We start from the raw sequence: 124,709 nt of genomic DNA, 5'->3' as shown, positions 1-124,709 counted from the left end.
CTGGGACCGGGCTGACTCACCAACTCGGCCCCGAGTCCCCTGACTCGGCCAAGCCACCCGCTGGCTCGTCGGCCGAGTCGACCTAGAGAGGGCCGAAGGGGGTTTCCGGATGCTGCCCGTCCCCCCATCAGCCAGCGGCGACCGACGGTGCGCAACCTTCGCTGGCTTTTGCCAACCGTCGGTGTCCGCCGGGGACACCGACGTGGTTGGGCGAGCCATCGGAGATGGCGGCCGAGTCGAGGACGACCTAGGCCCCGATTGAGGCCCGGTCGTCTCCCTCGACCGCTGCAGTTGGTTCTCCCACGGGAGTCTCCACCGTGTCGCCACCATCCAAGGGTCATAGATCGGTCCTTGGGCCTCCTCCCTAACACCCGGAGGCGGCTGAGCAGGCCCGCCCCCGGGTCCACCTCCATCGAAGGCAAACCCTCCTCGGCATGCGTAGTCGCCGGAAAACGGCATGCCGCCACCTAATGACCCATCCGCCCACAATGGGGGCAGAGGGCCGACACATTTTCGAAGACGAAGGGCTACCATCGCACCTTCGCCTTTCCCTGGATCAACATGCCCGGTAGCAAGGGTTTGGTGGTGCCACCTTCACCCGGGCGAACCCCATTGCCTGCCGTTGCTCGGTGACGCCGTCCACTGCAATCGGCCGGCCCGCCCGCCCGAGCCACGATGTGGAGGATGGTCGACGTTAGCCAGTACTCCGGTGGCAGACGAGGCAAGCGGATCCGCACCATCTCCATCTGCATAGCTTCCTTCTCGGGCTCGAAGTCCGGGACCCATGGGCTCATGGCGAGAAGCTGCCCCACCACCACCCACGGGCCCTCTCTCTGGGCCCGATCCCAGTCCTCCGTCAACCGGAACCTCAAGGCGAGATAGTCGTTCTCGAGCGGGACGGCCACCACCTCCTTCAACTTTGTCCAAGCAGCGACATCCTTGGCCACCCATTCTGCTGGGACACGGCAGCCGAAGCTTCGGACTACCGCCGCCCGCCCTTCCCACTCCAGCCAAGCTACCTCAATCGGCTCCTCCGGAAGAACTAAAGCTTCTGGGAAACAACGGCTCAGCCGCTCCACCTCCGCGGCCATGGGCCATTGAGTCACCCATGGCCTCGGCCTCGACCAAGCGCCGGAGCTTTCCCCATGCCCGTCACCCTTACCGTTGCCTCTCGCCGCTCCCTCCGTAGTTGTCCCTGCCGGCTGCTTCCCCTTCCGATCCATTGGTGGAGTTGCCGCCTTGCAAGGAAGAAGACAAAGATTAAGAGATGGAGGCTTCCCTGGAAACGCCGAGCAGTCCGCAGAGACCATGTCGCTCGCCCCCAGCTAGGTACCCACTTGCCCCTCGGGATTTTAAGCTGGCCGGCCCCCGCGATGCCAGAGCACCCCTTCGCCTTGACCGGCGACGACCTCGCCGAGTTTCTCACTGGCGAAAGCTAGCCATTAACACCTCGGAGGAAAGTTTTCCCCAGAGCTTCTCTCACTAGAAACTAGCCGTTACACCCCTGTTTTTTTGGGTCTTTTTTTCCTTTGCTTAATTTTGGTATGCTAGAAAGGCTACCTATATATGGAAACATTAGAATGGAATGTACTAATAATTGAGTACGATGGGAACCCTTCCTCCCATTCTATTACTCGGACATCCTCCATCCTTTCGAGGAGATAACTTTGATGGTTCAATGAGTAACTCAAGTACGGAAGCAAGATTCATTACAAGGGAAAGCCAACCCATGCTGTCTCAAGGTCTATGCCTTATTGCTCTTCTATTTATGGTGAACCTGTAAGGGCTTGGGAAGGACTTATATACGTTTATAAGGCACTACGGATATGGATAAAATTCTCAGCCTGTTGTCATCCAACGGATCAGCGGTTCCAAATCTTCTAACCCAAATTATATTACTGGCCTTTTTTTTTTTTAGTATATCGGCTGCTCACACTAATTTTACTTGAGCACAGATAGAAGTATCAAGAAAGTGAAGATGACTCAGTGGAAAAAAAAAAAAGTAAAACTCTAAGTCCAAAAAAATTCCCAAAATGCTATGCGGCATAGGAGGCGCAAAATGCTATGCGGCATAGGAGGCGACCCAGTCAACATCTATGTTCATCTCTCGGTATACGTGTACGATCTGAAAGGCATCATACTTCCTCACCAGCCACCGTATATTGTCTAAGAGTGGGTGTTCCTGTCCTTAAACGGCAGCAGAAGAGAGATTTACAGGTTGCCATGGTGGCCCATATGTTTGAAGCCAACCAACCAACTGATTGGTTGGCTAATGTTGCGCTAGAAGGAGATGTTGTTCACTTCTTCAACTCTTTTCTTCCATTCTAAATTGCTAAGGCTTTTGATTTTTTTTTTTTAGAGGTTGATTTGGAGGCTTGGCTCCTCGTATGTGTACACACATACAGCCTCAGATCAAGCCCAAGCCTAGCCCGGTCCAGAGCTCAGGTTAACTCAGTTTGTGTTCAATCCAATAGACAACTTGGCTTTTATCACCTTTACCTTTCCAAGAATTTGCGAAAACCCGAGGCCAAGTCGTAACATAAGCAGATGTGAAGATGGACCGAAGTCAATCAGAGTTCTGGCCCGGTCCGGCCCATTTCGCCCGGCCCGATAACCCCCAAGGTGCCGTCCATGGAGTGAGGTCGAACCACCCACAATAAAAACAAAACATTTTTCTAGGAAATCGTTGACACGAGTAGCCGCACAAAAACAAAGATGGGAAAGTGGTGAGGTGTACTGCGTACAGAAAGCAAAAGGATCCAAAGTGATCAGGTGTAGAGAAAGCAAAAGATGCAACGCGATCACGCACCATCGCCGTAGAGTCAAATAAATCATATCCTCGGTTATCAAATCCATCCGACCCAAACGTCGTCGTCATCATCAAGTCCAAAAGCAAACACAAGAAAGAAAAAGGCAGAGAAGGAGATCGGATCGAGATCGGATTGCGGAGATGGGGAAGAAGGCTTTGCTGGTGGGGTGCAACTACCCGGGGACGAAGGCGGAGTTGAAGGGTTGCATCAACGACGTGCGGCGGATGCATCGCTGCCTGGTGGATCGCTACGGCTTCGCGGAGGAGGACATCGCCGTCCTCATCGACACCGACGAGTCCTACCCCCAGCCCACGGGAGCCAACATCCGCCGCGCCGTCGCCCAGCTCGTCGCCTCCGCCCGCCCGGGCGACTTCCTCTTCTTCCACTACAGCGGCCACGGCACCCGCCTCCCTGCCGAGACCGGCGACGACGACGACACCGGCTACGACGAGTGCATCGTCCCCTGCGACATGAACCTCATCACCGGTCCGTCCCATCCATCTAATTTTCTTCCACTATATCTTTTTACCTTGTTCTCCACTTCGTGGTCGAAGTGTTTTATTGCTTACGAGATCGTAGACGCATCGGATTCCGATCTTGGATTAGGGTTGCTGTAACATAATAATTAGCTAACTTGCTAAATCATGAGAAAGTGCTACTTGTGATATGGATCAATTCATTGGATCACAATTTTGGTACAATGTGAAAGAAAAAAAAAAGGATTAGGAATTCTACCTAAAAATTTATTTGGTTAAATTCTCAACATGATAAATCTCTCCATCTTTCCCTTCTTACCTTCTATCAAAATATTTATGTATGATTTGACTCGCATGTCTTGATGAATCTATGGTATTTTGTCAACGAACTTTGCAGAAATTGGGAAAAGAAACATCAATAATAAATTAGACAAATCGATGAAAATAAATTATCTTATGCTTCCAACACTAGATCTAATTCATTTCAAAGGATTTGGGAATTATGCACCCGAATCTGAACGAGCCAGTTAGATTGGAGAAGGACTTGGTTGTTATTCTTGTAGCAATAGAATGTATATGTTTCTTTGTTTGTGCAGATGATGATTTCAGAGAGTTTGTTGACAAAGTCCCGGAGGGCTGCCGGATCACCATTGTGTCGGATTCCTGCCACAGCGGTGGCCTGATTGATGAATCAAAGGAGCAAATAGGAGAGAGCACCAGAAAAGAGGAAGAAAGTTCTGATTCTGGCTTTAGCTTCAAGGGCTTCTTGAAACAACAAGTCCATGAGGCCTTCGAGTCCCGTGGTATCCACATCCCTCATGAAGGCCATCACCACCACCGCCACCATGAAGCCGAGGATGATGAGGACAGACAGTATAGTGAGCATGGTCGCATAAAGAACCGCTCCCTCCCTCTCTCCACATTGATTGAGATCCTGAAGCAGAAGACAGGCAAGCAAGACATTGATGTGGGGAACCTTAGGCCAACCCTGTTTGATGTCTTTGGCGAGGATGCAAGCCCTAAGGTGAAGAAGTTCATGAAGGTCATCATGAACAAGCTCCAAAAGGGGCAAGCCGGCGAAGGCGGTGGATTCATGAGCATGGTTGGCAACCTGGCACAGGACTTTCTGAAGCATAAGCTGGAGGAGAATAATGAAGACTATGTGAAGCCAGCAATGACGACCGAGGTCTACAGCACTCAAGAAGTTTATGCAGGAGCGAATAAGCGGGGACTTCCCGATAATGGGATTCTGATCAGTGGTTGCCAGACAGACCAGACATCAGCGGATGCGAATAGCCCGAGTGGAGCTTATGGAGCTCTCAGCCATGCTATTCAGACAATTCTTGCAGAGGCTGATGGTGAAATCTCGAATCAGGAACTCGTTATGAGGGCTCGCAAGATGCTGGCCAAGCAAGGATTCACGCAGCAGCCCGGTCTGTACTGCAGTGATGATAATGTTGATGTTTCCTTTGTCTGCTGATAGGGGAATGTGATACCTTGTTTCTGCAAGTAGAATGTGGAGTGCTTATATGGTATGGTTTGTTGAGAAATAAACTTCAATAGAAGAGGCTCTCTAAACTGGTCTTTACATTGGGGTGTATGTCTTTCTAAGTTTTGGTATGAAGAGTGGGTACTGTTTATTCTCCTTTGCTTTGTTGACTAATAATTATAACAGGACAGGCTCTGTAACTTGGTTTTTGAATATGGGTGTGGAGGCATTGTGGTTTCAGTTATGTTCTCTTTCTTTTTAAGATGTGTTTCAGGCAGAAAGTCTTATGAGATTACAGACCTAAAAGGGGGTAAAGGGATGAATGAGGAATGTGCATTTGCACATCAAACTGTGTATTATTTTTCTGCCTTCTCCGTGCAAGTCTTTGCTAGTTTGCATGATTAAAAAGGAAAAGGGTTTCAGAAGGATGAAATTGCTGCCATGAATTCTAAACCTAGATTATCTCCTTCCAAATTTGTAATTGCTATTATTAAGCTGTGATAAATTTAGAAGGCAACGTGGGTGGTATATTGAACCTAAAGAAGATAAATGATAGAATGCTTATGCATAACAGAGGAACATAGAATGACACAGATCGACTTTGTTCTACTGCTAGACATGGGGCTTCTTATCAGAAACATGGATTCTGGAGTATTACAGAGTCTCCCAAACGACTAGATCTTATCACAAAATATGGCAAACATTCTCCTCCTACTCTCTCTCTCTCTCTCTCTCTCTCTCTCTCTCTCTCTATCTATCTATCTATCTCTAATTCTCTATCTCTCCCTCTGGCACACACACAACCTTCTATGATCTTGTGCAAAGTAATATCATCAGAATACTCATGAAAATTTGAAGCTAATTGAGCCACTGCACTTGGAGCAATAGGCCCAAAAATTTGATGATCATCAGTCCTGGTTTGCATATACATGCAAACCCTGCTTCTCTTATAAGTGGTTTACAGATCCCTAAATGGAAAATCTTCATAAAAAAATAGTTTATCCTGTTTTCACAAGGTGTATGGATCTCAAGGTCTCTCGATCTGAACTCTAAATTTATTTTTTTTTCCTCTGCCATTTTTATGCAACTGATGCAAGCTTGTTTTCTTTGATATTAAGCTAGCGAGCAACAACCACCATTAAGGTTGGTACGATAAAAAAAATTTAAAATCCCTTCTTTAGTTCTTTTTGATGTAATCCATTTAGAAATTGTTGTCGCTAGGACCGGTCTGACCCAGGTGCCAAGTTGGTGGGGGTCGCTGGAGATCCTAAGTTATCTGCTATCCAGATCAGAGAAATCAAATGGTGCATATCTCCACTATGATACTCCAGTGAATTGTTGCGCTCGATCGGCGGTGATCCCAATGTTGAGCACCCACGGGTCAAGGTTAGACGGCGGAGAAATGGATTCAGGCAACGCTCCGATGCTAGCTCCGACCTAAAACAATAAAAAAAATAAGTTCTTCTAGTGGAGGGAGTGCAGTAGGGACCCTCCAATACCTAAGTCAGACATAACTCTCAAAAAATAAGAGGAGGTCTGAGAAGGGTAAAGAAACAATACAAGAGAGTCAAAAAAGAAATTACCTAAAGGACCCCAGGAACGCAATATATAGATAAGGGTTAGAGCCCATCGTCAACTAGTTTGGGGCTATATGCTGATTGATAAGGCAACCAACCGCATATCTTGCCCGTGAATCTCGCCTATGTCTCTTCAGCATTTGCTCGGATACCTCGTTCATTAGAAAACAGTTAGCAAAATAGCGGAGCTGTTGCCAACTGTGGGAAGAGTTTGAAATATAGAGAACTCTCCACACATCCTTTGGTTGACCATGTGGCAAACTTTGAATGGTCAGTCCATGGCTAAGTGGCGAGCTTTTCTTGATAGGTTCATCTTATCGACATAAGTCGGCTCCAAGGTGTATCACTTGCCCCCTACTTTTGAGATCGAGATGACCTAACCGACTTAGGTGAAGGAAGTACCTTTCCTTGGGCAAAACTAATCAATTAAGACGAGTTAGGGAGTTCATCATTCAGGGCTATCTTGTTAGCTTCAAAAGCCTTTGGGAGACTGCATTTATGGTATGCTGCCATTCCTAAAGTGACATCATAAGTGGCAGGGGCGACAATTGGATGCTTTATCAATAACAATCTTGGCGACGATTCGAAGTCAAACGTCCGATCGACACGTGGTGAAGATCGGACCAATGGTTGTAATGGTCGCATCATCTGGGCCACCAAAGGCTCTATACAATGCATGTGGTCTATGTTTCATCCTCACTTCAAAGCTTCTACAATCAGTCATCTTGAGAACCAGCATTGTACCTCTGAAATCCTCCCTCTACTTTATCTTTTACGAGGGTTCTCTATCATAATCCCTTCTCCTAGTTCTGCTTGTTTTTCCTCTCTTTTATTTTTTGTTCGAGAGAAGTGTCAGGTTGATGGTGGATAGGTCATCGGACGATAAGCTTATCGCTTAACGCTTGTTTAATTGAGCCTTCGGAGGCTCAGAAAGACCTTATTTGGCGGTCGATTTTGCCCCATACTGAAAAGAGCATATTAGGGGACGTCAACTTAGAGAGGATTCACTCCAAGTGCCACATCCCTTAGGACTTCATCTTGGAGTTATCTGGCCCTTCTGATTGAGAGATGTCATCGAAAAAGAATTAGTTCTTTCTTTATGAGGAAACTCTAAAAATGGGTCTAAGACATTCTATCCCAAACTTTTGTGCAGAGATTTTGTATAGATTTCAGCTTATCCTGACCCAACCCGTTCCCAATGCTTGGTGAATGATCGTTAGATTCTTTTCTTTTGTCATTCTTTATGACTTTCGTCCACCTCCTCATCAATGGCTTGTTGGCCCTCAGGAGCGAAACTCCTTTTCTTCTGTCGAACTAGTCTGAATGCTGAGCCCATGATCAACCTATGACAATCACATCAGAGCTTATATCTAGTATATCATAGGCTAACTAGGTGAAGACATCAACATTGGTCTGGAGAAAATCCACCAATTGGGCTTTGGTAGTTGCATCGATATTGGCTCCGATCTGCACTATCTTGCTTGGGTCTGCTTCGCTAAGAGGAACTTGAAGTCTGATTGAAATAGTATTTATCCTTTTTAATTGATTAGTAGGCAGATTCATCTTACAAAAAGCCTCATAAAATAATACATCTGTGGAGCTTCCATTATCCATTAAAATATATTTTATATTATAAATAGTGACAGTCAAGAAAACTATAATGGCATCATCATGCAAAGTTTGCACGCCCTCTATATCAGCATCTGAGAAGAAAATTAACTCGTCCATCCTCTACCTCTTTGGATTAGAGCTTCTTGCTTGGGAAGAGCGTGTTTAGTTCCTTCGCATAGATAATCTCATACCACCTGCTGCTAGACCACCTAAGATAGTGTTGATGATGTTCACATCAAATCAATTGTTGATTTGCTGCTCAAAAGTAGCCAGCTCTCACCTAGTATTGTTCCATCTTGCGGGTGGTCCATGAAGCGCCCGAGGTACCCTCACAGGATGAGGGCTTTGATCTCATTCTTAAGCTACCATCAGTTTTTGATATCAAGGCTGAAGTCTCGATGGAAATTATAGAATTTGCTTTTATCCTACTTGGTAGCTTTCCTCATCTTCCGAGGCCATTTAATATAGTTTCGATTCTCAATCTCCATCAGGATATGCATTCAAGGTGTATTAAGAGGGGTGTATCTCTCGAACTATCAAGATGGACTCCTCAATTGATGGGGACCTCAATTACCCATCCTTTACTTCTAACCTGGCTCATTATTGTCCTTCCAAGCCTGCTTAATCTTCTTCTTTATGGACTCATTGTCGTCTGACTCTCGTCGAGTTGTCATAGCTTCTTCTGCATTTATCTACTTTTCGGCTCAAGCAAACCTCTCCTCGAGGGAGAAGAGGAATCGAGAGGTCTTCAGCCTCCACTTCAATGCGAGCATCACAACCAAATAATTTAAGTTGCACATTTTCGAAGTTGATGTATTACAATGATTGAAGTAGTCATAAAGGAACTCTCCATCTTGTTGCTTGATGGAGAATAAATACTCTGAGCCTTTCTTCTGTCAATGGCTGCTGATGAAGTGCACCACGAATTGTGAAAACCCACAAAAAAAAAAAAAAAGAGGCGGACGGGCCGGCCCGAAAAGACCGGGCCCATCCACTTATTACGATCGTGCCTAGGGCACGATCGTGGACGAGGGGGGATTGTAGAGGGGTGAGGACGGCGGCACTAGGGTTGATCGCCGGAGGAGAACGGACGCTGGAGGGGAGACCGAACACCGAGATCCGGCCGGCCGCGAAGGAAGGCCACTCTCCTTCGAAAGAGATTCCCACGGGTGAAGAGATCTCGGGCCGTGCGCGTTGATCCGAGTTGCTCACGGATTCTTCCACCATCTCTCGCCGGAAAGGTTGCCGGAGCTCCGTCGGGCTGAGGTAAGCATAGCTCGCCCTTTTGTACTTCCTTTGCTAGGGTTAGGGATGTGTTGGATTGGAGATTTGGCCGGTGAAGCCGTCGAAGAGGGATCCGAAACAGGGTACCCCTGTTTCGGCCCCTTTCTTTTGGATTTCGCCACCGCCGGCCGCCGGGATTGGCCGAGGTCCATGGCGGTGGGGTGGTCGAGATAGAGGAGATTTGGAGTAGGGTTCTAGGGCTTTGATTGGACATGGGGGATGGCGGATCCGAGGCCTTCCTCCTCGTGATCCCGTCCCTTCCTCCTCTCCCTCCGCGTGGGTTGGCCACCGGCGGCGACGACAGCGGTCGGGGGGAAGGCAGCTTGGGTTGTCGTCGGGTGTGGGGGGAGAGAGGCTGAGCCACCACCTCGGTGGTTCATCTGTTGATGATGGAGGGGAGGGAAGAAAGAAAGAAAGAAAGAAAGAAAGAAGAAGAAGAAGAAGAAGAAGAAGAAGAAAAAAGAAGAAGAAGAGGAGACCTCTTCTTCTCTCTTTCTCTTGGCTAGCCACCATCGCCGGCGACTGCAGCAGGGGCGGCCGGCGATGGTCCGGCCAGTAGTGGCCGAGGTGTGTTGGGTTGGGGAAGGAAAAGGGCACAGCCACCATGGCTATTACCCTTGGACCCAAGTAAATAGAAGGAGGGAGATGTACTCCCAACCATGAAGGATTTTCTTCCTTTCTTTTGGTCTTTTCACCGAGACCGGCCATCGTCGCCGGCATGGCAGCGGCCCCGGCTGGCGACGACACAGGCCGGTGGTACGGAGTGGGAGTCGGGCCACCCCGACTGCCCTAGATCTGGGAGGATTGAGAGGTTTGGGGACCTGATGATGGACCCCATAACAGATGAGAATTATAGTTCAGAATATTTTAATATTAAATGATTTAGTTTGTGATTTGTAATTGATGCTGTAGGGGAGGAGACAGCGGTGCCAGGAGGTTTTGATCAGGGGACTCAGCACCCCAGCGCGTAGGTTGTGATTCGGACCGTGTTTGAGTCAGTCGACAATTTCTGTAAGAATCCCTACATCTGAGCACTTCTATGCATATATTGATTTATCGTTGGATTTATTTTACGGTTGTGTTGTTATTGCTTGTGAGCTGATATGACACATATGAGATGAATGTTTATCAACATATTTTCATTATTATGTTGTTATTGTTTATGTGTTGATGCGGCACCTATGAGGCGTGCATGTTGTTTTAATGAATATATTGAGATAAATTCATTTGGGAAGAAATAACATATTTTTGAAAATTTATGAAAATATGTGATGTGATGGGAATGTGATTGAACATGTAAAACTAGACATGTAATATGGGTTGGACTAACCTTGTCATGAGATAGCGGCCACGAGCTGATGCGTGGGATAGCCTCTACGGGCTTACGGATAGCGGCCACGAGCTGATGCGTGGGATAGCCTCCACGGGCTTACGCGTGGGATAGCCTCCACGGGCTTACGGATAGCGGCCACGAGCTGATGTGTGGGATAGCCTCCATGGGCTTACGCGTGGGATAGCCTCCACGGGCTTACGGATAGCGGCCACGAGCTGATGCGTGGGATAGCCTCCACGGGCTTACGGATAGCGGCCACGAGCTGATGCGTGGGATAGCCTCCACGGGCTTACGCGTGGGATAGCCTCCACGGGCTTACGGATAGCGGCCACGAGCTGATGCGTGGGATAGCCTCCACGGGCTTACGGATAGCGGCCACGAGCTGATGCGTGGGATAGCCTCCACGGGCTTACGCGTGGGATAGCCTCTACGAGCTTATGCGTAGGATAGCGGCCACGAGCTGATGCGTGGGATAGCCTCCACGGGCTTACGCGTGGGATAGCTGCCACGAGCTTATGCGTGGGATTTGTGCAGTCTTGGACTGGGACATGATCTTGGTTAGTCCAACGCCAGAAATGAAAAGTTTGAAAACTTTGGAATTTGAGTAATATGGGAATGGATCACATAATGTGAAAACATCAAAGGATTTGTGTATATGTACTGATTACATATATTTGTTGTTTGTTGAGCTTTTGAAATGATGAAATGCTATATATATTTTGATACTTGATTATTTTATGATTTTGTTGTGTGTGGCTGTTGGGATTCTTACTGGGCTGGAAAAGCTCATACTACACTTCTATTTTTTTTCAGAGGCACTGGATTCGTAGAATCTGTCGGATGGGACAAGAAGTGAGCACGATCTGGAGTCAGACTGCTAGATAGTTAGAAGTCAATTTATCTTTTATTTATGGACATTTGAAATTATGTAATAAATCAGTACATTGTAGCTGGATTTGATTGAATTACATCAATCTTTGGTTTTGGCATATATGTGAATGTTGTACCTTTTAGGCCTTGCATGATCTTTAGGGCACCGCTCTAGGGCTCATGCGGCCGGTCGCGTGCCGGACCTGGATGATGGGTTCGGGGCGTGACAGAGTGGTATCAGAGCTTAAGGTTAAGGTATCCTAAGGTTTAGGAATCCTAGGGATTAGGCTCGAGTAAGCCTGAGTGGGGAAAATCACTAAATACGTAAGATATTAAATGGTGTGATTAGCATATGAAGGATGCGAAATTTTCTTAATCTGATGATCTTGATGCTGGAAAAAATTATGTAGGTTGATATGGCGCGAGGGCGTGGTCGGGGGCGTGCCAGGAGGCCGACCCGATTTGCGGATGGCTCCACGGCTTGGGCACCCTCTGGACAGCAGGAAGATACCTCATCCACGCCGACTCGGGGTGTGCCACAGCAGGAGCACACTATGGACCCTACTGGTAGTACTCCAGAGATGGGAGCTCCGGAGATTGAGACATCCGAAGGACCAAGTATTCAGCTTGAGGAGACGATAAGTGCTTCGCAGTTGATGCAAATGATGGTGCAACAGCAAGCTGCTGCCAGGGAAGACATGATGAGGATGGTAGAAGTACAGCAACAGTTCTTGCAGCAACAGTTGCAGCAGCAGCAAGCAATGTATCAACAACAACAGCAACAACAGCAGTAGTTTCAAGGCACTACAGCTCAGCCGGAGCACCGAGTCAGTCTATTGGATTTTCAGAGATATGCACCCCCAGCATTTAAAGGTACGGCTGACCCGATGGAGGCTGAGAGCTGGCTGAAACAGATAGAGAAAGTCTTTCAAGCCTTGAAGTGCCCTGATGAGGAGAAAGTTCTTTTTGCCACCTTCATGTTACAGGGTGAGGCAGCTGATTGGTGGGAGATGGAGAAAGGAAAGCTTGGTCCGGATGATGCTCCCTTCTTTTGGGAAGAATTTAAAAAGGTTTTTCATGAGAAGTATTTTCCCCAGGGTATCCGATTCCAAAAATATAGGGAGTTTGACCGACTGGAGCAGGGTGATATGACAGTTGCTCAGTATGCAGCAAAGTTTGAAGAGATGTCCCGATATGCTCCGACTTTGATATCAGAGGATAGTGATCGAGCAAGGAAATTTGAAAATGGGCTCAGGGGAAGGATTCAACAACAAGTCGCTGCTTTTGAACTATCTAGTTACAAAGATGTGGTTAACAAAGCCCTAGTGATAGAAAAAGGGCTTGACAACGCCCAGGCTGCTAGAGAAAAGAATATGAAGAAAAGGTTTCGATCTACTGATTCTCCGAGCCAAAATAGTAGACCTTTCAAGTCGAAGGATCAGAGACCGAACCAAGTTGTTACAAGGGACAGAGGACAAGCCCGAGGTGCTATTAGGTGCTACCGCTGTGGAGGACCTCATCTTAAGCGAGATTGCACTGGATTGGAGGGCCATGTTTTTCTTGTGGTCAGGAAGGGCATAAGGCTGTTGTTTGTCCTAGTGGGAAGGAACAGCAGAGGCGACAGGCACCTCAGTCTTCTCAGAGAGCCCCTGGAAATCGAGCACCTCAGGAGGGACAACAACAAGAGGGAGGGCAACAGAGGCCTAGGACCCAGGGTCGGGTCTATGCACTCACAGAGCAGGATGCCAAGGCTTCTAATTCAGTGGTGACAGGCATGATTAGGTTAATGTCATATGATGCAAATGTTTTATTTGACTCTGGTGCTACCCACTCATTCATATCGGCCAATTTTGTTAGAAAGAATACTGAAATATCACCAGTGCCATTAGAATTTGATCTTTGTGTCTCAACGCCAAGTGGAGATGTTATATTAGTTAATTCAGTTTGCAAGAACTGTATATTGGGCGTTGAGGACAGGAAAATGAATGCAGACTTGTTGGTCTTAGAGATGAATGACTTTGATTTGATTCTTGGAATGGACTGGTTGGCAGCATACCATGCTACTGTTGATTGTTTTGAGAAAACGATCAAGTTTCAGATCCCTGGTCAGCCAGTGTTTGTGTTGGTGGGTAGCAAATCACCTCATCAAATGAAATTAATCTCAGCTTTACAGGCTAAGAAGCTTCTCGCAAAAGGTTGTGAAGGATTCTTAGCTGCTGTGTTAGATACCCAGAAAGAGGAGCCCAAGTTAGAGAATATCCCTGTAGTGGCAGAATTTCCAGATGTGTTTCCAGATGAATTGCCAGAATTACCCCCTGATAGGGAGATTGAATTCTCCATCGACTTGATTCCTGGCACTGATCCAATTTCAAAGGCTCCATATCGAATGGCTCCAGCTGAATTGAAAGAGCTGAAGGAACAACTACAGGAGTTACTGGATAAGGGTTTTATCAGGCCTAGTGTATCCCCTTGGGGCGCTCCTGTATTATTTGTGAAAAAGAAAGACGGTAGCCTCCGACTCTGCATAGACTACCGAGAATTAAACAGGGTGACAGTACGGAATAAATACCCACTACCAAGAATTGATGATTTGTTTGATCAGTTGCAAGGGGCTCAGGTTTTCTCGAAGATTGATCTTCGTTCTGGCTATCACCAATTGAAAATAAAGGCAGAGGATGTACCCAAGACAGCTTTCAGGACCAGATACGGGCATTATGAATTTTTGGTCATGCCTTTTGGTTTGACAAATGCACCGGCTGCCTTCATGGATCTTATGAATCGGATATTTAAACCTTATTTGGATCAGTTTGTAGTGGTGTTCATTGATGATATTTTGGTGTATTCAAAGAGCTCACAGGAACATGAAGAACATCTAAGGGTAGTATTGCAAATTCTTAGAGAAAAGAAGTTGTATGCAAAGCTATCAAAGTGTGAGTTCTGGTTGGATAGTATTTCTTTTCTTAGGCATGTGATCTCCAAAGAAGGTGTCTCTGTTGATCCAATGAAAGTGGAGGCAGTGGTTGGGTGGTGTAGACCTACCAATGTAACTGAAGTGCGCAGCTTCTTGGGATTGGCTGGATATTACAGAAGATTTGTTGAGGGGTTCTCCCGTATTGCCATGCCTCTAAGTCGCTTGACTCAGAAGCGAGTAAAGTTTGAATGGACAGATGACTGTGAACAGAGTTTTCAAGAACTGAAAAAGCGTCTGGTGACAGCCCCAGTGCTAGCTATTCCATCTGGAACAGAAGGCTTCACCATATACAGTGATGCATCTCGTAAAGGACTAGGATGCGTTCTGATGCAGAATGGGAAGGTGATAGCTTATGCCTCTAGACAGTTAAAGTCATATGAACAGAATTACCCTACACATGATTTGGAATTGGCAGCGGTAGTTTTTGCTCTGAAGATATGGAGGCATTATTTGTATGGGGAACACTGTGAGGTTTTCACAGACCATAAAAGTTTGAAGTATATCTTCACACAGAAAGAGTTGAATTTGAGGCAAAGGAGATGGCTAGAACTACTGAAAGATTATGACCTGACTATTAGTTACCATCCAGGGAAAGCAAATGTAGTGGCTGATGCTTTGAGCAGAAAATCCTCAAGTGGACTGGCAGCATTGATCACTACACAGAAGCATATTGTATTAGATTTGGAGAGATCAGGGATTGAGATACGGCTACATGATCCTAAGATACATTTGGCTACCCTCACAGTGCAACCTACTCTGATTGAAAAGATCAGGATGTCTCAGAGAGAGGATCCAGAGTTACAGAAGATCAGAGAAACAGTAGAGTCAGGTGTGCAGTCAGAATTCCGGGTGCATGAAGATGGCTCTTTAAGATTCGGGAGCAGGGTATGTGTGCCAAACGTACCAGAAATGAAGAAAGAGATTCTTGATGAGGCCCATAACTCAGCTTATACAGTGCACCCAGGAGGTACTAAAATGTACCGGGACTTGAAGGAAAATTTTTGGTGGAGTGGCATGAAGCGAGATATAGCTCAATATGTTGCACAGTGCTTAGTGTGTCAGCAAGTGAAAGCTGAGCATCAGAGGCCTGCTGGACCACTACAGTCTCTTCTCATTCCTCAGTGGAAGTGGGAACATATCACCATGGATTTTGTGACTGCTTTGCCTAAGACTCCTCGGGGTAATGATGCAGTGTGGGTGATTGTTGACCGACTGACCAAGTCAGCACATTTCTTGCCTTTTAGAGTTGGTTTTTCTTTGGAGAAATTGGCAAGTATGTACATAGAGCAAATTGTGAGGCTGCACGGGATTCCAGTTTCAATTGTGTCTGACAGAGATACTAGATTTGTGTCACAATTTTGGAAGAGCCTTCATAAAGCTCTTGGTACAAGACTGGACTTCAGTACAGCTTTTCATCCACAAACTGATGGACAGTCGGAGCGCACTATTCAGATATTGGAGGATATGTTAAGGGCTTGTGTCATGGATTTGGGTGGTGCTTGGGATAGTCATTTGTCGCTGGTTGAATTTGCCTACAACAATAGTTATCAAGCCAGCATTCAGATGGCTCCTTTTGAGGCATTGTATGGTAGGAAATGCCGATCTCCAATTTGTTGGGATGATGTGGGAGAAAGAAAAGTATTGGGCCCAGAGATAGTACAACAAACTGTGGATAAGATACAGGTGATCAGAGAACGACTCCTTATAGCTCAGAGTAGACAAAAGAGTTATGCTGATAATAGGAGAAGGGAACTGGAGTTTCAGGTTGGCGATCATGTTTTCTTGAGAGTATCTCCTACTAAAGGTGTGATGAGGTTCGGAATTCGTGGCAAATTGAGCCCTAGGTTTGTTGGTCCGTTCGAGATCTTGGACAGAGTTGGAGAAGTGGCATATCGTTTGGCCCTACCACCAGCTTTATCAGGTGTACATAATGTATTCCATGTTTCAATGCTGAGGAAATATATTCCGGACCCGAACCATGTGGTAGATTTTGAGCCTATAAGTCTGCATGAGGATCTGACTTATGACGAGTACCCGGTACGGATTGTGGATAGAAAGGATCAAGTGTTGCGACGTCGGACCATTCCTTATGTAAAGGTGCAATGGAGCAACCACTCCGAAAGAGAGGCCACTTGGGAGCTCGAAGAAGAAATAAAAGCCAAACATCCTCAACTTTTTGGTATTCCAGGTACATTAATTTCGCGGACGAAATTTTTTTTTTAGGAGGGGAGAATGTGAAAACCCACAAAAAAAAAAAAAAGAGGCGGACGGACCGGCCCGAAAAGACCGGGCCCATCCACTTATTACGATCGTGCCTAGGGCACGATCGTGGACGAGGGGGGATTGTAGAGGGGTGAGGACGGCGGCGCTAGGGTTGATCGCCGGAGGAGAACGGACGCTGGAGGGGAGACCGAACACCGAGATCCGGCCGGCCGCGAAGGAAGGCCACTCTCCTTCGAAAGAGATTCCCACGGGTGAAGAGATCTCGGGCCGTGCGCGTTGATCCGAGTTGCTCACGGATTCTTCCACCATCTCTCGCCGGAAAGGTCGCCGGAGCTCCGTCGGGCTGAGGTAAGCATAGCTCGCCCTTTTGTACTTCCTTTGCTAGGGTTAGGGATGTGTTGGATTGGAGATTTGGCCGGTGAAGCCGTCGAAGAGGGATCCGAAACAGGGTACCCCTGTTTCGGCCCCTTTCTTTTGGATTTCGCCACCGCCGGCCACCGGGATTGGCCGAGGTCCATGGCGGTGGGGTGGTCGAGATAGAGGAGATTTGGAGTAAGGTTCTAGGGCTTTGATTGGAGATGGGGGATGGCGGATCCGAGGCCTTCCTCCTCGTGATCCCGTCCCTTCCTCCTCTCCCTCCGCGTGGGTTGGCCACCGGCGGCGACGACAGCGGTCGGGGGGAAGGCAGCTTGGGTTGTCGTCAGGTGTGGGGGAGAGAGGCTGAGCCACCACCTCGGTGGTTCATCTGTTGATGATGGAGGGGAGGGAAGAAAGAAAGAAAGAAAGAAAGAAAGAAGAAGAAGAAGAAGAAGAAGAAGAAGAAAAAAGAAGAAGAAGAGGAGACCTCTTCTTCTCTCTTTCTCTTGGCTAGCCACCATCGCCGGCGACTGCAGCAGGGGCGGCCGGCGATGGTCCGGCCAGTAGTGGCCGAGGTGTGTTGGGTTGGGGAAGGAAAAGGGCACAGCCACCATGGCTATTACCCTTGGACCCAAGTAAATAGAAGGAGGGAGATGTACTCCCAACCATGAAGGATTTTCTTCCTTTCTTTTGGTCTTTTCACCGAGACCGGCCATCGTCGCCGGCATGGCAGCGGCCCCGACTGGCGACAACACAGGCCGGTGGTACGGAGTGGGAGTCGGGCCACCCCGACTGCCCTAGATCTGGAAGGATTGAGAGGTTTGGAGACCTGATGATGGACCCCATAACAGATGAGAATTATAGTTCAGAATATTTTAATATTAAATGATTTAGTTTGTGATTTGTAATTGATGCTGTAGGGGAGGAGACAGCGGTGCCAGGAGGTTTTGATCAGGGGACTCAGCACCCCAGCGCGTAGGTTGTGATTCGGACCGTGTTTGAGTCAGTCGACAATTTCTGTAAGAATCCCTACATCTGAGCACTTCTATGCATATATTGATTTATCGTTGGATTTATTTTACGGTTGTGTTGTTATTGCTTGTGAGCTGATATGACACATATGAGATGAATGTTTATCAACATATTTTCATTATTATGTTGTTATTGTTTATGTGTTGATGCGGCACCTATGAGGCGTGCATGTTGTTTTAATGAATATATTGAGATAAATTCATTTGGGAAGAAATAACATATTTTTGAAAATTTATGAAAATATGTGATGTGATGGGAATGTGATTGAACATGTAAAACTAGACATGTAATATGGGTTGGACTAACCTTGTCATGAGATAGCGGCCACGAGCTGATGCGTGGGATAGCCTCTACGGGCTTACGGATAGCGGCCACGAGCTGAGGCGTGGGATAGCCTCCACGGGCTTACGCGTGGGATAGCCTCCACGGGCTTACGGATAGCGGCCACGAGCTGATGTGTGGGATAGCCTCCACGGGCTTACGCGTGGGATAGCCTCCACGGGCTTACGGATAGCGGCCACGAGCTGATACGTGGGATAGCCTCCACGGGCTTACGGATAGCGGCCACGAGCTGATGCGTGGGATAGCCTCCACGGGCTTACGCGTGGGATAGCCTCCACGGGCTTACGGATAGCGGCCACGAGCTGATGCGTGGGATAGCCTCCACGGGCTTACGGATAGCGGCCACGAGCTGATGCGTGGGATAGCCTCCACGGGCTTACGCGTGGGATAGCCTCTACGAGCTTATGCGTAGGATAGCGGCCACGAGCTGATGCGTGGGATAGCCTCCACGGGCTTACGTGTGGGATAGCTGCCACGAGCTTATGCGTGGGATTTGTGCAGTCTTGGACTGGGACATGATCTTGGTTAGTCCAACGCCAGAAATGAAAAGTTTGAAAACTTTGGAATTTGAGTAATATGGGAATGGATCACATAATGTGAAAACATCAAAGGATTTGTGTATATGTACTGATTACATATATTTGTTGTTTGTTGAGCTTTTGAAATGATGAAATGCTATATATATTTTGATACTTGATTATTTTATGATTTTGTTGTGTGTGGCTGTTGGGATTCTTACTGGGCTGGAAAAGCTCATACTACACTTCTATTTTTTTTCAGAGGCACTGGATTCGTAGAATCTGTCGGATGGGACAAGAAGTGAGCACGATCTGGAGTCAGACTGCTAGATAGTTAGAAGTCAATTTATCTTTTATTTATGGACATTTGAAATTATGTAATAAATCAGTACATTGTAGCTGGATTTGATTGAATTACATCAATCTTTGGTTTTGGCATATATGTGAATGTTGTACCTTTTAGGCCTTGCATGATCTTTAGGGCACCGCTCTAGGGCTCATGCGGCCGGTCGCGTGCCGGACCTGGGTGATGGGTTCGGGGCGTGACACGAATAGTCAACCAAATTGTTTAAAAGAATAGGTTGAGTTTGGGTACAACTTAGTGTATCACAATTGAGTTGCCTTTCGAAGAGTAGCTAGAAGGCTCAACAAAGCACTACATTGGTGGGCCCCTTGGAGCATAATGAGGGCTCTAAAACTTTTCAGGTGATCTAGGGGGTCGTTAGTCCCATTGTAAATCTCCAAATAGGGCATCTTGAACTTAGGAAGACAAGGTTCGTCCATGATCTTCGTCAAGAATGGAGGGTCGATTGTGAAGTCAACTTCATCTTGAGCTCGGCAATACGGCCTTTTAAGGCCTTGAGACGTCGATCCATCTCCTTGAGTCTATGGTCAAAGTCGACCCCCCTTCTGAAGATCCTCTCCAAATGATGGTGGGATGAATGTCTTAGCATTTATCCCTCCCAAGACTAGGAACTCGAAGACTGACGTCGCCTCCCTCACCCTATGCTTCATGGGCAAGAATAGTGACTATGTCGGGCCCATCCTAGACTTCAAGGATAGGAATGGCAACTCGGCTGCACTAGGCCTCCTGATCTTCTAGTTTATGAGTTTGCTGTGGCGATTGCTACAACTACGGTTGCTGCTGCTAGTTGGTGATCATCTGCTGTAGGTTCTAGACAATGACAATCAGCATCTGAACATGCTGCATGAGCAGACAAAATTGCTCGGTGGTGACCAGTAGATCAGGCTGTGGCTTTTGCTAAGGAGCCCTCCAAGAACTCTATAAAGGGCCATCGAACTCTAGGGTTGCGTCCTGCTAGACGGTTGTGTGTCATCCGCTTGATCGATCAAACTTCCAAAGATAGGATCATGACCTTTTTCTTAGCACCAATCTGTTGCTATTGAGAACCAATCCAACCCAAGCACCGAGTTGGTGGGGGATGTTATAGATCCTGACTCGTCTGGCGTCTGGATTGGAGAGATCGGATGGGATCGTTGTACGCCTCCACAGCAATGCTCTGGTGGACTATTATGCTCGATCGGCGGTGATCCCGATGTTGAACACCCACGTGGCATTGAACGACAGAAGAACGGCTTTGGGCAGCACTCCAACGCTAGTTTCAATCTAAAATAACCAAAACAAAAAAGTTTACCCATCGAACCATATTCGACAAGGAACTCTCTAATGCCTAAGTCAGACACAATTCTCAGAAAATAGGAGGCATAATGGGGACAAAAAGATAGTGCACATCTTTTTGCTCAGGTATCGCATTTGTTAGGAAACACTTAGCAGTATGGCCAAGTTATTACCAGCTGTAGGGAGTTTGAAATACAAAGAACTCTCTGCACATCTTTTGGGTCGACCACATGGCAAGTTTTGAATAGTCTACTCGTAGTTAGGTGGCGAGCTTTCATTAATCAGTTCGCCTTGTCAGCATATTTTAGCTCTATGATATATCAGAAATATCGCAAGGAAAGGATAGCATCTTGTTATAGGGCTGACCCAATTTTTAACTCTTTGTAACATTTCTGGAGGGTCAACACTATGCATCATCAGTTTTTACATTGTCTTGTCTCATGATCTCATCAGCAATGCTTGCTTGCCTCTCACCTATTGCCTGGATAAATGCCAAAAAGAGCTAGCGTCCCCTCATTTATCTTGCGGTGCTTGGACGCCAGCCTTTTCTTGCCTGGTGGCTCAGCGCTGAGCCAACCATCCAATTCCCGTCTCATATGGCCATCTGGCTTGGCTTTATTAAGGACCGCACCTAATGTGACAATGCCACTCACGATGCCCGTTTGCTGTTCCAATCGATTCATCGGATCCCTCGTCAGGCGACCTCCCTTTCCATGGCTGGCCCCGCGTCCGATGCGGCAGTCAAAGCCGCGGAGGCCATCTCCGCCGCAACGAACGCCTCATCCTCCATTTTTCCATCCACCTCTCCTTATAATCCCATCCTCCTCCTCTCTTTTGTTTGGCCCCAACAACCCAAGCCCGGTATCCTGTTTCATTTCGATTCTCTCTCTCCAAACAAGCGGAGGTTTAAAGTTTGAACCCACGCCAACGTCTACGGATGTCTTCATTTATTTCCTTGTTAACTTCTCCTGCACCCAAATCTTTGTTTAACCCCTCCAAATCTCTCTCCGACCCCACGCAGTCTCAACTAGAGCCATGGATTCCGTTGCGCGCCACCACCTTCCTAAAATAAGCCCCACCCCTCTCTCTCTTCCGTTTCCAAGTCCAACGGTCTCCCTCGGAACCATCCATTTCTGTGGAATAGCAAGTTAGGTAATTTTTGGCCACTCGCCACCTCCTCCTACAAATCCCACCTTCCCATTTCCGTCCCTTCTTTCAAGGCTTCTCTTCGCCTCAGATGGCCTCCTCGGTGGCCAGACTGCCCACCGACGACTGGCGCGACCCCAACCGGCTCGCCGCCGGCGTCTTCGGCGCCCACGCCCACCGCCCCTTCGGCAACAACCTCAGGAAAGTCCTCGTCCGCGAGCTCGACCGCGACAGCGACGCCGTCACCGCATCCACGTCCTCCTCCTCCTCTGCCCCGATGGCTATTGGTGGCAGGGACGCCGTCGGTCCGAGAAAAATGACCGAGCCGTCGTCCGCCGTCGGCGAGGACTCTGGGTCCCCGCCCACCGCCCGGAAGCGGCAGTCCCAGATACTGGACAGGTGGGCGCCCGCCAGGCCCGGGAGATGGTCACCACCATCGAACGCCAGGCCCACGAGGCCGAGATCTCCGCCCTTACCACCACCACCCAGCCCGTCTCCGCGCGCGCCGCCTCCTTCCTTCGCGACTCCTCCCCCGCCTTCTCCGACACCTCCACGGCCACTGCCCCCGTCTCCGCCGCCAGCGCCAGCAGCAGTGTCGACCTCCCGCCGAACGTGCGAGCATCATCGCTGATCCAGATGTGGAGGGAGCTCGAGGCCGAGGCCGTCATCACCCCCACCAACCGCACCACCAGCGGCGGCAGCAACTCGGCGTTCGCGAGCGCCGCCGCCGCCGCCATGGCCGAGGAGCCCTCCGGCGGCTCCGACGTCTGCGATGATTCGGAGGCGTTCGGGGATTGGGATTCGGATATCACGATGACGACGGCGCATTTGTCGATGAGCGAGAGCGAGCGGGGCCGGGTGGGGAGCATCGTGAAGATGCTGAGCTTGGCGAACGCGACGCGGAGCTCGACGGCGACGTCGTGGAGCGAGGAGGTCGAGCCGTTGAGCCGGGCGAGTTCGGGTGTCTCTGATCATGGGGAGAGCCGGAGCCTCCGCAGCACCGGTGCGGGACTTCGGCGCTTGAGAGGGCGGCGCGACATGGAGGATTTGCTCGCGAAGCTGGAGCAGGAGCGTCGGTGCGAGCTCGCTTCGATGGCCGAACGTCAGCCCGTGTCACGTTTCTTATATCGTGGCCGGCTCCAAGTAAGTTGCAGTATTATTAATAATGATTCAAAAGTAGATTCTCTTGGGCACAGCAGGATTTTTAATAAGATTTGTTCTTTTTCATGTTGTCTTCAAGGAGATGAGTAAACAATGATGATTCATCTTACTTTTCTTTCTCGGTCATGAATGAATATTTAATGTCGCAGTTGTGCATATAAATTGATAAGTTAGGAATTTTAGATTTTATTTTGAACATGAAAAGGGTTCCCTGATTCTAAATCGTGCCAAATATAGACAGAGCTATACACAAAATTTTGTTTCCCTTGTTACTTTTAGAATGGTAATAACTATTTCTCATTTCATATTGATCGTTCAAGAAATCTAAATGGAAAACCAATAACTTGCCAGTCGAACATTTTTGTAATATGGAAATTTTATTATGAGTTAGCTATAAAGAGGAGAGTTCAAATTAGACAAGGGTACTTTTCGTGGTTCATACCTGTACACCACTTACACAACTATTCTTGGTGGGGCTGTTTATCAATTAACTTGCACTATAGTTGATACCGATATGCATTTTCTCCAGTCGATGCTTAGGCTCAGAGCTCTCCGACGAGAAGTGGCAGTCCAAGATCAACTAGGGACTGCTTCAACAACATCGGAATTGGACCGATTGCAAAGTGCATCTCTAATATCATTCCTCAGGTGCTGCTCTCCACTGCTTGAGACAATATATCTTTGCTGTGTTTACTAGTTGATTTGTGAGTTGGATAATTTTTACGTCTGTATTGCTAGGATGATTTGAATAGTGCTGTAATTCTGGACACCAAATCATTTGGTAAATTGCTTGAGAACTTCTATTTTATGGCAGCGTGCTGCTCATACGAAACAATTTTAATTTATATTATCTCTTAGTTTTAAACTGTAATATTCTATAAGTAATTACCTCATTACTAGTAGAAAAAATATACATAGATTAACCAAATGGATTGATCTTGTTGTGTTATGTGGAAATGTCTCTGAAGAGATGGATGCTATTATATATTTGTTTGTTATATGCATTCTTATTGATTGTTTCAAATTATTTGATGGAGAAAATGATGAAATCATAATTATTTTCAAAACCTGCTCTTCATTTGGCTGGTTGTGATTATAAACTGATGTCCTTCTTGATCATAATCAGGCAGAGATTTAATAATAGAGGACAGGATGATGGCAGTGGAGTGCTAGTTGTGGAAAGCTCAAGCTGTGTACATAATCAGTTCCCTATCGACACTCAAAGTTCAGAGTATCCCCATTCTGCAGATCAGTATACTGGTGATAGCAATCAATATCAGGTGGTTCTCTCTCCAAGAGTTTCGGAAAACTCGCCACCTGAACTCAGCTCACCTCATTCTAGAAGTGATGATCTACAAGAAGGAAGCCATACTCTGGACAGTTCTTGGGATGACAGAAGTTTATGGGTGAGCAATCTTGATTGGCAAAGGCCTGTGGATTCTTCACCCTCACATGAGTCACAAGGTGACGTCATAACAGAGGAAATGGAATCTTACGCCCACCAAAATATTGGAAGCAGCGATCCTATGTGGAGTCCTGCCAATTCATGGGGAGAATGGGGAGTCAGAAGACAAGCAACATACCGTGACTTGGGTGGAAATTTTTCAGACAATGAGGAAATTCGTGATCTTCTAGGGAGGTATAGCATGGTTGATTTCTGAGCAGATCAAAATTGTTGAAATTTAGATTATTGTAGATTTAGTTTTATGCAAAGTAGTAATTGGCATCAACGAGCAGGGCTTTTCAATGTGTTTTTTCATGTATGATGTTAGCTCGGACTGTCCACTTTCATAGCTCAGGAATTGTCATCTTATAATTCTCTCCTTTAGTTTCCTAAAATTAAATTCTTTCCTTTATTTTCGTGTGCAGAAGAAGGGTTTCAACTTCACTTGCGAGCGACTTTTGTGATAAAATGAATAGACTGATATTGTCATTCTTACAGAGACAAGGACAACAATCATTTGATGATAATTTTGCAGAAAATTATGAGGAACAAACTTCTGGAGACAGAATGATGACTTCCAAAATGCTGATCAAGTTGAATCTGCATCATCATCATTGATACCCATACCCTATCAGACACCACACCATCCAGACAGTTGGCAGCACACTTCATTCGGACACCATTCATCTCAGAATTTCCTAGTAAGTTATATATCATTTCCTTTATTAAAGAAAATCATATACGTATAGACACACACACAGAAAACTACATACATATATACATTTGTACATACATACATACATATATATATATATACAAACACATACATACATATATGTATGTATATACATATATATATACACACACACATACATACATACATACATATATGTATGTATGTATATATATATATATATACATATATATACGTACATACATACATATATCTATATACATACATACATACATATATATATATATATTGCATATAGACATGCGTATACATTCTTCTTTTTGAATTTCATTTTTTCATGTTTGCTGACCAATGTTTCTAATATGACAGGAAATGGAAGCATGAATGATTTGAGGAGTGATATGGCACAAATCCATTGGGAAATTAACAAACTACGGGAGTTGGTAGAGAATTGCATGGAGTGGCAGGCAAGTCTGCAGCATTCAATTAAGCAGGAGGTTTCTGATGCAGTTCGTCAATCTCGTAAGTGCTTGCATTTCTTTTATCAGCCATCAAAAGATTTGTTCTTTACCAAGGAAGAAAAAAATTCGTAACCATGATGTGTAGTCACACAATTTATTAATTTCTTTGTAAGGACAGTTGGTCTGGGGAGTATGTCACTTTTTTCCAAGTCGATAACAGGAAGGAAAGGCAGTTGCTGCATCTGCTATGAAATGCAAGTTGACTCACTACTTTACAGGTACGTTATTTCTTCGACACAAGGTCTCAACAAGAAATGAAGATCAATGTATTATGGCTTATCCCAGATTTACACTATGCTGTGCCATGCCCATATGACACGCCCTCTCTCAAATTTCAGAAACACCTTACAGAAGGCGTGTCTTGCTAATAATCTTTCATATCTGCTTAAATGTTTTATCATGTACAAATCGACAAAGGGGGAACTACTGAATTGTGTCTCTGAGTTATCTGATTTACTACCATTCTTTCTAATGGGGATGCATGGTATTCTTTTCAGATGTGGGCATATGTGTACCTGTTTCAAGTGTGCCCATGAGTTGCAATGGAGCAGCGGAAAATGTCCAATCTGCAGGTCTCCAATTGTGGATGTTGTTCGGGCATATCCTAATTCATAAATTGGACCTTGATGATGGCACCGGCTTTGTAGTCCGATCAATATTCAGGCTATGGCATGGATTTTTGAAGGCATACTCGTTTTCATTAGCAAAATCTGCATAACCCTTATTGAGAATAGCACCTTCTGACTATAGTGTTAACTTTTGCCTACAATTATACATGTAACATCAGAAGTTTTCTCAATTTCCAATCTACTCTATAATGTGTTAATGAGGATAAGGTGCCCCCTTTTTTTGTCTTCATCAGCATTAATGAGGATAAATTACATTCTCTCCTGTTGAGGAAATATTGAAAATAAAATTTGGCATCCCTTTCCACATACTTGTTTATGCTCAGGAAGTTGCTCTGCCTGCAGATTCTATTTATTTATATATAATTTGTACGGTGGCATTCTTTTGTACTTCTTCTAGAATAATGAGATGCTACCCATTCCCAACCACTTTAAGTTATGCTTCTGATAATGAATGAAGAGTTGTATTTCTGGTGAATTACAGATGCACACACAATATCACATTTCTGAGCATTTGCTTGATGACCAGGTAATGACTGACTTCATGTAGCTAAGGACCTGATGCTTCTTTATCTTATGGTTGGTAGAGAGTGAGTGTCAGTAGCAGTAATCATTTTCTCTTTTTAATCATCCCATCAATTTATTTGATCATAACCTTGTTTAAGAGAAAATATCATGATCATCAGGCCTCATCTATATTTTTATTTTTAAGTTAATTGGGACTTTTCCTCTGTAAGGCTCATCTAAAGACCGGTTTAGGCATTGATTTTATGGAATTATATCAGTTTTAGTTTATCATTCTGACAGCAACAGAGTAATCTCTAATACTTCTTTCCAAGTATCCAAGTAAAGAAATAGAAAAATATTTCATTCCCTTTTGAAACTCCAATCGATGATTTTTTTTTTTTTTAGTAGAACTTGCAATCAATGATTTCACCACACATTGTACTGGCCACAGCAAAAATACTCAGTTTTTTCCTGCATTACTATTTAAATTTTTAGAAAACAAGAGCTGGTAATTCAGTCCCTTATTCATCTCGGTAATGAAGCACACTGATTTCATATATGACTCTTCAATGCATTCAAAAGTGCATCAAAGTATGAATTCCAGGAATCATGGATTCACAAAATTGCAGTTGGTCCTTATCTCTCCCTCATTCCCTGTGAGGACCTGGCTGTTTGCAAGATTCACCATGGACACTGCAAACTGCTGGTAGAAGAGCATTTGTTGTGTAGCTAATGCTTTGACAATTGGTGAAGTCCTGGAGTCAGAGTAGAGCCATTGGTCAGTCGACAGCAGTCCCATCTTCTTCTCAAGATTCTTGTAGTACATGGAATCGAATGTGGTCGGAGTGGTGGCATCGAGCTCAACGACTTCAGTAGCCCATTGGCATTTCCTCCTCAGGAAATTAAGGTATCGAGCATCAATGGAGGGGTCAGGTCTTCCAGTGCCATTAAAGCTGTAGAGCCTCTGCTGAATCGCATCGCAAGTGCATCGCCCGACAGTGTGAGATCCTGCAGTTTCGTGATCGAGGTGGAGAGGTGAGGAAAAGAAGTTGGAAAGAAGAACAGATCAAGTAGCATTCCACAGGATTGTTCTTGTTTAGCCATCCAAGTGAACTGAGAGGAGAGTGGTGAGATACCTGAAAGGACCACAAGGTCAAGAAGGCTTAAGCCTCTGCATTGGAAGAACTCAATGAGATAGGTGACGTTTTCATGCCCGGCAGGGACAAGTTCAGCTTCCTTTGCCAAGGACGTGCGTCCATCCTTTCTGCCATACTTGTTTCCCCAGAACGGGCCTCCAATCTGTTCATTTGACGCAATGAGTAGCTAAACACATGCACTATACTAGGATTTATGGCTAAGAAATATAATGGATGGATTGGAAACATGATCGATAGCAGTGCTGTTTACCAAAACTTGATCACCTGATAGATGGATATTTACTGCATTATGGATTTATTCACATTACCTTGACGGTGGCATCGCGAGCAGCAGCGGTCAGTATGTCGGCGCAGGACACAGTCTTCGGGCATTTCTTCTCCACCTCCGCTTTAATGTCATCAATTACCTCAAAACCTCTCAGTGTCTCGCTTGCATTGGCCCTCCTCTCACTTCCCCAATGGTTCAGTAGAATGGAACCATCACATCCCTGCATTGTCCCACATTTCAAACTCAAAAATTATATATTGAAAGACTTCTTCCAATGAGAAAGTGAAACAGGAAGCAAAGGTGGTAGTTTGATTACCCTAACAGCACAATCATGGAAGTGCAACCTAATTAGGCTTGCAGCAAGAGTGTAGTCCTTGGAGACCCAATGCTTAATCTTCCTGTCGACGATAGCTTCAGAGTTTTGGCAGGTCCTGGCATAGTAATCAAGGGAAAGCTGGTCTGCAGCTGCCATTGTTGTCAACGCTGGATTGCGAGAGCCCAGCGCCATGATAAAATGGGGAAGAAGCAGCATGAGTATTTGGAAGGAGAGAGACAGCTCCATGTTACCACAGCTAAGAAGGGAGATAGGAAGGGTGTTAACAGATGCCACAGGTCTTGTTATGTTGAGGTTGGGACATGCAAGCTCTTATAGACATGTCTGCCTGTGTAGTGTGTACGTGGGTGCACGTTATAAGAGTTACTATGTGTTGATTTAATTATTCAAAGGTTTTAAAGAGAACAGATACTAATGAGCCGAATGGACTTCGTTGAGGTGCAACGGGAACTTGATTAAAATGACATGTTAGCACGTCGGGTGTGGTGTATATTTTTGGAACCCTAATATTTGGAAGGATGCTAACGATAGATTGCTGATTAACAAAACGGAATTACGCTTCGACCAGTTAGCAAATTGAAGTCAAAAATAAGAGCCTTGAATTAGCTTATTTAGTAGAGTTTTGAATATCATTTGGACATAGAAATTGCATTGATTCCTGTTGCGCCTTCTTACCAAAAAAATATAAGGAAATGCATTAAACATGACAACTAGAATTAAAGCCAAGTATAAAATAGAAAGTGTCTATAATTTCTAAGTGGCCACTTATAAGACTTGAGGAAAAATTCTATGAAATAGCAACAAGGTCCACAATGTTATGTTCTTTAAAAAGTCAAAAACATTGCTTCGGTTCATGTTAAAGCAATATAAAGGAGAACAGATTAACATGAACATCAGGGCTTGATAACGCAAAAAAAATCTTAATTAAGGCCTCAAAATAAGGAGATGGGCTGGGATATGCATTTAAATGTCAAAAGAGAATATGAATAGAAATTGTAGGAAAAAGATTGGAAAGAATTTTATAACATGCATGAAGCCCCTTAGGCATGACTAGCCGAAAAAGATAGGACAAACGAGCCCAAACAATTGGGAGCCCTGATTGTTATGTTTAGTTGCCTCAAGTTATAATTACACTGTTGAGAAGAACTCCTTTCTCAAAACTTTTGCTCGCACCTTAACCTAAGCATTCAGTGCAGTACATTCACTGTAAAGTTAATCAAATGATGGAGGATAGTTCTGTAAGGAAGTTATCATGACACAGAACGAGATTGCAATTTGAGCAATAAGATAGGAAGCTTGGTTGTCTTCAAGGATTTCTGCATGAAGTGGTCCTCAAGAAAATTCTGGAAGTACACTTGAATTCATTCCTTCAGCATCCTGATGAGACAATAGCCGCCAATTTGTGAGCAACATTTAAAGCATCCATGAACCGTGGTGAAACAAAAAAAATGACTACAATCACTTCGCATGTCCTCCATATGTGCTACAAGTAGAATCGATTCCAGTTATCTGTCAATCCAGGCAAACACGCAGTGCAGCAATCCTCATGCTTTGTTCCGCCTGTGGTTGAAAGGATGAGCATCTGCTCTGGAATTCACTCATATGTGTAACGTCCAGTATGTGAAAGCTTGACCTTTTAGGGCCTTTGTACAGTGGCTGATTTATGAGGCGTGCCTCCACATTTAGTCCCATTGTTCTCTACAATGAAAAAAGAAGATTTTTCGACCTGGCATGAAAAATATATCTCACAATTGTTAATTCTACAAACCTAACTTCATAGAATAACAAGTTATCATGGAGCATTAAATTTTAATCCAATATGTAATAATGGGGCCCCTTCATCTCTCATCAATTGCAGGGTATCTACCATGTAGGCAAGGTTTTTAGATATCAATGGATAGTGGGGGTTGCTGGGTAACTACAATGTAAGCAAGGTTTTAAATATCAGTGGATAGCGGAATATCTCGCCATTCCAAATGTCAGGATGGGGCACCATCCTAAGTGTCAAGACAGGACAATTCGGGAAATGGTCAGGATGGACAAGATATCCACCATATCAGGTGTCAAAATACAGGATGTCCTATTCCACAGAACAACTGGGATGGCCCTGTCCTACGGCATTTAAAAAACTTGCATGTAAGTGCCTATCATTTTCTCTACATTAAGATCGGAGATTGAAACTTCAAACAAAACTTATAAGAAGGAATAAATAATATTAGGCAGATGAGGATATTAGAGAAAAAGACTTAACACCAAGAAAGAAGAAAGACATGCCAGAGAATCATGTTTATCACTTCATCTCCAAAACACTCCAAGACCATGCACTATTAAGACAATGCTGTTGAAGGAATTGTTTTAATCATTTCCCATGGGAATATATTACTACGTGTACCAGCCATCAAATCATCGTTAAACTAGAATAATCTTTTAACTTATAGCAGTCTCACAAGAACTAAAATGTCTCTCTTCCAGCTTCAAAAGATTAGGACTTAATCAAGGATGGCATGACTATGTGTGGAAGAAGTGGATAAATAGGTGGTTTGCCCCGCTGGGCAGAGATATCAGCATTTTGGCCAAGCCTGGTGGTGCAGTTGGGTCTGCACATATAAATGGTAGGAAATGACTTGACATTAGGACCCAAAATGGTTCCACATCCCAGGCATACTCTTTAAGTGCCTCAGTTTGTCAGTATGTCCATATGACCCCTTTTCACAAGTCACATCTTCTAACAATTTCACTTTCTAATACTTTCACCCACTATACCATTTTCTTCATTTACTGAGATTACAATATCTGTAATGTTTGAAGGAGAGGTGCTCAATTACTATCCCAGCCAAACAGAACTATAATGCCACAAAAAGATAGGCAAATTTAAACAACTCATAATGATCGATACTGGACCATATTCTCAACCCTAGACTTTGCTGCCGTGGCTTTATTTATATGTGCATGTACGGAAAGTGGTCATTCTAATATCAAAAATCAATGTCCACGATCTTAAACCATGCTGCGCATAAAAGCTCCTACTCCACGTGATATCCCTGGGCATTGGTTTTGGACCCAAAAGCCATGCAGCTGTCAGAAAGGATGGACCCATACCCATGAACCATGTCAATGTTATTCACAACTCTGAAACAATATGAAGTGAAAGCAAAGAAGCATTCAGGTTCTGCTTGACCATCTGAAGCCAACTGATCATTCTTTTTGCTGCACATGAAATTGTACTCTCCCACAGGGCAATGTGCCAATGTTGCTTCCAACTTTTTAGGGGAGAGGTATTGGGACGTCGGAGTTATCCCATGATGGAGGCCTTGATACATGGAGAGATGAGGTGAATATCACTTCCTTATGAAATTCCCCAGTTCTGCTTACAAGATAATTACAACAAACTAGCATATAAGTGAAAAACTTGGCCTATCTGGGCTATCTCCTAACTTATGTTACCCTGAGCCATCCTTGCTTAAAGAACAGTGGGGCGTCAGCGACTCCAAAAGAACTATTCCCACATAATATTTTCTAGCTCATGGATGGGACAATCAAAGATCACTTGCGTCTGTCATCAAAGCGGAGTTAAATTTATTAATGAACAAACTCTAACTTCTTCAAGAAAATTAATGCATATTAAATTATAATACTGTAAGTTTTAATGGTGTAAATGTTAGTGAAAAAGCATGACATGAACAAAGGGGATGTTGTGCACTGGGGCTGCCCCAGTGATCACACACCTCTGCTTCGCAACTAGAAATTCTAGCGGTCCATTCTTGGATGGTCACCCCCGGAAAGTCTGGACTTGGGTAATTATAGTACGGGTGGTCTCCCTCCTTTTATCAAGAAAAAAAAAAAAGAGAAAAAGAAAGAAGATGTTCCATAGAATTACGAGCAAAATAGAACAATGAAGTCGACTTGACCATTTTCATGATAGAAAATATTACAAGTGTTACTAACTATTAATAATAGTGGGTTAATGCCCACTTTCAGAATACCCTAATAGTATGAACAAGAAGCCAACAGCCTAGCACCAATTCGCATTTAAATAGCATTGCATTAAATGGACGTGATAGATATTATCTTTTAACAAAAAAAAATTGAAATGCATATAGGAAATTTGCAAACAAATTTACTAACCAAATGCCATTGCAAGCGCATATAGATATATATATATATATAATGGATCTAATTGACAAAAGTGTCAGATCTCATACAATAGAATATACCTGTCTGGGCAACAGTGGTTGTATTCGTCGACATGAACCACCTTTATTCCAATCACCACCCTCAAAATGCCTTGGAGATTGAGTACGGAAGAACTTTACTGCATCAATACCATTCTTTCCACATTATAATTTCTGTTCCAAAATACAGACGTTCAAAAATTTCATAGAAGTGGGCAGGCAGAAGAAAGGGAAAAGAAGGAAAGAGAAGAGTTACTGGTGCATGCTTGTGCACACATAAAGCACAATAATGTGCAACAGATCCTTAGAACACATCAGCAGACAATTTATAGACCTCCATTGAAAAGCCATCATGTAAGATTCCATTTTAATGAAGCAATGAAGTGATCATCTCCCATTTTCAAAGTCTCCATTTATGATCATTTGAAAAAATCTAAGAATCAAAAAAGTCAAAAAGTCGGGATAACTCACTTGAAAGAAATTTCCAACATGATGTCCTCTCACTTGCAAGATGTATTAGATTTAATATAGCATATGCTCATGCAAGCATTGTTTTGCACTCAAATGCAAAGTTTTTATTCAACGATTTTGATTAACTAACATCCCCCCCTCCCCCCGCGCTCCCAAAACAATAACACCAGCATACAGGCACATGCATATATCACGTCTCCTTTGAAAAATGACAAGAGGTAGGAATTTTTTTCCTTTATGCCTTAGAAGGATATCAAGCACTGCCCACTAAAATTGGCATGCGTAAATTGAATTACCAATCAACTTATGAAGCATTAATATTTCTACAAACTAAAAAAGGATCAGTAGTCATACCATATGTTTCAAAGCCATATCCAAGCCAATCTCTGGATATACAGGAGGCAATACTGGCAACCCTTCTCAAAGAAAAGCATCGGTGACTGAACAGGATCAAATTTTGAAGGAGCCAACCACCTAAAAGTATATCAAACAAAACGAAACATTAAGAACAACAAAAATGAACGAACAATCTATCTTATAACCTTATTGAACCAATAGTAATGAACTAGAAACTATTAGAATGAACCTAAAGATGCTAATTGGAAGTAGAATTTACAATAATCAAACATTTGCAATCTGATGGACAACCAACCAAAAATAATGGGAGAACCTTGTTAAAGAAAATCATTAAGGAAAAAACAACAAAGATATCTTGAGGCCTACCCAAAGAGACATGCAAAATAAAATTGAAAAATAAGAACAAACTCAGGCTCTCTGGAAACATGATTTCAAGCAATGTATGCCGAACCGGCCCGTACCGGCCGGTACGGGCCGGTACAAAACCGGTCCGGCCAGCTATCGGTACGTCGGAGCCGTTGAAACCGGTACAGGCCGGTTCCTTGCCGGAGACGAAGAAGACGAGGAGAAAAAGAGAGAGCGCGGGAAGAGAGGGGAGGAAGCCCACCTTCGGCCGCCATCGGAGAGCCGCGGAGGGGCGTCGGAGGCCGGTGGGGGGCGGCGGAGGAGGCCGCGGCCGCGTTTTTTAATTTGGGGATTTTAAGTGAAATCGGCAAATCGGGTTTGCCGTTTGCCGACTTCACTTAAAATTCCCAATTAAAAAACGCGGCCCGCGGCCTCCGCAGCGCCCCCGCGGGTTCCCCCGTCCCCCGCCGGGCTCCGCCGCCCCCCACCGGCCTCCGACGCCCCTCCGCGGCTCTCCGATGGCGGCCGAAGGTGGGCTCCCTCCCTCTCTTTCCCGCGCTCTCTCTGGTTCTCTTCTTCTTCCCCGGTTCCGGCGGGAAAGAGCTTCCCGGTTCGTACCGCCCGGAGCACTGGTACGAACCGGCCCGTACCGGTTCGGTAGGCAACCGGTACGCCTACCGGACCCAGTACGGCGGACCTTGATTTCAAGCAATACACCTCAAGTTAGAGAAATCACATATCTAGAAAAGAAAAAATAATATCTAGCTTTCTTTAGCATAGAATTTCTATCATGGAAAAATGAGGATTAGGGAAAAAGTCAAATTTCCAATTTACTAGTTTATCATCAACTTGAATATTTTCATGGACCAAAAGAATGAACTAATTTCTTTGATTCTCTATACCATATGCCAAAAGACCCCAGAAGATATGAAACTAATAGTGATCGCATTCATCAAGCATCCTTCCACTGATTGTAGTCAACTACTCGGCAGCTTTCTATATTTGTGTTTATTCAAATCCTTAATCTAGCCTCAAATCAATGGAGCAACCATGAAAATGCGAAAAGACAAACAAATTGGCAAAGGTTTGCTCACAGATCCACCAGGAGTCCACAAACCAATATTAGCAAGATTCGTTCGTAGCGGTTTGGTATTGTACCGTATGCAGTCTCGTAGCCGACCGATACTCAGTACGCCCTCTATTTCGTACCGTACCGCATTACTGATATTGGTAATAGAATCGGTACTAATACAGGATCCCGTAACCAAAATGGCGAATCTTGAATATTAGCATATTGAGGGAGGATTTAGCAAAGCTGCTCAACTTAATCCATATCAAAGTTAGAGAAACAAAAAGGTTAAGTATCCTGCACAACTCGGACATCTATGATAAATTGATAAATTCCTAGACCCTGGATTCTTTCTCTTTGTCCAAATTTCAGAAATATCAATAAAAGGGAACACATTCCTCAGAAATGTGCCTGAGAAGAATGTAATCTAAAGTCACTCAAAGAAAGATATCAAACAACAATATCCAGCTCATTTGAAGAATTAAAGATGAATTAGATATTCCATTGGGCAGCCAAAGCTACTATAAATGATAATCAACAAGGAAATATCAGATAAGAAAAATAATTTTTGCCATAGTATTGATGTATCTCAAATCAATTCAGATTACCGTTGAAGCACACAACACACATCTAATGGTCTCCAAGCTGTTCACCAAATACAAATTTCCTTCTGACCAAAATTAAAAATAGACTTATAACATAATCCTTGTTAAGTATAACCCTTTAGAGAACCTCCCAAACCTATAGAACAGGATAAATATCCTCAAACTCACCAAGATATTAATGACGCAAGACTGAAGGAGGAGGAGAGAGAAGAAGAGAAAAAAGAAGAGGGAAGAAAAGAGAGGAAGAAGGAGAAAAGAATTCAAAGAGAGAGGAGCAACTTAATATTCTTAAATCTCAATAATACAAAACTTGTCTTCTCAATTACATATCAGTGGGTATTATAGACCCCAAAAATCATAATAAAAGTCCCGTATGAAATAAAATATTAAAGTCCTAACAAAACTCTAGTCCTAAGAAAAATAGATGACCCAATAAAATAAAATTCTCTAATTTTCAAATAAAATAAATTTCTAATTCTTATATTTGCGCCTAACAATACACCTAGGATCTCCAATAGGATGGTCCTCCATCATACTCCCCTAGTTGGAAAAAACTTGACTCCAGCAAGTTTGACCGCAAAGTACCACTCGAAAAGCTCTAGATCCAAAGCGCGAAATGTGTCCTCTATAATCCAAGAAGCATCAGATGAAGAGTGGCCTTTCATTGGACAAGATAACAATAGAAACCGCCATAAGAAGAAGTAACAATCTCATTATCCAAAACAGCTTCAATCTTATTGTGAGACACGGGCTGAAGTCGGCAGCCCTCGCCGACTTCAGGCCCCGATTCATTGGGGAAGGAGCCGGAACAGAGGATCGCTAGTGGGCGATCCTCTCCGGCTCCTCCGGAAGGGCAAACAAGGCAAGGGCGCCGCGGGACCTCCCGCGGCGCCCCTCCTAGTCCATCCACGGCCGATTCACGGCCGTGGATCTCGCTTGGACCGCCGCGATTTTCGCGGCGGAGAACGGTTGCGATGGGGCTATAAAGGCCCCATCTACTCTTCCCTAGGGCCACCACCGAACCCCCTCCTCTTCTCCTTCTCCTCTCCCTCTCCTCCCTTGTTCTTACCTCCCAAGCGGTCGGCGTGCCGCCCGATCACACCACACCCACCATCCGAGCCTCCCCTGTTTCGAGACCTCCTTCCTCTTCGGAAAGCACCGCCGCCGCCGCCGACCGCTTGACACCGGGATTCGAGCTTCCCTTGCTAGACCCACCACCTCCGTCGACCGCCGGTGAGCATCCCTCCTCCTTGCCTTCGTTCCCATGCCAAATAACATGATGCTTTCTTTCCCTGTTTTCGGCCCCAAACCGAGATCTCCCGGTTGCTCCTTCACACCGGTCGCCGCAGCGGCCGCCGGCCACCACTGCGGTCGGCTGGCCGTCGACCGGGCCGTCAGCCTCCGGCCCACCCAGGCCGGCCACCCCCGCCGGCCCTCCCTCTCTCCTCCGTCTCTCCTTCTCCCCCTATTCGTGGGGGGGGTTTGGGGAAGGAGGAGGCCCATCACGGGCCAAACTGGGCCGTTGGGCCCAGTCCCCTGCAGGCCGAACTTGGGCCCAGTCCCTGCAGGCCCCAACTTCGCCAGTCCCCTGCAGGCCCAACTTCGGCCCAGTCCAGTCCGGTTGGGCCCAGTGGGCAGTATCCTTGGTGGGCCCCCAACTTGGGCCCCAGTTCAGACCCAAGCCCGGAACCCGAACCCGGATCCGAACCCGGAACCCGAAAACCCGAACCCATTGGGCCAGTGCCCAATATGGGCCTATCGGGCCATGCCCATTATGGGCTAACTATGGCCCTGTTGGGCCCGTGTCCAATAATATTATTTTTGAATTTTTTTTGCTTATTCTGACATTAACAAAGAATTAATTAAACTTTAAACAGGTGACCTGATCCGTCTACCTGAAGTAGGAATCAAGCGAGAAGAGGTAAGTGACTTAATACTTCAAGTGTGATTTTCAAATAAATATATTAAATTCTGAAATATGTTTTGTATTTAGTAAAATGGGTCTGGCATTTCATTTGAAAATTTTGCTCTGAAATCCGTAAACTATGACTGAAAAATTTATGAAATATGTTTTATATATATATATTCTCAGCATGGCTATGATCTGTTCTGTTCTGCTCTGGCCCCGCCAATGGGGATTATACGTTGGACCTGTCGACTTGTATTCTGTGAGGAACCGGTTTCGACATCGCGCCACCGGTGATTAGAATAGTGGTTTCTGGACACCGTTTCCACCGGTGACTAATAATAGTGGTTTCTGGCACTCTGTGCAACCCATGCCGCTGGGTTACGTGGCCGTAGCCTATCATGTTGAGATTATGATATCAGAGTTTTATAAAAACAAAAATGATATTATTTGTGATTTGTTTCAAACATTATCCTGTATTTTGATCTGATATGCTCTGACCCCACTCTGGGGTATTTTGTTGCTTACTGGGCTAGTGTAGCTCATTACTCTGTATTCTCCATTTTTCAGATCCAGAGGCTTGATCGCACGGGATTGGGAGTGCGTTAGAGATTTCGATGATTCTTCAGTTATTGGCATTTTAGTTAGTTTAGTTTGGATATTTGAATTATGTTGGCATATGTTATTTTGGAATTTTGTTAAGACTGCTTTTGAATGATTTTAAGTATTTTGTCAATTTTAAGCATCTGCTATTAATCCTTAAATAAAGTCTTGAACATCTGTATTTGCTTTGATGTAATCCGATGCCTTGCACGTCTACGCGGCCCGCCGTGCGGGCGTGCGGCGTCTGCCGCGCCTCGGGCTCGGGGCGTGACAGATTTGGTGGTATCAGAGCTCAGGTTTAAGATCACTAGGGATTGTAACTGAAACAATTATATTGAGCCTAAGTTTTAGGATTCGTAGGATCCGTCAGAAAGGTTGAGAGATGGGTAGGAACCAGAATAAGGGGATAATGTTTATTTATTTTATTAACTATTTCGTATTATTCTGTTTGGATGATTTTATAATATCTATATATTTTTACTGAATCAGAATGCCGCCTCGTCGTGTCCGTAGCCTGAATCGGATGGTCAGGGGCCCTCGGGGAAGAGCCCCTACTAACCAAGCGGGCGAGGCACCGCATAACTCAGGGACCCAGGGTCAATCAACTCCAGAAGCTGCCGCCGGAAATCAAACTCGGGTGCTCGAACTGATCGAGGAGGTCGTCGGGTTAGTACGCCAACAGAGGCAACAACCTCAGCAACCAGTCCAGCAGGATGTTGCTCCTCCTGAGCAAAGAAGGAGTATAGCAGAATTCAAGAGAATGGCACCTTCGGCTTTTAAAGGCACCACTAGTCCTCAAGAGGCCGAAACCTGGATAAATGAAATGGAGAAAGCCTTCAGGGCAATGGAGTGCACCGATGAAGAGAAGGTCAGATTTGCCACCTATATGCTTCAGGACCGAGCTCATCATTGGTGGATGTCTGTGGAGCGCACATTGGCACCCGAGCATGAGGCGCTTACCTGGCAGAGATTCCGCACAGCATTCTACTCCAAGTATTTTCCCTCCAGTCGCCTGAGGGAGCTAGAGAGGGAATTTCTCAATCTGAATCAAGGAACTATGACTGTGGATGAGTATGAGGCAGAGTTTGACAGGCTATCTCGGTTTGCTCCCACCCTCGTCATGGATGCAGAGTCTCGGATGAGGAGATTTGAAGAAGGATTGAAGCCTCACTTACGTCGGAGTTTGGCCGCAATAAACTCCACAAACTATGATGATCTGGTAGACAGGGCTAAGAATCTGGAAATTGTCTGGAAAGAAACCTATGATGCCAAAGATAAGAAACAAAAGAAGAGAAGCAGAGATTATGATGCTCGCAGTGGACAGAATTCTAGCAAAACTGCAAAATCACATAACCAATCTTGGCAATCAGGGAAGCAAGGATCTGATGGAAAGACTATTCAGCAAGAGAAGCAGAAGTGTGATGCATGTGGTGGTATGCATAAGACTGAACACTGTAGACGATTATCTGGTGCCTGTTTTAGATGCGGCCAGCAGGGTCATAAAGTAGCTGAGTGTCCTCAACAGGACCTTCGATCAGTTCAGAGGCCTCAAACTTCAAGAAACCAGCAAGTGCAAGCTTCTCCTGCTCCGGCTCAGTCAGCTCAGCCTTCTTCTCCTAAGCAGCAGAAAGGGGGGAGACTGCGCACACAGGGTCGTATTTATGCACTGACTCAGCAGGATGCTCAGGCATCCAACACGGTGGTGTCAGGTACATTGCCAGTTGCTTCTGTTTATGCTCATACACTATTTGATTCTGGTGCTACGCATTCCTTTGTGTCATCTACATTTGTGCAAAAACATGACCTGCCTTGTGTGCAATTAGAGTATGATCTGCATGTTAGCACTCCTGCAGGGAGTGGGATGATTGGTAATCAGGTCTGCAAGACTTGTCCAATTCGGATTGTAGGTAGAGACTTGCCTGCTGATTTAATAGTTATAGATATGCATGACTTTGACATAATCCTCGGTATGGACTGGTTAGCATCACAATTAGCCACCATTAATTGCCATGAGAAACGGGGTAAACTTTCAGATCCCCGGAGATACCGAATTCAGCTTCGTGGGGAGTGGTGCTTATACCTCCCCTCGAGTTGTCTCCGCTATGCAAATTAAGCGGCTGCTTAGAAAGGGGAGTATGGCGTATATTGCCACAGTGGTTGACACCAGACAATCAGATCAAAGATTGGAAGATATTCGAGTAGTGAATGAATACCCTGATGTCTTTCCGGAAGACCTTCCTGGCTTGCCACCAGATAGAGAAATTGAATTTGCAATTGATTTAATTCCTAGTACCACACCAATCTCTAAGACCCCCTATAGAATGGCTCCAGCTGAAATGAAAGAATTAAAGGAGCAGTTGCAGGATCTTCTTGATAAGGGTTTCATCAGACCTAGTGTTTCACCTTGGGGAGCTCCAGTCTTATTTGTAAAGAAGAAAGATGGTAGTATGAGATTATGTATTGATTATCGAGAGATAAATAAAGCAACAATAAAGAACAAGTATCCTCTACCAAGAATTGATGACTTATTTGATCAGTTAAAGGGTGCTCAGATATTCTCTAAAATTGATCTTCGTTCTGGGTACCATCAATTAAAGATAAGGGCTGAAGATGTGCCTAAAACTGCTTTTCGTACTCGCTATGGGCACTATGAATTTTTGGTTATGCCTTTTGGACTGACAAATGCCCCTGCAGCTTTTATGGATCTGATGAACAGGGTGTTCAGACCCTTTCTGGACAAATTTGTAGTAGTCTTTATTGATGATATCTTGATCTATTCTGGGAGCCAGGCCGAGCATGAGCAACATTTGAGGTTAGTACTGGAAACCCTAAGACAAGAGCAGTTGTATGGTAAGTTGAAGAAAAGTGAATTCTGGCTAGACAGTGTGATGTTCCTAGGGCATGTAATATCTAAAGAGGGTATCTATGTGGATCCAAAGAAGATCGAGGCAGTGGTCAACTGGAGCAGACCCAATAGTGTTACTGAGATTCGCAGCTTCTTGGGCCTAGCAGGATATTATAGACGATTTGTTGAGAATTTTTCCTCTATTGCTGCATCTTTGACTCGACTAACTCGTAAAGGAGTTAAGTTTGAGTGGTCAGATAAATGTGAACAGAGCTTCCAGGAGCTTAAGCAACGTTTGGTGTCCGCTCCCATCCTTACCCTTCCTTCTAGTGGCGAAGGTTATACCATCTACAGTGATGCCTCAAAGAAAGGATTGGGTTGTGTACTGATGCAGAATGATAAGGTTATTGCATATGCTTCCCGACAATTAAAGTCATATGAGGAGAACTACCCCGTTCATGATCTGGAACTTGCTGCTGTTGTGTTTGCATTAAAAATTTGGAGACATTATTTATATGGTGAATCTTGTAAGGTGTACACTGATCACAAAAGTTTGAAATACCTTTTTACCCAGAAGGAACTAAACATGAGACAGAGAAGATGGTTAGAGTTACTGAAGGATTATGATTTGTCTATTCATTACCATCCGGGAAAAGCTAATGTGGTAGCAGATGCACTGAGCAGAAAATCCACTGGTAGTATTGCTGCCTTACTCACCTCTCAGAGGAAAATTCTGGAAGATCTGAGGAGAGCAGAAATTGAGGTATGTTGGCATGACTCCGATGCACAATTGGCAAACTTACGTGTCCAACCTACCTTGATAGAGAAGATCAGGATTGCTCAAGCAGATGACCCTCAGTTGCAAAAGCTTAGAAGTGATATTGAATCAGGTTCTCAATCAGAATTCAGACTTCATGAGGATGGATCATTGAGATACAGGAACAGAATGTGTATTCCAAATGACTCCGATTTAAAGAATGAAATTATGAAGGAAGCTCATAATACTGGATATACAGTGCATCCTGGGGGTACTAAGATGTATAAGGATTTGAAAGGTACATTTTGGTGGAATAATATGAAGAGAGAAATTGCACAATTTGTGGCTCGGTGTTTGACATGTCAGCAAGTTAAAGCAGAGCATCAAAGACCGGCAGGGTTGTTGCAGCCCCTACCACTTCCTGAATGGAAGTGGGAACACATCACTATGGACTTCGTCTCCGGGTTGCCTCGCACTCTTAAAGGTTATGATGCTATATGGGTGATTGTGGACAGATTGACAAAGTCGGCACACTTTTTGGCATTCAAAGTAGGAATGACCTTGGAAAAGTTTGCAGAGCTCTACATTGAACAAATAGTGAGGTTGCATGGAGTACCCGTATCCATTGTTTCCGATAGGGACTCGCGGTTTGTATCTCACTTTTGGAGTAGTTTGCATAAAGCCTTGGGGACCACTCTGAGCTTCAGCACAGCTTTCCACCCTCAGACTGATGGCCAATCAGAAAGAACCATTCAAACCTTGGAAGATATGCTAAGAGCTTGTGTAATGGATATGAAAGGTTCTTGGGACCGTCACTTGCCTTTGGTTGAGTTTGCATATAATAACAGTTACCAGGCAAGTATTCAAATGGCACCTTATGAGGCTCTATATGGAAGAAAGTGTAGATCACCTATCTGTTGGGATGATGTTGGTGAAAGAAAAATTATGGGCCCCGAGATTGTGCAACAAACAGTAGAGAAGATCCAGCTGATCAGGGAACGCCTTCGGATAGCTCAGAGCAGACAGAAAAGTTATGCAGATAATAGAAGAAGGAAATTGGAATTTCAGGTCGGAGATCATGTGTTTCTGAAAGTGTCTCCTACTAAAGGGGTGATGCGATTTGGAATACGCGGAAAACTTAGTCCACGCTATGTCGGCCCCTTTGAGATTCTGGAAAGAGTAGGAGCAGTGGCTTACAAATTGGCACTCCCACCGTCACTGTCTGGAGTTCACAATGTTTTTCATGTTTCCATGCTAAGAAAGTATATTCCAGATATGAGCCATGTGGTAGAAGTGGCTCCCTTGCAGCTTAGAGAAGATTTGACATATCCTGAGCAGCCTGCACGTGTGGTTGATAGAAGAGAGCAAGTGTTGAGGAGGCGCACGATTCCTTATGTTAAGATCCAGTGGAGCCATCACTCAGAACGAGAGGCCACGTGGGAGTTGGAGGACGAGATGAAGGAAAAATATCCGGACCTTTTTGCAAGCTAAGGTATGTTAAATTTCGAGGACGAAATTTTTTTTAGGGGGGAAGAATGTGAGACACGGGGCTGAAGTCGGCAGCCCTCGCCGACTTCAGCCCCGATTCATTTGGGGAAGGAGCCGGAACAGAGGATCGCGTGGGCGATCCTCTCCGGCTCCTCCGGAAGGGCAAACAAGGCAAGGGCGCCGCGAGAGTCCCGCGGCGCCCCTCCTAGTCCATCCACGGCCGATTCACGGCCGTGGATCTCGCTTGACCGCCGCGATTTTCGCGGCGGAGAACGGTTGCGATGGGGCTATAAAGCCCCATCTACTTCTTCCCTAGGGCACCACCGAACCCCCTCCTCTTCTCCTTCTCCTCTCCCTCTCCTCCCTCTGTTCTTACCTCCCAAGCGGCCGGCGTGCCGCCCGATCAACCACCACCACCATCCGAGCCTCCCCTGTTTCGAGACCTCCTTCCTCTTCGGAAAGCACCGCCGCCGCCGCCGCCGCTTGACACCGGATCGAGCTTCCCTTGGCTGAGACCCACCACCTCCGTCGACCGCCGGTGAGCATCCCTCCTCCTTGCCTTCGTTCCCATGCCAAATAACATGATGCTTTCTTTCCCTGTTTCGGCCCCAAACCGAGATCTTCCCGGTTGCTCCTTCACACCGGTCGCCGCAGCGGCCGCCGGCCACCACTGCGGTCGGCTGGCCGTCGACCGGGCGTCAGCCTCCGGCCACCCAGGCCGGCCACCCCGCCGGCCCTCCCTCTCTCCTCCGTCTCTCCTTCTCCCCCTATTCGTGGGGGGGGTTTGGGGAAGGAGGAGGCCCATCACGGGCCAAACTGGGCCGTTGGGCCCAGTCCCCTGCAGGCCGAACTTGGGCCCAGTCCCCTGCAGGCCCAACTTCGGCCCAGTCCCCTGCAGGCCCAACTTCGGCCCAGTCCAGTCCGGTTGGGCCCAGTGGGGCAGTATCCTTGTGGGCCCAACTTGGGCCCAGTTCAGACCCAAGCCCGGAACCCGAACCCGGATCCGAAACCCGGAACCCGAAACCCGAACCCATTGGGCCGTGCCCAATATGGGCCTATCGGGCCATGCCCATTATGGGCTAACTATGGGCCCTGTTGGGCCGTGTCCAATAATATTATTTTTGAATTTTTTTTTGCTTAATTCTGACATTAACAAAGAATTAATTAAACTTTAACAGGTGAACCTGATCCGTCTACCTGAAGTAGGAATCAAGCGAGAAGAGGTAAGTGACTTAATACTTCAAGTGTGATTTTCAAATAAATATATTAAATTCTGAAATATGTTTTGTATTTAGTAAAATGGGTCTGGCATTTCATTTGAAAATTTTGCTCTGAAATCCGTAAACTATGACTGAAAAATTTATGAAATCTGTTTTTATATATATATTCTCAGCATGGCTATGATCTGTTCTGTTCTGCTCTGGCCCCGCCAATGGGGATTATACGTTGGACCTGTCGACTTGTATTCTGTGAGGAACCGGTTTCGACATCGCGCCACCGGTGATTAGAATAGTGGTTTCTGGACACCGTTTCCACCGGTGACTAATAATAGTGGTTTCTGGCACTCTGTGCAACCCATGCCGCTGGGTTACGTGGCCGTAGCCTATCATGTTGAGATTATGATATCAGAGTTTTATAAAAATAAAAATGATATTATTTGTGATTTGTTTCAAACATTATCCTGTATTTTGATCTGATATGCTCTGACCCCACTCTGGAGTATTTTGTTGCTTACTGGGCTAGTGTAGCTCATTACTCTGTATTCTCCATTTTTCAGATCCAGAGGCTTGATCGCACGGGATTGGGGAGTGCGTTAGAGATTTCGATGATTCTTCAGTTATTGGCATTTTAGTTAGTTTAGTTTGGATATTTGAATTATGTTGGCATATGTTATTTTGGAATTTTGTAAGACTGCTTTTGAATGATTTTAAGTATTTTGTCAATTTTAAGCATCTGCTATTAATCCTTAAATAAAGTCTTGAACATCTGTATTTGCTTTGATGTAATCCGATGCCTTGCACGTCTACGCGGCCCGCCGTGCGGGCGTGCGGCGTCTGCCGCGCCTCGGGCTCGGGGCGTGACACTTATCTTACTATGAAGGAAAATATGGTGTCTTAGAAACTGAAGTACCTTTCGGATCACTAGATAGCCAAGCAAGAGGCTCAAAGGTATCTCAGTAAGGTAATAAATCCTCAACATTGAAAATAGGACTAATATTCATTTGATCAGGTAAATCAAGTAGAATGCATTAGATCCAAGTTTTCTAATAATGGGGATTGGACCAATAGCTCGGACATGTAATTTCTTGAAAGAATTTTTAGACAATCGCTCTGAACGAATGTGAACCAATATTATCCCCTATATTAAACTCCTTAGCCCTACAATGCACATCAATAGCAAGTTTATAATCCGCGTTACTCAATTTTGTGCCTAATCTCTATATACAAATCATGCATATGTTGGGCAAAATTTTCAGCGAGTTCGGAAACACGGGTATCAGATGGCAAAAAAAAAAGATCAATAGGACTACAGGGTTGATATCCATAAGACACTCAGATGGGCTGTTACCATAGACCTATAAACATAGTTATTATAAGAAAATTCGATAGCAGGTAAAACACACCTAACGACATCACAATAGTGGTCAACTACCTCTGAATCATCCTTAAACTCTTTGTCATCTTCAAAATATTCCATGGGATCTACTACTTGGTCCTCACCCTCTTATGGATCATCAAACTCTTGTTCTAAAGCTAAAGCTCGTTGAGGACAATTTGTAGTTATGTGACCCCTATAATGACAATGATGACACTGCACTACTAAAATGAGGATCACAGATGGAACCACTAGGACGAGTCACAGACTAAGGTTCCTTATTCCTAGCAGTACTATATGTAGAAGCTATCTAGGAAACAACCCTAGACTGACCTTTCTATAGCAATGTCATTTTGATAAGCCTCCACTAAAGAATCAGGCACATATAGTTCTACTTTCCTCTTAATATCTTCCCTAAGCCTATTGATAAATCTCATAATTGTATGGAATGGATCTTCCTATATCCTGGTCCTAAGCATAAGCTCGTCAAATCTCTTCATGTATTTGAACAAAGTTGAGGTTTGCCTATGGTACAAAAGCTGATCAAACAAACGATTCCTATAATAAGAAGTAGGCACTTCTCCATTAACTTCTATCTCCTGACTACCCATTGGGTGATAAGCACTTCACCTAGACATTGAAGATTTTGCTAGACACCTTGCCAATATTTCTTAGGAGCTCCTACTAACTTCATCTTAGCAAAACGAACTCTCTCTCTCTCTATCTGTTATATAATACCAATCAACGTAATCCTCAAACTCATTCAACCAATCTAATAAGATGTCACGATCTAATTTACCATTATAAGATCGCACAACTTCCTTAACCAACCTAGTAATGACAATAGTGTCCTCCTACTCGTATCTATGAGGTGGAGGAGAATGGTTATCAACCTATCATGATATCTAACATTTTTGATCAACTAGTCTATGACGGACTTCACTTGGACAATCATGAACTAGCTTCCTATGGTCTTGTCTACACCAATGCCTAGGAATATGGTGCTCCTCTATAAACTCATCCTCCTCATGCCCATCCTCATGCGCCTAGGCTCCATATTATAATAAGAATTCCTACGTAAAACTCCAACATGTCTAGAAACATAACTATCACACTCCGAACACGTCTCCTGGGTCGACCACGTGACACGGCCACATCAACCCTAAAGCGATGCTCTAGAAATCATGCAAGTCCTACGATGAACAATTTTCAATAATTTCATAAATTTAAATCAACAGTTAATACCCAACTAATCCAACGAAGTAAATCCACTATGATCAAATAACCAACTTGTTCAATTACAAAATTTTTAACTATTCATTGGTATCAGAAAATAAACTAACTAATAACTCCGATGCTCAAACTCAATGTCCAACCGATCAACAATTGCAACACCAATATAAATAAAACAAATTAAAGATAAAGATAATCAGATAAACAATATCGGTTGAAATAAATACCATAACATTATTCAGAAAGCTCATTCAAAATAATATATATATATATATATATATGTATATATGTCATGATGGTGTAGAAGTGGAAGGAATGGGATTTGTGATAGTTTGGTCCATAATAGATGGATGGTTACTCTATTTATTTCTGGTCATAGAGTGATGCACTCGAGTGTAGGGCAATGAAAGTATACAGAGATAGACTAAAAAATTTAATAAATAATTAAGATTCCTAAACTACTATGATGCACACACGTAAACTAATAAGTCTAATGCATATGATATGCCAAAGTCCAAAAACTAGAATAGGTACAAATAAGAGTTTGATGCAAGAATATTGGTTTTTTTTTTTTTTTTTGGGGGGGGGGGGGGGGGGGGAGTGTTGAAGATAGGGATAAGGTTAAACTTGGACTAAAGCAATTTACTGATTACCTAAACAAATAGATATCAATCAAACTTTCAAAAGAAAAGATGTTACCCCGCTAAGAGCACTTTAAACCACTACTTCACCTTCTAGCAAAAAAAAAACTCACTATAGAGGCAGAATCAGCAAAAATAGACAAAAAATAAAATCAGCATGTCCAAATTAGCTAGGGCTGGTTCCTAATGCTGACGTGGCACAAGCCGATGACGTTGGTGGGCTGCATGTCTATGCTTATATGTCAATGGTTGCTGAAAGGATGATCATGCTACTAACTAGATGGTGACGTGGCAAAAGTAATGATGTGGCAAAAAAAATTAATTGGGTTGGCAAGTCAGATGTGAATCAAACCTAGATCCACAGAGTACTTACCGAGTCTGGATCCTTAAGGATCTAAACCGAAATCTACTAAGGCTTCTTCTAGGTCAGATCTTGCAGATCGAATTTGATGGGTTTGAACCCGAATCCACAAGTTAGGTTTCTTCCTCGCGAGCTTCGTTTTGAAGCCCTAGCGCAAGCGGCGAAGGGCCTTGGCTAGAATGCTGCGGACTCGATCCAACTGGCGAGGGAGGTCGAGGTCGATGGCGAAGGCCGACAGCGGCAGCAATATGAGGACAGCATCGACGAGAGGGGTGGATCAAGACAGAGGCCACGAGCAAGGTTAACTGATGGTGGGAAGTATCCTTAAGGCTAATCTTGTCTGGCAGGGTGGAGTAGGAGATCCAACGACTAAGGTAAAGGAGTCGAAGCAAAGAGATGGGTTTCAAAAATCGGGGAGTCCAATGAGAGAGCCGGCGACAAGAACTCCGCCGCCAGAGGGCAGAGTCGAGCCTGAGGAACAGGAGCAGCCGAAAGCGAAAGATCGATGCTTCAGATGGGCACAATGATTGCAGATGGATGAACAGGGATTTGGATGATTTCTTTTTTTTTCTTCCTTGGTGATGGTGTGGTGGACAAGCACAGGTCTTGAGGTGACACTGATGGAGCAATGATGATGCTACAATAGCGGTAGTGGATCAAGGTTGGCTCTGATACCAAACTGACGCAGGATGGAAGGAGGATAGAGAAGAAGAAGAAGAAGAAAAAGAGGGGGCAAGAAAAGAGAGGAAGAATCAGAGGAAGAAGGCAACTCAATATTCTCAAATCTCAATAATGCAAAATTTGTCTTCTCAATTACATATCAGTGTGTATTATAGACCCAAAATCTTAATAAAAGTCCGTATAGAAATAAAATATTAAAGTCCTCACAAAACTCTAGTCCTAATAAAGATAGAATTCTCGATAAAAATAAAATTCTCTAATTTTTAAATAAAATAAAATTTTCTAATTTCTTTATTTACGCCTAACAATAATGCGCCCATATCTCTTACAGGACGGTCCTCCATCAACTAATGAGTATAAATGGTCTTCATCAACAATAAATATCTGCTGATTTTTGGAGTGAAATTCCAGAAACTATACATTGGTTTAATCTCACAGTCATTTTACAGTTACATCCTTTAGGCATTTTAGCAAACTCTTCCACCAACTTCTCAAGAGGTCACATGCAAAATGTATGCTTAAAGGCAAGAAGAGGAACAAGAAAAATGAAAAGATAAATGATGATTACCAGTGTCCTGTGTTAAAGATGAGAATGTCATGGAAGCGAGGTGCCTCTGCCCATGTCTGATCTGGAACATCGACGTCCACTCTATAACCTTGTTTGTATCCAAGAGATTCTAATGCACTTGAATTGTAGCTGGCTGACCACCTGTACAGAATGAGATGGTAGATTTATCACATTGATAACAAGGAAGCAACAAAGCAAAATTGGAATTCTTTCTTTTTAATTCAGCATTAATATGAAAGAGAAATAAAGTAACCCTTGTTGTGAATGTAGCCAGAACGTTCTACAATGCCAAGCTTCAATAGTCTAGGTCTGTTAAAATGGTTGTGTTTATTAACATATAAAGATATATGATAGTGATACCAAAGCTGCACAGGCCAAAAATACAACTCTAACTCAATCTCCCTCCTCCTACCTCAAAACAAATACAATAAACAAATTGGGCGGGGGGGGGAGGGGGAGGACTAAATAAAGACAAGCAAAAATCAAATAAATCAAAAATTTCCCATCTGCGTTTGAAATCATATGTCAAATTGATTCCTTTGACCAAGCTCCAAGCTACTCCACCCATAGAATATAAATTTCCAAGACAATGCAAATACAGACATGAGAATGAGATCTGAACCAAAAGGAATGTAAACTGAAAGTAGCATGCACTCCATTTCAACAGTACAGTACTCATAAACTCGAGAACGCTATATGAATTGCCGAATGAGCATTGCTTACCTACCATAGCGTACCAAGAGATTGGTCCGATGGTAAGCCACCGTAAGGTTGTACGCAAGAAAAGTGAAACCACGGTCGGCCCCTGCCGGCCGCCACTTCTTCACTTCACTGCTCGCTCCTCTCAGCATGCAAACCAGTGACACAAACATATTCCTATTCAAAGAATCCCCCACAAATCCTGCACTAAAATTCAAAGTTATGTTAGCAAATTCGAAGAAAAGAGAAAAAAGATTCAAACTTTCAACGAAAGAATAGAATGGAAAGCAAAAGAATGATCAAAATTCGCCTATGCTGCATCATAATCATACCAAGAAAAACTAGAATAAAAACTTAATCTTTAGCATAAAAAAGGAAACGGAGTGATCACGAATTGCCTATGCTGATGTTCCTGTAGCGTTCGAGGAAGCGAAGGGGATCGATGCGAGGGAGATCGCAGCTGGACGGCTTCCATCGCCAGCGGAGCAGATCGGGGCCGTTGGATTTGTGGTTGGCGATGCAATTCCAGCCCTTGAAGATCTCCTTGCAGGTCTTGTCGTAGCGAGGGGCGAAGGAGTCCGGGTCCCAGACCCAGGCGCCGTCGTAGTAGTTGCAGGGCGCGCGCCACAACCGCTCTGAGGGGTCGCGGAGGCGGTCGAGGAAGCGGGGAGAGGAGCGGGAGGGCTGGCGGACGACGGAGGACCTGAAGGAGAAGAGGAAGAAGAGCGAGGTGAGGCAGACGAGGGCGGCGAGGCACGAGAGGGTGGTGGTGGAGAGATGCCTTCGCGCGGGGTCTCTCGCCGCCATGGACGGTGGCCAGAGGGAGGGATCCGAAGAATTAGCGCAGCGCTGCCACCGTAAAGCGGAGGTCTGAGCTTATTTCTGGGCCGGACGACTGACCGCTCGTTTCCGCGTTTCCCTTGGACAACATTTTTGAAAATCATATGATAGCATAAAGTTCGTAAAGTGATATAATGACCAAGGTATCCTTAACATCACTTGCTGAGTTGCCGGTGGGGTGCAACTTCTGGGTGCACTTATGGGTGCCAAGATGCTCTGAAACATGTGAGGTATCACATGACCTCAGATGATTCCTTTCCGACAAGCATTGTTTCTGCATCCAAAAAATCATAAATCAAATTGATAGGAGAAGGGAGGTGTGGGAGAGGGAGAAGGGAGAGGAAAACCATTGAGGCATATCAAATTCTTTTACTTCCTTGTCCTCTCGGCCTATTGATTTCTGCCATTATGGAACAAGGTCGCCTTTGAGGATCTTATGAACCGTTGGAAACCCTAGTCAGTATTTAGTTAGATGTACGATGTATGTTGCCATTTTTCTCTTTTTGTACTTATTGTCCAATTTTTGACTTAAATTTCTAGTCTCAATTTAGTGTTCCAGAAAAATGAAAGATGTGATTACTTCTATTAGTATGATCCGTCTTCAAATACAAAAGATGAGGAACAAGATCTTGCAAATAGAACAAGAAGCTCGATGCTTAGCTTTCAAGCTACAAAAGAAGGATCAAATGAGCGGTGTTTCGTATGCTGATGTTTTGGGTTGTTATACCTAGTTATTTTATGATATCTCAATTTTGAATTTATTAAGGATCCCAAGTTAAATATTTGGGGTTTGTGCAGTTTTCTAGGTTGGATGTTTTTGGGTTTGTCCTATTTGGGATGTTTTGCTCTTAGGGCTATTTTAACTTGTTTTGTAATCTCTAAGCTATTTGTGTAACAATAATGATATTTTTTGCCTTAAATACATAGCTTTACCCAACCTACTAAGATCAATTTTTGCATTAGATGCATTGCACAGGTTTTTGATCCCTAGTATCTTCCAAATACCTTGCACATTTTGAAGCTGAAATGTATAATTGAATATTCGATAAAAATACCATTAAACTTTTATGTTGTTCCAGTTACATCCCTTATACTTTTCTATCTGTTCCACTGACAGCCCCTCTACTTTTCTTAAGTTTCAGTTATACCCCTTCTACTTTTAAGATTTTGTAAATACACCCCCTTTAATTTGAAAATGATAAATAGAGGTATCTTAGCATATGCAAACACAGGTATATATCTATATGATTGCACAAGGATACCTACTACATCATTCATTAATACCTAACAATTCTGAACGGAAACATAAAAGAAGAATCAAAATACAGTTAAACACTTGACAAATCATTCACTAATACATGCTATTTCGCAAGCAATACAAAACAAAAGAAACAAATCAGAATCGAAACACAAGTAATACATAATTAAAAGAGAAGAATCATTATATTAGCACATAAATGTCAAAAATAGAGTCAAAATAGATTATACCACAATATCTAATAATGTATCACAATGTTTCACAAGTACACTAAAAATATCACAATAAGCACCAAAAGTATCACAATAAACACCAAAGGCGATACACCAAAAGTATCACAATATACACTAAAAGTATCATACCAAAAGTATCTCAATGTACACCAATCCTAACTAAATATAGGCTGAACCAAAAATATGCTGAAAATAGATGCAGAACATCATGGCTATGAGAGTGCTTTTGCATGTTGTAAGGAGGGTGCTTGCCGTGATGAGGTAGGCTGGGAGGCTGCGGTCTCGAGGAGGCAAGAAGGGAAGCTACATGTTGTAAGAAGGCGGGTTGAACGGCTGCAAGCTATGAGAAGGTAGGCTGAGAGGCTAATGACTGGAGGAGGCAGGCTGGAAGCTTCCATCTTTCTTCTTTGATGGTCTCCCAATATGCTGAATCTAGAAAATAAACAGAAGACAAAACATAAATATACATGAGATAATAGTGGCTGAGGATGAAACATAAATATATAATATTGATCATCTCTCCCTTTTGCTGCACCCTTGGCGGCTGGCTTGATTGGATCTGATACCCTAATTTTCTTCTCTGTCTTCTCTTTCCTATGTCTTTTGCAAGTCCTAGAATTATAGCCCCATTAAAGGCAGTCGTCGCATCTTAGAGAGGTATTATTTCTTGTGATTCTAGCAGAATCTTTTGGCTCATTCTCTCTTTTTTTTCTTGCCTTTTTGGGTCTTCCTGGAGAAGCCCTTAGGGGAGTGGGATGCCGTGTGGTTGAGTGATGAAACATAAGTACATAATACGAATTATCTCCCCCTTTTGCTGCACCCTTAGCTGCTGGCTTGATTGGATCTGATGCCCTACTTTTTCTTCTTTGTCTTGTCCTTCCTAGGCCTTTTGCAAGTCCTAGAATTATAGCCCCATTGAAGGCAGTTGTCGCATCTCAGAAAGGTATTATATCTTGTGATTCTAGCAGAATCCTTTGACTCATTCTCTTATTTTCTTCTTGCCTTTTTGGGTCTTTCTGGAGAAGCCCTTAGGAGAGTGGGGTGTCGTGTCCTTAACCAAGACTACATGCTAGGGACTAGTTGAATGATATGCTCATAAGCCCTAGCAAATATATTGCTGCTATGCTAAGCACTGACAAAGTACTCTGCCTCCTTGCTAATGAACATAATTGCTACCAGAGCATGGCAGTATGGGAAGCTTGATAGATCCTATCTTCTACATCCGCAGGCACCTCCCCCAAGTCTACGACATATCGCTGATTAAGATGTTCAACTTTAAATTTCTACACTTCTCTCCATATACAATGGCAATCCATAACCTATAACTTAGCTCTCTCTAGCTTTTGTATCCTAGTGCATGGAGGACCTGCAATTTTATCTTAGCCTTTTCTTTTATCTCGGAATAGTTGCATTAACAATCTTCTTATAGTCTCCAACAAGGTAATTGTAGGCTTGTCTTGAGCATTAATTATATACTTGTTGAAGGATTTGTACATATTATTTAGCATCATATCAGACTTGCATCTTGGGTTGAATGCATGCCTTGACCACAATTTAAATGGTTGTTGTGTGAGCCACTGCCATGCCTTTGCATCTAATTGCTGAATCTCCTACATGGCAGCTTTAAAGTCATATAATATGGTTGCTCTAGCATATTTCCAAAGTGCATTTTTAAAACTATTACCCTTGAACCCTACACTTTTAAAATTTGCATGCAAGTACCGCACATAAAATCTATGATTGGCACTAGAAACAACAATCTAAAATATTTTAACTAGACCCTACACAAGTGAACAAGTTAGTATAAAGTTAGTACTGAAAACTAAATGTACGAAACAATAAATACTTTCTATCTAATGGACATAAAGGTCCATCCATATTCCTCCATGGGCCCAATGTCTCCTGATAGGCATATAAGAAACTAACTCCAACTATCTTTCATCTCTACCTAGGCCACACCCTATGAAATGGGAAACATATTGTCATTACCATCCTTCCCCATTGCTGCTAGTAGCTATCCACCAAAGGATCCCTTTAGGTGGCATCCATCAAGTTCAATAATGGATCTGCATTTTCTTACAAACCTATGCTTGCATATGGCAAGACATCAGTAAAACCTCCTAAAAGTGGGTTGGTTGGCCTCATTTGGCCTCCTGACATCCAACAAGATCACGCTCTCGGGATTAGTCCTCCTTCTGATCTCATAGTACACCCATAGTTGGGTATACTACTTATTGTGGTTCCCTTGCATAATTTTTACTACTCCTTATCTTGACCCTATAGTACTAGATCTTAGGAACAGAAACCTTGACATCCCTCCTCACTTGCTCGTTGAAGCCTTTAACACCCACTTTGCATCAAATCTGATCTTCTTAATGTACTACTCCACAAGAAACCTCGATGTCATGTAATAATTTTCAAATTGCCTTCCACACTTATGCACTGATTGGAAGTTCTTGATCTAATAAGTATCCTCCCTTTGTACTGGTGAACTATATACTCTCCACCCACTGCCTTTATTGCATATAGTTATGACCTTGCTTTTTTCATTCTTCTTATACACAAAATCAAATTTCTTCTGAATTCAATAAAGCCTCAGCATCTTTCTAAACATAATCGCAAAGCTAAACTTCATCCCAATTGTAAGCTTGATTATTTTTTTAATATATGAAGTTTCATTGAATTCAAGATATTCTGTATCCCAATCTCATCATCTAAATCACTGTCATCAACCAAATTGTTAAGCTCACAATTTCACAAGTCTCTAGTTCTCTTCCCACAGCTTGCTCATCTTTAAGAAAATCTGCATATACGTTGATCTTAGAATGCTTTGTCCAGCTCTCATCTCCTCATCGATAAAATGTTTATCAACATACTCATCAAATAAATCATCATTATCCTTCTCATCTGAATCTCTTAGCTCACTAAAGATGCATTAATGTCACTACTGGTGTCATTGCTATTTGTAGGATCAGTAGTGGCAACACCTCCTTTCTTTTTTCCTTCCCAGTAGCTATCTCTCCCTCATGTGTGGCTGCAATTCTCTTCCCCTTGTCACCAACATCTTTCTCTTTCAAACTATAGCTAATCTCCTCCTACCAACTCTTTTGATTGCTCCTCTCTTAATCTTAGTCTTGGACTTGGATGCAATTGCTTCTTTGAGAGTGGCTGCAAACCCTACTACCTTAGCCTCATTAGCCCCCTTAAAAAGGCATCTCTCCATCAGCTATTGCCAATAGACCCAACAATCATCTATGAAGGATGATGGAATGGAATCAATAGAGTATCTTGGTGGCTCACATCTGCTTTATTCACTTGGTACTCTACATACACTTCAGCAACATCCGTCCCTCTCATAGCCCTCACCTAAGTTCCCTCAAGGCATTCTCATAGGTGCGTCCTAGCATGAGGTAGTAGAAATGAGCACAATTCTTGTACCCTAATTGCTCTATCATATCCCCAAGCTCTCTTAACCTATTCGGATCATAATTATTAAAGTAGCTGATGGATCCACCACTGTAATAAAAGTGGGGGAGATGCTTGATGGATCCACCATAGAGGTGGCAAAATATGACCCGACCCGCCAACCCGACCCGTGTTCGACCCGCCATAAACAGGTTTGGGTTTGGCCTAAACAGATTCGGGTCGAAACAGGTCGACCCGTTTAACCTGTTTATTAATTGGGTCGGATACGGGTTTTAGATGTCTGACCCGTTTAAACCGTTTAACCTGTTTAACTGTTGGACAGGTTAAACAGGTCTAAACAAGTTAAACGGGTTAAACAGGTTAAACGGGTTAAACAGGTTAAACAGGTCTAAACAGGTCTAAATAGGTTAAACGGGTCTAAACAGGTCTAAACAGATCGGGTTGGGCAGGTTAAACAGGTTGGGTTGGACAGATTAAACAGGTCTAAACAGGTTAAACGGGTCAGATTGGGTTGGACAGATTAAACAGGTCTAAACAGGTTAAACGGGTCAGGTTGGGCAAACAGGTTAAACAGGTCGGGTCGGGTTGGGTAAACAGGTTACCTGTTTATTAAACAGGTTAAACGGGTCGGGTCGGGTTACCTGTTTAATAAACAGGTCAGGTTCAGGTTTGTAATTCCTGACCCGTTTAATAAACAGGTCGGGTTCATATTTATAGTTTTCTGACCCGACCTGTATTTGACCCGACCTTTTTATGCCTGACCCGACCCGATTGCCACCCTAATCCACCATAGTGGATTTGTATAGTGACTAAATCATTGTCCATCTCTGCAAAAATGGACAAGTAAATCACAATGACATTGCATATGCACGAGTAATCCATAATGATAGTAAATCCTATTAATGAGGAGAAATAATGCATTATTGGATGAAATAGAGACTACACTTACATAAAACTTACATGAAAATAGATAACTTATGCAAACTTACGTGATCTTACATTAAAATAGATAATTTACATGAAATAAAAATATATGAACTTACGTAAAATAGATAACTTTATGAACTTATATGAACATAGACAACTACATGAAATGACACATTTCAACTTACATGAAATCAGCAACATATGCAGCCATAACATAAAAGGAACCATGATTTTGTTGCAAGAGAGAGTTTTAAATGTCTTGCACTTAATTGAAAATTATTGCATGCATGCCTTGACTCCTGTTTCATGGGTTAAAAAAATGAAACAAAGTGCTTAAGTCAACTAGCCTTTTGTTATCTAGTTTAGCATAAAAGTCGCAGCAGTGGTTAAAGCTTTTTGTATGCTTCCACTACACATTAAAAAGACCACCGCATTAGTCAAAAATTATATGCTCCTAAGGCTTCTGCTATGGCTATTGGAGTCAAAAACATAGTTTAGCTTCCACAATAGCTACTACAATCAAGAAGGTATTTTTTTGATACTTCCACTATAGCATAGTTAGACTTAAAAAAGAATGGAACATATATAAAAATAGTGAATGGGGTATCCAAATTATACATAAGGAATCAAGACACATGGGCATAGAATCAAAAAACAAAATTCTTAATTAGGGACTGCTGGACACCAATCATTGGACCATAGGATAAGAGGGACCACAACACACCACATGTACATAAACAATATTAAACCATGGAACCATATAGAACAATCAATTGCGCGCATGAACAAACAAAATTCGGCTTCTAAATCAAGGATTTTGATGGCTAAATTGTAGTTGGCCTCTAAATAGGTTCTATAATACATATTGTGCACTAAATCAAGCTTGGTCAAAGAAAATTTTAAGATAAAACATTTTTGATCAAAAAAGAGGTGAAGCCTTTATAGCTTGATGGATACTTTTCACGCTCTACGAATGCCTGCTATGGTGGTGCACAAGGAAGGAGGGACGACTAGAACCAAGCGGAGGATGGGATTATTGATGTTCACCAAAAAATCGTCAAAGGATAGAGGATGGGAGTAGGGGATTCAAATGGAACAACTCTCGAAATTGGGAGAGGGATAGCCAAAATCAGTTTCAAATAGTCTAAAAAACTAACACCGTTCACTGGTTGGGGAGCCAAAGGACCAGTTTGGAATATTTTGAAAATTTGAAGGGTCAGTCTGGCACTTTTTTAAGTCGAAGGGGTGTAAGTGAGATTGGTTTAAAGTTAAGGGATGTCCTTGTAATTTTCTCTTAAATATATTATAACAAGATAATAAAATTATGATTATAAAATTGTAATATAAATCAATAAAATATTAATGTAGTTAATGACCCACATAGATTATGGGTAGAATACAATACAAATAAAAAATGTTTTCATTAATACTGGCATACATTAAGCAAATATAGTTATTAATAATAGCATTAAATTTTGTATTAATTTTGTAGTACTTACAAAAAGTTTTTATTTAATAAGATTTAATTAATGAATAAGCTTCTTATTAATAATATTATATTGTTATATTTTAATAAAAATCATATTAAATAAGGGCCCTATTTATTCTCCAAAATAAAGGGATCTATTAATAATGTTATTAATATGAGCATTCACATTGCAAATGAAAAACTCTATAGAAATAAAACCTCTATTTAACATATATATTAAATTTTTTTCCCAAGTTGCATTAAATATGTCAAAGGTTTACATGGACATAATTAATATTCAATTGGTAATAAAATTGTTAGAAATGCTTGACTTGTTTATGTAACAAAAACTTGAAGCGTGTTGCTAGAGTTAAAAATGGATTAGACACAAATAATATTTTAATATGCTCATATCCGTATCCATTTTTAATTAACAAATACAAATATAAATTAGATAGATTTTAAATGGATATGGTTGCAAATCGAATATTGATGATTTCGATATAACTTGGATAGTTTAATTTTGCGAACCACCAAATCAAAGATATCATTGCATGGAAAGTATATTAAGTTAAGAACATAATAATGTTGTCACTTATTTTCCTTTTAAGTTCATAAAGCTACACAAGAATAATAAATAGGATTACAGTCAAAACCAGATATTCAGATAAAAATTGGCTAACAAACTATATATTCCTGTTTTGCTAAATATGAATATGTATCTACATATCCATGTATATGTGTGTGTGTGTGTGTGTATATATATATGTATGTATGTATGTATAAGTTGAATGCTGAGATTTGTATTTATATCTAAATAAATGTGAGTTTGAAAATGAATATAGATGGACAATATTCTTTTTTTCTATTTTGACTCCCTTTCGGTGATATTGAATTTTAACAAATTTAGCTTCCTTTCAAATTAGAAAGGCATTTTAAGCACTCTTTTTTATTTAAAATATACTTTACTGAAGATTTTTTTTAGCAAAAGAAAACTTTATTAATTCATGGAGAAGTTGCAACAAGTCTGATCGACACAAGTTGATTCTTCAAGCTAACAAGCAATAGTGATGCATTGAAGTTTAGAAGTTATATTATTAGATTAGATACTTTGTCAAGAAGAGAAATAGGATATTTATTACCTAACCAACATGTTTGAAGTCTCTTTAGCTAAATATAATATCTAGCAATGTAATGTAAATTTGGATATGTCTGTGCCATAATTGAGCATGAGTTGATCATATTGATCTTTTTCCTTTAATAGAAAGATAAAATGTACCACTCTTTAGAGGCAATTATAGAGCCATCTCCTGCATCGATGCACATGCCAATGCTTATTAAATAGACAATTCTAATAAGGATATATTCAAAATGAATTAACACCATTGATAAAGTGATAAGATATAATGTTTTACACCATTCTAATATGCATATATTCAAAATGAATTAACACCATTTTAATATGGAACGCCATATGAGTATAGGGGCCAATATGTAAAAATATGTATGCCCAATAATAATTTCAAGTAGCTTCTCCATGTGCCGAGACAAGAGTTAATTAGGTTGGGCCTTAGGTCTAAACTCTATTCATTTTTAGTTAAGCTTTGGACTAGATCTATTCAAAATTTGATATTTTCTGTGCCCAAGCCCCGTCCATAATTAGCTCTAGCCAAGATTAGTTAAATCTAAAGGCAAACATTCTATAATACATGAAAACAGCCATGTCCTTTTCAAACTAGTGCTTGCAAGCCGCCAAGACTAGTTAAAACTAAATCCAAGCATCGCATAAACTTATATATGAGAATGACAAAGGACAAGGGCTAACGTGTGAAAATACTCTAGTCCCTGCGAGCCTCCTACAACTAAAGATGAGCCCCGTGTAAACTTATGTATAATATTTTCAAAATACAGGGTTTAATGTGTGAAAATATTCATGCTCCGTTTGAACTAGCCCCAGCACTCCGCCTGCCCAATTTCAACTTTTCACGCAACTTGCTGAGACTAGCTTCAGCTAAACTCAGGTTCCAAGTAAACTGATATGTAATATTGAGACAGGGTTAATAAGGAAACGTTACTCACGTTTAGTTTCACTAGACCCTGCAATTCACCTGCCTATACTAGCTTGAACTAAACACAAGCATTAGAAGACCCACATAAGTTTCTAGAATCGATGATATATACTATAAGGTGACCTAAGTCAAAATTGTCCATAATTAGTTTGAACTAATCTCGTCATGCGACTTGCTGAGACTAGTCAAGAGTGGCTCAATGCATTTGGGAGCCTAAAACGATTTACTAAAGGAGTTTTTTTTTAAGAAATGGTGAAAAAAAATTAATAAGTGCAAAATACTTTAAAAATTCATTTAAAAATAATTCGTTCGGCTTTTTGAGATGCAAAATTACTAATCAAACTAATTTTGTACTCAAAATTCATTAAAATATTATTTTCAATCGATAATATAACTAATCCATTTAATCTTTCTTGTGATATAGTTGACCGCAAATAAGATTTTATCAACTTTAATTTTGAAAAACTTTTTTCAATAGAAGCAACTATTACAGGTAATGTTAACAATATCCTGTAAATAATGCATGCATTTGAAAAAAAAAATATTTTTTTATAAAACTTAAGTATCAATAGGGGTACTAGTTTCTGTTTATAAAATTTCTTTTAAAACTTATAGCTTTGAAAACAGATCAAGATCATTAATATCAGAATATTTACCATTCTTTAAAATATTTTCAAGATTAAGACAATACTTTTTCAAATTCTCTTCATTCAAAGATTTTAACTTTCTAAAATTAAACAAAAAACCAAAAATATCTTTATATATGGTGAGTTATTCAAATCTATTTTGAATTGAAGAAATAATTTGATCTACTATATACAAAAAGTAATCAATTCTAAAAGATTCTTCAGCTAATCTTGCTATCCCATCATCACTATTTTAATCAAATTATTTTCTTCTACGAATCACATGTTTTTCACGAAATGTAGGTTCTATTTTCATTGCATTTGCAATTTGTTTGAATGAAATCAAAGTAGACATGGATCCATTTTTTTATAGCTTTTCAAATAAGAAAGAAGACCTTTTAATTGATTTATAACAACATCAATATGTATGTCTGCACATTGTAAGTTTTTACTAATTGTGTTAATAATAAACAATATATCATACTAAATATTAATGCTCAATAAGAATTCAAAATTTTTAATCTCATATGTAGCTAAGCATTTGGTTTTACTCTTTGTTTTAAGATCTTCACTAGTTTCCGCTAATTGAACTAAGGTATTTCTTATTTTAGGAGCTGGGTTTTTAATTGCTTTGACACTTTTAATACGATTTTTCCAACGTATCTATGACAAGGGTTTAAGAGTCAATGTGGATACATTATCTTGTAAAAATTTTCATCATTTTATAGAAGAAGAAAACAAGGTATAAATTCGTTGTATCACTTCAAAAAAAAAAATCTTAGGATATGAGTTAGCAACATCACATAATACTAAATTCAAGTTATGACATTCATATGGTGTGTAAAATGCTCTAGGATTTATATCCAATAAATTTCTTTGCACATCTTGATGGTTTTCTTTCATATTAGACCCGTTGTCATACATTTGTTTTCTTATATCATTAACCTCAAGTCTATGTTTTTTATTATATTTATAAGTTCACTAAAAGGGCATTTCCTAACCCGTTGTCAATAATAATTTCTATATGTAGAAGCGATAGAACATCACTGATAAAGAATGCAAGAAGGGATGGACCAAGTAGACCATCACAAGAACATGATTAGAGGTGACCGGCTCTTTCAAACTTTTTTTTTTTTTTTTTTGCATTTTTCCTCTTCACTTGTCTAATACATCAAACCAACTTGTTGCTCGATTTGGACTGGAGCAGAAGTTTTATTATCTATATCAACAAGTATTGATTCCACATGAGTAACTTCAGCCCATCGCTTTGACAAAAAGGCCAAAAAAATCTCATTATCATGTTAACACATGCGCGCCAGCCGTAGGAAAATATGGGGAGAACGCAAATTTCGTCATTTATGCAAGATTAGATACATTTAAAGTACAAGTCCACTAATCCACAAGCAAACTAACAGAGTTTTTTTCCCTCTCCTTTAAAGCAAAAATAAAGAAGAACAAGATGGACATAGCCCATGCAAAGAACGAGAGGAAACAGAAGTTTACAGGTGAGGAAACTGCAGGAGATGGAAATTGTCTTGCAATGAGAACCTTTTTTTTAATTTTATTTTTAAAGACAAAGCTGGGACACAACTTCACTGTGCAAGACGCAACCCTCCACACTAAGCAGAAAGGCAGCCATGATCAAGTACTTGATCACCTCCCCCTTCTCCTCCCGATGCCCTCTTCATAATCTTCGATTACTGCAAGGTACTGGTCCCCGTATTCTCGAGCTATAAGGCTTCTGCTCTATGACTTGCTTTCCTCTTCGGTCCACGTACTTCCTCGTCATCATCCCTCACTCCTCATAATCCACACGTTGGCATAGGGCAAATCTGCCTCCTTTCTTCTTCTTCTTTTTCTCCACGCGTCAGCTCTTGACGACGTCTGTGTCACCGCTCTTGTCCCGTATCCAATACGAGTACCATTCTTCTGGAGGCTAGTCACAACAGTGCTTTCCTGAACTTCTCTGATTGTAACACTCTTCCATGGATGCACAGAATCGATTAGTTGCGAGCCATAAATAAAAGTCCTTTTAGATTTAGAAGTTTAGAAGATCGCCTCAGTCGCTGAGCCGGCTCTGAGACTAGCCTACCTTTTTCACTTGTTATTTCTGCAACATAAATATTACGAATAGCCTTCTCGGCTGCTTCACTTTGGCCATGGTCGGTCGGTGCATTGCACGTGCCTCGCACGTGTCGAGAGCTAGTGGGTCATTAGAAGGGTAGGCTGCGCTCCGTCGACGGTCATCGCCACACCCCCTCCCCCCTCTCTCCTTCCCCTGCCCACCTTCCCTCTCCTATCCTGGCGATGAACGCCGGCAGCTTGGCGATGAACGCGGGCAGCGCGGCGAAGCTCATCGTGGACGCGCTGCTCCACCGCTTCCTCCCCCTGGCCCGCCGCCGCATCGAGACCGCCCAGGCCCAGGTCCACACCTCTCCTCCCTTCTCCCCTCTTTATTCACCTCTCTCTTCTCGAATCTCCGTTTCTCTCTCCTTCTTCATCCGTAATTGCATTATCGAGCGACATTTCTCCTGAATCAAGCCTTCCATGAGGGCATGGAGGGCCCGAGTCCTCGATTCAGGGTTCTCGATCCGTTCTCGAGACGGTTCCCGATAGTTGATGGATTTCTCGAAGCTGATCTCAATATACAATCTTTTGCCCTAATTCGAGTTTTTCTTCTTCCCGATGTTTCTTTCAGGCCTTTTTGATGTTTCTCTTCCCTGGGTAGCTGCAACCCATTAGCTGAATTCCTCAATTTTAGTTTGCTTTATCTTATATGCAAGAGTTCTAATCTTTCGCCAAATTTTTGGTTTGCAGAGCACAATGATGTTCTTGTTATCACAGTACATATTTATGCTTCACCTAGAGACCAACTAGCTTGCTTACGCTAATGCAAACTCGTTGTAATTATCAGCCTTGGGTTGCTCATGTTTGAAATTTCTTCGTTTTTGCATCCGATGTAATCTAGTCAGGAGAATAATAACGAAAGGTGTGGCTTTGGTTAGACCTGATACTTCATGAGTGACTTAAGAGAAATATGGTTTAGGTTGGTTGGTTTTCATGAGCTGATAATCATTTTTGAAGCATGGTGCTATTTCCCTTGTGGTTCAATGTTTAATAATCCAGGAAGGACAATACATGGTGATTATGTACAGTTATTTCTCTGAATTTTACTTCGGAGAGTGTTGTTTTAATGTAGTTGAAGGGTTGTTTGGATGCTGACTGTCCTATTCTATTAACATGTTCTCATTTATGGTGGGAATATGACTAGAAGAGTTTGGTTTAATTGATGGAAAGTCCTGGGAGGAGAAATAAGAAGATTCGGAGAATTTGTTAGGCCTTGCAAGTCGAAGTTTTGTGGGACTGTGCAGACCACCTTTTAAATCGATCTCTCATATTCTTTATGTATGTAGTGGAAGATTTTTAACTTCAAGATGATAACAATGAGATATCCGTGTGTTATTGTGTTTAGGCAAATATTGTTTAGTTGTTTTCAGTAGATTAGTGGCAAAATTTTATTTTTAAAGTTTGTTTTGCTCTTCTAACTTCTAACTACATATAACAAGCAGGATGGACAATACCTTCGACCCTCTGACCCAGCTTATGAACAAGTGTTAGATTCATTAGCTATGGTTGCTCATCATACACCAGTGCCTCTTTTGGAAGCTCTTCTTCGGTGGAGAGACAGGTACCTACAAGATTTTAGATTCTTTTGTTCTGATTTGTTTTAGTTTTCCTTTATTGAGCTTTATTTGCTGGCAAAAACATCATCCTTTGTAATATCCATGCAACGTATACAATCTTTGTAGTGGACTCTTCCAACTTCAACCAGCAACATAGAATGTTATCCCAGATAAGGTTCTTTTATAGGGAATTTTGATTTGTCATCTTCAATATCCAGGGCATCAATTTGTCAATTTGGGTACTTGGTACTTGCCTGCATGACTTGGATTTATTGAATTTGTATAATTTTGTCTTTTTCCTTAAGGTGTTGATTGGGAATGCATCAACACATCAGAGTGTGATATCTATCTCTTCTGTTCACAATGTAAAAAGTTCTTCAGCCAGCCATGAGATAAGGAATTCTCTGATATTCTCTGGCTTGGGTGCGTAAAATACATTCAGTAATACCTTATATTTCTTATGTCCTTTTGAAGTCCCAATGGGCAAATTTTCAGATATGGAAAAAAAGACATTCTATCTCTTGATGGCAAAGCAATATTTTGAGAAGCTGTTTTTTCCTGCTGCCTGTTACACAGTTGTTTGGATGGTAGTATGTGATCATCCCCATTTTTCTAAGAATCCGCTGTGTGTCATATTTTATTCCTTTATCAATCATAACGGCTAATCACATACTCGCTACTATTGTTTGGCATTGGTAAATCTTACCTCCTGCCAAGAGAATTTTGCAGAAAGTCTATTGAATCTTCTTTTCCAAAAAAGGGTCAGTTTTCTCATTTGCAGAAATAATGTGTCTTATTCTTTATTGGATCATTTTTCCCGGGTTCTGATAGCTTTAAGTCATAATTTTCAAGGAGGAGCATAAAGGTTTATTAGATTCATGGGCATTTTTTGCCAAAATCATAAAACTTTTTTTTTTTTTTTGCAAACAATGAAGTCTGGTAGAGTTTTTCTGCAAAATTCTCTTTGTGCATCCACCCCAATGCAATGTCATCCTCTTTATTTGATCGTTGCTATTTCTTGAATACTTATTCTATTTTGTTAGTCATTTGCATCATTAAATGTGGATGCGGGATTTCTTTACCATAATTATCTCGATTGAATTTTTTCCTTTATAATCACAGCTGTCCATCACTCGTTCATCCCTCTGGACCAGCCAAATGCAATTTATGTCCCATGTTTTAGTTCCTTAAATCTGCAAACTGGCATCCTGAGTCCCATATTTTCATGGAATCATATGCTTCCCTTGCAAGAAAGTCTGAGGCTGGCAAGATCATTTTAGAATGAGGTTGTCATCTTGGTTGAGATCTCAACCAAGATCTTGATTTGTGTTGGCATTAGGCACTCAGCAATATGATAATGTATAAAATCTTGCCCTTACTATTTCAGCTGATATAAATCTGTTCTGAGATATCAGCTGATACAATATCAAAATATCAGCCAATATTTTCTAAGTTTTTACTCAAATAGATTTTTTTAATTAAGACAAATGCCTAAAAATAATTGCTGCGCTTGATTTTGGGCCGTCACTTTGATATCCTGGTTCCAATCTTTTGTCCAAGATCTCAAAAAAAGTTGATCCTTCCAAAATTCCCCACTTTTTATCTTGGCCGAGATAAGCCAAGATTTCTGTTCTTTTCAATCTTGGCCATCCAACAAGATGACCAATATATCAGCTTTTAAGAACCTTGTTTTAAAACCATTGCTGGTGCATTAGATATACATAAAATTTTTCTCAACCAAAAATCACTTATGACTTGAGTAAATTTTGCACATTGTCAGTATACATTCTAGGTGCTGAACTGTGCTCTGACTACTGTAGGAAATTACATGTTTGTCTATTTTTGCGGTAGTGTCTTTAAGTTTCATTATGGATGCTTGTTTATGCTTGAGCAAGCATATGTATCCATATATCTATATTATCTATATATATATATATCTATGTGTTTGAGTGCATGTGCATGCATGTGTACATGCACACCTTCATTCTTGGATGTGCTGAAATGCATTCCCCCCTCTTCCTCACTCTTTATACCTTCCCTCCCCTCTCTCTCTGCCTCTCCGACCCTCTCCCTCTTCTCTGAATTCTGATTTTTCAAAATCAAATTGAGGAATTGCCTCATAGAGTGGATGTGATCTCATGCAGAAACGTCCACAAGCCTTATTGGATCTTTGGTATCTGTTTATTTCCATTTGGTTCTGATTGAAAAGCAGACGCATAGCAGTTTTACCTGGATAGTGATGTCCATCCCATAAAGAAAAAGCAAAAAAAGAAATAGTCGATCTAGATTGTAAAATTCTGTTTATTATAGCAAGCTTTGCTACAATATAGATAAATTTAGAGCTATTTGAGTAAAAAAGGAAAGAGTAAAAAGGTCCAAAGTTAATTTAAGGTTGAATAAATTACGCTAACCCCCCTTGAGGTTTGGGGTCATTACAGATTCCCATCCATCGTGTTGGAAATGTAATTCCACTACCTTACTTTTGCTATGTGCACAGCACATAATCTCCTACCATTATCTTTCTGTTAAATAAACTAACTAACAGACCTTGCTGACGTCACTCTCTAACTTATCCGAGTCTTAAAATATCTTAACCTATTTTAACCTTACTCTTTTTAAGACTAACCTGGATTTTTTAACCTTTCCAAGATCAACTAAGACTCAAATAGGTTAGAGAGTGATGACTTCAGCAAGGTTCTTTAGCTTATTTAACAGAAAGATAATGGTAGGGGTTTATATGTTATGCACATAGCAAAAGTTAGGTAGTAGAAGGTATATTTCCAAAATGCTGGGTGGGGAATCTGTAATTACCCTAAACTTCTAAGGGGATAGGTGTAATTACTCTTTAAGATTTTATATCATAACAATCAACTGCTGTCATGCTATATGTGCAAAATTCTGTTTTCTAATTGACGGAGGCTCTGTAGACAGACATATTATACAATAGACAACAGGGTGTTATCATTATGGGGTTCTTTTTGCCTTTTTAAAAAAGCTACTATTTGAATCTGTTCAGATCTTATGTAACTTTATGTAACTGACCAATTTTTCTTGTTTGTATTTCAGTGAATCTCCAAAGGGTGCAAATGATGCCTCTACATACCAAAAAAAGGTTTACATATGTTCAAACTTTTCTTCCATTCCTTTTGAACTGTGTTAAAGATCAAGTTTTAATGTTAGTTTTATCTCATAATTGGTCATTGCATGTTATGTTTTTGTGATTTGCTAACTTTCTTATTAATATCATAATCATAAATTTGTCATTTTGCTTGTGTGATTAGGGCTGAAAATGGGCTTGGGTCGGCTTGAGGCCCATCGAGCTAGGCTGACTTCGAGTTGGGCTACGGGCTAAGCTTGAAAGAGTTTAGATAGTGTTTAGGCTAAAATGTAGAGCCCATTTGTTTTTCAGGCCGGGCTCGGGTATGTCATTGGCCCGACCCAGGCTCGGCCAGAGCCCAAGACCGAACAAGGTTTGAAATGGAGCCTGAATTTAGGCTTGGATCCATTGGTTTTTATATGCTGTTATTTGAAGAGAATGACGAGGAAGTGAAGGACAAATTAAAATGTGTTTTGCTGAGAATGATGTATCGTGTATCATTTACTTGTGTTATAGGAGAGCGCCCGATTTTTGGCTAGCCCATGTACTTGTGAAGCAACATTATAAAATATTAAGCTTCAATCAAGTTTGGGCCAAACCCATTTTTGGCCCAAATGGGTAATTCTGGCCGGCCCAGATGGGTTGGGCTCGGGCCTGGGCTTGGGTCGAGCTCGGGCCTGGATTCTCTAAAAATTTTCGGGCCTAAGCCTGGCTCGAAGCCCAAAAAAATTTGGGCCAGATAGGGGTATGGCCCGGCCTACTTCCAGCCCTACGTGTGATGTTGTTAAATGCATGTAATGTTCCAAGGAAAGAATTTATACTTGCAACCTATTGGTTCCAATCATGGTATGCTGTACCATACCGTACCTGACGATACCGAGCGTACGGTACCGTACCGGTTCAGTACAGGTATTGGTATCGGTGCCTACCGACACTCGGTACGCCAGACATACCGTGTATCGTACCGTACCGACATTATGATAGTGTGGCATCGATACGGGGTCCGGCACCGGTACGGAGTCCGGTACGACGAACCTGACTTTTAATTCCAAAAGTAACTCGTTAACTTTATATTTTTATAATGTTAAATTCCATTTCCTAGCAGTTTATGTCATTCCGAGGCTTCTAATCATAATTCTTGTCAGGACGTTTACATGATTCTTATATAACATGAAAATTGTCCTTCATTGCTGCTATAGCAACATCACCATGCTCTAGAAATTGTGAAAGCAGTAAACTTGTAATTGATTCTCCTGACCCCATGATAGCACTTTTGAAGTTTTAGATAATTTTAAGAGAACTCTATGACCCCAGGAATATTCTTGACTTGCAGCAAGGATTTTTTTTTTTTTTTTTTTTTTGCTGAAGAAAAGGGGAAGGGGGGAGGAACTTGCAGCAAGGTTGAGGAACCAAATTATAGTTATGGCCTAAAGAAGCCTAACTTCTGGCTCATGAATCCTTGTCCGTGCACAAATGACGAAGGAAAGAAGTGTATAATTCTCTGTTATCTCATTAGTTACATCCTGGAATCCATGTTGTCCTTGAAGGTCGTTTTTTATACTCGTGCGCTTGATCTAGAAAGGAGTGTTCTTTAGAAGGCACCAAAAATTGACAAGCATATATCAATTCTTCTCTATATCAAAATAAACACCAAGAAATTTTCAAAATATGCTTGGATGACCTCTCCTTTTATTGTATCTTCAATAAACAATGCCCTAATTATTGAGAATAAAACCTGCTAAGTTAAAATCCCTTCGAAAGTACCAAGAAAAATGCTAAAATATTGAATTGTTGTTAACAAGTTGAGTATTCTCGATGCATGAAATTTTACTATCATGCCCATGGTCTGCTGTACCCTTCCGTACTGTCTGGTACGGAACGTACCATATTATACTTGGAGGAAACTGGTACGAAATTTATCTTCAGGTCGATACAAGCTCTATACTGCTCATATTAGGGTTGGTGGAATCGTTCCAAACCGAACAAGTCCGGCCGTACCGAGCTGTCCCGGCGGCGGATCGGGATGGTTTCGGCAACGAAAACAAAATTCGTTTTTGGAGGAGGAGAAAGGGAAGAAAAGAGAGAAAAAGAGAGAGCGAGTGGGGGAGAGAGAGAAAGGGAGAGGAAGGAAGAGAGGGAGGTGGAGGCCGGCCTGCGAACGAGGCTCCTTCAGGCTTCACGATTGGATCCCTGTTTCGAATGAAATAGAAGACCCGACTGCAGAGCCCTCCTCCACCTCCTCCGTCCGGGTCGCCTGCCTTCGCCACCCTCCTCTCTTCCTCCTTTTCCCTCTCTCTCTCTGTGGTTCTCTCCTGTTCGCCCTCTCCCCTGCCTCCTCTACTGTGTCGGTACAGGCCCGACACAACGCGGGCCCGGACTGAGCCGTGCCGTTGGGCAACCGGTCTGAGGCTCGGTACCGGCACAGTAGACACTAGCCCGTACCGACATGTACCGAGACATACCGAGGTGCATACTGATCTGTATAGAGGAGTATCGAGATAAAAATTGAGAAAAATGTTTAGAGAGCCATTTTGTTATAGAGATGTATTGTACCATACCGTACGTACCAAAACGATAAGGTATCGATACAGTACACGGTACCGAGATTGTAGACCTTGATCATGCCTTTTTTTTTGACAATATAGATGTTTTAGGAGTTCAAAAATTTATTGCAAGAATAATTTTGGGATCAGTCCCTTAGGAAAAGGAGAAATCACAAACTACCTGTGGCTAGTTCTCTCAGTGCTTTAATTGATAGGAGTTCAAAGTAAAACTACATCGTCTCTTGTATGCGGGTTGTAGAGGATATCATATCCCAAAGCTTTTGTTGTGCAGTAAACTTGCTGCTCCTATTCCAAATCTTTTAGATGATATAGGTACCTTTTATTAGTCAAGCTAGATATGTTTATAGACATGAAAATATCATAACACTGCATGTCATGATGCTGTGTGATCTCTATATGCACTAATAGGTAGTTCATGCACAATACAGTTTGAGCACAATGTACCATAGCGTAATTTCTTTATGCCAATTTTGTAGGACACTGCTTAGATTAGGATTTGCCTCTTTCTTGTCCTTGTCACGTGCAGTTAGACTTCATTGAGATATATGATGGTGCATGGAGTGTTCTTTTATCTGCTTACATTCAAGGCCACGTGCGCCACTTGTGTTCAAGCACGTAATTGATATTTACAAGTTGTCAATATTGTATTTGAACACGAGTAAGTGCATATACACATGTATGCAAGAAATATTTTGTACTGACATTTGATATCGATATATGATTTTCTGAAACTGTTGGTACTGAATTTTTGCTATAGGAGAATTTCCAATAATGTCGGTGCACATAATGATTTTGGGTCAATAAATTAGAAAGCCATTCCTTCTGGTCTTTTATGTGCTATGTTCTGTTTGCTGTACAGCTTGCAGTGGAGTGCATATTCTGCTCTGCATGCATTCGTTTTGTGGAGTGTTGTCCCCAGGAGGGAATTCCAGGTTATTCGTGTTTAAATTTAGATTTTTATTTCTCCCTGCTATTGTTTTTGGTCTTACAGCTTCTAATGTCATGTTTTTGTTTCTTTCTTAGTTCAGAAAAGCTTTGGTCTGGGCTTGAAAATTTTGTATTTGATTGGCTGATTAATGCAGACAGGTGAGGTTCCTGGAAATGGTTTATCAATCTTTTTTGCTTAAATGTATATTTTTTGTTGGAACATCAATGAATCAAACAATATTTCCATTACCAAATTGCCTTTTAGAAATTTATGATGATAATGTAAGACCTTAATATTTCTTTTGGTTTAAGTGCAGTGGTGGAAACATAGAGTACTGTTATAGGCAAGGTCCGCTGTACCGGTACCGGTCGCTGTACCGGTGGCGCCCCGTACCGGCCCCATACCGGTCCCGTACGGGTACGGCAGTCATACCGGCTAGTTTTCCAATAAAAACTTCCGGTACCGGATCCCACGTTGATCCGGTACCGGTCCCAGCCCGTCCCGATTCGTATCGGACCGTACCGGCCGGTATGGCATACCCTGGTTATAGGTACTATTAAAGAAATTTGAATGATTCTTCTTGTCATACTGGGCATTAAAATATTTCTTGTTTTTATGCATTAAATATATATCTCTATAATTTTATTATTTTGCATTACTTGTATCAAATCGATAGTTATCCTTAAAATCATCCTTACTTTGAATTTTTATAATTCTAAATTATAAAATCTTAAATTTTTTGAAATATTTTTTATTTGCATGCTTTCTAAAATATAAGGATAGATAATTTTCTTTTTTTTTTCCACCTACCATATGACGCTACGTAACTTTATTTCATATTTCTTTCTTTAGTTTTCAAATGTTAATATTTAATTATAAACTCTTGAAATTTGTATGAACTTTTTGTTAAGATCTGGGCCAAAATACACTTAATGTATTTTCATGATTTCATCATAAGAATGCAGGAGAGGTATAGATTTTCTTAGTTCTTGACATGTTTTTATATTTTCTCAGAAACAAAATATGCATAAATATAACTAAAAAATCTGGATGTGATCCCTGCTTTATGAAATAGACACAATTTTAGATTTTTAGCAAAGGTTATTTATTTATTTTTGATCATGATCCTTCTTGACTATTGAATGTTTTCTACAAAACTTGCAAGATCAAAAAGATTTTTGCTTGCTTCGAATAAATCAAACATTTTTTAGCAAAATGGGGAAAAAAGCACGGGCTCAAAAAAAAAATCACCAAGTTGGGTGATGTCACTCAGCAATCTTCTGTTGTTTTCATTTCTCAGGTGTACTTGATGTGAGCAAAGATATGGTTTTTAGATTGTTAGAAGACCAGATAACACAAGAAACAAGGCACCCATTAAAACCATTTATACATGACAGAAAAAGGTGATGCTCTTTCATTTTCTAAAAGAAAAAAATGGAACAAAACTGTAGTTTCAGCTGAAATCCAAAAACATGGGGGCAGTTTTGGCTCCTCCTAGCGAAAACTGGTCCATTTGACTGAAACAGATTAATTTCAACTGGAACTTAAAATCCTGGAACTACCTAAATTTAATAATGGATTAACTGTTAGAGAATTTAACTCAACTTGCTGCTTCATTCTCATAATGATCTACTCTTTTCTTAATATCTAAAACACTTGAAATTTTTAATTAGCAGCCTCCAGAGAAAAATGATTTGATTTGGCCAAGTTGTGAATTGACTAATTAAGTTTTTCAATTGGGGTCCTTTGTAATGTGCTTTTCAAGACCTATCACATATGTTATTGAAATTATACATTCTTACTTTCCAAAATTTAGTAACATGACCAAGTCAAAATATGAATGCCAAGTGCTTAAGCTTCCATTTAAATTTCAGGAATGTTTCTATCTTTCTAAACAAGGTTCGCCATCTCGGTACCAGACCCTGTAACAGTTACATCTTGCTACAGTATTGGCCTGACATGGTGGTTGGTTTGGCGTACCAACACTCGGTTCGCCCTACTGCCCCCCCTCTCCCCAATAGCATGTAGCAATTCGGTGCCAGTATGGTATGCTAGACTGTACATACTGGTACCGACTGATATAGTGTACCATGTTTCTGAATGTTTTTGTGCGAGAACTTATGAAGCCTAGAACTTTCCTATTGAGGTTTACATACCACCTCATTGGGAGTCCAAAACTGTCTCAATGTTAATTAGTGAGACTATACAAATCGAAGCATAAACATATGATAGCCAAGGGTTTAAGTATTGGTGCATATCTGCCGAATGCACAATACCGATAAGTCCCTTAGTTGGTATCATGCCACAATGTTGTACGCACCTTCCTTTTTTGCTGTGCTGACACCAATAGGTGTTCTGTGTCTTGGAATAGTGATGTACTTTACCATTCCATACTGTACGAGCACCAGCACTTTCAACACCTGAGAGATACCCTCATCCAAAATACCTATCCTGCACTTTTATTATTGTATGCAGAATTAATATTACTAAGAACAGAAGGAGAGGTTGGTTTCATTTGGTTATATATAAAGTTATGGTGCATGAGAGAATCACGTACATTAGGTTCGTTTGAAGGGGTAGTGGTATGCATCATTCCTTCTGAAAAATGTTAAATGCAGTATTTTGACTGAGGAACTTTTTGGTAGGTGATTTATTACTTCACACCTTGCCTCAATGAGTCTAGAAGCCCTCCTTAAGCATTTATCTTAACTAGAATTGGTTGGTTGTCTGATGCTTGTGGTAGTCTCATGCTTGGAGTGTAATTACATCAAACTGGTATATGTCCTGAGTGGCTATCTCTTTGAAAATCGAGCAGTCCCATGGTGCTATTTAGCATTGGGTATTTTTCACCTGCAATTAGTATATGTGAATTAGAAGTTATATATGCAGTTGAATACAAGGTCATCTTTTGTAGTTATTTTATTTTTCCTTCTTATGCTTTAACAATATATTTGTTGCTATGAGTCATAAATCCTATCCAGAACTTTGACTACAGTCCTTTTTTCCTTTGCTCTTTTTTTTTTTTGGTGTGTGTGCGTGCATGCTTTTGGGGTGGGGGGGGGGGGGTGAGTCATATGCATGTGATGTGTGTTGCACATGCTCAGAATAGATTAGAAGAATCATGGCCTCTTAAAAACCACTTTCTGTTCATGTTTCACAGACCCCCATGCTTGGCATTGAATGGAAGAATTAAAACTTCTTAAAGATCACCTTTGATTCATGTTTTACCAAGCCTTTTCTGAGTTTTGTGATACTTTGAGCAATGTTCACAATTGAATCATGGTATGCTCAATAACTACAAGGAATAAGCTGCAGAAGCTGTTGCTGGAGCCGAAAGAGCTTCTTATATTAAATATGTCTTTGAGTTGGGAAGTGGGGCTGTGCTTTTGTGCTAAACATGTTGCTTATAGTTATTCTTAACATTAATTTGGTGGTGTATATACAGGATTGTTAGCCAGGTGGATTATCCGTCGTTGGTCGACTTGCGAGGTCTTCTCTTAGATCTTGTTGCACAATTATTAGGTGCTTTATCGCGGATCCGGTACATATACTATTGCTTATTTTTTTATTGACATTCTATAAGTTAATTTGGTCATATCTTCCTCTTGTTTTTAAATATGCTGTATCTTTTTGATAATACATTTTGGTGCTATCTGGGAATATCGGAAATTTTTTGCTTGTTCAAGTTTCTGATTCATATTATATTTCAATTAATTCTTGGTGACAGATGGTCTATTCTTGCCAATTAAAAACACATGAATCAGAATATTCTGTAGAAAATATATCATGATTTACAACACAAAAATATGTGCAAAAAGCCTTGAATTACTGAGAATATGTCACACCATCTGTTTTAGGTCTTCTACTCTCATGTATGTTTCCTGAAGTCTACAAAATAATTTGAGGTGCAGATGTTGAACCCCCATAAAATATATCAGATGTTGTCTTTAGTTTGTACATGATGAGACAGACAAGCCTGTGTTGAAGCGTGTCCTGTTCTTTTGGGGAATTTGCATCAGAGAACCTGCTCGTGCTGCAAGGGTGATTCTAATAACTAGACACTGATATAGGCGTTGTTTTTGGTTTTTCAAAAGTAAAGAAATAGATACTTTTTGTATTTTTCCCTGATAATTTGATTTCTGCAGGAAATTAGAGGGGTATAGAGACCAAGGTTTTTTATTTGTCATAATTTCTCACTTTTCTTCACTTTTATCTCTTTTTTCTCCAAAAAATTGGATTGAGGAATTGCCTGATAGATTGCAAATGAGATGTCATGCAGAAATTGCTGCAAATTGTGATTGATTTTTTTCGGCTGATATTTGTTTGCATTTAGTTCTGAGCAAAAACAAAGGCATAACATTTTTTTTAACTGGAGTGGTACTGCCGATAGTGGCCCGATACCAAAAATAAAAATGAAAAAAGGAGTTGGCAGAAGTCGTAACATGTCATTGTAACAGATTGCTGCTAATTTAACACAGATTATTGGGAACTTCACAAGTAAAAATTATCTGATATTAATGATATTAGAAAGACGGAAGATGTTGAACTTCTAACTATTGCTAGAAAAAACACAAGATGGCTATTCAAAATTAGAGGATTTACGTCTTAACAGCTGTTCTTTTTTTTCCATTGATAAAATGTACTTTGTAAGGAATACTCCAGATTTCTTACTCCTGCTTAGACTGTGACATGTAATCCTGATTTCTGGCTCCTGCTTAGGCTCTGACATGTGTCTCAACCTGTTGCTTGTCGCTATGTCCATGCAAAATTGGACCATATGCCCTTTCACAAACGTGATCACATGATCTTTTTATATCAAAATGGTACTGGACCAATAAATTGTGGATATGGCTAGAAGTTTTCATCGACATAACAAATTAATTTGCATGCTTATGCATTGACACATGCAACATGGTATGTTTTTTGCCTCCTACTTTGCCTAGGGATCTTTTGAGCCAAGGACACGGTTAAGATTTGAAAATTGACAACTGTTAAACAGTTGAAGTGATTTTTAAAGATCTTTGAAAATCTTATGACTGATGCCTCGAGTGCTGATGATCTTAAGTTTGTCTGCTCAATCAACTTGGAAGATTTGCAGCTGTAAAAGATTTAGCTGTTGATGTCTGACTATTGATATAGTATTGATGATCATGATTGGATGTAAGTTATCCACTGATCTATTCTCTCATGATCTAGAGGGTAGAAAGCTTTCTTTTATCAGTTGTGGATCAGATTTCTCAGGATCAGTTGATGTCAAGAGTTGAAGCTAGCAACACGATGATGATCTTTTAGCACTTGGTGATAGGATTGGGCTCCGCCACCATGACTTGCAGTTCAAATGGTGGATATGATGTTAGTGTTTATGAGCATGATCTTGAATGTGAACCCACTCAGTGGATGTGACCTGAATGATTCAGAGTCCATAAGGTCCAACATGTGGAAGTATTCTACTATACATATGATCAATATAAACCATGGTCTCAAATCTCGGTGGGACATCCCGTAGGACACTGGGAGGGGATACCATCCTATGTGTCGGGTCAGGATTGTCCCGCCATTATCCCAGCATCGCAATTAGTATGTCTTGGGATATCCTCAGTCCCCAGTGTTGGGTCGGGGCAGGATGGCGGCACGTTCCAATATATGGGCAAATCGGGACAACCCCGTCCTATGGGATTTCAAGCCTTGATAAAAGTATTTTATATATGATAAAATTTACTTGATTGTATATTAAATAGTTTGGAAAGCCAATTATTTCTTACTGAAAAAACTAAGACTTCACAATTACATTAATTTTTATAGAACATGTGATGGTAAGCAGTATGAGCAGTCTGCTTGAGAGCAGCATGTAATAAGGCTGATCTGGGCTTTACCTTATTGTTCCAAACCTGTTAATTTAAGCATGACCCACAATGTCAGTTGTCACTCAACGGAAACTAGCTACTTGTCAAATATTAATGTGCTAAATATGCAACTCAACTAAATATTTGTCCTCAAAAAAATCAGTTCCATAGACATAACTCGCCCTCCACTTGATCAATTTTCTGGCTGTTGAGAATTTTGTTGATGATGCTTAAGTTGAATGTTTTGAATACTTGAAGCATCGAAAACAAAAAAATGTATGCAACTAAACTCAAACAATTTTAACTCTTATAAGTGCTCATATGCATATGCACTCCGTTCATGTCTGCCATCCAAAACAATCAAGTTCATCAAAGAGTTAGGACTTCATTAAACTAATATTTTTTGCGAAGCCTTTATTCATATATCTAGCAAAACGAGAATCTCCTTCATTGCTCAACTGAGCCTGATTTAGATATCTAGCAAAACAAGAATCTCCTTCATTGCTCAACTGAGTCTGATCTGGTGTCGTAAACTTGCCATCAGCAGATAAAACTGAAACACACATCAAATTGAGGGGATGTAAAAATGGGTAATGGTTCTTGACTCAACCAGATGCAAACTTCCATTTGGCCCAAGCCTAGCCTGGTCTGACTTAAGCCCTCTTTTTGACCTAGGTCTGGTTCCCATTATAGAAATACAGAGGTTGGCTTGACCTGGCTTGTCCCACCTGGTCCTAAACCTTGGTCGGACCTAATACCTTTTTTAGGTATAGAAGAAAAGACCATTTTAATTTTGTGTGATTGAGTGATTTTGGAAACTTTATATTGTCATTTGCAAACTAACCAATAATATACCTGGATTAAGCAAGTAGTTGGTAATTCTAATATAATCACAATTTAAATAGATATTATACGATATAAAAACATTCTCTTTTTGTGATATATAACGTATATATGGCTGCATTGGGATTGGGATGGTTAGGGTTGACTTGGACTCAGCCCGAAATAACTTCGGATCTAAAATCCTAATCTGGCCCAAGCCATTGAGTCTAAAAAGCTAACTTCACCTATTTGCATTCATAACCAATTGGAAGAGTCCATTTCCTAGTTAAACAATTGAGCTTTCTAGTCCTTATCATTTTTTTTAAAATTTTAAAAAGGCCTTGTTGAGTCACTGTTCGGTCTTTTCCTTCTATTGTCAGTATCTTGTTGTGCTATCTCCTTGTAATCCTTGTTGGTTTTGACTATCAGTTTAGCTAAGATTTGAAAGGAGATTTTAGTTTCCGACCATGATTTCATTTTTTTTCTTTTTTATTTTGTTTATTTGTTTGAAATGTGTGCTTCTTGTCAATCATATCTTTTAATTTCAATTATGTGAAGCTTTGGTCTCTAAAAAATGTCCAGCATTGTTTTGAACAAGGTTTGCAATCTTGGAACTAGACCCTATACTGGTATTATATAGGTATAGCATTGGTATGCCACGTATAGGAGTTGGTTTGGTGTACTGTCACTCGACACCCCCTCTCATACTATGTATCTGTTTGGTACTAGTGCGTTCAGTATGCTTGTTATGAAGGAGTACGCACCGGTATTGCGAATCTTGGTTTTGAACATCAACCACCATTGTACCTCAATTATTTAATTATGGATGCAAGAGAATAGATCCATCTTTTGCAATTTGAGCTTCCCTATGTTGCTTTAATTTTTACTTTGATATGCTATTCTTCTTGATCATTCATGTTTCTGGATTTCATTTTATTTGGGAAGGAATAATAATGTGCGTCAATGGATGGTTGGATTTTCTCACTTCAATTTTTGTAATTCACAATTTAATTGGAAGATTCAATCTGTTCTTCCTCATTCGTGCATCTATTGGTTTGATGCAAAAATACTTTGTTTGACAGCAGTTTTGTTCTACAATGCCTTCCTTAAATTCTAACGGTAATGTTCTTGCCAACTTTAACATAAAGAAGTTTTTGTGGTTCTTGTCAATTAGATATTTGCTTGTAGCTCTATACCTTGAGTCTACAGTATCGTCTAACGTGTAAATTGTTCGGATAAGAATTTATGTCAAGTAACATATTTTCCTGAACATTGGCATGATTATACTCGAGTCATCTCATGCTGAAGATCCACAAACATATGCATTGTAAACCCATTAAATCCAGATTAATTCAATCATTAAAACAAGCAAAGTTCTTTAGAATTTTGAAGTTAATAAGCAATATACTCTTAATTGTGACTATTGTGAAATTAGAATACCGGGCAACTCAATGAAGTTACGGAAGAGGAGAATGACATTGTGCAGAATATTACATGACTATTCTGAGATTATGCCATTGTGCAGTATAACATGAACTATACTGATATTAAACTCACAAGCAACGTTAATAAGTTAGGAGAAAATGTGGTGACCAATATAAAAATAATGTGTGATGGTCCTGCATGGAACTGCAGTAAAAACATATTTTGAGTGCATAAAGCATCGGCATATACATCTACAGCAAATTAGTTCTTTGTTTCAGTTAGTAACAATAACATAACCAGCAAGTCATGTACAGTTATAATTACAATAGGTGAGAAATGATTGACATGCCAGTTACCAAAATGCACATACTATGAAATTCCACATCACATAAAGTTTCCAAAATATATGCAAAGGCAAGAAATGACATCGAATTGGCAGTTGATCTATATGTTTTGCAATGTACAGTATGAGCTGCAGCAGTTGATGGCTTTCTGTATCTATTTTATTTCAATATAATGACATGCATTATGTTCATTACAGGTTTAGTTCTGTGACTGAACGGTTTTTCATGGAGCTCAATACTCGACGCATTGATACTAATGTTGCTAGAAGCGAGACACTCAGCATAATCAATGGAATGCGCTACCTTAAGTTGGGGGTATGCATTAACTGTCAATATGATATGATCAACTGATTGGATTTTTTCAGAACTATAACTGCAAAGCCACTTTCTTCCTGAACATATGTATGATATATATTTAATCGTTTATGGTTGTAAAGATAATTTTTTTGGTGCTTGTATTTGCTATATCATCAACTCTTTCATTGTCGACCTATTCTTTGCAATTGGTTGTCTAAATGAAGTGAATGCCCTTTTGATTTTGTCTGGACTTGAAATTGGCATGGCATTGTTAAGCTTGCATTGACACTGGATGTGGACCTCTGCAGGAGCCAACATCATAGGATTCATAAAGTCAACCCATGCTGATGAAACAAGGCTGTTAGACATCTTTATGGTTTCCTAGTAGTCTATATCCTATTATGGTTTTTCATGGTTATCACAGGCTTCTATTGGTGATTAGTTGAGAAAGGGTACCATTGAAGGGATGCTATTGCAAAAAGAAGTTATATTATTAGCCTTAGAAGCCTTATAATATTCAAAGATCTTATCATGGTGCATGACAATTTACACATTAGCTATGCTCAAGAGGGCAAGATACAGGCATATTCTTAATAATAATATTGATTACAGGAAAAGGAGGGTCTGAGCTGTAATTGATAATGGACATGTTGTGGCAGTCCACATTCAAATGGTGTGGCCATTAGCGTACAACCAGTATGTCAGTCAAATTACAAGCCAAGAAAAATAAGAAAGATGAAATAAGTTAAATTGGTATGCAAATGAACAGAATAAAGGTGTGGAAAATCATGGGAAAAACTAATTAGTTCGGTTGAACTGTTTCTCTGTTGAGAATCTTTATCCACCTTTTAAAGCAAAATGACCTGATTTGACCCAATAATGCCAAAGAAAACACAAATCTGACAGTTCTAGAGTATGTTTTATTGAGACTCCTATTTATTCTTTCCTAGCAACTTTAAAAATCTATGAACAATTTACTTAAAGGTTCCTTTTCTTTCAATTACTAGGCATAATAAATCAGTTGCAGGGCAATGTTATGATGTTGTATATAGTTATTGTGTACTCAAAAGTATGGTTTTGTTTTTCGATGGGGTGCTTGATGCATCTCCTGAACTCTGCCAGGTTAAAACAGAGGGTGGATTGAATGCATCAGCTTCGTTTGTGGCAAAAGCAAATCCTCTTAATCGTGTTCCCCATAAAAGAAAGAGTGAACTGCATCATGCTTTATGCAATATGCTTTCAAGCATACTGGCACCACTTGCGGAGGGTGGAAAAAACCATTGGCCTCCATTGGGTGTGGATCCTGCATTGACTTTGTGGTATGAAGCTGTTGCTCGAATTAGAGGTCACCTTATGCATTGGATGGAGAAACAGAGCAAACACATAGCTGTGAGTAGCGTGAACATGATTTATTTGACCATAGTTGCACTCTTTATCCATTATGTGAGGTTTTTAATGCTTTATTCTTGTTGGATGCTATAATTTTATCTTCAAACTTTAGAGGTCTGGTTTCTAGATTTTTTAGTATGATTTCCTTCAAGTGAAGCAGCTCTGCTGAGATACGTATGGGGAAGTTGTCTTCTACCATAATTTAAGACCATCTCGCTATTTTTTTTGGAAAAAAAGAGCTGAAAAGGGTAATTTGTCTACACTTCTACTTTTCTAATATTTTTGAGGGTTAGATGTATCTAATGAATGATTTATTTTTCATTGACAAGTCCTGTTCAGCATTTTGGAGCCATATTTGTACTTTGTGCTTAAACCCAGATCCTGATAAAGCTTTTCTTGGCAACCCAAAATTTTGAGTACTTTGTAGTGTACTCTTGTTTACCTTTGTGGTCATGTATATCTGACTGCAGCAGTTATGGGGTTCTGAGTGGCATGTCCGTTGGGGGCATTTTTACAGGTGTCTAAAACATTGTTAAAAAAAGAGCCCAAGATCTATGCTACAATGATCGTTGGTGTGTAACGTGTCTTGCCTAAATCTATGACAAAGGAAGTGAATGAGAATCCTGCAGAGAATACTACGGACCTAGAACCTTGAAAAAAAATAGGAATTCTGCATGAATTAACATGGTGAATAAAGAGAATATGGAATGGCCATAAGGGAAGTCAAGGATTCCTGAAGTCCACATAAATGACAGCAAAAAAAGTCTAAATTAACAATGTGATAAGGATCGACTATGGAGAAACTAGCAATTATTTGACCATCGTTTCATAAGTTAAACATTATATTGTTGAATTTTTACGTCTTCTGCATGCGTATATATCTATATATATATATATATATGCATATATATACACATATATATACGTATATATATGTATAACTATGTCGATTGAAAAAAGGAATATAGAGATTATTAATTTTTGTTGATGGCAATAATTTACATTTTTTCCTTGATGTCTGCATAGATGGTTTAGTTGCTAACATTTAAGATGTTGCTCCACTATGCTTACTATAAATTAATGATTCAAATCTTGTTGTTGAGACAAAAATAAATGAGTTGATATCCAAACAATATTCAAACCAAGAAATGCTGAACCGGCCTGTACCAGTCGGTTTAGCCTGTATCGAACTAGTTAAGCTTTCTAAAGTTTTGATGAATAAGTTCCTGTCGGATTGGGATCTGGGGAAGGGAAGGTTTCCCCTCCCCTGAACCCCCTCCCCTTCCAATGGTTAGGGAACCCAAACCTCGTAACCATGGAATGCCGTACCGGCCCGTACCGGCCGGTACGTACCGGTCCGGCCGTGGACCGGTACCGGAACGGATAAAAAACCGGTATTTCCAGGTTTTTTATCCGAACCGGCCGGTACGGGTGCGTACCGGCCGGTTCGGGCCCGTACCGGCCGGTTCGGAGCCCGTACCGGCCTCGTACCGGTGCGAACCGGCCGGTTCGCACCGGTACGATTTTTTTTTTCTTTTTTAGAACCATAGTGCCGCGCGCTGTGGTTTTTGAAACCACCGCGTACCGGCCGGTACGGGACCGGTACCAGCCGGTACGTACCGGACCGGACCGGTACCGTACCGGTCCGGCCGGCCACCGGTACGCCGACCGGTACCGGTACGGCGGACCTTGCTCGTAACCTTAGGTTCGGGAACTTTCGGGATATCAGGGGATGGGATGGTTTCCTCTCCCCCGAACCCCCTTCCCTTCCTTTGGCCATGGAACGTTCCTCCCCCCAAAGCCCCCCTCGGTGGGGATTAGGTTTTAGGTTAACAACTGGATTCGAAAGGCAGGGTCAGGGGGCTCCACCCTCCGAACCCCTGGTGTTCTCAAACGGCGAAGCCTTACAGCTTCCGGTACTAGAACCGATTGGTACTAGAACCGATCGGTACTAGTTGCGTACCGGACGGTTCCATCCGGTATGGCTAAGAACTGGTGTGAACCGGTCGGTTCGCACTTCGCACCGGTTCCAAATTTTTTTTGCCACAGCACGCGCACTGTGGCCATTTTGGCAACAACGTGTGCGCGCTGTCGCCCTATGCTTGTGGCCAAAATGGCCACTGGGCGTGAACCATGGTCTGCCGTCCTAGTCTTTACCGGCCGGTACAGGTCGGTACGTACCGGTCCGGCTTGAGACCGGTACCGGATCAGCGTGAAATCCGGTACCGATAGTTTATTGTTGAAGAACCGGTATGGAATCGGTTCGTACTGGTACGGGCCGCCACCGGTATGCTAACCGGTACCGGTACGGCGGACCTTTAGCCGTGAACGTTCGGCTATAAAAGCCAAACGACATGCCAAGTGTTTCAGAAGAGAGTGTTCTATAAAATTGATTCAGCGTAGGCATGAGAGAAAAAATTGATTCAGGTCTTTAAGAGCATTCTTCTCTTTTCAAAAAAATCAGAAATACGTACTAATTTAGGCTATCAGAAGGAAGACCAAAGGCTAATTAAGGTGTGCTTTCTTTTTTCTATCTTCTTTCTTTAATATTTTTTTAGGGGCTTAGAAAAAATAGCTTAAGAATTGTAAAATAAGAGATCATGCCAAATTTTTCGATTTGAGTTTGGTTTTTCTATATGTTGTAGCTCTATGGACGATGTGTATGGTGACAAATATTTTTAATTTTTGGATTATATATAATTTATATAAATTATAAATATAAAAATGGATTAAATATTTTTTAAAAAAATTAAAAATAAAAAAATGTAAAATCAGCAACATATTTAGAGGCATGCAAGCTACTCTTTAAAAATTTGGTATTCATTTATTCAAGTTTTGATGCGATCATGCAAACAGTAGTCTAAGCCTAAATTTGAAAAAAAATGAGAAATAAATAACAATTCATGCATGTCCGAGGGCCTAAAAAAATATATGTAGCATCTATTATTAGGTTCTACACCGGTTTGATGTTAAATTAATTTTTACAAATATTATTATTTAAAAATTATTTTTAAATCTAAAATATAATTAAAAATATATAAAAAAATAGTAGTACATATTACATAATTCAGAAGTAATTTCTAAGGTAGAAATCATATTTTTTTGAATTTACAATAAATAAACATTTTTTAAACTAGAAATTTTTAAAAATATAAAAATGACTAAAAAAGTTAAAAAAATTATCGTCCTCATAGAAATGGAGCCATAAAAAAAACCAACCTTCAGAGCGTGATATTGGCTGAAAACATGGGCGAATGCTCGAGGGTAGGTACCAATTTCAGTGCAAATGGTGCCACAAGAGCTTCAAGGGAGGAGTGGTAATCAGGTTGAAGCAGTACTTAGCTGGTAATTTCGATGAAGTAGTTACGTTCCTCAAATGCCCACTGGAGATTCGGTTGCTGATGAGGAAGAACCTCGCTGAAATCAAAAAAGTGAAAGAGGGGGTTGCTAGAAAGAAGGCGAGGGTGGAATGCTGAGTGACAAAGCCACCTTCCTATCACTTCAGGAAGTTAAAGGAGGCCGAGGGTCTAGATGACAAGGAGGCAGAGATCCAGGCTGCCATGCAGGCGAGCTTGGATGATCAGTGGCAGCAGGAGCAGCAGAAGGAGGTGGTCAGGCATAGGGCTCGATTTGGGCCCTCGACTTACGAGTTGGGCTGCGGTTCTGCGAGCAGTAAGCAAGATCCAGAGTTTATGAGGACATCTTCAGTCAGGAAGGGTGCCAGCAAAGGCGGTGGTCGGGTTGCATCTATCCTGGGTGTTTTTGGTATTAAAAAAAATCATCCAGAGAGATTCCACAAGAAGCGACATGATTTAGATCTGTATGCCTTTTTCAGCAGATAATCGAAGCAGCAGAGGGTTGACTCAATGCTGAAGGATATGTGGCGGGCTATTAGATTCTGGTTCCACTTCAGCCACATTTCAGCGAATATGGCAGACAATACATACTACAGGTTTGCCATTTTCGTCATACAGATTGTTGGTCCTGCTGTAGATCCTTCAGGCTCAAAGGACGTCTATGGTGAGCTTCTTAATAGCAATAAGGAGCTAGAGAAATGGATTGCATCCTACAAGAGCAAGTGACCCACATATGGACTGACTGTGATGTGTGATGGTTGGACTGGTCCTACCAGATGGAGCATTAACTTTCTGATGATACGAAGATTTTCTTTCACAAGTCGGTTGATGCTTCGGATTTGGTGCACGACACTGCTTACATCTTCAAACTGATGGAGGAGGTGCTTGATCAGGTAGAAGAGGAGAATATCGTGCAGGTCGTTACTGATAATGGGCCACAATATAAGGCCGTCAGGGAGATCTTGATGGAGCGGCGATCTCATATTTTTTTGGACTTGATGTGCTGCACATTGTATCAACCTCATGTTGATGGACATTGCGAAGTTTCGTAGGGTGTAGCATATAGTGGAGATAATCCAACGCATCACCAGGTATATTTGTAACCATATCTGGGTCCTTTCACCGATGAGGAGATTTGCAGGGGGAGATTCTGAGACCAGGAGTCACATAGTTTGCTACCAACTATGTTGCACTTGATAGCTTTCTAGAGAAAAAAGCAGCCCTACGTCAGATGTTAGTGTCGAGTGGCAGGAAAGTAGATATTTGCAAGTCGGTACTGAAGAAAGCAAGATCGAAGTCTTGGTGACGAGGCAGATATTCTGGCAGCAGGCTACTGCGATAGTGGAGGCTATCAAGCCATTATATGAAGTGCTACGGGTCGTGGATAGCGAGAGGTACCCCCAGATGGGCTTTCTGTATCATATGATAGAGAGACTAAGGCTCAGATCCAACCCATGCTTAGAAGTACATCATCATGCGGCGCTGGGACTATCAAATTGGTAGGAACTTGCATCTAGCAGATAAGTAAGAACATTAAAATTATATTGATGCAGTACTTGTATAGTTTTACTAAGATGGTCTCGTCTATGTGCAGCATACTACCTGAACTTCTGGTTTCAATACAACGAACATAGAATTGGTATGCATGACGAACTTCTGGCGGCTCTGCATAATATCATTTACAAGATGAAGTCTGATCCAAAAGTCGCGACTCTATGTTTAGATATTGATATAGTACAACACGTTTTTTTTCATAGATCAAATTATTTAGAGAGGGCAGCAATATGTTTGGACAGCAAGCAACTGTCGTGAGTAAGAATTATGAATCCAGGTATGTTGCGCATGAGGATGACATTCACTGGCATTAGATGGTTATTAATATGGTAATAATATTTATTTTTTAATATTTTTGCAGTTGAATTGTGGATTCATTTTGGGTTGTGCAAAAAATCTTAAGTGGATAGCTATCCAAATTCTTTCTCAGTCTCCTTGAGTGGCTGTGAGCGTAACTGGTCCACCTTTGCCCTCATCCACAATAAGCAGGGAACCGTTTGACATAAGAGCGCCTCAACGACCTTATATATGTGCACTACAATCTGCGATTGAGACTAAAGTGCATTCAGGAGGAAGTGGAGCTCAAGTATGCAGATCTGATTTATAGGGCTTTCGTTGATGATGACGATGATCCTATGATCGGTTGGTTTGTGGGCCTGCAGTAGGAGCCAAAGTTTGACAAGCCAGAATCGCCTCCACGATCCACCGGTTTCATAGCCAACAAAGCTAGGGTCGATCCAGAGCAATGGGCTGAGTGCAATATTTCACGCACTCCCACAGCTGATTAGTTGCAGCCATAGGGGAGCCAGTCACCACATAACTCGTACGAGACACTCTCTCAGAGAGATGATCGAAAGATGCTCAGACGAGGATACTGGTATCCGATCGGCAGAGAGGGGCATAAAGGGTAAGAGGGTAGCTGTCCAGCAAATCAAAAAAGAAAAACAAAGGACCTCAATGGAGAGTATCGAAGAGGAGACATGGAGTAGCAACGATGAAAGTTTTGAGTTTTGGTGGTTATGGATCTGCTAGCCATAAAGTGGACAATATGGTACTGTTTATGAGACAGCTGAAGGTTGGTATTCGATACACTGGTGAGTCTCAGTTATGCATGCTATACAGGATAGAGACCACGGTCCACGATTTGATAGAGCTTGCGAGGATACCATTGCATATAGGAGGCGGGCTCCTCGATGTCGTTCAGAAGGATAATATGTAGCTGCAGATGACCTCGCATGTAGAGTAGGATCCATAAATGATAAGGTTTTGAATCGTATATTGGATCTTATTATTCGCGGCCTCAGGCAACCTATGACCCATATGGATATGGATATAGATATGGTTCATCGGAGTCATCTTCCGGTGGCTACTACTCTATGCAGTTTGGAGCATCGCATGGGTCGGATTTTGCTGCCGCCATATTCGGATGACCCCTCCACAGCCAGAAGATACCTCTCAAAGCCACAGCTTCAGCGAGAAATCCGAGAGTGCTTATCACTCGACGCGTGTTTCTTATGGAATGAGCATACGAGACTACAACGTTGCTTGGTTAGAGGCGTAGGTTGATGTGCCTCCTGATTATGTTGATCTGGATATCTATGAGGGGCATCACCACTCGACTTGATTTTAGATATTCGAAAATACTTTAAAAGTATGTAATTGATTGTATCTTGATTTGAAAATATTTTATGTTATTTATTTTATAATTATATCATTTGAAAGCAATAAGATGCATCATCTAGCTTAAACTGGGATCATAGAAAATATTAGAAAACATGAAAAAAATCAACAAACAACAAAAAAACATCAAATTAGACTTAAATTCATAAAAAAAGTTCGAATAGAGAGAATTTCAAAAAAAAGCGTGTAGAATCAGAAACTAGGCGGAACCGTGCTAACTCTCGTTTTAAGCTTTCATTGGACTCAAGGACTTCTACCAACATATTTTACCTAAGCTATCTCTATTCGATCGATCAGTCTATCAAAGCTGGGTATCGGTTCGGTATCAGTTCGATTCGGTCCAAACCGGTACCGAACCGATCCGATAGCCGATCGGTACACCTATCGGTACTAGTTCGGCATATCTTGATTCAAACCAAAATGGGTTATATGAAATTAAGGTACGCTGAACCGGTATCGGTCGGCGTACTGGTGGAGACCGGACCGGTTCGGTACCGGTCGGGCGGTATTGAACCAGTTTGGCTAGTTCGGCCGGTTTTCGGCTACGACGGCCTTTTTTTTGGAGTTCTTTCTTTTGAATGTTTTTCTAGGAAATGAAGTCAAATTTGATTTTTTCTGTTGTTTTTTTGATGTTTCTTCATGTTTTTTGATGTTTCTATGTTTAGGTTTAAGGTTTAAGCTTGATGATGCATTTTAATTAGCCTTTAAAGTGATATAAGTCATAAAATGAAGAATATAAAATATCATCAAATTAAGATATAATCAATTACATACATTTAAAGTACTCTTGGATATCTAAAATCGGGTCGAGTGGTGTTGCTTCTCGTAAATATCCGGATCATCAGCATAATAAGGAGGCAGATCAACCAACTCCTTTAACCAAACGGTGTTGTAGTCTTGTATGCTCAATCTCTGAGAAATGCGCGCCAGGTTATAAGAACTCTGGGATCTCTCGCTGAAGCTCTGGCTCTGAGAGGAGTCCTTTTGCTGATCATATGGCTGTGGAGGGGTCCATCCGAATATGCCGGCAACAAAATTCAGCCGTGAGACCCTCCGGGCTGCGTAGGGTAGTAGGATGACTCTGACGCATCATATCTATAGACTGCCCCAGGCCGCGGATGATAGGATCTAGTATACGACTTGAAACTTGATATATCTATGAATCCTACTCCACATGCGAGGTCATTTGCAGCTGCATCCTGTCTTTCGGAACGACCTCAAGGAGCCCGTCTTATATATGCAATGGTATCCTCGCGGGCTCTATCTGATGGCCTACTGTGGTTCCTATCATGTGTAGCATGCGTAAACTGGGACTCACTGGTGCTTCGAAGACCAGCCTCCGGCTGTGTCTCATAAGTAGTACCATACTGTTCTCCACTCCCTCCATGGCTAGCAGATCCATCACCATTAAAACCTTCATCGCTGCTGGTCCAGGTCTCCTTATCGACGCTCTCCATTGGGGCTCTTTATTTTTTGTTTGTTTGTTGGGCACTGCCTTTTTATTTTTTGTGCCCCTCTGCCTGGCTACCACGCCCTCGTGATCGAGTCGATTGGGTATCGAAGCATTCTTGTCTGAGCATCTCTCGATCATCTCTCTGAGAGGATGTCGTACCAGTCATGTGGTTACTGGCTCCCCTCTGTCTGCGGCTGATCAGCTATGGGAGCGTGTGAAATATTGCGCTGAGCTTATTGCTGTGGATCGACCATAGCCTCGGTGGCTATGAAGCTAGTTGGTCGTCGAGGCGATCCTAGCTCGTCAAGCTCGGGCTCCTGCTGCTGGCTCATAAGCCAGCCGAGCATAGGATCATCGTCATCATTTGTAAATGTCCTATAGAAGATTGGATATGCATACTTGAGGTCCACTTCCTCCTGAATGCATTTTAGCCTCAACCGCAGATTGTAGAGCACATAAACAACGTCGTTGAGGCGTTTTTGTGTCAAATGGTTCTTTTATGTGCTGTGGATGAGGGCGAAGGTGGACCAGTTGCGCTTATAGCCACTCGAAGAGACCATCTGGGAGAAGATCTGAATAGCTATCCGCTTAAGATTTTTTGCGGAACCGCAAAAATGAATCCACCATTCAGCTGCAAAAATATTGAAAAAAATTACATATATGATAGTGCCATATTAGTAAGAATGTAACGCCAGGTGAATGTCTTCCTGATGTGTAACGTACCTGGATTCATAGATGTCTTGCTTACGATAGCTACTCGCTGTCCAAAGCTGTTGATGCCCTCTCTAAATAATTTGATCTGTGAAAAAGAAGCATGTTCTACTATGTTAAAATAGAAGATGTCGTTATACTCACACATGCTACTAAATCATGTTATCTCTTCTAGACATAACGCCGCGATTTCTGGATCAGCCTCTATTTTGTAAATAACATGACGCAAAGCTTCTAGAAGTTCGTCATCCATACCGATTCCAGCTTCGCTGTACTGGAACCGGAGTTTCAGGTAGTTACCCATTTGGGCTCCCCACCGCCGCTGAATAATGTCGATGTACTCGTGGGCATGGGCTGGGTCTGCTTCAAGGATCTGAGCCTTTTTTCTGTCCATCATGTGATACAGAAAACCTATCTGGCGGCATCTCTCGCTATCTACGGCCTGCAGTACTTCATATAATGGTTTGATAACTTTGACTATCGTAATGGTCCGCTGCCAGAATGATTGCCTTGTAATCAAGTCTTCCATCTTGCTTTTTTCAGTGCTGGCCTGGGCATACCTACTTTGCTGCCACTCGGGACTGACAAACATCTAACATAGGGCTTCTTTCTTCTTGATAAGGATATTAAGTGCAATGTAGTTCATAGCAAACCATATGACTTCTGATCTTAGAATCTTCCCTTACAAACTTTCTTATCAGTGAAAGAACCCAAGTATGGCTATAAATATAACTGGTGATGCGTTGGGCTATCTGCACCGTATGGTGGACCCTATGGATTTTTCCAATGTCCATCAACATGAGATCTTTCCAATATAACTGGTGATGCGTTGGGCTATCTCCACCTTCTTCTTGACAGCCCTCTCCTTGGCTTCTTTGATGTCAGCGAGGTTCTTCCTCATCAGCAGGCGGATTTCATGTGGGCAATTGGGGCACGTAGCTACCTCATCGGAATGACCGGCTAAATGCTGTTTCGATTTGGTTACTCTTTCTTTCTTGAAGCACTTCTAGCAATATTTGCACTGAAACTGCTGCTTTTTTTCGAGCATGTTTCATGCGCCCAGCCAATATTACGCTCTTGAGGGTTGGTTTTTCTTGATGGCTCCATTCCTACAAGGACGGTAATTTTTTATTTTCTAATTTATTTTTAATTTTATAATTATTGTAAATTCAAAAAAAAAATTCTGTCTCCAAAATGACTTCTGAATTATTAGGAAGTACGTCTATTTTTTCAAAATTTTCTATTTTTTAATTTTTTTATATTAGAAAATTTATTTTTTAATATTTTATAATTTTTAATTAAAATATAAAAAATATATTGCGAAAAAATTAATGTCACCAATTCACCATGCATATCGTCCGTATATCTACAACATATAAAAAAATCAGGCCCAGATTTGAAGATTGGGCATGATCTCCTTTTTTAGAATTTTTAACCTATTTTTTCTAAGCAACTTAAAAAAAATGTTAAAGAAAAAAGATAGAGGAAATAAACTATACCTTAATTAACCTTTGCTAGAATTTTTTGAAAAAAGAGCACCTCTCTCTTACCTCCTTAATTTTTCTACATGCTGCCTCTGGATCCCTCCTCAATTCGCCATCGTGGTTCTTCTGCTATCTGCTTCAATTCATGGCTGGTTTAGGCAGATCCTTCGGTTTTTATAACCGAAGCACGCGTTTAACATCCATCGGAGATAAGACAGCGCATGCGCGCGCGTGCGCGCGCGTGCGGCCTTTTAAGCTGTCGACAGCGCGCGCGTGCGGCCTTTTTAAAAGGCCGCATGCGCGCGCTGTTGGCCTTTTTAAAAGGTCGCGTGCAGCAACGCGCGATTAAAGAAAAAATGATACCAGTGCGACCGGTTTGCACCAGTACAAGGGCGTACGGGTACGAACCGGTCCGGTTCGTACCGGTACATAGGTCATACCGCTCGGTTGCGGCCCCAAAGGAGCTGGAACTATTTTTTACAGCCAAACCGGACCGGTCAGGGACCGGTCTGGTAAGGGCTGAACCGACTGGTACGGGCCGGTTCAGCATACTATGTATGGAATTCAAATTTTATTTTAAGATGTGTATGTTGCATTGCATAACTAATGCCAAAGGGATTATTTTTCTTGTTTCAGATCTGTACCAAGAAAATGAAAGATGAAGCTCTGCTTGATATTGCTTCTTTTTCTTTAGAAACTTTCAAAATGAAAGTAATTTGGCGGTCATATCATCATGTAGTTTATCCTGCATGTAATAATTGTTCTGTTATCTTGTGGAATTAGGTAGCCTAGGATAATAGTGAAAAAACCTGTCCAAGCTACCTATATTAGGAAAAGAAACCTGTAAGATAGTTCCCTTGAATCTTTTTCCTTGGAAATACTTTTAAATTTTGGCTTAAAAAATTCTCTAGGGTTCTGCTTCTGTTCTGTTTTTACCTTGTGCGTTGCTTGCAGAAAGCTTTTTTTTAATTATAATTATGGGATTTTTGTATTATGTATTATTTCACCATCCAAATTATTTTGATGTTCTTTACTTTCTTTTTCCCAGGTTGGCTTCCCATTGGCGACCCTTCTACTTTGTCTTGGAGATCCACAAACTTTCAACACTAATTTTGGCCCACATATGGAGCTTTTGTATAAGCTTCTTAAAGTAAGTGCTGCTTTTATACAGTTTGTTTTAAGTTGTGTGCAACTTCGCCATGTACCTTTTCAAGTATTTATGCACCAATTGTTATTATAGTTTTTTATGTTGTTCAAAAGCAGGGAGATACTGATCTTCTTAATCTCTGTCCTTCCTATGAAGAGCTAATTTAAGAGTAACCATATCTGTGCAGGACAAAAACCATCGCTCAATGGCTCTGGACTGTCTTCACCGGGTTGTGAAATTTTATTTAAATGTTTATGCAGATTACCAACCTAAAAATCGCGTATGGGATTATTTAGATAGTGTAACTTCACAATTGCTGACTGTTTTGAAGAAAGGCTTGCTAACTCAAGATGTTCAGCATGATAAGCTTGTTGAATTCAGTGTTACTTTAGCTGAAAGCAATCTGGACTTTGCCATGAATCACATGATACTAGAATTATTAAAATCTGATAGTTTGAGTGAAGCAAAGGTTATTGGTCTGAGAGCATTGCTTGCCATTGTTATGTCTCCTGAAAATCAGCAATTTGGTTTAGAAGTTTTCCATGGTAATACGTCCTGGTTTTATATAAGTTTTTCTCTTGCATTTTGATGCCCGTTTTTGTTTTTCAAAATTATCTAAAGATCAGTTTTGTTTGTTAATGTCAGTTCGTGGTATTGGACACTATATTCCGAAAGTAAAATCTGCAATCGAGGCCATCTTAAGGCTTTGCAATAAAGTCTATAGCCAAGCTCTTCTTACATCCTCTAAGACTACAATAGGTATGCTTCTTTTCTCATTCTTAGTGCTAGAGTTCTTATATCTTGTAATATGTGAAAATAACAAAAATGGCGCTGCTGCATGAGATATGCAACAAAAAATGGCACTGCTGCATGAGATAGTCAACATTATAGTCATCAGCATGAGAGAGTTTGCTTACACCATGGTGATTCTGGTAGAATATATCAAATGTTCTGTAAAAATTCCAAAAATTGTAGGAATTTTGATTTTCATTTTTGGTTTACTTGTGAACGAGAAGTTTTGGAGAACATCTTTGTTGTTATAATGATCTCCATTGAAGAATAAACTAGGCATCTGAAGTCAATTGTGTAAAGAGGGCTTTGAGGATCTTGCTTGATTTCTGAAAGAAAGACTAGAAGAGCATGGATGAAGACCTGGGTGGAGATATTGATAACAGATATGAGGAAATTCAGTGTGACAGAGGCTACAACCTTAGGGAGAAGCAAGATTTGTCAACATGAATCCACATTTATGAGATAAGGTTTAGTGGTCATGCTTGTTATAAGTGAGGTATACATAAATCATTCTCGCACTGCCTTTTCTCCCTTTATATTAGTGGAGAGAATATTTTATGAGCCTCCAATGATGACATCAATAGTGAATGGGTCTTGCATTAAAACTACTATAATTTTGTTGCTATTTTTTATTTTGCACAAGTATAAGAAAAGTAAACAGTTATATTATAAAAAGAAGAGAGGCAGAAGGTCATGGCTAATTATAAGCAGAAAAAAGAGGCTACACAATAGGTAGACATAGAAAACAAAAGACCCATGGCAAACTTTTATGGGAGAGGAGCATAGTTTGCCAACGATAAAGCTCGCATTGACTTTCTTTGGATTTAAGATGTTTGCTTGGTTACATTCTGTGGATCCCTTCCAATGGCTGTCTAAATCATTTGTTTCTTTTCATGTTTTATATGTTTTCGGTGCTTTATCACTTAACCTAGGAGCAACTTATGCAATCAATTATAAGAGAAATAATGACTCAAATGGCCCTATTTTGAACCTTCTGAATGCCTCCTACAAATTATTCTATACCTTCTAAACACCTTCTGAATCTACTAGAGAATCCTTAAAGAAATAGTACAAGACAATCAATGAACTTTGACCTATGTCCCTATGCCCCCCATGTAAACCTAACCACATCAGAGCATCTTTTTCCTTTTCTTCAAGTTTTAGTCAGTTTTGAGAATCTTCACCTTATCATCATGGATTTTCTCAATTTGTATGTTCATCTGAAATCAGATTGTATCCTTAGAGATTCCTAAATAGGCTATGATTTAAATCTAAGCCTTTATCTTCTTACATTAGTTATGAATGAGCTTATTAGGCATATTCAGCGTGATATTTCTTGGTACTTGCTATTTACGGATGATGTGGTCTTAAAGGATAAAACTAAAGCTGGGGTTAATTATAAATCGGAATTATGGAGGAGTGTATTAAAATGCAAAGGTTTCTGGTTAAGTAGGACTAAGATGGAATACATGGAATGTAGTTTTAGTAAAATTAGAAGAATAAAGGTGTAGTGAAAATTAAGAACCATAAAATTTTTAAGAGTGATCATTTTTGGTATTTAGGATCAATTATTCATAAAAAAAGAGGAGATTGAAGAGGATGTTATCTGTAGGATTAAGGTAAGTTGGTTAAAATGGAGAAGTGCAGCTAGGATATTATGTAATTGTAGGATACTTGCCAAGTTGAAAAATTTTATAGGATAGTCATATGTTCAGGCATGCTTTATAGTACAAAATGTTGGACAGCTAGACAACGACATATGCATAAGATGAGTATGGCTGAAATGAGAATATTGAGATATGTGTGGTGATACAAGAAAACATAGAATAAGAAATGAAGTCATTTGGGAAAAGGTAGAAGTAGCACTTATTGAGGATGAATTGAGAGAAGGACAACTTAGATAGTTTGTGTTTCTACAATGTAGACCCGTGGGATGCAACACTATGAAGAAGTGATTTGATACATATAGAAGAAAAAAGAGGTAGAGGTAGAGGTAGACTGAAAATCACATGGGATGAAATAGTAAGGAAGGACTTGATATCACTCCGTCTTTCAAAAAGTGTGGCCTGTAACAGAGTGGAATGTAGGAAAAGGATTCATGTAGCCGATCCTAACTAGTTTGGGATTAAGGTTTAGTTGAGTTGAGTTGAGTTGAGATTCCTAAATAGACTAAGTTTTAAAAAATTACTAAAATAAGAAATTACAATTTTGGTTGTTATTCATCAGCTGAATAGATTGAATTGTATCATGTCGTCTGAATGGAAAAGTTGAAGATTATCTCATGAACAAGTCAAGGAGATGTTTATCCTAATCATATTGAAGATGATCAATGACTAATGCTAAACCAGGATCAAAAGTTTAACCTGTTGGGGGGATGAGCTTGTAAATTAAACAATTATGACAGCACCATGAATGTTTGGAAGAGAAGGATCCATGAAAAGCATACTGAAGATGTACAGAACATTTAACTCTTTAAACCAGTCCCTTCAGGATTCATTTGGTGAAGGAACTAGAAGAATATCTACCATGACTAATTTCAGAGTTGGAATGCTTTTGTTATTTGAAACTCTGCTTTCTTTGGTCTTGTTCATCGCCAAGCTTCTTCTTGCTGGTAATAATGTTTTGGTTACTAAAATCTTTGTAATTTCCTGGCATTTTTTTTCAACACCTATCTTTAGAAAAAATAAAATCAAAATTAATATCAAGGGGAGGTTTAAAATGGAATTTGTGATTAAATGACTATGCCGCCTCAGATTTTGATCTCCTTTATCTTAATTTGTGATATGTCTGTCTGAAACAGCTGCATCTAGATTACTAAGATTGCTTAGTGTAATGTCATTCCTTTTGTTTTTTTATGATATTTATTATATATCAGGAGTTATGACATTGGTTGTCTAAGTCTACTCATTTATTATATGTATGTATATTCATTGACATAAAATCCAATATAAACTTTTCCAGATACTGTAACAAAGGAAAAGTCTCAAGGGTCTCTCTTCAGGTCAGTGCTGAAGTGCATACCATATTTGATAGAAGAAGTGGGCCGTAGTGATAAAATAACTGAAATCATTCCTCAGCATAGCATAAGCATTGATCCTGGCGTTCGCGAAGAAGCAGTGCAGGTGATGAACCGGATTGTGCGTTATCTTCCCCACCGTCGTTATGCTGTGATGAAAGGGATGGCTAACTTCATACTTAAACTTCCTGATGAGTTTCCTCTTCTCATTCAAACATCATTGGGTCGCCTGGTTGAACTTATGCGATTGTGGAGGGCTTGTCTTTCTGAAGAAACGTTACCAAATGATGCTCAATATGTAAAGCGACCAAGTCTGGGAAATGATTCACTCCACAGATCTCCTTTCCTCCAGTCAGCAGATCCATCTGAATTCCGTATATCAGAAATGGATGCACTGGGTCTTGTTTTCCTCAGTTCTGTGGATGTTCAGATAAGACATACTGCTTTAGAGTTACTGCGCTGTGTTCGTGCTTTGAGAAATGATATCAGAGACCTCTCCGTAAGTGAACAGGCTGATCTTAAGTTAAGATATGAATCAGAACCAATATTTATCATTGATGTCTTGGAAGAAAATGGGGTGAGCTTCTTTCTATGGTTTTATGTTCTTTATCTTTTTTGCTTTGGCATTTGTTTTCTGCTTTTAAGATCAACTTTTCCTTGCTGAATTGTTATGGGAACATGTGACAAATTTAAGATATCCCTGCTAGGGAGTGAGGTAGGTCTTATTCTGATGGTTTGGGAAAGAGGGGTAAGACAGAAGTTGTGAGTGAGATTTGAAAGAGCTTGAGATGACATTAGATGTTGCTCTTAACATGAATAATTGGCAAATTAGGATTCATAAAGTAAATCAAAATAAATTGGCAAGCTTCGTAGTTATGTTATTGTTATTCTTTTTGAAACCTCCTAACATTTAAGATTTGATTTATCTTACAGGATGATATTGTTCAGAGCTGCTACTGGGATTTTGGTCGTCCTTATGATTTAAGACGGGAGTTGGATTCTGTTCCTCCAGATATAACTCTTCAGTCCATTCTTGAAAGCCCGGATAAGAACAGATGGGCTCGTTGTCTTAGTGAACTAGTAAAATATGCTGCAGAGCTTTGCCCAAATTCTGTGCAGGAAGCAAGGCAAGGAAGTCATGCATCGTCTTAAATGTCTTCTTTGTTGCATTAGTTTTCTGCCTGCTTTTTATGGCTTTTGGTATAAAAAATATATTATCACCTGAAAGTTACATTTGTTGAATTGAAGTTGCAATTGTGAACCACATACTATAGCCAAAAAAAAGGGGTTTCTATAATGCATCCTACCTGCCCCTTACGTATCTGTTTTTTATCAGCTAAAGTATATGGTTTGACATCAGGTCAGTACGCTGCTCTTAATATAATTATTTTGGTCCACGTGATACAAGTTTAGATGGCTTTGGGTCATGTTAATATTTTTTGAACCCACAATTGGCAAATTATGCTACCATACAAGGCTGATTCTGGAGAAGGGCATGTTGGATGGCCATGAATTATTTACCTGTCACCTAATTATATATTGTAATAAAAGGAGTGCTTGGTCAGTGTAGGTGCAAAGCTTTCTGTTTCTTGTCTGAAGTCCACTCATCTCTTCTCTTCCTTTCTATTCTTCTTTCTTCCTCTTCACTTCTCTTATATATTTTTCTGTTATCATCTTGATAACATTCAAGGCTTTATTCATTGCTGCTGCCATGATCTAGAGAAGGAAAGCTGCAGTAATTCTTTGGAAAAGCCCAGTTCTCTTTGTCTTCGAGCTTTCATTCCTCAATCTACCTTTTTAAGGTTGTTTCATTACTTGAAGATAAGGACACTTGTTCTGGATGCATGTATCATGTGTGTGCTCAGATCTAAACCTAAATAGTGAAGCTTGTTTCATAACTGTAATTTGAATGACTGGGCAGAAAAGATGCATAAAAATTATTTGGAATGAATCTGAATGGTTATAATGATGGTTATGAAGTTTCTTATATGAGTTCCAACATTTTCATTATTCTGAAATTAGAATTTCTGAAACCTAAGTTCATGGTATGTACCAAAGTTGGGTCTTGACTTCAATCAAAACTTTAGGCTCCTGATCTTTCCCTAAATCAACCCTAGCACACTACTCGATTACCTGTAAGATTTGCAAAAGAAGATGAGAGTATTATCTGCTTTTGGGTAAGAAAACAAGGGAGATCCTGCTTTTATAAATTTCTTTATTAAGATTTATGAACTGCCATTTTTTCCAAATTGTATAAAGAAAAGCAACCAAACGTCATTTTGGTATTACCTGGCAAAGGAACAGCCCTTTGAATGCTGGTCTGAGAATCTGGTTATTAATTTATGAAATAAACAAATAAATAGGTAGGCAAACCAACATAGTGATGCCTTTTCCTTTTTGTATTGTTTTCATATTGAAGTGCGAGTGTTAGATGCTACTTTCTTTTTTTTTTTGGGGGGGGGGGGGGGGCAGGGGAGGGTAAGTATTGCTCCGTTTAAAATTATATTATTTTTTTGAAAAAAACATGTCTTTATGTTCTCTCCAGTATTTTTCACGTTATTAAAGATACATATGTATAACCTTTGGTGCAGACATATTCTGACTTCTTAAATATGAATAATGACAGGTTTGTTTTCTTTATCTATCAAATTTCAGAAACATTCATCAAAATAATTAATTAACAAACACTAGGATTTGCAAACATATGGACTTACAAAGTCTAAATACCTTATTTAGATACTTGGAGATGCATTTTTTGTTAAAAATTATTCTTGCTATTGTCATGTTATTTGATCAAATGAGGTTAATTTTACATGTAAAGTAGGTGAGCCTATGTTAGCAAGTTGTGAATTTCTGGTGGCTTGAGATTCAAGTGTAACTTGCCATTTGGCAGGATAGAGGTGGGACATAGACTTGCCCAAATTACACCTATGGAATTGGGTGGGAAGGCTCATCAGTCACAAGATGCAGAAAACAAACTGGACCAGTGGCTAATGTATGCGATGTTTGCATGCTCTTGTCCACCTGATTATAGAGATGATGGTGGCTTTAAAACAGCTAAAGAGCTCTTTCATCTCATTTTCCCATCCCTGAGACATGGATCTGAGGCGCATGCTGTAAGTTCAGAGGAATGAGTACTCTACATTTCAGCTATTATCTTTCATAACATTTTTGGATAATTGCAGTTCAATGTACTTCAGCTCTGTTGACACATTGTAAATCCTAAGGTATTTCATGTTTCAATGTCGTAACACTCAGTTTGTACTCAAAATCTATCAAACAACCAGAAATTAATGTTTGCAATGATTGAGGGTAGTAGTCATAGTACTTGGAGAAATCACACTAATTATAAGTTTTAAATTAATTTCTTCTTTTAAAAAAAATATATTGATAGAATATTTTAGGATTTTGGTTTGAATGATAGAGAAGTAGATATGACAATATTTTAAAACATTAAGAATGTTGAAACATTTCATAGTGGTAATTTTGTTTGTTATTGTAATTTGTTATGAATTGCTAAATAATAAACTTGCATTTGTTTGCCAGCCAAAGTTGTTTTCGTGGAAACTTAACTTTGAGATAAATATTTAGGTAGTGAATGTTATAGATAAAATATTAGTAAAAAGTATTGTGTCTATCTAGTAACAACCAATATTACATTATTAATGCCATTCCTGACTATGTGAATTAGGTGGCTTTTAAAGATGCTTCTCATAATTGGCTTGTTATGTTAGAAGAGAGAGAGAGAGAGAGAGAGAGAGAGAGAGAGTCTAAAATTGATTTTCATTTCTTTTTCTGCTAAATATAATTTCTTAAGGAATATGTCCCATATCATAAAGAAAGTGAGTAAATTGCCATTTTTTTATCCCTAATTTGAATTATTTTTTTAGCTCTATCATGTGGATGCTCACAAAACCATAAAATGGATCTAACAAATTGATGGAGTTGAGGGAGGTGACATGTGACGGAAGTCAAGAAAAGAGTACATTCGAGGTACAATTAAGCGAGCAATATAGTGTTGCCACATAGGCAAAGACAGGACCTCCCCTTCCCATAAAAAAAAAAGAGAAGAAGAAAAAAAAGCCGTGGTGGTCACCCGAGAGAAAAACCTGCCAGCATTAAATCATGCACGCTTTTGATGCCATATATAATACTCACAAGAGATAGGGTTTTTCACATCTTTTTTGCCTTCATGTTTGCTTCAACATATATGCAGCTAATTTTTTTTTGAAAATGGCAGAATGATGCTCAAGTAAATGCCTCCCTGCAATGTTTTGAACCAACTGCTCTTCTCCTTCATAGCCCCCCTTTATTCTCTCCCATTGCCAGGCCCATCTCACTGCTAGGGACCTTATCCTCCTATTCTCTCCTCTTGCCAATTAAGCTGCTGCTCTTGCCACATGGTTGTGGTCTGGTGCCTTAACCTCTTCTTCAACCTCCCTGTCTTCACCAACCCTTCTCTCTATCCTTCATGTTGCTAGTTTCATCTTGCTGTCAGCGATTGCCCCTCTAGTCCTTCTTTTTCTTGCTTGCACCTGGTGGTGACTGCTTCGGCAATCGCCACCCCTTCTTCCTTGATTGGTGTAAGATATGGTCCAAAAAAGGTGTCACCCCTCCTTTGTTGCTAGGCTGCTTCCTTCTACTGCTTCTGTAGTCACCAATCATGCCTCTTTGCGAATTCCATTAAATGCCATGTCAGAAATATTTCCCTCATCTGCCTCCTCTGGTGCTGCACCATCTGCTTTAACTCAAATAGTCACTTGTAGAGCGTGGATTTTTATTTATTCCAGAAGACTCCTCTGTCCATTTATCAGACCTCCACTTTTCTCTAGGAGTGTTGCATGCTCGTATTTCGGCTGCTGGCTATAGGGTTGTCCTTAGACAAGATCAAAGGGGAAGGGTTGCAGCAAGTTCCTCCACTCATGCTTGTCGGATTATCTCAAGATGCAAGCAAGGTGACTACAGTGAGGGGCAGGGACTATAGGGTTGATGGGTGGTATGATAGGGCAGGGACTATTGGGTTTTTGGGTGGTATGATAGGAAAGGGACTATTGGGTTGTTGGGTGAGTTGATTTTGGAGGAAGAACGAGAAGATGAGGGGGGCGATTTGAAGGAGAGAAGAAAGGAGTTGTAGAGTTACATGGTGGGAAATAGAAAGGTTTTCTTTCACATTGAACATGCAATCCTTTCCATCTAGATTTGAATCTAATGGAAGAAGAACTGATAAATGTTTGGTCATGCCCTCTGAAGCAGCCAAGCTTAACTCTGTATGTATTCATGTATGTATGTATCATATAAATGCTGTTTTCACCATATCTACTGTAATTTTACCTATTTTTTGCATCCAAAAGTGAACATAGTATTAAAAGCTAGAAGATCAAGCAATTTTGAAAGACATTACTAATGTCAGAATATGACAGGCATGCAAAGTCATGACAACTGAATACCAACCAAATAACTTGCACAAAATGAAAACAAGGACCAACACTAGATGAGCATAGGTTCATAGTCGTAATATCAAAATATTATAGTCATGATCATAGATTCATAGGCTGTGACACATGATGCAATAAAATAATATTTCATTGACCGGCCCAAAATAGGACCAAAACATAAATCCATGGAAAATTAGAATCTCCATCAATACTTCAAACACATTTCCATGGCACCTTCCATCCTATTTTTGGCATTGGGTTTCTCACCACTAGCACATCCAAGATCTTCACTTTCAATATCATCTTTATTTTTTTTGGTGAAATCAAAGTCATCGTTATTGGCATACTCTTCATCATTAGTCTCACTTTCATTAGCAAATTCATCTTTTCCTTGTTTTGGGAAGGTGAAACTCTTCATTTTTCACTTTAATATATGTGTCGATGCACCCTATTCTCCTCTCTGGTTGTTGTGATCCTTGAGTGCAAAACAGTGAGAGGGAGGGGGAGAGGGAGGAAAGGGGAGAGGAAGAGAGAGTGAGGGAATGAGAGAGGGAGGGAGAGAGAAAGGGAGGAAAGGGAAGGCTGTGGGCTAAACCCTAACTCTAACCTTAGTGGAAAGAGAGAGAGCGAGAGGAAGGGGGAGGGCCGACGGCTAAACCCTAACCCTCTAACCCTAGCGGAGTAGAGAGGGGGGGGGGGGGGGGGAGAGAGAGAGAGATAGAGGAACTTATAGGTGGCGGCCGAGAGGGAGTGCGCAACAGCCAGCACCATCGAAACCCTTGAACCAGGGTGGGTGCTCTTGGAACATCATGAGTGGCATTTTATAGCTGAATTGGGGGTAGGGAAGGGGAGGGGGGGGGTTATAACTAAACTAAAGCGAACCCTTGAACCATTCCAACTTGGTGTTGGATTGGTTCGATACAGGCCAAACTGCGTGGTTAGGGTCGGTTCATTAATTACTACCTGTGAAGCTTCCATACCTTCATTGACATATGCGACTATGCTCACATGAGTCATATGATAGATCATTATCCAGTACATATTCTTTCTAAGTTAAGCCTTTGAACCAAAGTTCACTCATCTAAACGAATACTTTTAGAGAACATGTATTTGGTGCGATCCGTTAGGTGATCACACGTGTATGCTAGTTGATGAAGCTTTAGAAGCTAAACAAGTGCTAAAAGATCACGTAACCAAGAAGGACAACAAGTGCATCTACTAATACTAGAAGTGAAAGAAGAAGAGTTTTACTTTCCTCATCTAGACAACTGGTTCCAATTAATGAAGAGAGATGGTTTGCTTTTAAAAATGTGACTGAGGATGAAGTGTATGTTGATGAAGATGATTCTGAGAGTGAAGATGTATGATTGCTGGCAGTAAGGAGCCCCTTACTACATATTGGATGTAGGACGAAATGGAAGTCTGTTTGGAATATCAATGAGAATTGTAGCTTTGCATAGACTTCTGTTTTTCTTTCATTTGTGTTGGTTGATGGAATGTCATGTGGTGTATGCTGGGGCCTATGATCCTATAATTGTCAAGTGTTCATTTTCTCAGATATATTGATATATTATACTATTGTTTACTAAACTCTTCTTGACTTTGATCATTAATGGATTTTTGGATTGCGAAAATGGTTATGACAAAAGAAATGCTTGTGCTGTATATGTATGTCTGTGTCTTCTTATGTATGTTACTGAAGGTATGCATAATTTGATGTTTGGTGGGCTCCTCCTTAGGTGGCTGCCTAGGTTATAGCGGCAGTCCACCACCTGGCCTTGCCGAGGCCTTGATGGTTGATGCTCAAATTCCCTTTTAGAGGCATACCAGGGAAATCTGCTATGCATCCCTATCCCAATGGCCTTGTAGAACATTTTTTTCCCTCTATAAGCGAATCTAGTGTATAAAACCATATGAAAAATTTAGCCATCTTTTGCTATGATTGCTAAATCAGGAAAGATATCTTGCTCCTATTTTGAAGTCTTTTTGTTATCATTCAAAATCTTGATTCATTATGATATCTGATAACCTCTAGCACCAATGTAGCTATCCACTATCTAATTTATGCTGAAATCTGACAAAATCATATACTTTCTCAATTTTTTAAGAAAAATTAAAGAGGAGAGTGAAGGCAAATAGAACTCAACTTTCTATATCTAGATCTAATAACTTCCAATGCCAAAACATGTACCTTTTCTTCAATCATTTTGTTCCAAAAGCAGGGTGTGTTTGTTTATACTGATGGGTTCATGTCCAAATCGAGATGAAATGGTCTATATTATTTCAGTTCTCCATATTGTATTGTATCCTCAAAATTGGTGTTTGGGTGATATCTAGCTATTACTATGTTGAATCTATACCTAATGAGTAGGTACAAGTGACATAATTTTGCATTGGTGTGTCGTTGATGGTCACATAGATAATCTACTTTCTGATTTGATCTTATGTGAGCTTCTAGTTTACTCCAACATGTGTAAAGAAATCATGGTATGTTGAACCGGCCCGTACTGGCCAGTTTAGGGCGTACCGAACTGGTCCGGTCTGTAATCGGTCCGATTCGGCGTTAAAATTGGTACTGGCCGTATCGGTCTGTTCCGGGCCCGTACCGGTTTCGTACCGCTAGGCCAAATTTTTTTGGCTTTCGGATGCGTGAACAGTGGTACCGACCGGTACGCCTACCGGTACCGGTTCGGCGATCCATGAAAGAAATTGAGCTAGTATAACAATTTTAAAATTAAGGAGGCTTTGCTTGCAAGTTTATCTTTTGCATCTTTGCAATTTTTGTGCAAAATTGAGATGATTTTTAACTGAACTTTCACTTTTTTCTTTTCTAGCAAGCAGCTGCCACTGCTCTTGGTCACTCACACCTGGAAGTATGTGAAACCATGTTTGGTGAGCTTGCATCTTTTGTTGAAGAGGTTTCTTCGGAGACGGAAGGAAAAACAAAATGGAAGGTATAACTGACTGAACCACCTTTTGTTATCATGTACAAACATGTCAAAATGGTTATTATCTTTCTTGGTAGTTTGTTTAAGTAAATGTATCATTTCCATGCACTTGGTCAAACAATTTAGGTTACTATTTGATCGATTTGAGTTTATGTTTGTTGGTTATTGGCGCCCTTTGTATAATGGCATATACATATATTGGAAATCATGCTACATTAAGCTTTTGTTGTGCCTTTCGACAATGACATAAGGAGGCTTTAACTCACTAATGGATGGACATTCTTTCTTAAAGTTTATGTTGAATTTGGATTTTAATTCTTCAATACCTACAGTGAAGTATTTGTTAGTGTATTAACAAGCAAGTGGTTAACTGGTCATCCCTAATAAACATTATGTTTTGGAATGTCTGGCTCTTCAATTATGCTATCACAGGGAACGAGCTTTTATTTGTTGTTAGAATGGGCATTATGGTTTTTTTTTTTTGGTCAATTCAGTGGCATTTAATAGTGATATTAACTCTCCAAGTTAAAAATATGTATTTTAGATTATAGAAATACCAGAAATACCATTTTTGCAATATTATTCGCTCCATAGAAACAAAGACATTGATAGTCTCTTCCTTGTTTCATGCATGTAGCATTATTAATTTCTTGGAACATATCTGAAGATTTTATATTTTCTTATTTTGAATATGCATATATGTACAATCTGAGCAAGTCAATGGGATGACTCGTTTGAGTGAAAAGTAAAGGGCCAAACCTACTCTAAGTCAAATCAAAATATTACTAACCAGGCTAAGTATAATTAAGCATTTGGTATGTATGTCATGGTTGAGATGGCCTTGTAATGTATATATATGCATGCAGAATCAGAAGGCTCGCCGTGAAGAACTTCGTACTCACATTGCAAACATATACCGCACAATTGCTGAGAAGATTTGGCCTGGGATGCTTACCCGCAAGCCTGTTTTCCGCTTGCATTTTCAGAGATTCATTGAAGAAACATACCGTCATATCAACACATCAACTTCGGATAGTTTTCAGGACTTACAACCACTTCGCTATGCATTAGCTTCTGTTCTAAGATATCTAGCTCCAGAATTTGTGGAGTCAAAGTCTGAGAGGTTTGATGTCAGAACTCGAAAGAAGCTTTTTGATCTCCTTCTTACCTGGTGTGATGATACAGGCAGCACATGGGGCCAAGAAAGCATCGGTGACTACCGCAGAGAAGTTGAGCGTTACAAATCAGGTCAACATAATCGGTCAAGGGAGTCAATAGATAAATTCTCATTTGATAAGGAGGTTGTTGAGCAAGTGGAGGCAACCCAGTGGGCCTCCATGAATGCTATTGCTTCTCTTTTATATGGGCCTTGTTTTGATGATAATGCAAGAAAGATGGCTGGCCGAGTAATATCTTGGATCAACAATTTGTTCATGGAACAAGCACCCAGAGCACCATTTGGTTATTCACCGGTGGATCCACGAACACCATCATATTCAAAGTATACTGGAGAGGGAGTACGTCTGGCTGGTGCTAGGGATAAACAGAAAGGTGGTCACCTCCGAGTTCTCTTAGCAAAAACTGCCTTGAAAAATCTTCTGCAAACAAATTTGGACCTGTTTCCTGCTTGCATTGACCAGGTGAGTTTAATTTTCCTTTTCTTTCTTCATTGCATATTTTGATACAACTCAGAAACTCCATATCGGCTCTAACTGCACAATCTTGGGTAGAACATAGATTATAAGGTTGGCCAATGAAAGTTCCTGTGATGCATTGTAAATGTCTTGCTGAAGAGTAATACACTATTGGGAGAACTATAACTGTTTTGTTCCATTAAAAAACTGGGGCTACATAGTAAATACTGTGTCCTGGGATATGTAAGTCCTTTAACAAGCAATATCAAAAACTACTTGAGTGTCACTTTTATGGTTCTGCAATTATAAAGAGTCTTGTCACTTACTAGAAACTGTTTTGTCCTATTAAAAAACTGGGGCTACATAGTAACCGTGTTGAGGAATATGTAAGCCCTTTAACAAGTAATATAAAAAAACCTACCTAAGCATCAGTTTTATGGTTCTGCCATGATAAAGCATCTAGGAACGTATCACCATTAAGACGCTTTAAGCGGTCATGAAACTCAATCATTGGCTGACTCTGAAACTGTCAGGTTGATTAGAACAGATTTCATGATCTAGCCTGACTGTGGGTGAACAGACTTGTTCAAGAATTAAGCAAAAGTCAGAAAACTTTCCAATTTTCAAGAAGTTCATGCATTTAATTAAGCATATTGTGTTCTCAACAGCCTGACTGTTTAGTGAAAACTGCTCAGTTCTAGAACAACCGGTCAGCTGTACTAATTTAAAATATATGAAATGTTCTGCTAAGTCTAATTTTTGCAGTAGTAGCTGCCAATTTTTTCTACAAGGTTCTTTTTCTTCCATTTTCATGAAATAAAAATCTCCAATGGTAAGCTTTTCCATCAGCTGATTTAGCAATAATAACATAAACTGGTGGATCACTGTTTAAAAGAGAGAGAAGTGGGGTAGGGGTGTTCCATCTGAGAATGAAACACATGGAAAAGAGAAGGATGTATCTGAAGTTTAATCATTACATGGATATCAGTAGCTAGTCAACCAGCATATATAAAATGAAAGAAACTTTCTTCAGAACCATGTTTATTGTATGTATGCACTTCCAATTCTGTTGATCCTTGTTATCTTTGAAGTCAAACTTGAGCATACTGGTAAATAGGAACTAGTATTCTGCATACATTATGCATTTCAAAATTGCTGAGGGTATTGGACGGATATTTTGATTTCAGAATGATTTTTTACTGGGAGATTTTAGTTATTTATGTATTATGCTGATAAAACACTATCGTATTTGGTTAGCGCATGTCTATTTTTGTGCATCTCCCTCTCTCTCTCTACACTATTAGAATTTGGAAGAGGAGTCTCGAGAGCGGTTTTCTTTAAAAGGGCAGTGTAAGGAATTGAGTCACACTGTATATCTGTATCATACTACAGATATGTTGACATTTTAGTCTTTGCTGAACATCTAGCTTTTTCACTAACTGCACAATGACCTGTGATGTGTGGGCCAAACTGCAATTTTATTAAGCTGAAGTCATAAATGTAAAAATAGTAAACCTGTTTCCATCTTTTTTTTTTTTGGTCATAAGCATGCCTTTTTCACTACTATCTCCTTGCAAAGGCTAAAATGATGTAAGACGTAACTTTGGTGATCACTAACAGAGAGTTGCACTACATATTGCTTATTGCTTAAGGAAATTATTTAAATGCTAAAAATCTTTTCCCTCTAAACTTCTGTATACAAATATGACCCCATTCATTACACTAATAATCATATTCTTTCATTCCAGTGCTACTCTCCAGATTCTTCCATAGCAGATGGTTACTTTAGTGTGCTGGCTGAAGTCTACATGCACCAAGAAATTCCAAAGTGTGAGATCCAGAGACTACTAAGTTTGATCCTCTACAAGGTCGTTGACCAATCCAGACAAATCCGTGACACTGCCCTCCAAATGTTGGAGACCCTCTCTGTTCGTGAATGGGCTGAGGATGACACTGAGGGCACAGGCCGTTACCGAGCTTCTGTTGTTGGCAACCTCCCAGATTCTTACCAACAGTTCCAGTACAAGCTCTCTGCCAAACTTGCCAAAGACCATCCTGAGCTGAGCGAGCTCCTTTGTGAGGAAATTATGCAACGCCAGCTTGATGCAGTGGACATAATTGCACAGCATCAGGTTCTAACATGCATGGCTCCTTGGATTGAAAATCTTAATTTTTTGAAGCTGTGGGAATCTGGTTGGAGTGAGAGATTGTTGAAAAGCCTTTATTATGTGACATGGAGACATGGAGATCAATTTCCTGATGAGATTGAGAAGCTCTGGAGCACTGTTGCTAGCAATACCCGCAATATTATTCCAGTTCTTGACTTTTTGATTACCAAAGGGATTGAAGATTGTGATTCTAATACATCAACAGAGATAAGTGGAGCATTTGCGACATATTTTTCAGTTGCTAAACGTGTCAGTTTATATCTTGCACGCATTTGCCCCCAACAGACCATTGATCACTTGGTTTGCGAGTTGTCTCAGAGGATGCTGGAGGAGAGTGAGGAGCCAATTAGGCCAGGTAAAGGGGATGCCTCTGCAAATTTTATCCTGGAATTTTCTCAAGGGCCTACAGCTGCCCAAATTGCAACCGTTATAGATAACCAACCTCACATGTCACCATTGCTTGTTCGTGGGTCCATTGATGGTCCACTTAGAAACACTAGTGGGAGCCTAAGCTGGCGGACTTCTGGGATAACAGGCCGCAGCATCTCAGGCCCTTTGAGTCCAATGCCTTCTGAGGTCAGCACAGTTACTACTACTGCAGGCCGTTCAGGGCAGCTCCTTCCATCGTTGATGAACATGTCAGGGCCATTGATGGGTGTCCGAAGTTCAACTGGAAACTTGAGGAGTCGCCATGTGTCTCGGGATAGTGGAGATTGCTTAATTGATACACCTAACTCTGGTGAGGATATTTTGCACCCTGGGAGCAGTGGCCTTCATGGGATTAATGCCAGTGAGCTCCAATCAGCTTTGCAGGGACACCATCAACATTTGCTTTCCCGTGCAGACATAGCATTGATTCTACTTGCTGAAATTGCTTATGAGAATGATGAGGACTTCCGTGAGAACTTGCCCTTGCTCTTCCATGTTATATGTGTTTCTATGGATAGCTCAGAAGATATTGTGCTCGAGCACTGCCAGCATCTGCTTGTTAATCTCCTCTATTCACTTGCTGGTCGGCATCTAGAATTATATGAGGTTGAGAGCATCGAGGGGGAGAATAAGCAGCAGGTGGTGAGCTTAATAAAGTACATTCAGTCTAAGCGTGGCAGTTTAATGTGGGAGAACGAGGATCCTACTCTTGTCAGAACAGAACTCCCTAGTACTGCACTCCTGTCGGCACTTGTACTGAGCATGGTTGATGCCATTTTTTTCCAAGGGGACCTTCGTGAAACATGGGGTGCTGAGGCACTCAAGTGGGCTATGGAATGCACATCTAGGCACCTTGCATGCCGTTCCCACCAGATATACCGAGCTCTACGACCTAGTGTAAAAAGCGATAGCTGTGTTTTGCTCCTCCGGTGTCTTCACAGATGTCTTGGAAATCCTGTTCCAGCAGTTTTAGGCTTTGCAATGGAGATTCTCTTGACGCTGCAAGTGATGGTAGAGAACATGGAGCCGGAGAAGGTGATACTCTACCCGCAGCTTTTCTGGGGATGCGTTGCTATGATGCATACAGACTTTGTGCACATCTATTGTCAGGTGCTGGAACTCTTTGCCCGAGTGATTGATCGGCTGTCATTCCGTGAACGGACAACTGAGAATGTGTTACTATCTAGCATGCCCCGTGATGAGTTTGATTCCAACAGTTGTGATGCAACAGAACTTCACAGGCAAGAATCGCGGACTGGCGGAGAACCATTGCCAGCAGAGAGCGGAAAGGTGCCAACCTTTGAAGGTGTGCAACCGCTTGTGCTGAAAGGGCTCACATCCACTGTTAGCCATGGGTCTGCTATTGAGGTATTATCTCGAATTACAGTTCCCACTTGCGACTCTATATTTGGGAATCCAGAGACACGGCTTTTGATGCACATCACAGGCTTGCTGCCATGGCTGGGATTACAGCTTGCTAGGGAACCAGTCTTCACTGGCTTAGCTTCACCTCTACAACAGCAGTACCAGAAGGCATGCTATGTTGCATCTAATATTTCATTCTGGTGCCATGCTAAATTGCTAGAAGATCTTGCAGAAGTATTTCTAGCTTACTCACGTGGTGAAATCACATCTACTGAAGATCTCTTTAGCCGTGCATCACCACAAATTTGTGCCGAGTGGTTTCCGAAACACTCATCTTTAGCATTTGGGCACTTGCTGAGGCTTCTTGAGAGGGGCCCGCTTGATTACCAGCGAGTGATACTCTTGATGCTTAAAGCACTACTCCAGCAAACTCCTGTGGATGCGGCTCAGAGTCCACATGTATATGCAATTGTATCGCAGCTTGTGGAAAGCACATTGTGTTGGGAGGCATTGAGTGTGCTGGAAGCACTCTTGCAGAGCTGTAGCAGTGTTTCAAGTGGGTACATGGATGAACTGGGGTCAACTGAGAATGGGTTGGGTGCAGGAGAAAAGGTTTTGCAAGGCATACTTGCACCTCAGAGCTCTTTCAAGGCTCGGAGTGGACAGTTGCAGTATGGAGCTGGATCAGGGCTGGGGGCTGGATCAGGAATGCAGGGTGGTGGAGGTACAACAGAAGGTGGGTTATCACCAAGAGAGGTGGCGCTGCGGAACACTCGCTTACTCCTTGGGCGTGTGCTTGACACGTGTGCCCTTGGTAGGAAGAGGGACTACAAACGTCTTGTGCCGTTTGTTGCCAGCATTGGGACATGATGTGCATGCGATGTGTAACTATACAGGCAAACATCGTGGCTGTGGGTTGTAACTGTATGGAGTTATAAGTGGCAGCTAAGGTTGGAGTCTTGCTGATTGCCGGTGTCAAGATCAGAACAACATCCCTGCATATGCCCGCTGGCAACGAAGCCTGAGATTTAGCTTGCAATGCACCATGGGCGCTATGATGACCCAATTGACTTTGCAGAATTTGTCCTTTCCATGTATATCAGTGCATTCGTTGAAGGATCACCGTAGGGTTATCATCTTGTAAACCAGCAAGATTTTTGTACCTGTATTTATATCCCCCTTTCCTTTTCTTTTTTTCCCCTTTTTCTTGTTTTTTTTCCCTCTATTTTCATCACATGTACTCCCTGCCACGGGTTATCTGTTATCTGTAATAGGGGAAGTTTGGTCATACTGGTGTCTACAATGAAATTTTATGGAGTGCTGTTTCCTTGTAGCTGCTTAGTTGCCGCCAGAATGCTACAGTATCACAGCATGCACTTATGGGCCCACTTTTGTAGTTGATCTTGCCTAAGCTGCAGTTTTGTAATTGAGGCAAGCATCTTTCAGAAATCTGTTTCCCGATGTACTTATAATTATTCTACTTTTGTTTTTTAAGTGGTTAGACCTGGTAGCAAACAAAAAATGAATACTTTTCTCCTTGCTATTCATATTATCCATGTTGAAACCATCATGTTTATGCTGTTGTTCTGCACCTAATTTCAAAGCGTGAGCTTTGTGGTAAGGTTATTTTGTTATGGTCAGAGGTTAGTAGGTTCCAAACATGGAGATGACAAGGAATAAGGTTTCATACATTTGATCTTCATGCGCTGGTGCAAAAGTCCTTGTTTATCTAATGTTAAACATTTTTCTAGAAATATATTAACCCCAAAACGAAGTGGGTAGAAGTGCAGAAAAATTTCAATAACATTAATTAGTTATTTCATACTTTTAAAGATAATTGTTTGGATATGTTATTTTTATTAGTTAAATGATTTTTCAAAAGTTTATATCAAAATTATGGGTTCCTTCTAATTTTTCGGATCATTGCTTCTTGCTAAATTGTTCCTAAAAGTTGAAAATGTTCATGAGGTTAGCCCTCATGAAAGCTAAGTTTAATGGACCTCTTTGAGGAGATTTCACTAGGTCCAATTTTGTTAATCAAGTATTTAGGTTTGATTTGTGTTGGGTTTGGCAATGTTTTCTTTAAAATTTGACTGAAGCTATCCCAAGCCATCCGCATTATGTTAATCTTAGTTTTGAAAGAAATCTAGTTGACTTCAATCTCCTTTAGATCCACGACGGGTGATTGTTTTATTAGAAAGAAGAATAAAAGCATAGAATGGATCAGAAGATGGATTCAATTTGGATATTTTACTTTGGTGAAGATTTTGGATCAAATAAATGTTGATAATTTCAACCTGCATCTGGGACTTTTCACTTCAGTTGTCTCAACGGTGGTAGTGCACTCAAGTGTCACCTGATGTGCCTTTGGTGCAGTGAGTATTGCTTTTCCGGGCTCACAGGGTAGTTCTAAATACACCCCCCCCCCCCCCCCGATTGCTCAGGACACCCCCCAAAAATTAAAAAAAAATTAAATACTCTCTACACCCCCCCATTTGCTAAAGACACCCCTAAAAAAATAAAAAATCCTAAATTACCCTTCACCCTCCCCACCCCCTCACCTAAATTGCTCTCTACACCCCCCAACCCCCCCCCCCCCAACCCCGCTCTTCCCCTCCAAAACTCCACTCCAGCCGGCTTCTCCCTTCCGCCCAAAAAACTTCGCCTCAAGCACCTCGCCGGCGGCCAAACCCCCTCCGTCTCCCCCTTCTCCCTCGCCCAAAACCCCCCCGTTCCCCCTTCTCCCTCTCGTCGCCGGCATTCTCCCCTTCTCCCTCTCGTCGCCGGCATTCTTCCGGAACCACCTCCCCGGCCATCTCCCGAGCAACGAGCACCTCGCCGGCGCCTCCACGACCACGTCGAGGTAGCTCCCCGCCCCCCCCGCCTCCAGTGCTCCGTTCGGCACTGGATCGCCGAACAGAAGGGTTCTGTTCGGCTGAACAGTGCCGAACAGAAGCCCTCTGTTCGGCAACACTCAACCGAACAGAAGCCTTCTGTTCGGCTGCACGGTGCCGAACAGAAGCCTTCTGTTCGGCTGCACAGTGCCGAACAGAATGGTTCTGTCCGGCTCTGAGCAGCCGAACAGAAGCCTTCTGTTCGGCTCTGTGCAGCCGAACAGAAGCCTTCTGTTCGGCACTGTGCAGCCGAACAGAAGGGTTCTGGTGCGTGCCGTGCTGAATTTTGTGCCGAACATTTATGTATGCAATTGAATTATTTTCTTTGATATAGCCTAACATTGAATTTCTATATTTTCAGACATGGATCCCCGTCCCGCCAGAGTTAGACCTACGGCGTCAGCTAGGAGACGTCGTGCTAGGATTGCTTCTCCCGAGCCTGCTCATATGCCATCGGACTCTCCTGAGTCAGAGCATGATGATATGCCCGCTAGGGGCGAAGACGATGAGTCCGTTGGACCATGTCCAGGAGGTCCAGAGGATGAGTCCGTCCTGATCAGTTTCAGGACGCATATAGCAGCTTCCATCTGGAGGCAACAGGTATTGTTTATTTGTTATAGCATTATATTTTGTTTATTGATGTTTTATAAAGTAGTAGTAATTATACATTTATATTACAGGAACGAGCTCCACTAAAGTGCATGAACCATACTGCCAAGGTTGGTGAATGGAAGTGGTGGTCTTCAAACCAACCAAATACCAGGTTCAGAGCACTATTGAGGCAGTCGGGCCTCGTAGAGTTAGTACAGTGCTCTTATCGATTCATCGATAAGATTCTGATTTCGGGCTTCGTAGAGAGATGGCAGCCCGAGACGAACACCTTCCATATACCATTTGGCGAGATCACTATCACGTTGGATAATGTATCCGCCATTTTAGGGATTCCTGTCGCAGGTTCCTCAGTATCAGTTTCTCCTGAGAGGATGAGTGATCGGGATGCTGAGGAGCTACTTGTGGAGTTGTTGGGGGTGTCAGCTGGAGACGCGCGTCAGGAGGTACTGTCATCGCGCGGTCAGTCTGTGAGGATGGAGTGGCTGAGGACTCAGTTTCACTCTGTATCTGATAGAGACAGGCAGCAGAGGATAGAGTGTGCAGCACGAGCCTATTTGTTATTTTTGTTAGGCTGCACACTCTTTGCTGATAAGAGTGGGACCAGGGTGCCTATAGCGTATCTGTGTTTACTGCGGGATCTGGATAGGGTGAGCACATATGCCTGGGGTACAGCTGCCTTAGCATATTTGTATCGGCAGTTGGGGATTGCGTCGAGGTCATCAGTGAGACAGATCAGTGGTTATATGACGCTTCTGCAGGCATGGATTTATGAGCATTTTCCAGCACTCAGTCCTCACCCGTCGCTCGAGTATACTGATGCCAGTCCCCGCGTGCACCGCTGGATGCCCGGTACTCCATCCCGTACCACGATGGACCATTTAGTGGTTCTACGTGAGTCATTGGACCTTTTGAGCATCGATGAGGTACGTATCATATTACCATTTGCTTGTGTTTGTCAGTACATTTAATATGCGATATAGTATAAAACTGAAATGGACCTTTTGTTTTACAGGTTATTTGGGATCCCCATCATCGGCTTCGGGGAGATCGCCCATATATACCCGTCGCATTTTTTAGTGGCTCCATCAAGTGCCTTGATATCGTAGAACCCTATCATCCAGAAAGGGTTCTTAGACAGTTTGGTCGTATTCAGACCATCCCTCGAGCGCCACTAGCCCCTACGCGAGCCAACAGAGGTTCCACAGCAGGCTCGTACCGGATACATTACTCCTATATGGATCAGCTTTGGGAGCGGTGGGAGGACCACGTGCTGAGCCAGGCGAGCAGGAGCCACCCAGTTACCCGGCCATCAGACAGCGTACCGGGATACATGGAGTGGTATCTCCGTATCACGCACGTTGCAGTTCAGCCTCCTCATCTGCGCTCGAGTACTCATTCTGGAGCTAGGGGAGGTCATGATGATGCTGACATGCACCGGCGGCGTAATGCAGCTGCACTCGGTATCAGTACCGACATTGTACGGATGGGTCCCTCAGAGGCTACGTCACTAGGTGCCGGGCACCTATATGATGCTATTTCTCAGATGCATCAGGTACTTCTGGGTGATGAGCCTGGCCCGAGTACAGCACCCTCTCATTTGGATCCAGGACCCTCTCATTCGGACGTACAGCAGTACACGCGTCGACGATGGCGTCATAGGGATTGATGATGGAGCCTTTGTAATCTTTGTAAAGCCTTTGATATTAATGAAAAATATATATTTTTGGTACATTTACGTGTAATCTTTGTAAAGCCTGGCCCGTTCTATTTTACACAAATATAACAGTGCACATAACAATCAATCTAACAATGCGAAGACAGATATTTTTTGATTTATATTGATGATGGAGTTTCAAAAATTGTACATATATAAACAATCAATCTAACTCTACTGTCTTGCCTCCACCTCCCCCTGAGGAGATGTAGTCCCGTGGGGGGTTTGACCCTGAATCTGATACGACTGATGTTCTGCCTCCACCTCCCCCTGAGGTACCTCCAAATGTTGTTCCAATCAAAGTTGACCCTGGACAAAGTTCCCCTCCAAAAAAGGCAGCAAAGCCTAAGAGGGTGCCAGTGGCAAGACCTGGCCTTGCAAGGAGAGGGCAGCCGATTAACCTCTTAACCAAGAACATCACAGAGCCCTCTTTTCCAACAAATGTGTTAATCATTTGCTCAAGCTTGTCACCGTTAAGTTCTTGTACATCAGAAAGGTCTATTAGTTCCCCTGTTTGATTTGTTTGCTCCCACCAGCTCTTAAGTATGTTTCTGTTTACATCTGAAATCTCAACGGAAACAACAGTCGTCATATGTATTCCCAGCTGATGATGGAGTTTCACAGTACATGACTCTAAGAGCCCCAAAAAATTTACAACTTTCAAAAATTGTACATATATAAATAATCAATCTAACTCTACTGTCTCGCTAATTATAACATTAGGTGAGATGCTCTCTTTGAACTGTTGAATCCGTGCTTCATATGAATTTTCCCATCCGGTAGCACAAGGAAGATGATATTTTCGCCAGTTGGTCGCTACTGGCGGAACGGGATGTCCCGGCAACAAGAACACCTTCAAAATTAGAAATAAGAAAATATTAATAGCTACAAAATTATAAATAAGCAAAATTAAATAAGCAAAATTAAATATTCGCAAGTGTTGTGAACGTAGTACCTCAACAAAATGATTTCCATTTACGAATCCGATAGCGATATCTTTGCGGGATAGAAGAGGTACTGGCACAGAACGGAGAGGTAGGAAGGTCAGACATTGTTGCAACGAGAGATGGTATAGGACAACATTATAGCAGGATGCTATAAGATGACCCATGTCCGGCATAGTCATCCATCTGTCATATGGTGGACAATCATCATAATATGATAATGCATGAGTGATCTCAGCAATCGTCCCTTCCACACCATATAATGTGCGATAGTGGTCCGAATGACATTGCAACTCTTGCAATAAATCCTTCCTAACACGCACCCAGTCATCTTCTCCAAATCCCAGTAAGTCAGCTATTGCCCTAAATCCGCAATTCCCATCAGCTTTTACATCCTTGATATGCTGGATGTATGGTCTCAAGGCAGAAGGAATAGCATCAATATAGATAATGGGCGTATGTGACTGGGCTCTAGTACGAAAAATCTGCAAATAATATCAAATGATAGAAAATATGTAACAATGGCAGAACATGTCCCGTATCGGCACATCTCGGCACGGCACATCCCGTATCGGCACATCTCGGCACGGCACATCCCGTATCGGCACATCTCGGCACGGCACGTCCCGACATGTCCCGTATCGGCACATCTCGGCACGGCACGTCCCGACATGTCCCGTATCGGCACATGACATACCGGCACGGCACGGACCGTCCCGTAGACGTTGTGATACCTATTGTAAGGAAATAAATATTTGGTACTTACCTTTTGCTTGGGCCGTCTCTTTTGAATCTGAGTAGATGGATTGCGGATGGTAACTTTCTCAACACCAGGTGAATAACTATCCTGTCCAGATAGAACCAACTCAAACGCAGACGGGTCACGTCGAGTAGACGTATCAACCTTCAGTGAAGCGCGCCCACGTGAACCGGTCTTCCGTTTTGCAGGCTCTAAAAGAGGTGTACTATCTGGACTTGCAATCTCTCGTAACTTCTTGATCATCTGCAATTGAGAAGCCCCATCTAACTTCTTGAATCGTAGCGCAATCAAATCTAACTCTGCATCACAACTCAACTGAATTGGCTGCACGGGGGGGGTAGGCAGAATATCAAGTTTCCTCCAATGAGGATCTATGCAGTCGAGAGGAATGGGCCGACCTTCCACCCTGTACCGCGCAATCTGGTGAGCACATGGTATACCATGTGTGCGTCGAATAGCGCACCCACAATTTGAATCATCAAACCCAACTGAATTGGCTCGTTTCGATTGGGCGAGGACATGATTTAACGCACTTATAGATATGAAACCTCGCAACTCTTTGAATTCAGCTGGCTTGAAGTTGTGCTGCACTACCAATAAACTCTTCTCCAATTAGGCTTTAACGGAGCTGTGCTGCAACTCAATCAATCCATGTATTCTAGTCCAAGATGACTCGAAACTTCCTTGGCTTGATCCAAGCTGCTTTTTGAGCTTTGCATGTGCACTCTCGACCCTAGTAAACAAATGAAAGTTAGATATAAGAATTGAGGCAAATTAAATTTAAATGAGTCTTTATTTGTGATACCTATTTGTCGTCACATTTCCGTAGTGCCTGCATGTATCCGTCCACGCCGCAACAAATCTTTCCTTGTATTTGCTCAGCCAAGTATCTGACACATACTGTAGTGCATCTGGATAGGTACCGAACTCTCTCTGCAGTGCACTCCAGCGATCATTATACTCGTCTTCCGTGGAGGACAGCACTAGTACATTCCAACTCATAATAAATTTATCCCATTTCTCCTTCAATTCGAAAAATTTTTTGCACTTGGCCAAAACATTCCTACTAATATGCCATCTACATAATAAATGTCTAGCAGTAGGAAATACTCTATGAATTGCATTCATCAAAGCCAAGTCTCTATCTGTAACAATCAACTCAGGCAAAACATCATCAGCTATGACACTGCGCAATCTCTCTAATGCCCAAGTATAGCTTTCTTCCCCCTCAGAATTTAAGTATACAAAAGCAACTGAAAATGTCATGTCAGTAGATGTCACCCCCACAATCTCTAAGAGCGGAAGACGATACCTATTCGTCTTGTACGTGCAATCCATTATCAACACACGGGGAAATGCACGGAACAAATCAATGCTGCCAGGGTGTGCCCAAAATAAGTCATGCACAACATCCGTATTAGTACAATTCCTATGCCACTCAATATATTTAGCCTCTGATAATTTACCTAATAGATGTTGCATTTCAGACCTCCCGGCTTTCTCTGCAACCTTAAACCGTTGACGTACATTGTAGATAGTCTTGATAGTCGTAACATTGAGGGCATCTCTTTCCTTCAATGTGGATAATATGTCCTTTGGACGAACCAAACTCTTCGACATATCCACTAACAATTCCGTCTCCTGCTCAGATAATCTCCCTGCATATGAGTGCCCCTCCAGATTCTCTGCAGCGGGATGATTGTGCACTCCACATACGACCAGTAATATCCAATCATCCGCAGTATCCAATTTCTTTCCTCTTAATGCAAAAGGGCATCCACACTTCTTTGTCCCACAGGCAGTCTTTATTCGCTTTTCTTTTGTGGTTCGGTACGTCCCACCCCTCTCACAACCTAACGTAATTCTGGGTTTCTTAGAAATGGTACCTGCATCGGATGATTTGATTACAACAACAAAACCATTTCGCCTCCCAGCTTCACGACACCAATTACACAAGTCCTCTCTACTCTTGAAGATTTATACATTAAACAATTTATGTAAGTACACAGTTGTAAAAATAGCTCGCTAAACTAATACAAAATTGCACAATATATTATAATACCTCGTAAGTTGTAAATTCGCTTGTGTAATCCAGTACAAATTCTGATCCAATTATACTCGATTCGGTTGTAGCATAGCCCTACATATAAAATAATTTATCACCAAGAATTAATGAATCAGAGGATCTGTTCGGCACAAAATTCAGCACGGCACGCGATTTGGCACGAGAAGGCTTCTGTTCGGCTGCAGAGTGCCGAACAGAAGCCTTCTGTTCGGCTGCAGTGTGCCGGACAGAAGTCTTATGTTCGGCACTGTGCAGCCGAACAGAAGCCTTCTGTTCGGTAGAGCGTTGACGAACAGAAGGCTTCTGTTCGGCACTGTGCAGCCGAACAGAAGCCTTTTGTTCGGCGATCCAGTGCCGAACGGAGCACGAACCGTGAAAAAAAAAACTTTCGAAACAAGGTGGAACACGTACCTTTGCGGCCGATTCTTCGTCCCAAATCACTAGTTGCTTGTCCATGCTTCGAATGGGGCTTAAATCTCCTTCAAAGATCGCCTAAACGATGTAAATGGATCGAGGGGTTTAAGGGGGGTTTGAGGGGTGGTTTTTTTTTCCTTTTCAAAACGAAACGGAGGAGGAGACGGAGGAGGAGGAAGGGGGGTGTACTGAGAAAATTTCAAGGGCAATATGGTAATTACACTAAAGGTTAGTTTGGGTATTTTTTTTTTGGTTTTTGGGGGGTGTCCTGAGCAATCGGGGGGGTGTATTTAGAACTACCCCTTTCCGAGTGAGCCCACTACTTGACCTCTAAGCACTCAAGCAAGTATTGCCCTTGCATGTCCTCTAAATTACAGGGGAAGAAATCAAAAGCAAAAGAGATCAGAGATTCGTCGTTCGATTTTTACAATTTCTAATCACTTCAACCCTGGATTCGTCATTCCATTACTAACTAAGACTTAGGTGAAAGGAGAAGGGAAGGAGTGCTGTTCCATTACCAATTCGTGGTAGAATGATAGTACATTGCCTGATGAGGAGTCGAGGTGTGGGAGAGAAGTAAACGAAGAAATCGTAGAGGGGAAGGAGGTTGTATTACGCAATTTTGCATCCATGTAGTCGACCCCTCCATATGGTAAGAGTAATGTCCGCATTGTTTCCAGTGTGATGTGTTTGTGTGTGGGTTTTTTTATTTTATTTTATTGTTATTGATCTGGGAAGATGATCACTTTAAGCAAGCACTGATAGATACCTGCATGATAAGTTTACCATGTTGAATATAATATTTATATATTAAAATAATTGCTCTTTTTTATTTTTATGTTGAACATATTAAAGACATCATTTATATCTTGAAAAATGGCTCTGTTTTTTATGTCGAATATGCTTCATTATTTTTTATGTTGACAACATGGTTTATATCTTGTAGCTCCATTTTTTTATGTTGAACATGTTGAAGACGTTGCTTATATCTCGAAAAAATGGCTCTGTTTTTTTTTTATGATGAATATGTTTCATTGTTTTTTATGCTGAAAACATGGTTGATAACACTGTTTATATGTTTAAAAAACTGCTCTGATTTTTATGTTTATGCATAGCAGATGATCCTGACCATTTCACAGTGGTTTTACACCATAATGGTCAATTTGTCCAAGTGCCAAATAAATGATATGTTCATGGCAAAGTTGACTGTTATGACTAATGTAGACATAATGTCTATGCTCGAAATTGATGACATTGTAGAGAAATTAGGATATAGCTGGTTTATGAATTGTTATTGGAGAGATCCAACAAAGAGTTTGGATGGTGGGTTAAGACCTCCGAGGTGTGATCAAGATGTGATAGAATTGGTGAAGCATATCCTTGCAAATTATCCTTGCAAATAAGGAGATTGAAGTGTACATAGAGCAGGTGTCTAGAGATAAGGCTATGAAGAATGCGTATGAGATTGCAATTGGTGTTGACATGGAGGCTGAAGATGAGGATGATGAGACTGAAGATGGTGGGTACAAAAGGATTCAGGCAGCGAAGATAGTGACTCTGAATTTGATGATAGTGACTATGGCTTCACATATGATGATTTGGAATTTGAAGGAAATGTGGACCGAAGGGTTGAGATCATAAGGGGAAACAATAGGAGAAAGCCAAAGTACCTTGCCTATTTGGATTTCAAAGCAATATGGTTGATGATGATAATGACTCTGTGCATAAGGATTTAGATGACCCATATAGCATTTGGTAGTTCATTTGATGATGATGGAATTGGTACACAGAGGTGCCCTGAGTGTAGAGAGACTGATATGAGCTAACCCAAGTTTGTGGTTGGTGAAGTTCAGCAGTACAAATCAGATCAATGCTGCCATTAATATTTGTGCTCTGAAAAACTTATATAGAAGTACAAAAAAGGCTGTTTATGGTCAAATTTTGTGAGCAATGCTCCCCAAAACCCCACATACCAAGCAAAAAAGTTATGTTGATGAGCACAATTGCAGTAAATTCCACATCAACAAAACAATTACTTCAAAGATTCTTGCACATAAATACTTAAATAGGATTAAGTCAGAACCCAAGTGATCTGTGAATTTATTTGAAGATGTTGCTAAGGAGGACTATAACATCTTAGTGCCTAGAAGCAAGCTTTGGAGGGTTGAAGCCTGGCATTAGAGATGCTGGAGGAGGATTATAAGAAGCAGTATGTGAGGTTGGTGATTATGCAGCCGAGCTGAGAAGAACAAAATATGGGACCATCACTATTACTAAGCTATATATGTTGTTGTTTCAACATATGTGGAGGACTTCGAGGAAAAGATGGGCAAACGGAAGGAGCTGTTTGAGGATGCTTGTAAGTGGCTTTAAGACCAGTCACCTTTCTATTGATTAAGATTACATTTTAGCACATATGCCAAGTGTGACATGTTACTAAATAATCTCTGTGAAGCTTTCAACAAATTTGTTTTGGATGTGAGGGAAAAGACCATTTTAACATTGCTAGAGCTTATTAAGAGAAAAATAATGAATAGGATCATAAATAAGAGGAACAAGATGATGAGGTACAAAGGAGATATTTGCCCCTAAATTCAAAAAGAGTTGGAGAAGTATAAGGAGCAGCCTACCAGGTGTTGGCTTAGCTCTTCAGGGGGTCCAAAAGTGGGGATAAGCTGTCCAGATAACTTGGATAGTTTTGTAGTTGATTTGAGAGAGCACACTTGCACCTGTAGGAAGTAGGACTTAAATGGGATCTCATGTACATATGCTATAGAAACAATTTCGGATAACAGAAAGGACACCTATCTAAAGATATATGAACCAATTGTTGACCCAATTAATGGGCCTAAGCTATGGCCAAAGATTGATATGGGGGAATACTACCTTTTGATTTTCCTAAGAAGACACTTGGCGGATCCAAAATAGCAAGGAGGAATGAGCTAGATGAGCCACAAAAGCCAACCAAACTAAAACGAGCTTCAAGCTATATTGTGGACAATGTGGTGAAGGGAATAACAAAACCATATGCAGAAGAGATGGTGGTAGAAACTTAAAATCACCATCAGCTAATCATCCAAGTGGCTCAAGAGGAAATAATGGAACTATAACAGTAATTCATATTTTAACACTTTATTTTTTTTTATATATGAATGCTTTTCTGAAGTATGATGTTTATATTGATAGATAACTTATTTCTTGAATTGAAGGGTAAAAGGACTAGTTGAAGCAGTTTACATCCACCACCAACTAATCAAGCAAGTGGATCGATAAGAGGAAATGCACCCATAACAGTCTACTAATAAAGATGATCAAATAGAGTTTCTTTTTATATATTTTTTAAATGAATGCATTTTATAAGTTTGATTTATATGTTGAATATTTTGAAATGAAAGTTACAAAGAAGAATACCTATGGAGGGAGTTCATCATATGTTGGAGGGACCTCATCAACATTTACTATCAGATGGATGCCTAATGTGAGCTTACACATGCCACCGCTGTATTCCTTTCTTTTATATATCTTGCATATTTGTAAATTTAATTTGATTTACATATTGAATTTTTTGAAATGAAAGTTACAAAGAAGACTATCTATGGAGAGAGTTCATCATATGTTGGAGGGACCTCATCAACATTTACTGTTAGATGGATGCCTAATGTGAGCTTACCCATGCCACTGTTATATTCCTTCCTTTTATATATCTTATTTTTTATTTCTTGCATATTTCTAAATTTAATTATAGTCATTTTCTATTCAGGGCACCAGCCAAAATCAAATATCACAGTCAAATGGACTTGCACCATCTACCATGCTAGATATAGTGGCATCATATCCAACATTAAGTTAACCCATCAACTCTAGCTCAACCCACAACACCCCCTAGCACATAGCAAAGCCAGACAAAGTTGGTGGCACCACATCCAGAACCAACTGAACCAACTGCATTGCAACCAAATGCTCATAGAGAAAAGTCAGTGACAAATTCCAAAAGCTTCTAGTCTGCTAGAATAAACTAATGCAGCAATGTAGGAGAATATATAAAGTTGAGGGCCTTGAGGGTGTTTGTTTTCAGATTTTGGGATATACCATTTTATGGTGTGGGAAGTATTCCTTGTCAATGGCAAAGTAGTTATTTTGGGTATTTTTTTGTTGATAATGGCAAATGTTATTTGTTGATGGTTTTTTTGTGTAAAAGTTGCTATTGAACTGTCAAGGTTGATCTTGAACTGTCAAATGAAACAAATTTGTGTACTATAATCTTCTTACAGAAATGAATGAGAATTGTAAATTTTTAGTAGTAGTTGTGCTCCAGTTATTGATTATATGACCATCTTGCTTTCATCTTAATAATGCCTGTGTTCAGAGCATTATCATATTATACCATATGCTTGATGAGACATAGCAAGAAAAAGATTGAACAAGACATTTTACTACTCAAAAGCATAAAATTAGCAATTCCTTCCATGTCATTGTTGCAACTAGAATATATATTAGCTAAAGTGATTTACACAAAAAGGTAACCCTCTCCATCATAAACATTGCAAGCCATCTACACCAGCTTAAACCACACAAAAAGGGAACAAGCCACAGACCTCTAGTGGTGCTTATTGCCATCCCAATCCATTGCATTGTTGTGTTCTAGCTAGGCAAATAGGAAGACAGACAACATAAAACATAGATAACTTAGTGCAAACCCCAACAAGGAAACAACATAATTTGAAGCATCTATACTTTTTCCTTTCAGCTGCATTTTCTCTCTCTATTTTTCTAACCTTCAGCAGTAGCCCTAAAACAACGTACCTTGCACGATCATTAAGTGGGGGTCATATCAAACGAAGTATCCATATACACTAGATTGCTAGAACCAAAAAATACAGAGAAGAAAATAAAGGGAGTCAAATATTTTGTGCATCAAACAAACAAAGAAGAAGAAAAACATATAGACCTCTTCCCTAGAAAGAAGAAAGAAGAAAAATAAAGACACTCAAACCACCCCATAGCTTTTGCACCCGAGAAATCTCCTTCCTCGATTGGCCTTTATCTAGTAAGTTTTCAAAGAAGTACTTTCTCCACAAAAACAGATGGGGATGACCACATTAGGGGCTT

The 124,709-nt window shown here is 41.2% G+C and overlaps 5 protein-coding genes across 6 annotated transcripts; 3 read left to right on the top strand and 2 right to left on the bottom strand.

The window, feature by feature from the left end:
• Positions 1–2,751: 2,751 nt before the first annotated feature.
• On the top strand, positions 2,752–5,019 carry LOC103713537 (metacaspase-5-like). Its single transcript, XM_008800502.4, has 2 exons — positions 2,752–3,296; positions 3,883–5,019. Exons 1-2 carry the CDS (start codon positions 2,951–2,953, stop codon positions 4,764–4,766), a joined length of 1,230 nt encoding a protein of 409 aa, XP_008798724.1. The 5' UTR covers positions 2,752–2,950; the 3' UTR covers positions 4,767–5,019.
• A 17,044-nt stretch (positions 5,020–22,063) lies between these two features.
• Positions 22,064–26,435, top strand: LOC103713536. Its single transcript, XM_008800501.4, has 7 exons — positions 22,064–22,821; positions 23,369–23,487; positions 23,966–24,478; positions 24,709–24,984; positions 25,347–25,499; positions 25,617–25,716; positions 25,996–26,435. Exons 1-4 carry the CDS (start codon positions 22,102–22,104, stop codon positions 24,899–24,901), a joined length of 1,545 nt encoding a protein of 514 aa, XP_008798723.2. The 5' UTR covers positions 22,064–22,101; the 3' UTR covers positions 24,902–24,984; positions 25,347–25,499; positions 25,617–25,716; positions 25,996–26,435.
• LOC103713542 (peroxidase 7) lies at positions 26,185–29,267 on the bottom strand. Its single transcript, XM_008800508.2, has 4 exons — positions 28,373–29,267; positions 28,097–28,276; positions 27,768–27,930; positions 26,185–27,639 (listed from the first exon to the last, which is right to left on the bottom strand). Exons 1-4 carry the CDS (start codon positions 28,616–28,618, stop codon positions 27,239–27,241), a joined length of 990 nt encoding a protein of 329 aa, XP_008798730.2. The 5' UTR covers positions 28,619–29,267; the 3' UTR covers positions 26,185–27,238.
• A 116-nt stretch (positions 29,268–29,383) lies between these two features.
• Positions 29,384–50,730, bottom strand: LOC103713535 (protein trichome birefringence-like 13). The gene is given in 9 exon segments (XM_039116385.1): positions 29,384–29,960; positions 29,962–29,979; positions 29,981–30,088; positions 32,593–32,736; positions 33,388–33,446; positions 33,449–33,507; positions 49,088–49,228; positions 49,811–49,988; positions 50,185–50,730. Coding segments are annotated over 9 exon segments (1,203 nt in total). The 5' UTR covers positions 50,594–50,730; the 3' UTR covers positions 29,384–29,873.
• A 12,059-nt stretch (positions 50,731–62,789) lies between these two features.
• Positions 62,790–111,749, top strand: LOC103713534 (cell morphogenesis protein PAG1). 2 transcript variants are annotated; one of them, XM_008800498.4, is made up of 17 exons: positions 62,790–63,057; positions 64,203–64,321; positions 67,383–67,428; positions 70,837–70,909; positions 71,006–71,063; positions 74,351–74,446; positions 79,537–79,654; positions 80,759–81,025; positions 92,312–92,413; positions 92,598–92,955; positions 93,056–93,169; positions 96,164–96,795; positions 97,152–97,345; positions 99,112–99,334; positions 104,488–104,607; positions 105,468–106,241; positions 107,984–111,749. In XM_008800498.4, the coding sequence occupies exons 1-17, from the start codon at positions 62,941–62,943 to the stop codon at positions 111,065–111,067; spliced, it is 6,495 nt and encodes a 2,164-aa protein (XP_008798720.2). In that variant the 5' UTR covers positions 62,790–62,940; the 3' UTR covers positions 111,068–111,749. The 2 variants fall into 2 exon arrangements, with proteins under 2 accessions (XP_008798720.2, XP_008798721.2); XM_008800499.3 differs by having other exon boundaries at positions 62,791–63,057; positions 71,001–71,063.
• The last annotated feature ends 12,960 nt before the right edge of the window (positions 111,750–124,709 follow it).

The sequence above is a fragment of the Phoenix dactylifera genome, unplaced genomic scaffold, assembly GCF_009389715.1.
Source record: "Phoenix dactylifera cultivar Barhee BC4 unplaced genomic scaffold, palm_55x_up_171113_PBpolish2nd_filt_p 000089F, whole genome shotgun sequence".
NCBI lineage: Eukaryota > Viridiplantae > Streptophyta > Magnoliopsida > Arecales > Arecaceae > Phoenix > Phoenix dactylifera.
The sequence above is the reverse complement of the archived record's forward strand: the minus strand, read 5'-3'. Positions and strand labels throughout refer to the sequence as shown.

What these genes read in the sequence shown, in the direction of transcription:
- LOC103713537 (XM_008800502.4), top strand. Translation starts at nt 2,951, where the DNA reads ATGGGGAAGAAGGCTTTGCTGGTGGGGTGCAACTACCCGGGGACGAAG. An exon ending in CGACATGAACCTCATCACCG is followed by an intron (nt 3,297 to 3,882) that starts GTCCGTCCCATC and finishes TTGTTTGTGCAG; the next exon opens with ATGATGATTTCAGAGAGTTT.
- LOC103713536 (XM_008800501.4), top strand. Translation starts at nt 22,102, where the DNA reads ATGGTCACCACCATCGAACGCCAGGCCCACGAGGCCGAGATCTCCGCC. An exon ending in TATATCGTGGCCGGCTCCAA is followed by an intron (nt 22,822 to 23,368) that starts GTAAGTTGCAGT and finishes CATTTTCTCCAG; the next exon opens with TCGATGCTTAGGCTCAGAGC. An exon ending in ATTCGTGATCTTCTAGGGAG is followed by an intron (nt 24,479 to 24,708) that starts GTATAGCATGGT and finishes TTTCGTGTGCAG; the next exon opens with AAGAAGGGTTTCAACTTCAC.
- LOC103713534 (XM_008800498.4), top strand. Translation starts at nt 62,941, where the DNA reads ATGAACGCCGGCAGCTTGGCGATGAACGCGGGCAGCGCGGCGAAGCTC. An exon ending in TGCGCTACCTTAAGTTGGGG is followed by an intron (nt 79,655 to 80,758) that starts GTATGCATTAAC and finishes GAACTCTGCCAG; the next exon opens with GTTAAAACAGAGGGTGGATT. An exon ending in AACAGAGCAAACACATAGCT is followed by an intron (nt 81,026 to 92,311) that starts GTGAGTAGCGTG and finishes TCTTTTTCCCAG; the next exon opens with GTTGGCTTCCCATTGGCGAC.
- LOC103713542 (XM_008800508.2), bottom strand. Translation starts at nt 28,618, where the DNA reads ATGGAGCTGTCTCTCTCCTTCCAAATACTCATGCTGCTTCTTCCCCAT. An exon ending in TCCATGATTGTGCTGTTAGG is followed by an intron (nt 28,277 to 28,372) that starts GTAATCAAACTA and finishes GGGACAATGCAG; the next exon opens with GGATGTGATGGTTCCATTCT. An exon ending in CTCGCGATGCCACCGTCAAG is followed by an intron (nt 27,931 to 28,096) that starts GTAATGTGAATA and finishes TCAAATGAACAG; the next exon opens with ATTGGAGGCCCGTTCTGGGG.